This window comes from Tachyglossus aculeatus, chromosome X1 (genome assembly GCF_015852505.1).
Source record: "Tachyglossus aculeatus isolate mTacAcu1 chromosome X1, mTacAcu1.pri, whole genome shotgun sequence".
Taxonomy (NCBI): domain Eukaryota; kingdom Metazoa; phylum Chordata; class Mammalia; order Monotremata; family Tachyglossidae; genus Tachyglossus; species Tachyglossus aculeatus.
In genome coordinates this window covers 74,598,802-74,736,173 of record NC_052101.1, presented here as the reverse complement: position 1 = coordinate 74,736,173, position 137,372 = coordinate 74,598,802, and the positions used below count along the sequence as shown (strand labels likewise).

Sequence of the window (137,372 nt, the reverse complement as noted above, 5' to 3'; positions counted from 1 at the left end):
CTGAGCACTGGTAGATTTTTTTTTTTAAAAAAGCATTTTAAAATTCACCTCCTTTTGGACTTTTTTTGTTCCCTCCACCTCAACAACCTCCAATGGGTTACCAATTCAGCATCAAGATTTTAAAGTCTTAATTTCCCCTTCAGAATTATTGTTCTTCAGCATTGAATTAGACTTCTAGGAAGACTGCCAGAATCCTCATGCTAGGAGAGCAAAGGTATATTTGCTGTTTGTGAATCATATGCCTCAAAGCATCACCAAAACCATTTAGGAGCTGATGTTCCTAAGCAACTGCATCCTCTGAAATAAACTCCTGGAGTTGAGCCATGCTGAAAACGATGCCACTTTAATCAACTCTCCATCATCTAGGTTCTGTGCTTGCTTATTTTTCCAAGTACTAATTTCCATAAATAAGAGCCTAGATTTTAGGACTTCAGCCTTCCTGCTCACAATTGGAAATTTTTTTTTTCTAATGTGCAGATCTCATCTCAACAGTACCATTTTTCCCCTCCCTTAAACCTGTTGCAGGTCAGTGAGCCTCTCACCTGGCAGGATGGAAGTGTGGGTGAAGTTTTGCAACATCCCCGTACAGCTTTCACAAACATTGAATTTCTAAAAGAGTCAGGAAGTAGAAAACCGCATACAGAGAGAATAAGGTATTCCCGGGCCCTAGTCTCTCTCCCCTACTTTGCTGTTTGATATCAACTTTGAGGTTTTGGGAATTGTTGCATTTTAGAGAGACAAGAGTCACCTGCCTTGAATGTCATACTAGCCTTACTTCATTCATTCATTCAGTTGTATTTATTGAGCGCTTACTGTGTGCACAGCACTGTACTAAGCGCTTGGGAAGTACTTTAGTGGATTTCAACCTAGTCCCCTCATTGCACCTGAGTTTCCCAGGACTTTTGTGCAGTGAAATTAACCTCCTCTCCGGCTTCTTCGATCATGCAGTGGAACAGTCCAACAGGCCTGGATGGGTGCGGGGAGGTTGTCAATGTTGAAAAAGATGGAAAAAGGAGAGAGGGGAAAGGCAAAAGGAGGACAGAAAAGGCCCTGGTCGATCTCACGGCAAACCAACCTTGAATATATTGTTGCCTATGAGGACCTTACTGCTCAAGTTAAAATGAATTGCAAAAGTTTGTTAAATGAAAATAAGGTACAGGTGAGATTATTTGTTGTATGTAATTGTTCTAATTGTTTTTTTGTTTCAAAGGGAATTTAAATAAGCAAATTAGTTCACTTGATTATAAGTGAACTAAGTGCCAAAGGTCACACAGCAGACGGGATTAGAACCCATGACCTTCTGACTCCCAAGTCCATGCTCTATCCACTATGCCATGATATTCACCCCTTCCTCTGCCCCAAAACCCTTCTATGTACATATCCATAATTTATATTATTGTCTGGCTCCTCCTAGATTGTAAACTTGTTGTGGGCAGGGAATGTGCCCGTTAGATTGTTAGATTGTACTCTCCCAAGCGCTTAGTACAGTGCTCTACACACAGTAAGTGCTCAAAAAAAGCACTCAATGAGAAGCAGTGTGGCTTAGTAAAGAGAGCATGGGCCTGAGAGCCAGAAAGACCTGGGTTTTAATCCCAGCTCCGCCACTTGCCTGCTGTGTGACCTTGGGAAAGTCACAACTTCTCGGTGCCTCAGCTACCTCATCTGTAAAATGGGGATTAAGAACGTGAGCCCCATGTGAGACATGGACTGTGTCCAGCCTGATTACTTTGTATCTACCCCAGCACTTAGAACAGTGCCTGGCACATAGTAAGCGCTTAACGAATACCATTAAATAAGTACCATTGATTGATTGATTAAATTGAGTAAATACCACTGATTGGTTGATTGATTCCTCTCCATTCAATGGCCACCATCCCATACTTGGAACTCATCATATCCTAATTATATTATTGCATCAGCCTCCTCACTGGTCTCCCTGCCTCAAGTCTCTCCCATCCACACTTCACTCTCTGGCCCAAATCAGTTTTCTAAAATGTCATTCTGCATGCATAGCTACACTTAAACAAACTCTGCCAGTGGTTACCCATTGTTAGCCACGTCAATCTGAAACTCCTGTCAGCTTTAAAATACACATTCTTCTGTGTGTCCTTCGAGAGCCAGCATGGCTTGTGGAAAGAGCATGGGCTTGGGAGTTGGAGGTCTTGGGTTCTAATTCTGCTCTGCCACTTGTCAGCTGTGTGATTTGGGGCAAGTCACTTCACTTCTCTGGGCCCCAGTTACCTCATCTGTAAAATGGGGATTAAGACTGTAAGCCCCACGTGGGACAACTTAATTACCTTGTATCTACCCCAGCGCTTAGAACAGTGCTTCTAGACTGTGAGCTCACTGTTGGGTAGGGACTGTCTGTATATGTTGCCAACTTGTACTTCCCAAGCACTTAGTACAGTGCTCTGCACACAGTAAGCGCTCAATAAATACGATTGATTGATAGCAAGCACTTAACAAATACCATCGTTATTATTATTGCTATTGCTTTACCATTACATCCCAGCTTGCACTCTCCATTCCCCTCAGGCTCATCTTCTCCCTTTGCCTCATTCCCGACTGTCAATCAATGTCGTACTCACTGAGCGCTTACTGTGTGCAGAACATGCGACAGGCAGTAAGCGCTCAATAAGTTCGAGTGAACGAAGATGGAAACATGATTTTAATAGGGCTCTGATGGTGGGGAGAGTGCTTTTTTATGTGTCTGACACTGTTCTAATGGGTGGGATATGTGCAAATTAATTAAGCTGGCCACGGTCCCTGTCCTGCTCAAGGGGCACCCAGGCCTGGCGGTGCCTCCCCCGGCCTGTGGTAAGAAGAAGTGGTAGGGAAACGGCGTATCCTAAGTGGATAAAGCAAGTCACTTCACTCCTCTGTGCCTCTATTTCCTCAACTAAAAAATGGAGATTCAATATCTGTTCCCCCTCCCACTCAGACCGTGAACCCCAAGTCGGACAGGGACTGTGTCTGACCTGATTAACTTGTATCTACCGCAACGCTTAGAACAGCACTTGACACGCAGTAAGCGTAAAACAGATAGCATTAAATTTAATCGAATTAATTTAAAAAAATTTCTCAGACCCCTGACAGAATTCCAGAAAGGGTGGAGAGAAACCGCCTCTTCCGGCCCTCCCCCGACACTCCCTCCCTTTACTTCTCCGGGCTGCCTTGCTGAGCGGCCACACGAGTCGTAACGGCACTTTCGATACAGCGAAAGGGTGGCGTAGTCCCCGTGTGCACGGCTTGCTTGGGACGCTGTAGATTTCGTCCCGGCCGCGGAGGTGCGCGGAGGGAAGCGCCAGGGACACCGGGGCGCGAGCGGGTCCTGGCGGAGGCGAGGCCCGGAGGCGGAGTGGCGAATGTGCGGGAGGAGAGGCGGCGGGCGCGCAGTAGGGGTGCGCGCAGGAGGCGGGGGCGGCGCTCCGGCTCCGGCTGGGTGTCCGCGGGGACCAGGTTGATGTGGAGGCGGGCGGGCGCGCTGCGCGGGGCCTCGGGGCGGCGCGGGGCGGCGGCGGCGGCGGCGGCGGGGAAGGTCGCCGGGCGGCGGAGCGGGAGCCGGCGGAGCGAGGCGGCGATGGAGCGGGCCGTGGTGCGCTGCGTGCCGTCGGAGGCGAAGCTGAGCCTGTCGTTCTCGCTGGCGGACGGGCGGCAGAAGCAGATGCAGCGGAGCCAGAGCGAGCCGCTGGGCCGGGCGCTGGGCCGCATCGCCATCGACGCGCTCAAGGGCCACGCCAAGGCGGCGGCCGCCAAGAAGGGCAAGAAGCCGCGGCCCGACGGCGGCGGGGGCATCCTCGGCGCGGAGGAGGGGCCGGGCTCGGCGGCGGCGGCGGACGCGGCCTCGGCCGGGGGCCCGCTGGTGCGGCTCTACTACCGGGAGGAGGCGGTGGGCGACGACGTGCTGAACGCGGACGCCTGGCAGGACGGCGCGGTCCTGCAGATCGGCGACGTGAAGTACAAGGTGGAGCGCAACCCGCCCGCCTTCACCGACCTGCAGCTGCCGCGCTACCTGATGGCCGGCTTCCCCGTCTGCCCCAAGCTGGGGCTGGAGTTCGCCGAGCCCGCCGCCTCGCTGTTCCGCTGGTTCAAGGAGGCCGGGCCGGGGGCCGCGGGCGGGGGCGACGGCGGGAGCGGGGCCGCTAACGCCGCCTCCTCCACGGAGCCCTCCTCGTCCTCCTCCTCCTCGTCCTCTTCGACCTCCTCCTCCTCCTCCTCGTCGTCGTCGTCGTCGTCGTCGGCCGGCCCCGGCTGGGTGGAGGCCGGGGTGTCGGAGCTCGTGTACACCCCGTCCAACGCGGACGTGGGGCTGCGGCTGAAACTGCGCTGCACCCCGGGCAACGGGCAGCGCTTCGGGCCCAGCCGCGAGCTGGAGAGCCACAGCCCCGTGGAGGCCGGGCCCGGCACCTGCACCTTCGACCAGAGGCACCTGTACACCAAGAAGGTGGCCGGCGACGCCCTCATCCGCACCGTCTCCTACAACATCCTGGCCGACACCTACGCGCAAACCGAACTGTCCCGCACCGTCCTCTACCCGTACTGTGCCCCCTACGCGCTGGAGCTCGACTACCGCCAGAACCTCATCCAGAAGGAGCTCACCGGCTACAGCGCCGACCTCATCTGCCTGCAGGAGGTGGACCGGCCCGTCTTCTCCGACAGCCTGGTGCCCGCCCTGGAGGCCTTCGGCCTGGAGGGCCTCTTCAAGATCAAGGAGAAGCAGCACGAGGGCCTGGCCACCTTCTACCGCAAGGCCAAGTTCAGCCTCCTCGGCCGGCACGACATCGCCATCAACCAGGCCCTGCTGTCCGACCCTCTGCACAGGGACCTGCTGGAGAAGCTCTCCCCGTACCCGCTGGTGCGGGAAAAAGTGCTCCAGAGGTCCTCCGTCCTGCAGGTGAGGGTCGGTCCGCGCCACGGCCCCCGGGCCCCCCCCGCCCCCCTCTTCGCTCGGGTGACCCCTCCGTCTCGTCGTTCCGGACCGAGCGGTCGAGGTGGCGGACACCGGGTCGGGAGACAGGGCAGCTCCGCCGCTTGCCAGGGGCCTGGGGTGAGTTGCTTCACTACTCTGGGCCTCACCGTCTCTCCGCTTCTTTTGCAGGTCTCCATCTTGCAGTCGACCAAGGACTCTTCAAAAAAGATCTGCGTGGCCAACACCCACCTGTACTGGCACCCGAAAGGTAAAAAAAAAAAAAAAAAAAAAGAGCCCGCGTGTGCGTCCCCAGTTGCGCAAGTTGGATCGATTGTGGGTTGCTTACGGAAAGGAGCGGGGTCTCTCGAGACTTTTGTTTTGAACTGACTCGCGCTTTAATAAAGAAAAATCACCCCCCACCCCCCACCTGCCCTTCGAGGCTCGTGGTTTACAGGGGCTGGGGCCCTTGCCGAAAATACTCACCTGTCTGTGTCTTGTGTCCGTAGGCGGGAACATCCGTCTCATTCAGGTGGCCGTAGCCCTGTCTCACATCAAGTATGTGACGTGCGACCTGTACCCGGGCGTGCCCGTGGTATTCTGTGGGGATTTCAATAGTACTCCGTCGACGGGCACGTACAGTTTCGTCAACAGCGGCGGTATCGCGGAGGACCACGAAGACTGGGCTTCGAACGGCGAAGAGGAGCGGTGCAACATGGCCCTGACCCACCCCTTCAAACTGAAGAGCGCGTGCGGCGAGCCCGCCTACACCAATTACGTCGGCGGGTTTCACGGGTGCCTGGATTACGTCTTCATCGACTCGGATGCTTTAGAGGTCGAGCAGGTGATTCCCCTGCCGACCCACGAAGAGGTCACCACCCATCAGGCCTTGCCGAGTGTTTCGCATCCCTCTGACCACATAGCCTTGATATGTGATTTGAAGTGGAAGTAGACTCCGTTTTGTCCGGCGCCGGTTGGGAAGCTTGAAATGAGGGGGCCGCTTTTACCTTAGCGCAGCTGTAAAGTGAGTCTTGAGATTTATACTTCGGTGTAAACCTTGTGTGGAGGGGAACCGTACTGGATATGGTGGGGAGGGGATTGGGGCGGGTGGGGGGGGGTCACACCTTTAGCTGGTCTGTGATGTTTGAAGTATATCCAGCATTTCTAGGGGTTGTTCATAACGTTTGCATGGCATAGTTCCTCTTCTTTCTCCTCTTTTCTACCCTAAAAGGAGAACTGGTATCCATTTGGCTGGATTCTCACATACCTTTTTTGTGATTTTTTTTCCAGGGGTAACTCAGAGATGATTTTGTTTAAAAACTTCAGTGATTCTAATCTGATTTCTACAATGGTGGGTTTTTGTTTTTTTTTAACCAATCCATGTTCATGTAGTCGAGGTGGGGACGGGGACCCAACCCGACTCAAGTGAATCGAGTAAAAGCTAGGTTTTACCCAGGCTGCCTCTTTGAGCAGTTTTATAGACACTTTTTTTTGAGAGTTTCAGGAAAACACTAGGTGCGGGTATCATCTGCCACTCCCGCTGCTTTTCCCCTTTGAGTCTCCAGCTACGTTTTGCAGAGCTTTTCCTCGGTGACGGACAGTGAACGGACCGCTGGCCCCAGTGGTGTTTATTGAGGGCAAAGCTTTGGGTTCTGCCTGACAAGAGTGCACCGTTTCTAAGGAATCCCCCAAAACTAATACTGAAGTGTCTTATCAGTCGGCTCCCGGAGAAGTGGAATGGCAATTTTGAGTTAGTGTTTTATACGAGAAAAGATTTTGGGATGCATTTTATTCTGTGTTTTGCTAGCAGAAGGGATTGAAGGGGAGCGGGCTCTTCATCACAAAAGTTAGCATATAAAAATGGATGTTATAATTTTTCCTTGGTGGAGGGGAGAGTGTATCTAGAAATCACATTGTGAGGAAAAGTAGAGTGTTGGGATGCTTATTGAAACATTCAAAGAGAGGAAATACGAGGAGCCATGATGAGGGCAAATTGCCCAGAAATTGCTTTCAGTCTCTACTCTTCCGGTTAGCGAAAGGTACCTGGATCTTGAGCTTTGTCTCACTTTGGCAACCTTATTGCTCCCTGCCTTTGTTTTTACATTTATAGGTTGGTAGTTTTTCTTCCCCCAAAAGTCTAATGAACAATCCAAAGAGATAAATGTTCATTTACACACAGCATTGCAGGATTTCCATCCTTTGTCAGAAAGCCGTGGATGTTGTCTGCACAGAGTCAGTGTGGTTTTTGGGGAGAATTTTTTGGCTGCCCAACAAGTAAATTCATATACATACACATACATACATATACACGCCCATACACCTTTGAAAACTTTCCCTAAATCAGTACAGGGCAAGTTGAGTGCCAGTCTCCTAACTAAAGATAGTGGTGATTGAATAATAAACCCATACCCCTCTCCCAACCCCCTTCCATCCCCAACCACACCTTTCCTTAGCATTGTTGTGGTGAAGGAACAGGGAGGAGTGTGTTAAAGTTCAGTTTGTTTTTGTCATTCCAACCTGCTTCAATGGTGACCTCCACACAGAACTGTGCAGTTTGTTCCTACACACTCACCTGGTCACATTGCCTGGCTGAGAAACGTGAACAAACTACTGGAAGCTGGGTGGAGCCCACCGACTTTCCTTTCGCAGGTACGGGAATGGCCCGTGATACAACCATCCTGGGAGATACGACCGGTATTGTTTGATGCCCTAGACATGCCGGCCGAGTGCTACAGGTGAGTAAATTCTCCCCCCAGCCCTGACTTCCCCCTGGCCCCCTTCTCTGCTACCCCTAGTTTGTGTCATATATCAAGGCATTGATGAGGTCCCTGAGCAGATAAGCCAAAGGAATTGCTGAACTTTGGAAATGGACAGTGTGGATGTCAATGAGTTAACCACATCTCCCTCATGGGAGTCATGCAATGAGGATCTCATCAAACTTCAACAATCCTTTGCATCGTTGCAAGATGCCAAAAAAGAAGCAGCAGCTATGGTTTTTCCACTACTGGCTAAATAACTTCTTGGGGTTAGAAAGTTTTGCAATAGTTTTTGAGGGGGAGTGTGAATTTACACATTTGACTGAAACAACAGCTGTAGTGGAGGGGGCGGGGGAGTTACAAGATGCGCAGGTGTTCAGGAGTTTCCCCTGCTACAAGGTGCTTTACAAAGAGAAAAGGTGGCTGCTATTCAACCTAAGTTTGACAGAGTTTTCAGTAAAATTGAAAATCCCCTGCCCCAGTCAGCAGGACAAGCTTCTACTTCTTCAGCCTCCTACATAGTCATAATCATAATTCCACTCCTCATTTAGTATTGTGATGTTTGTTTTACTTGGAATTTAATAAAGATGAAACAGGAGTTTAGTGATTGATCATCTTTTTTTTTTTTAATGGTATTTGTTGCCTTGTGCCAGGTTGGACACAGTCCCTGTCCTCCGTGGGGCTCACAGTCATAATGTTTTGCAGTTTATAGCACCTCAAGGAATGTTGTGTTACTTTTCTAAGCCTCTGGAAAGGATGCTGATTCGTAGCATGTAAGTCTTCGGGAAAATATATCCCACAATACAACCACATTGTTGAGAAACATCTAGTCGTAGTGTGAGGAACGCCTGCAGTGTGTGTCAGGCTATGGTGTGGAACTTTTTTGTCTAGCCCAGAAGCAGTGTAGTCCAGTGGAGAGAACACGGGCCTGGGACTGAGGACCTACGTTCTAATTCCATCTCTCACCTTCTATGCGATCTTGAAATTCTCTGTGCCTCAGTTCCCCCTTATCTGCAAAATGAAGATTCAATACCTGTTCTTCCTCCTGTTTAGACTGAGCTGCATGTGGGACCTGATTATCTTGTAACTACCCCAGTGGTTGGCCCAAAGTAAGCCCTTAAATACCCCAATTATTAGTAATACCACTGTGAGCTGTCCCATTTTGGAGGCTTCTTTGGCTTATGGTATTTTTGTCTCAGAAAATAAAAGTAATTTCAAGAGAAAACCAAGGGAGAAGAGGCTCTTGGAAGTGTTTCCCAGAGTCCTTGCTGAGACCGCTGGAACTTCTAAATTGGTCCAGAGTTGGTGCACGTTCTTACAGTGTGTGGATCAAAGGACTGTCATAGCAGGGCACTTGGTCTATCTGCCACCATGTAAAAATGCCTACTGTATGTGCTTATTTGTAGAACCAGAGTGTCCATTTCTCCTCCCATGTATCTATCTTTAAGACCCCACGATGAAGGGAAGAGAAGCTTGTGCGGGAGTGGGAAGACTGCGGGAAAATCTGACGTAGAGATTATGCTTAGTTGTGCCCAATCCTTAAGTTTGTAGAGAGGGAAGGAAGCCTGACTTTTTCCAATGTGGGCCACGTTTTGTGCTAACAGAAATCATTGCTAAAAGTGACTGTGCAGTTTCTGAAAAATAGTTCTTAAGATTAAATAACTGAACATTGAGTTCAGTTATCATCAAATCCGTGTGTTACAGTGAAATCAGTTTCATTACAAAGGCAGCAGTAAAAGGAGCTCACGAACCCAATGATTTTCTCCCCCAGCTCCCAACTACATGAGAAAATTCAGTGATTTCAGCCTCATGTGTATAGTTACTGAGGAGTGACTTTTATAAGAAGTTTTTTGTTGCATCATAATGCCAAGGGAAGACAAGAGTTTTAGACCAAGTGGAGAGCCTATGTCCCTTCCTGATGGCTGGGAATCGGAAGCTGCTTTTCCCAGGTCTTCCAATAACTTGCTCTCTGGTGCTCTACTAAAGATAAAGACCTGAAAAAATGGATTTCCAGATCCAAAAGCAGGCACGGGTACAAGGTAGGATTCCTAAGTAACACGGGTCCCAGAGACCAGAATGGAACAACTGTTTGCTTGTGGCCAAGACATAATTGCTTCAAAAACCCTGCCTTCATTTCTTCATTTCTCAGGCCTCCTACAGTTTCTTGTTAACATCTGTTGGGCACCTTTCCATGCTTGTCTAACCTTGTTACCTTTTTGGGCAGAACAAGCCAAAGGAGCCATAAGGGCTCCTTTCAGTGTGTGGCTTGAGTCTCAACCACAGCACACCAAGAACAGCCCTGCTTGCTAGTGTGAAATCAAGAAAAAGATGGGTTCCCTAAGGTGCCTATCCCAATTCTTCTTATATTAACAGCTAGAAAGGGCTATCTTGAGAGGAGACCATACAGCTTGTCCTCTAGACTCTAAGCTTGTTATGGGCAGGGAACATGTCTACCACCTTGGTGATATTGTACCCTCCCAAGTGCTTAGTATGGTGCTCTGCACACAGTAGGGGCTCAATAAATATGATTGGTTGGTTCAGTTCCCATTAAAGCCAAATCTCTGGTCAGGAAGAAAGGTGGACTTGTGGCTGCCGACAGGGGCCTCTGTAATGCCAGCCTCCCTCCTCCGAGGAGGGTTGGGAGCTGGCTTGGCATCAGTCTCTGCCATCTTCCCACAAGTGCCAATCCTGGACTTTCAGCAATGGTAGTTCTCTCTCTTGATACTGATCTGCCTTTCTGTTGCCATCACCTGCCCTCTGGAGGGAATGGATAGCCATGCTGACCCGCTCTGAGGTCTAGTGCCATAGTAGTCATAGCCTTTGCCAGACTTCTGGCCCTTTCCAGCTAGTTTGGATTCTCTGAGGTAACCTTTACCAAGTCTTGGTCAACTCATCTTGTCGCTTAGACACACCCTAGAATTCCAGTCATAATTTATGTAGCATTCTGGGAAAACTCATATCCCAATGTTGATGGAAGATCTAAGGAAGAAATTCATCTGTGCTAACCACTACCATAATCTTAGCTATAGGGGCTTTAGTTTAATACACAGGGAGATTAAATGAGTAAAGACAGACCAGATCTAAATTTTTTAAATGGTATTAAGCACTTACTATGTGTTAAGAACTGTTCTGAGCACTGGAGTAGATACAAGTTTATCAAGTTGGACCCAATCCCTGTTCCACATAGGGCTCACAGTCTAAATTGGAGGGACGAGGATTTAATCCCCATTTTCCAGATGAGTTGACTGAGGCATAGAGAAGTGAAGTGACTTGACCATGGTCATACAAGCAAGCAATTGGCAGAACTGGATTAGAACCCAGGTCCTCTGACTCTCAGGCCCTTGCTCTTTCCACTAGGCCACGTTTCTTCCTGTTTACATTTCATTAATTAGGCTCCACTGAGCACACAAACATCTATTAAGCAAGCTGTCAAATACACAAAGGTCTATATACTTTCTTGGTTCTGAACAAACTACTCAAATCACCTTTTGCTCAGAAGGAACAATCTGAGAGGTCCCATCTCAGAGCCCAGCAAAATGGATCAGCAAAGTCAGGAAGAGAAAATGCTGCTGTGCTGAATACAAGAGGTCTGCCCAGCTTGCTGACTGGGTGGGTTTTGTCTTCCCCAAAGTTTCCAATTCCACACAGGCTTCTGGGAAACAGCCCATCTGGACCCTGGGAATTCATTCTATCGTATTTATTGAGCGCTTACTGTGTGCAGAGCACTGTACTAAGCGCTTGGGAAGTCCAAGTCGGCAACATATAGAGACAGTCCCTACCCAACAGTGGGCTCACAGTCTAGAAGGGGGAGACAGAGAACGAAACAAAACATATTCACAGAATAAAATAAATAGAATAAATAGAGTAATAAATACATACAAACATATATACAGGCGCTGTGGGGAAGGGAAGGAGGTAAGGCAGGGGGATGGACAGGGGGAGGAGGGGTGAGCCCACCTATCCCCCAGGAAGGTCAGACTGCTTGAATGGATTTCCTATTCCAGTAGGAGGGTTGAGCAGTTCCGCAGCCAGATTCTTCCAACACTTTACCATATGCCCTAGTAACGGGTATGCAGTATGCAAACCAGTCTTGTACCTCCCAGGTGCTAGCCAGTGTTCAGCTGAAAAACACACCTTGTCATCTGTTCCATCATTTCCTCTCCCTATTCCCCCATTTTCCTGTCTTCATTCCATCTCTTTCCTTATTTCCTTCCTTCAATTATTGCAGGTTTACTGTATGCAGAACACTGTATTAAGTGCTTTGGCAAAGGAACAATAAAATACACTCTTAGGGGCAGGATACTGATCGGCCTTCCGGGCACCTGAGACTGCTCACATCCCATCCACTTTCTCCGTACTCTCCCTTGGATAGACACAGACCCTTAAAAATTGCTAATGCCTGAATCACGCAGAGGAGATTAAACAATCTGTATTCTGGGTCATAGATGCACACGATATTACAAGCATGGCTCAAAGTGCTGGGGTAGGTACATGTTAGGTCGGACTAACAGTCCAAGTAGGGGCTCACAGTCCCAGTAGGAAGGGGAGATCAGGTGCTGAATTGCCAATTTACAGGTGAGGAAACTGGCACAAATGAAGTGATTTATAACTTGCCAGTTAATTCATTTCCCCCATCTATCACTGTATTTCATGGCTAAATTATATTCATATTTGTTTTTCACAACAGATTATATTCCGCAACAAACTACCCAAAACCCTTTCAAACTTCTTCGTGAGAAATTTCCATTTAACACTTACTTTTTAATAGAAGTGATCAAATGTTCAGGAATCTCAACATATAGGACTAAGCATTTCAGAAAATAGTCTGAACATAAATTTAAAAGAAAAAACAATTTTATAAAAGCCATAGATTGGTTTAAGATGTCACACAAACTTTGCAAGGATATTGGACTAGGCTAGCATGGTATATTAATGCTAATTAAGCGCTTCCTGTGTGCCAGGCACCGCACAACTTACCACAGGTTCTTTTATTTTCTCAAAAGCACCTTAATTCTGGATGAAAAGTGAAATCTAGTGTCAGTAGACATTGATGAAGAACTTTACAAGACTGAAGAAAAATAGTTTTTAACAAAAAGAGCTGGAGACCACCCAGCATCTCTGGAAATGAAGGCTATGTTTTCCCAACATTTGGGCTTTCTTAAAATGCAATGGTTCCATTCACATTTTTGTAAGTTGGATTAGATCAGTATTTCCCCATCCCCCATTTATTTTAATGTCTGTCTTCCCCTGTAGATTGTAAACTACTTGTGGACAAAGATTGTGTCTACTAACCGTCATAATATACTTTCCCCAAGCACATAGTACAGTGCTCTGTATTTAATAAGCACTCAATACCACTAATTTTATCAAGCATATTTATGTAAAATATTGAAAATGTAGGCTTTATTTTTTTTTAGAGACTGATTGCCTTTGTTCAGTTTTGATCATTGCCAAGAACACATACATCCTAAAAATTTGAAGACATTATTCTGGTATTTTAATACTAACACTGACAGTGGTTGCTAAGTGCTTACTATGAGCCAAATACCATACTAAGTGCTGGGGTAGATACAAGATAATCAGGCCATATAGTCTCTCTCTCTCTCACATGGAGGTCACAGATCTAAATGGGGAAAAATAGGTATTGAATTTTACAGACGCGCAAACTGAGCTTAACAGAAGAGACTTGCCCAAGGTCACACAGTAGGCAAGTGGCAGAGCAGGGATTAGAGCTCAGGTCCTCTGCCCGCTACCCCCCAAGCCTGTACTCTTTCTACTAGGACACAATGCTGATTAATAATTTTACAATTTCACCATTTGCTATCATCACTGCCAAATATGAAGTAAGCAACGTAATATAGATCTTAATCTCCCTAATAAATCAGTAAAAATTCCACCATAACCACTACCGCCAATAAATCCCTGCATCAGCCCCCAATTTTCCTACATCCATCTGAGCTTCTTAACTCTCCAATTCCCATCCCAGAAGTCAAAGATGTTTTAATGGAAAAGTTCTTGGATTACCTTTGGTCCCGAGTGTTCAACCAGCTCCCTCCAATTCCTTCAAAAAAATTTTTTAATGGCATTTAAGCACTTACCGTGTGCCAGGCATCATACTAAGCGCTATGGTACATACAAGCTAATCAGGTTGGACAGTCCCTGTCCCAAATAGGGCTCACAGTTTTAATCCCCATTTTCCAAATGAAGTAACTGCGGCACAAAGTGAAGCGACTTACCCAAAGTCACACAGCCACGTGGTGGAGCCAGAATTAGAAGCCAGGTCATCCGACTCCCAGGCCAGATTTGTAATGTGATTACACATCACATCCATTGATCAGATTAATCTCTAGGGTGGTCAGGGACTGTTGTCCAGCCCAATTTGTAGCTACCTCAGTACTTAGAACAGTGCTTGACACTTAGTAAGCACTTACCCAATACCATAGTCGTCATCCAAAGGGGCTTTGCTAAATAGTCATCACAGCAAAAGGCTCTGGATAATGGTAAGGAACAAGAAAGATGATAGACGGTAAGCTCATCTCTAGACGGTAAGTTCCTTGTGTGCAGGAAATGTGTCTACCAACTCTGTTGTACTCTTCCAAGTGCTTTAATATAGTGCTCTGCACACAGTAAATGCTCAATAAAGTGAAGCAGTGTGGCCTAGTGGAAAGAGCAAGGGTCTGGGAGTCAGAAGACCTGGGTTCTAATCCCAGCTCTGCCGACTGCTTGCTGTGTGACCTTGGACAAGTCACTTAACTCCTCTGTACCTCAGTTTCCTCAACTATAAAATGAGGATTAAATACTTGTTCTCCTTCCTACTTAGATTGTGAGCCCCATACGGGACAAGGACTGTGTCCAACCTAACTTGTATCTACCCCAGCATTTAGAACAATGTTTGACTACTTAATAGCTTTTCTCTGTTTATGATAACTATGAAACAGACACATGCATGCTTTTAAGGCAGTTTCTTTTAGCACAGCTTCTTTTTAACCTTAATGAATAACATTTAGTGTTTTTTCTGGACTTTATGGCTTCAAAATACATTTGATCCACAAAATTCTTCAAATTTTGATGTTCACAACTGTATTATAGTCACGGTAACTACTCTTGTTTGAAGAATGATTCTTAACCCACTAGGATTTGTGTTCATGTTCGCAGTACATAAAGATGTAAATGCAAAACCAGTGTTCTGCACACAGTAAGCGCTCAATAAATATGATCGAATGAATGAAAACCTGTGTCAAGTACTCATTAAAAAATTAAAGTTTTTCAAGATTGAACAAACGCACACAACTATACATTTTATCATTTTATTAGGAATAATTCCAAGTGGGTTATGAAGAAACTAATTATTGAGTTTGAAGAATTTTTCAGTCATTCTTCATGAAGATGTGTTCACCAATGAACAATAAAACATCAGCAGACCTATAATACACTGGGCAAAAACAATCAGGCTGATACCAAAAGCAACATGCAACATAAAAGAGATACAATGAAAAGGAAGACAACCTGCTGAATGTTAAAAAAAAATCTCAAAATGAACTTCCGCAACCAGCATAGAACTATTCTATCTGTCAAGTCCAACTCACACCAAGGTAAGCTGAGCTGATGGAAGCCAAGGGTTAATCAAAATGTTGCTCAGTGCAATAGATCTGAATAGTGTTTTAGAGCATTTTCTTGGCTGGCACAAGCAATATTAGTAAGTCTTTTTTGGCAAGGGAGAAAAATAAATACAAATGGAATGCTACATTTTTTAAAAATCAGCAGACTGCCCAAGGAATGACATAAGGTATCAGTAAACTAAAGTAGCAGGGGAAATTTTAAAAATATTATTCATTGGGGTTCAAAAAATTCAAAATATTTATGTAAGGATGTCAAAATTGCTATGTCTAGGCTTTTAGACTAGGGGAAGTAAAATCAGAAAAACCCCTTTTCTTAAAATTAAGGAGAATCTAATCCAAGCATAATGCTACAGTAGCAACATAAAACCTGGTAAACAATAAATGGCAACAAAATAAAGTTTTAAAACGCTGTAATTTTCTGCTCAACCAGTTCCAGGTACTGTTTAATAACCAAGATGCAAACTAATGTTGTAACAAGCCTAGACCAATTCTATCAAAGGTGTCGTCGGTTATCCAGTCTGATTTAACGTTTTGAGAGCTCATTTGACAGCCAATCAAGTCCCTCATATAGACCAGTTCCTTGTGTAGCACAGGTGGCTTGAACATACCACTAAAAAGGAGAAGAAAAATAAATTAACAGAAGACTACGTTCTTTAATTTCAACAAAACTTGAGATTCTGGCAACTAAAGGATTTTCCTAAATTAATGCACACTTCAGGAATACGGAACAAGTCAGTAAATTAAAAAGCAGAGACTACAGAGATTAATAAATGTGATGGGTTGGTATTTGTTTCAATATAGAAATCACACCCATTCTGCATTGCATAGTCTCAGATAGGAAAACATGTTTTAAAAATCCCATTCAACAGAAATGTCCTTGGGTTTGAGTGTTAGATTGGGCATCTAAAGTGCCTGTATTCAACATATATCCTTTCACCTTTCCTTACCCCCACTCCATTATCCTCTAAGGATTTTTCTTAGCTATTTAATCTACAAATTTGATGGATATACAATCCAAAACAAGTGCAGCTGAATTTGGGCACTTTGTTTTCCTCTGACAGCTCTGCATGAGTCACTTGGTTAAAATAGAAAGAACAATTAAGTTAACATCACAAACCAATTAATTCTACATATGCATTAACAAAACAGTTACATATGCTCCAATTTTTTTAAAATGGACTTTTAAAAAATTAATCCTAAAGTGGTTTTAGCTGGTTTAAAGATTATTTGAGTTTAGATAATCACCACAATCACAACACATATGACTGACAAGTGAAGAAACAGACCATTTACAAGTATTTGGGGGAAGAAAAACATTTGGAGAACAGAATAACTGAACAAATGGAGAACATACACTAAGTGCGAAGTGTGGCTGTTGGTAATGCTGTGACCCGAGATGGCAGAAATTAATTGAAAGAGGTATTTCAGGAGGCCTGTAGTTTGCCGGCTATGAAGGAGGGAGTTCCAAACAGGACGAATGGGGTAAGGTGATAGAGGCAGGAGAGACAAGACACAATGAGTAGATTAGCTTGAAAAGAATGAAGAGAACTGGAGTTCCAAGCAAGGGTAAGGGCCTAAGCAAAGGGTTGGAGATGGCATGAGGGCAAGATGGGGAGTAGCAAAGACAGCAGATATCAAGGAAAGAGGTGGTGATGGGTCTTGAAGCCCATGAACAGGAGCTTCTATTTGATATGGACAAAAATGGGTAGTCATTTGAGATTTTTTGAAGAGTGGAGAGAAGTGTGTTAGGTGGCACTGTGGAATTATGGTACAGATTGAAGAGGGGGAGGCTGGAGACAGGAAAAGCGGTGAGGAGGCTGAACCATTAATCTAGTCAGGAGATGAGCGTTTGAACCAGAGGTACTTGTACTTCCCAAGCGCTTAGTACAGTGCTCTGCATACAGTAAGCGCTCAATAAATATGATTGAATGAATGAATGAAAGTGGTGGTGGTTTGGGTTAAATCTCAGAAACAGTGTGGAAGAAAAACTAGACAATGTGAGAATTCAAAGACAAGAGTCTAAGATGACATCAGAGTGATAAGCTGCTGGAACAGGGAGGATTTTGGTATGGTATGGGAGAGTGTGATGGGCAAGTTAAGAGGAGTGGATTTAGGAGGGAAGCTGATTCAGTTTAAGCTACGATGACTAAGGTGCCAGCAATCAATCAGTGGTGTTTACTGGGTGCCGACTGTGTGCACAGGGCACTGTACTGAGTGCTTGGGAGAGTAAAATACAATAGAGCTAGTGCATATGATCGCTGTCCTCAAGGAGTTTAGAATCTAATGGGGGAGACAAACATTACAATAAATTACTGATGGGGAAGCAGCAGGGTAAAAGGTTATGTATCTGAGTTCTATGGGGCAAGTATCAAAGTGCTTCAGGGGTATAGACCCTAAGCGCATAGATGACACAGAGCAGAGGGCCAATACCGCAGGGAAACGAGGGGCTAGTCAGTGACGGCCTCTTGGAGGAGATATGATTTTAGTTGGCCTTTGAAACATGGGAGAGTGATGGTCTGTCAGATTTGAAGGGTGAGGGTGTTCCAGATCAGAGGAAGGATGGGTTGTAGTAGATTCATTCAATCATATTTACTGAGCGCTTACTGTGTGCAGAGCACTGTACTAAGCACTTGGGAAGTACAAGTCGGCAACATATACAGGCGGCCCCTACCCAACAACAGGCTCACAGTCTAGAAGATCAGCAAAGTCAGGTAGAAGGGGGAATGCTGACTGAGTGCAGGATATTCATGTGGAGCTGTTGAGGTGGCAAAGGGAAATGCAGGACTGTCATGCAGGTAAGAAGTTGGGCTAGTGAGGTAGATTTGTGAGACGGGTAGAACCTGAAGTCACACGAGCAGATGAGCTCCCTAAGAGAATGATTGTGGAGCATGAAAAGTAGGAGACTCCAAACAGAACATCACAGGCCCCCCACAGTTAAGGGGTGAAAGGTAGAGAAGAACCAGTGCGTGAGACTAATTAGGAGCAATCAGAGATAGGAGGATTACCCAGGTGAATACCATGTTGGTAAAAACCACAGTAAAGGAGTTGTTGACCGTGTCAAAAGCAGCCATATGGTCAAGATGCCCAAGGGTGGAGCAGAGCAGACTGCATTAGACTTGGATCAGAGGTCATTGGAGATCTTGGCAAGCCCGGTCTCAGTGGAGCAAAGGGGACAAAAACCAAACCGCAGAGATCAAGAAGAGAGTTGGGTGGAGAAGAAATGACGTGAATACAGTGGGTATATACAAACCATTCAGAGTTCAGGAAGGGGGCCGTGGGTCCAGAGTAGGCTTTTTGGTACAGGCAATCGGGAGAGGAGCCAGTGGAGAGTGAGAGGTAGAAGATAGCAGTAAGGGAGGAAAGGAATATGGGAGCAGGTGATTTTTAAAAGATGAGAGAGGATGAAGTCAGCAGTATAGAATGTAAACTTGTGACCAGTGGGAGACCTCCTCCTGAGAGCCTTTGGGAAGGAGAAGAATGAGGGTTAGGTGGGCAGGAGAGCACTGAGGAGGAAGCTTTTGTCTGATAGCTTCTACCTTATGAACAAAGCAGGTGGCATGGTCTTCAGGAGTTAGAGAGGGAGGGGCTGGGGGCACTGGGGATTTCAAGAGGGACTTGGACTTAGGGGTTTGGAATAGGCTGTGGGGGTCAGAGAGGGAGGGCACAGTACTGTTACCGAACAGAAGCTAGGAAAGAAGCAATAGGAGAGAGTGAATTTGAAGCAGCCAAAGCCTGCTTGGTTTCTGGAGTTCTGCTACCAATGTACTGATGATAATTCTCATTCGATTTAATAGAATGATTCATTAAATCTCAGTAACTGAAAACAGAAGCGCTGAGAAAAAAAAAACTGACCGGACAATATCAAGATGCTTTGCATTAGCCACTATTCTGAGTAAACCAATTATTGGCCAAGCATTATACTTTACATTATGCCACCGGCCAACCCTATCTCTTTGCAGACTAACGACACTCTTCCCTGACAACATACCATAATTATGTCCTAAATCTGAAGTTCAATCTCCAGAACCAACAAAAATACTTACAGTTCTGTTGCGAAGGGCCTGAAGACCTAATTTATCTGTCATTTCACTTATTGCCATAGCATTTGGCAAATCCTGCTTGTTAGCGAAAAGCAGGAGTACAGCATCACGCAACTCATCTTCTTGAAGCTGAAAATAAACCCCAATGATAATGCATTACTCCAACATAATTACAATGGAAGTCAAATTATTGTAAATATTCTTCTACCCATCTCCCGTTCATTATTATGAAAAGCAAATTAAAAACACCCAGTAGTCTGCGTTCTCTTCCAGAAAATGAAAAAGTCAGGTCTGCTTTTGTAAGTAGTTTCCCAGAACTCAATCACAAGTCCTTCAATTAGTAAAGTGAGTGCAAAACAACCATTATGCACTTATACTTGTAAAGCTGAACAATAGCAGCTACAGAGACCATTTGGCACCCTGTTACAACTCCTGGAAAGGTACTAGACAAAATGTTTAGTATCAGATACCAAGACCATCACAGTTTTTAAATGGCTACTGCACATTCTAAGAACTCTCCCTTCACCAGGCTGAATACACTGAACCCTTTCAGCCTGAAAAGCTAACTCCATTTTAAAGTTTAAATCGTCATTTTCAGTTTCAAAAGACTATTATTTACCATCTTCTGAAGCTCTTCTGCTCCTTCCTGAATTCTCTCGCGGTCATTGCTGTCTACAACAAAAATGAGACCCTGAAAAGAAAAAAGTTAAATGGATTTAGAAAACTGCAGGTTAAGTCAAGCCTAAAGAAATAATTCCATTGAATAATGACAAGTGTGAAATTATCTTTAGAGGGGGAGGGAGAGATGATCATTGAAGTTTACAATCAATCCAAAAATCTTAACCAGTACTTTCAACTTCTGTCCCAACCAAATCTCTTGGCAGACCTGTTCCCAAGAAGCTAAAAATTACTCACTTTGTGTTTCACATTATCATTCCCAATGGCTTACAGAAATAAGTCACAAAATAGCAAGGGGGTTGGAAAGAAAGATCTGGAGGAGAAGAAGAAATCAGGGTTCTGGGTCATCCACAAGCTTGGAATTCAGGCACTGCATAAACAATGTTTAACTGTACTTCATACAACATCCTTAAGAAACAATTGGAAACATTATGCAGCAGATTCCTGAAGGACAGAACTTGAAAAATTGCCTTATAAAGCACCCGTGTGGATAATGATAAGAATTAAATATCTGGGTCTTTGTACAGCACGATTGTCTTTTCATGTATCTAATAGGGTTTACCATTTATCCAAAATGGCAAAAAGGCTTGCAATTAATGTTGCTGTGAAGTACCACAAACTAATGTTAAGTCAGAAAACGTTAGTATTCTAAAATTGCAGAGTACTCAATGGGTATCTGCTGGTAACATCAGTAGGTACAAGTTAGGGAAAGGAGTAAAAATTAGTGACAACTGGAAAAACAAGTCTTTGCCTAGAGGGAAAAATAAAACCACTCATCCCCAATGGGCATGAGAAACAGAATGCAGTAATGTGAAAACAACATATCACAATGAGACAAGGAATTTTCTAACTCGATATAGTAAAAAAAAAACAAAAAACAACAAACCTGATGGGCTAGGCTAGCCCTAATCTGGAATGCTGCCTTCCAACCCTGTTAAATATATGTGCAAATTGGGGAATTCCAACAGATTCCCCAAAGTGGTTGAAAATTAGGCACTTGGGAAGAACAGTAATTTTTTCAGACTACATAGAAGCATTTAGTGTACTGTTGCCTTCTCTATGCACACACAGTAGCAATGCATTAAACAGTTCCCTTGTGGTCTGAAAGTTACTGATTCTCTCAATATTTAGGCAGTGGGTGAAATGGGCAATTAGTAAGAACTGTGAAGCCTGGGTGGGCTGAAGGAAACAAGGGTGAAGATGAAATATGAAAACCAAGCTGATAAAATTGTACTTATTTAGAAAAAGATCAGCTAAGACAAAAAATGAGGAAAAGTTGAGAATCATATTCTCAAAGGTTAGACTCTCATGGTATTATCAAACCAAAGCCACCTCCAGGTGACTCAGCTTCAGAATCCTATACTATTGGAGCAAAATAACTTTGAGGTGTTTCCCAGTTTATGATTTTTCTCTGCTAAGAAAGGAAGAATAGTAAAATATTAGACGGGGGAACAGAAGCTTAATTTCCCAGTGTATCAACTCCTACTATTACAGACTGCATACAGTTCTCCAGGGCACCAGTTTTCCCCACAACTCTAAAACAATTATTAATCAATCAATGGAATCCATTAAGCACTTACGGTGTGCAGAGCACTGTACTAAGCACTTAGGGGAGTACAATACAATAGTTGGCAGACTTGTTCCCTCCTCACAACGAGTTTACAGTTTAGAGGGGGAGACAGACATTCAAATAAATTAAGGATCTGTACATAAGTGCTGTGGGGCTGAGGGTGGGGTGAATATCAACTGCTTAAAAGGTACAGATCAAAGTGCATAAGTGGCATGGAAGGGAACAGGCATGGGGAAATGAGGGGTTAATCGAGTAAGGCCTCTTGGAGGAAATGTGACAGTAAGACTTTGAAGGTGAGGAGAGTCATAATCTGTTGTACATGAAGGGGGAGGGAGTTCCAGGCCAGAGGCAGGACGTGGGCAAGGAGTTGGCGGCGAGATAGATGAGATCAAGGTACAGTGAGAATACTGGTGTTGGAAGAGTGAAGTGTGTGGGCTGGGTTGTAGTAGGAGATTGGTGAGGTACAATAGGAAGGAGACAGCTTTTCATTCATTCAATTCATTCAATCGTACTTATTGAGTGCTTACTGGGTGCAGATCACTGTACTAAGCACTTGGAAAGTAGAATTCAGCAACAAATAGAGACACTCCCTGCCCAACAACGGGCTCACAGTCTAGAAGGGGGGAGACAGACATCAAAACAAGTCTGACTGAGTGGTTTCAAACCACTCCACTTGATATGGAGGTTGGAGACTTCTGAAGAGTGGGGAAACATGGATTGAACTTTTTTTTAGAAAAATGATTCAGGCAGCAGAGTGAAGTGTGGACTAGAATGGGGAGAGATAGGAGGTTGGGAGGTCAGCAGGGAGGCTGGTGCGGTAGTTAAGGTGGGATAAAAGTGGTTGAGCAGTTTAGATGGAAAGGAATGGATGGATTTTGGCAATGTCGTGGAGGTAGAATTGACAGGATTTGGTGACAGATTGACTACATAGGTTGAATGAGAGCGATGTTAAGGAAAATGCCATGGTTATGGGCTTGTGAGACAGGGAGACTATGGTATTGTCTACAGTAATGGAGAAGATGGGGGAAGACAGGGTTTGGATGGAAAGATGAGTTCTGTTTTGGACATGCTAAGTGTGAGGTATCAGTGGGACATCCTAGAAGGGAGGTCCGGAAGGCAGGACGAAATGCAAAATTGCAGAGAAGAAGAAAGGTAGATTTGGAAATCATCCGTATAGTTATTGATGTTTTTTAAGTTTTCCCTCCTAGAAATTATATCCTAAAATTTTTATTTTCCCTATTCTTTTTCTGGGACATTCTCACTGTGTCACTTCTAAAATGTCTCTGGTCCCTACCTTTCTTCTATGTCTGTTCTAGGACTACTACATTTTTTTCACATGTGTCCTCTCCTATTCCTAATTCACATCCACACTATATATGAAAAGGAAGAGCCAAGACACTACAAAGAAAACTGCCCATTTTCTGCTGAAGCTTTGGATATGGACAATCTTCTTTTGTAGCCATAGGGAAAGTTTTCAAATGGTTCCTTGCTCCAACACTACTAGGGTTTGTAAAAATACACAAATATTAGTAACCTACACATACCAGTTGTATAGGTTACTAAATAATTATGCTACAAGTACACAGAGCATTTTGCTAGTCTATTAAAAACCCTATACCTAAATAAAAGGCCAAGTTTGCCATCTTACAGAAAGATATGAGCATCAAATTCTAGTGGAAAAAATTCAGAGTAAAATTTCTCCAATTCAACCATGTCCAGTGTAGCTTAGACAGACGAGAGGAAGGACACTCCTAGGAGGGGTAAGAGTCCACCAGAGAACATGGAAGAAATGATAAGAGGAATGCCAACTCATGATCATTAGCTCAGTAAACACATTAATAGTGACTGTAAAGCAGGAAATCAATTAAAATGTGATTTGGGAACCTTACCTGTGTGTTTTGGAAGTAATGCCTCCAAAGAGGTCTAATTTTATCTTGACCACCAACATCCCATACTGTGAAACAAATGTTTTTGTATTCTACTGTTTCAACATTAAAACCTAAGATGAAAAAAGAAAAAGCAATCATGGCTGTGCAGTATTTTAAGTGTTAACTATTCTCTTCAGAGTTATTAAAGTCTGAAAAATTATATGTTTGAAACATATTTTCAAGCAAATTAATTTTAAAGCAATTCTTTATCAGCATGAGAATAATTAGAACCAACACTTAATTCTTACCAATAGTGGGAATGGTGGTGACTATCTCCCCTAATTTCAGTTTATACAAAATGGTTGTTTTTCCTGCAGCATCCAAGCCAACTAAAGGAAAGAAAAAAAAAATAAATTCTAATTTCAAAGCATAAATTGAAATGCATCATTTTGGGGGATTTTTCTGGCAGCCTAAGAATGGTGAAATAAAATTGCTAACTCAAATTCATCACAAAGTAAAATTAATAGGCTTCATGGACATCCACAACGTGTTAAACACTGCCCTTTCTCCGCACCCCTTTTTTCAGAATGGTGAGTTTCTGAGGCAAGGAAAATTAAATGAGAAACTTATTCCTTGGTGTACGAGATGAGCAGGCTCTACGGCAAATTACCCTAAATTTGGGGTACTGAACACTTACCCTGTAAAGTTAGGGAATGACAAAATGTGTTTTAGTAATTTCTGAGGCGGAAGGCAGCGACATACTTGTGTGCAAGGGATGCCGGCACATTCCACCCCCTCCAAATAAACTTGCCTAGATTAAAAAAAAATACCAGCTACAGAATTATTAGAAAGTCTAAGGCGATGAAGCTGAATGAAATGAGAAAGTAGGAAACTTTAACTGATGTCTTAGAATGAATCAGAATGGGACTGCACATGGACAGTCAACTGCTTAATAAAGTGGTGTCAAAAACATCCTGCACTGACCACTTTTCCTCCTGACCCTATTTCCTCCCCTCTCCCTCCTTGGTGCACACACAGACTACTACATTTACCATCAGGCAAGAAATATGCCTAACATTTTACTGAGTGAACAAAAGCTAAGAAAGAAATGCTTGGAAGTGGAAATCTCCGGGAAACTTCATCTGCAAATATTGATCTCTTGAGTGTTAGTTAACAGAAGTTCAATTGCCAGAAACCACTCTATAAACTTTTCTGTATAAGGATGGGTCACGTGGCATTCCCGTACCGGCAGAAGGGCCGCTTTCAAACTCATATGCTCGATTGGTGATGATTGATCTCTGCTAACTCAAGAGATCAACATTAAAGTGTTTCCCCAAGTACTACCTCCAGCACATACATAGGAGGCAAATGGTACGTGTTAAGTTTTCTGCACTTCCACTGGCCCTGAGTGATATTGTGTTTTGGTTCTAGGCCTCCCCTCCTCCCAGGAACGGCCCTAGGAATATGGGGAAGAAGAGATGGTGGTGGCATTGGGCTCAACCAAATGTCTCACCTGTATTCTGCCTTAAATTAATGCTAATTTCAAATGGCACAAAATACTTCAGCCATCTCTACTGTAATAGAACACTATTATAGCACTCTGTAAAATCTCAGAAAAAAATAACTGATTAGCCTGAAAAAGTGCTTTGAAGATATTTGATATTTAGAAAATATAGACTGTAGTTGGTTAGAGAACGTTGAGAGAGAAATGTGAAAACCACTTTTGCAAGGGAGTCAATTTTAGGATGAAAAATGATCAGTATTATCTGATAAATATTGTCAGCTGAGCATTGCCACAGGCAAATCATAATGCAAAAAAAGCTGTCGTTATTCACCAGTAATCATGAGGAATTTCTAAAAAGAGCCAGATGCTTTTTCAAAACAAAAGGGGAATTTCCTTGAGCATGCCTCTACAAGAGACACAAAACTTTACTAAAACCAAAAATGCCTAATTTAAGGATAACTTACCAAGTTACATTATTGTCACATGACACCATTTTTGATTGGTGTTGGAAATTGAGTCCATGTTGGAAATTGAGACTGTACCACATGTACTTGTATCTGAACATATATCCAGAGTTGCTTAAAGACAGTACTGAAGCAAGAGGTACAGTCTCTATTTCCAATATGGACTAAATCAGAAATTAGAGATGGGGACAGATCACCTTTGAATCTAGGGTCATTGTGTCATTTCTATGAGCAAATTATCTATTGTAAGACCTTTACTTTTGCTACTGCACAACTCATATAAACAATTCAACTGACTTTAAAACCCACCACCAGGACTTCAAACTTATGGGCAAGGGACTATAGTTCAAAAGTTTTCCTTCCAGTATCAATGAAAAAGTCCTTAAAATGCAAAGCCGATAATTCGGGAAAAAAATTCATTTTGCTTTGTAAAACAAGGTTACCTTTTAATTGGAAGATATAGTAACAACCAGTGGCTTGAGGTAAACGTTCATTCTATCAATCAGTGGCATTTATTGATCCCTTACCATGTGCAGAACACTGTTCTAAGCACTTCAAAAACTACAACAGAGTTGGTAGACACATTCCTTACCCTCAGGAAGTATACAGTCTACAGGGGGAAACAGGCATTAAAATAAGTAACAGTTCCAGGGGAAAAATTTACAGCAAGGCTTTACATTTATATCTGAGGAAAGAATTGACTCTTCCCAACTGAAAAGATAAAAAAAGGTTTTTGATTCATTCGGTTAAGAAAGCTGTTGTAAATCTCAACTGGCTTGTAAAAGTGTTTTTGTTTTACAGGCTTAAACTGAATTTTGAATTGCCTGAGTTAAGTGGAAGTGAAACGTTCCTCCACACCGCAACACCTGCCAGGGGACTGTCCTTCAGTAATACATGGGTAGAGGGCACAGTTCCTTCCAGCCCACTTTTGTCCTTTTCATAAAGTTATCGGCCACAAAGAACCTGAGAACCATCAATTTATTTTCTGCAGGTTGCCTCATAGAAACAACAGTACTGTTGCTTCAAGGGAAAAACCACAGGTTGGAAATTACAGTTCAAAGTGCTTCCACAACCTCTTTTTCAATGGTCACAGTTCATTTAATTGTGATGCTACGGGATACTACTTGCATTTTACAAAGACTTACTGCCTTCTTAAAAAGCACTTTCCAAAGGAGGCCTGGAACAACCAATATGAAAAATGGAGAAAAAATAGACTGTCATGGCATCCTAAGCCTCACATTCCAAAGAGTCTTCATTTCAGGAAGGTTGGGATGGAGGTCGGGATACGGGTAAGTGGGGGGAAAAAAGATTAGCTTCATAAATTGCTCCAATGTACATCTGTGTATCTCCTCTGTGCTTGAGAACTTTGAAAAAATTCTTCAAAACTACTGGGTATTACTAAGTTTCACTATTAGCCACATTCAAGGTCAATACAGGCCTGGGTGTGGTAACAAAGTAACTCACTATGCCACAGAGTTGCTTACATCACAGAATGGTGACCCCCACCCCCCACCCCACGCCCCCTTCGGTTGATTCAATCATTTTGGTAGGTCTTAAAAAGTGTTCTTTAAGAAAGTCTACGTTTTAGTTTTTACAAAGTTCCCGCATATGAAAGTCGCACGGTTTAATTTGGCTAGCGTTCGCTTACTGAAAGAGGCAGTGGAAACAATATTCACCAATTCCCCAGAAAGGCATCAATACCGTGGAAAGACAGGGCAATGCGACACTCGGTATGTCTACTTATTGCCTATCTACCCCAGCGCTTTGGACAGAGTGAGCACATAGTGACTGTGAGATTTAAGCGCTTCCTAAGCGTCAGACACAGTTCCTGCCCCACCCGGGGCTCACAATCTAAGCTGGAGGGAGATCCCATTTTACAGAGGCGAAAACGCTATAAAGACAAACAATAGCAGCACACACAACAATTCAGACGCTGGTCTCTCGGCTTCTAGGAACGGTGTTGTACTCGGGAGGCAAAGCAATTGGCCTGTAAGCGCCTTGTTATTATTATTATGGTATTTGTTGAGCACTATGTGCCAAACACTGTTCTGGCAGGGAACGCGTCTACCAACTCTGTTATACTGTACTCTGCCGAGCGCTCAGCAAATACGACGGCTCAACTGGAGGCGCGTTGAAAAATGGGGAGAGAAACGGGGGAAAAAACGATTTTTTCCTCTCCTACCTTTAAAGGGCTCCTTCCCCCAACACTCCCGTCCTTTGATGTCCTCGGGGCTACAGAAAAGACCCTTGACCTCCTGCTACCTGGCAGTCCCACGGAAGAGCCAGGGCGGTGGAGAGGGCCAAGGGCTGGGAGAGGGTCCTGTTCCCTTCCGGGTTCGCAGAGGCCTGGGCCTGGCAGCCGAACTCCCTGCCAAACCAGCACCGCGGGGCTTAACTGAGGGACGGGGATTCAAGGCCCATCTGGCTGGCAAACCAAAGTGCCTAGTTTCTCACGGATGGGAACTTCGGGCAGGACAGGGGCCTCGGCCTACCACCCCCGAGAAACTGCCCCCCCTCCCCATCTTAAGAAAGGGAAAATTCCACTCCCTGGGACACAAGCCTCTCGAGTCGTGGATCGGAGGGGGTTTTGAGGGAGTTGTCCGCCTCTCCCCCACCGCGGCTGCCTCGCTCCGAGCTAAGGAGAAAACGGGAGGCCCCCCCGCCCGGCGTTTCCACACGGAGCCCGCACTCACCCATCAGGATGCGCATCTGCTTCTTGCCGAAGAGGCGGGAGAACAGGGAGGAGATGGTGAGGCCCATCGCGGCGATCCCCCGGTTCCCTGGGGTGGGACCTCGAGAGGCTACCGGAGGGAAAAGAGAAGGGGGGATGGACGGGGCTGTGCAGGGGGGAAACGGGGTAGTGCCCGGAGGGGAGGGAGGGAAGAGGGGAGGGGAGCGGGCGCCGCGCTGGAGGAAACGGCTACGGCGCGCGGGCAAGCTGGACCTACTGCCGAGGCCGCCGCTGCCGCTGCCGCTGCCGCCGCCGCTCGCGCTGGAGCTCCGACTCTGCCACGTCACACGGCGGCGGCGACGGCCAGCGGCTTGGCCCCTCCAACGCGGACCGAAACGCGTCAGCACTTCCGCCTCCCTCCCGGCCAGCTCACTGCGCCTGCGCGCCGCTGGGCCACGTGGCCCGCTGCGGCAGAAGCCCGGCCAGCCCGGAATGGCAGCGGGGCTCTCTGGCAGGCTCCGTCGTCCGCTGTCAGTTGGCGTTTGCGTGGTCGGGACGGGTGCTCTTCCCTTTGCCCTCTGCTCCAGCGGAAAGAGCCCGGGCTTGGGAGTCAGAGGTCATGGGTTCTAATGCCGGCTCAATCAACCTGATTGATAATAATGGTGGTATTGAAGCGCTTACTATCAATCAATCAATCGTATTTCCTGAGCGCTTACTGTGTGCAGAGCACTGTACTAAGCGCTTGGGAAGTACAAGTTGGCAACATATAGGGACAGTCCCTACCCAACAGTGGGCTCACAGTCTAGAAGGGGGGAGACAGAGAACAAAACCAAACCTACTAACAAAATAAAATAAATAGAATAGATATGTACAAGTAAAATAAATAAATGAATAGAGTAATAAATATGTACAAACATATATACAGGTGCTGTGGGGAAGGGAAGGAGGTAATATGGGGGAAGGAGAGGGGGACGAGGGGGAGACGAAGGAAGGGGCTCAGCCTGGGAAGGTCTCCTATGTGCAAAGCCCTATTCTAAGCGCGGGGGTGGGTGTACAAGATGTTCAGGTTGTGTCACGTGGGGCTCACAGTTTTAATCCCCATCTTACAGATGAGGTAAATGAGGCACGGAGAAGTGAAGTGACTTGCCCAAAGTCACACAACTGACAAGTGGCGGAGTCGGGATTAGAAGCCATGACCTCTGACTCCCAAGCACGGGCTCTTCCCACTGAGCCACTTTGCTTCTACCCCAGTGCTTGGCACATAGTAAGCGCTTAACAAATACCATTATTATTATTATTATTTGGGAGGGAGTTGTTCCCGACTTCATCTTGCCCATCTTGCTCTGAGCTCAGAGGTGGTAATTCAGTTGTATTTATTGAGCGCTTACTGTGTGCAGAGCACTGTACTAAGCACTTAGCACTGTACTAAGCACTTAGTACAGGTAATAATGATAATGATGGCATTTGTTAAATGCTTACTGTGTGCCAGGCACCGTACTAGGCGCTGGAGTGGATACAAGCAAATCAGGCTGGACACATCCCAGTCCCCGTACCCGCATAGGACTCACAGTCTTATTCCCCATTTTACAGAGGAGGTAACAGAGAAGTAAAGCGACTTGCCTAAGGTTACACAGCAGACATGTGGCCGAGCCGGGATTAGAACCCATGACCTTCTGACTCCCAGGTCCGGACCATATTCACTACACCATGCGAGAGCAGCTGAGGAGGGCCCTGGCTGGTATAATACCGATGGTGTTTGTTAAGCGCCTGCTATGTGCCAAGCACTGTTCTAAGCACTGAAGTTTTGGTTTCTAGTTTGAGGCAGGGGGGCTCCTGATGGATCTTGGCTATACCAGGGATTATAATTGTGATATTTGTTAAACGCTTACTATGTGCCAGGCACCGTATGAAGCGCTGGGGTAGGTACAAGCAAATTGGGTTGGACACATTCCCCATCCCTTGAGGGGCTCCCAGTCTCAATCTCCATTTCACAGAGGAGGTAACCCAGGCTCAGAGAAGTGAAGTGATTTGCCCAAGGTCACACAGCAGACAAGTGGCAGAGCTGGGATTGCAACCCAGTTCCTTCTGACTCCCAGGCCCGTGCTCTGTCCGCTAGGCCATGCTGCTATGTCAGTCAACCAATGGTATTTACTAAGTGCTTACTGTGTGCAGAGCACTGTACTAAGCGCTTAGCACTGTACTAAGCACTTAGTACAGGTAATAATGATAATGATGGCATTTGTTAAGTGCTTACTGTGTGCCAGGCACCGTACTAGGCGCCGGACTGGATACAAGCTTATTGGGTTGGACACAGTCCCAGTCCCCGTACCCGCATAGGACTCACAGTCTTATTCCCCATTTTACAGATGAGGTAACAGAGAAGCAAAGCGACTTGCCTAAGGTTACACAGCAGACATGTGTCAGAGCTGGATTAGAACCCATGACCTTCTGACTCCTAGGTCTGGACCATATTCGCTACACAATGAGAGAGCAGCTGAGGAGGGCCCTGGCTGGTATAATACCGATGGTGTTTGTTAAGCGCCTACTATGTGCCAAGCACTGTTCTAAGCACTGAGGTTTTGGTTCTAGTTTGGGGCAGGGGGACTCCTGATGGATCTTGGCTATACCAGGTATTATAATTGTGATATTTGTTAAGCGCTTACTATGTGCCAGGCACCATATGAAGCGCTGGGGTAGGTACAAGCAAATTGGGTTGGACACATTCCCCGTCCCATGAGGGGCTCCCAGTCTCAATCTCCATTTTACAGAGGAGTTAACCCAGGCTCTGAGAAGTGAAGAGATTTGCCCAAGGTCACACAGCAGACAAGTGGCAGAGCTGGGATTGCAACCCAGTTCCTTCTGACTCCCAGGCCCGTGCTCTGTCTGCTAGTCCATGCTGCTATGTCAGTCAACCAATGGTATTTACTAAGTGCTCACTGTGTGCAGAGCACTGTACTAAGCACTTAGTACAGGTAATAATGATAATGATGGCATTTGTTAAGAGCTTACTGTGTGCCAGACACCGTACTAGGCGCTGGAGTGGATACAAGCAAATCGGGTGGGACACAGTCCCCGTCCCCGTACCCGCATAGGACTCACAGTCTTATTCCCCATTTTACAGATGAGGTAACAGAGAAGCAAAGCGACTTGCCTAAGGTTGCACAGCAGACATGTGGCAGAGCCGGAATTAGAACCCGTGACCTTCTGACTCCCAGGTCCGGACCATATTCACTACACCATGCGAGAGCAGCTGAAGAGGGCCCTGGCTGGTATAATACCAATGGTGTTTGTTAAGCGCCGACTATGTGCCAAGCACTGTTTTAAGCACTGAAGTTTTGGTTTTTAGTTTGAGGCAGGGGGGCTCCTGATGGATCTTGGCTATACCAGGTATTATAATTGTGATATTTGTTAAGCGCTTACTGTGTGCCAGGCACCGTATGAAGCGCTGGGGTAGGTACAAGCAAATTGGGTTGGACACATTCCCCGTCCCATGAGGGGCTCCCAGTCTCAATCTCCATTTTACAGAGGAGGTAACCCAGGCTCAGAGAAGTGAAGTGATTTGACCAACGTCACACAGCAGACAAGTGGCAGAGCTGGGATTGCAACCCAGTTCCTTCTGACTCCCAGGCCCGTGCTCTGTCCGCTAGGCCATGCTGCTATGTCAGTCAACCAATGGTATTTACTAAGTGCTTACTGTGTGCAGAGCACTGTACTAAGCACTCAGTACAGGTAATAATGATAATGATGGCATTTGTTAAGTGCTTACTGTGTTCCAGGCACCATACTAGCGCTGGAGTGGATACAAGCAAATCGGGTTGAACACAGTCCCAGTCCCCGTACCCACATAGGACTCACAGTCTTATTCCCCATTTTACAGGTGAGGTAACAGAGAAGCAAAGCGACTTGCTTAAGGTTACACAGCAGACATGTGTCAGATCCGGGATTAGAACCCATGACCTTCTGACTCCCAGGTCCGGACCATATTCGCTACACCGTCCGAGAGCAGCTGAGGAGGGCCCTGGCTGGTATAATACCGACGGTGTTTGTTAAGCGCCTACTATGTGCCAAGCACTTTTCTAAGCACTGAAGTTTTGGTTTCTAGTTTGGGGCAGGGGGGCTCCTGATGGATCTCGGCTATACCAGGTACTATAATTGTGATATTTGTTAAGCGCTTCCTATGTGCCTGGTACCGTATGAAGCGCTGGGGTAGGTACAAACAAATTGGGTTGGACACATTCCCCGTCCCATGAGGGGCTCCCAGTCTCAATCTCCATTTTACAGAGGAGGTAACCCAGGCTCAGAGAAGCGAAGTGATTTGCCCAAGGTCACATATCAGACAAGTGACAAAGCTGGGATTGCAACCCAGTTCCTTCTGACTCCCAGGCCCGTGATCTGTCAGCTAGTCCATGCTGCTATGTCAGTCAACCAATGGTATTTACTAAGTGCTTACTATGTGCAGAGCACTGTACTAAGCGCTTAGCACTGTATTAAGCACTTAGTACAGGTAATAGTGATAATGATGGCGTTTGTTAAGTGCTTACTGTGTGCCAGGCACCGTACGAGGCGCTGGAGTGGATACAAGGAAATCGGGTTGGACACAGTCCCAGTCCCCGTACCCGCATAGGACTCACAGTGTTATTCCCCATTTTACAGATGAGGTAACAGAGGAGCAAAGCGACTTGCCTAAGGTTACACAGCAGACATGTGGCAGAGCCGGAATTAGAACCCGTGACCTTCTGACTCCCAGGTCCGGACCATATTCGCTACACCATGCGAGAGCAGCTGAAGAGGGCCCTGGCTGGTATAATACCAATGGTGTTTGTTAAGCGGCTACTATGTGCCAAGCACTGTTCTAAGCACTGAAGTTTTGGTTTTTCGTTTGGGGCAGGGGGACTCCTGATGGATCTTGGCTATACCAGGTATTATAATTGTGATATTTGTTAGGCACTTTCTATGTGCCAGGCACCGTATGAAGTGCTGGGGTAGGTACAAGCAAATTGGGTTGGACACATTCCCCGTCCCATGAGGGGCTCCCAGTCTCAATCTCCATTTTACCGAGGATGTAACCCAGGCTCAGAGAAGTGAAGTGATTTTCCCAAGGTCACACAGCAGACCAGTGGCAGAGCTGGGATTGCAACCCAGTTCCTTCTGACTCCCAGGCCCATGCTCTGTCAGCTAGGCCATGCTGCTGTGTCAGTCAACCAATGGTATTTACTAAGTGCTTACTGTGTGCAGAGCACTGTACTAAGCACTTAGTACAGGTAATAATGATAATGTTGGCATTTGTTAAGTACTTACTGTATGTCAATCACCGTACTAGGCACTGGAGTGGATACAAGCAAATCGGGTTGGACACAGTCCCAGTCCCCGTACCCACATAGGACTCACAGTCTTATTCCCCATTTTACAGATGAGGTAACAGAGAAGCAAAGCGACTTGCCTAAATTTGCACAGCAGACATGTGGCAGAGTCGGTATTAGAACCCATGACCTTCTGACTCCCAGGTCCGGACCATATTTGCTACACCATGCAAGAGCAGCTGAGGAGGGCCCTGGCTGTTATAATACCATTGGTGTTTGTTAAGCGCCTGCTATGTGCTAAGCACTGTTCTAAGCACTGAAGTTTTGGTTTTTAGTTTGGGGCGGGGGACTCCTGATGGATCTTGGCTATACCAGGGATTATAATTGTGATATTTGTTAAGTGCTTACTATGTGCCAGGCACCGTACGAGGTGCTAGAGTGGATACAAACAAATGGGGTTGGATACAGTCCCAGTCCCCGTACCCGCATAGGACTCACAGTCTTATTCCCCATTTTACAGGTGAGGGAACAGAGAAGCAAAGCGACTTGCTTAAGGTTACACAGCAGACATGTGTCAGAATCGGATTCGAACCCATGACCTTCTGACTCCCAGGTCCGGACCATATTCGCTACACTGTCCGAGAGCAGCTGACGAGGGCCCTGGTTGGTCTAATACCAATGGTGTTTGTTAAGCGCCTACTGTGTGCCAAGCACTTTTCTAAGCACTGAAGTTTAGGTTTCTAGTTTGGGGCAGGGGGGCTCATGATGGATCTTGGCTATACCAGGTACTATAATTGTGATATTTGTTAAGCGCTTCCTATTTGCCTGGCACCGTATGAAGCGCTGGGGTAGGTACAAACAAATTGGGTTGGACACATTCCCCGTCCCATGAGGGGCTCCCAGTCTCAATCTCCATTTTACAGAGGAGGTAACCCAGGCTCAGAGAAGTGAAGTGATTTGCCCAAGGTCACATAACAGACAAGTGACAAAGCTGGGATTGCAACCCAGTTCCTTCTGACTCCCAGGCCCGTGATCTGTCAGCTAGTCCATGCTGCTATGTCAGTCAACCAATGGTATTTACTAAGTGCTTACTGTGTGTAGAGCACTGTACTAAGCACTCAGTACAGGTAATAGTGATAATGATGGCATTTGTTAAGTGCTTACTGTGTGCCAGGCACCGTACGAGGCGCTGGAGTGGACACAAGGAAATCGGGTTGTTCACAGTCCCAGTCCCCGTACCCGCATAGGACTCACAGTCTTATTCCCCATTTTACTGATGAGGTAACAGAGAAGCAAAGCGACTTGCCTAAGGTTGCACAGCAGACATGTGGCAGAGTCAGTATTAGAACCCATGACTTTCTGACTCCCAGGTCCGGACCATATTCGCTACAGCATGCGAGAGCAGCTGAGGAGGGCCCTGGCTGTTATAATACCGTTGGTGTTTGTTAAGCAACTGCTATGTGCCAAGCACTGTTCTAAGCACTGAAGTTATGGATTTTAGTTTGGGGCCGGGGGACTCCTGATGGATCTTGGCTATACCAGGTATTATAGTTGTGATATTTGTTAGGCGCTTTCTATGTGCCAGGCACCGTAGGAAGCGCTGGGGTAGGTACAAGCAAATTGGGTTGGACACATTCCCCGTCCCATGAGGGGCTCCCAGTCTCAATCTCCATTTTACCGAGGATGTAACCCAGGCTCAGAGGAGTGAAGTGATTTTCCCAAGGTCACACAGCAGACAAGTGGCCGAGCTGGGATTGCAACCCAGTTCCTTCTGACTCCCAGGCCCGTGCTCTGTCCGCTAGGCCATGCTGCTATGTCAGTCAACCAATGGTATTTACTAAGTGCTTACTGTGTGCAGAGCAGTGTACTAAGCACTCAGTACAGGTAGTAATGATAATGATGGCATTTGTTAAGTGCTTACTGTGTGCCAGACACGGTACTAGGCGCTGGAGTGGATACAAGCAAATCGGGTTGGACACAGTCCCAGTCCCCGTACCCGCATAGGACTCACAGTCTTATTCCCCATTTTACAGATGAGGTAACAGAGAAGCAAAGCGACTTGCCTAAGGTTACACAGCAGACATGTGGCAGAGCCGGGATTAGAACCCCTGACCTTCTGACTCCCAGGTCCGGACAATATTCGCTACACCATGCGAGAGCAGCTGAGGAGGGCCCTGGCTGTTATAATACTGTTGGTGTTTGTTAAGCGCCTACTATGTGCCAAGCACTGTTCTAAACACTGAAGTTTTGGTTTCTAGTTTGGGGCAGGGGGGCTCCTGATGGATCTTGGCTATACCAGGTATTATAATTGTGATATTTGTTAAGCGCTTACTATGTGCCAGGCACCGTATGAAGCGCTGGGGTAGGTACAAGCAAATTGGGTTGGACACATTCCCCGTCCCATGAGGGGCTCCCAGTCTCAATCTCCATTTTACAGAGGAGGTAACCCAGGCTCAGAGAATTGAAGTGATTTGCCCAAGGTCACACAGTAGACAAGTGGCAGAGCTGGGATTGCAACCCAGTTCCTTCTGACTCCCAGGCCCGTGCTCTGTCCGCTAGGCCATGCTGCTATGTCAGTCAACCAATGGTATTTACTAAGTGCTTACTGTGTGCAGAGCACTGTACTAAGCACTCAGTACAGGTAATAATGATAATGATGGCATTTGTTAAGTGCTTACTGTGTGCCAGGCACCATACTAGCGCTGGAGTGGATACAAGCAAATCGGGTTGGACACAGTCCCAGTCCCCGTACCCGCATAGGACTCACAGTCTTATTCCCCATTTTACAGGTGAGGTAACAGAGAAGCAAAGCGACTTGCCTAAGGTTACACAGCAGACATGTGGCAGAGCCGGGATTAGAACCCATGACCTTCTGACTCCCAGGTCCCGACCATATTCTCTACACCATGCGAGAGCAGCTGAGGAGGGCCCTGGCTGGTACAATACCGATGGTGTTTGTTAAGCGCCTACTATGTGGCAAGCACTGTTCTAAGCACTGAAGATTTGATTTCTAGTTTGGGGCAGGGGGGCTCCTGATGGATCTTGGCTATACCAGGTATTATAATTGTGATATTTGTTAAGCGCTTACTATGTGCCAGGCACCGTATGAAGCGCTGGGGTAGGTACAAGCAAATTGGGTTGCACACATTCCCTGTCCCATGAGGGGCTCCCAGTCTCAATCTCCATTTTACAGAGGAGGTAACCCAGGCTCAGAGAAGTGAAGTGATTTGCCCAAGGTCACACAGCAGACCAGTGGCAGAGCTGGGATTGCAACCCAGTTCCTTCTGACTCCCAGGCCCATGCTCTGTCAGCTAGGCCATGCTGCTATGTCAGTCAACCAATGGTATTTACTAAGTGCTTACTGTGTGCAGAGTACTGTACTAAGCACTTAGTACAGGTAATAATGATAATGATGGCATTCGTTAAGTGCTTACTGTTTGTCAGGCACCGTACTAGGCGCTGGAGTGGATACAAGCAAATCAGGTTGGACACAGTCCCAGTCCCCGTACCCACATAGGACTCACAGTCTTATTCCCCATTTTACAGATGAGGTAACAGAGAAGCAAAGCGACTTGCCTAAGGTTGCACAGCAGACATGTGTCAGAGTCGGTATTAGAACCCATGACCTTCTGACTCCCAGGTCCGGACCATATTTGCTACACCATGCGAGAGCAGCTGAGGAGGGCCCTGGCTGTTATAATACCATTGGTGTTTGTTAAGCGCCTGCTATGTGCCAAGCACTGTTCTAAGCACTGAAGTTTTGGTTTTTAGTTTGGGGCAGGGGACTCCTGATGGATCTTGGCTATACCAGGTATTATAATTGTGATATTCGTTAAACGCTTACTATGTGCCAGGCACCGTACGAGGTGCTGGACTAGATACAAACAAATGGGGTTGGATACAGTCCCAGTCCCCGTACCCGCATAGGACTCACAGTCTTATTCCCCATTTTACAGGTGAGGGAACAGAGAAGCAAAGCGACTTGCTTAAGGTTACACAGCAGACATGTGTCAGAACCGGATTCGAACCCATGACCTTCTGACTCCTAGGTCCGGACCATAGTCGCTACACTGTCCGAGAGCAGCTGACGAGGGCCCTAGCTGGTATAATACCGTTGGTGTTTGTTAAGCAACTGCTATGTGCCAAGCACTGTTCTAAGCACTGAAGTTTTGGTTTTTAGTTTGAGGCAGGGGGACTCCTGATGGATCTTGGCTATACCAGGTATTATAATTGTGATATTTGTTAAGCGCTTACTATGTGCCAGGCACCATATGAAGCGCTGGGGTAGGTACAAGCAAATTGGGTTGGACACATTCCCCGTCCCATGAGGGGCTCCCAGTCTCAATCTCCATTTTACAGAGGAGGTAACCCAGGCTCAGAGAAGTGAAGTGATTTTCCCAAGGTCACACAGCAGACAAGTGGCAGAGCTGGGATTGCAACCCAGTTCCTTCTGACTCCCAGGCCCGTGCTCTGTCTGCTAGACCATGCTGCTATGTCAGTCAACCAATGGTATTTACTAAGTGCTTACTGTGTGCAGAGCACTGTACTAAGCACTCAGTACAGGTAATAATGATAATGATGGCATTTGTTAAGTGCTTACTGTGTGCCAGGCACCATACTAGCGCTGGAGTGGATACAAGCAAATCGGGTTGGACACAGTCCCAGTCCCCGTACCCGCATAGGACTCACAGTTTTATTCCCCATTTTACAGATGAGGTAACAGAGAAGCAAAGCGACTTGCCTAAGGTTACACAGCAGACATGTGGCAGAGCCGGGATTAGAACCCATGACCTTCTGACTCCCAGGTCCCGACCATATTCTCTACACCATGCGAGAGCAGCTGAGGAGGGCCCTGGCTGGTATAATACCGATGGTGTTTGTTAAGCGCCTACTATGTGGCAAGCACTGTTCCAAGCACTGAAGTTTTGATTTCTAGTTTGGGGCAGGGGGGCTCCTGATGGATCTTGACTATACCAGGTATTATAATTGTGATATTTGTTAAGCGCTTACTATATGCCAGGCACCGTATGAAGCGCTGGGGTAGGTACATGCAAATTGGGTTGGACACATTCCCCGTCGCATGAGGGGCTCCCAGTCTCAATCTCCATTTTACAGAGGAGGTAACCCAGGCTCAGAGAAGTGAAGTGATTTGCCCAAGGTCACACAGCAGACAAGTGGCAGAGCTGGGATTGCAACCCAGTTCTTTCTGACTCCCAGGCCCGTGCTCTGTCCACTAGGCCATGCTGCTATGTCAGTCAACCAGTGGTATTTACTAAGTGCTTACTGTGTGCCGAACACTTTACTAACTGTTTGGTAGGGGACAGTATGAGAGAGTATGTATAGATGGATCCCTGCCCACAGGGAATTTACACGTGTTACAAATGGCACCTGGTGTAATCAATGTATGTACTGAGCACTTACTATGTGCAGAGCACTGTACTAAGTGCTTGGGATAGTGCAATACAACAAAATTAGCAGTAATGTCAAGCACCATTTTGTTAACGCATTCCCTTCCCAGAAAAGCGGTGTGGCCTAGTGGATGCAGCATGGGCCTGGGAGTCAGAAGGACCTGGGTCCTAATCCCAGTTATGCCACTGTGGCCTTGGGCAAGTCACTTAACTTCCCTGTGCCTCAGTTACCTCAACTGTAAAATTGGGATTAAGACTGTGAAACCCATGTGGGACAGGGACTGTGACCAACCTTGTGTCTACCCCAGCTCTTAGTACAGTGCCTGGCACATAGTAAGCTTTTAGCAATTACCACAATTAGTACTATTATCTACCCCAGCGCTTAGTACAGTGCCTGGCACGTAGTAAGCTTTTAGCAATTACCACAATTATTACTATTTTCTACCCCAGCACTTAGTACAGTGCCTGGCACATAGTGAGCGCGTAACAAATGCCATTAGAAAAACAAACAAAAAGTCCCTCTGAACATGTCCGTTCCTTCCAAGGCTGCAGAACTAGGCAGCACCAGTCACAACAGACAGAGGCTTGGCATGAAAAATGGTTTAAATGGATCTAAAAGCATCCAGGACTGACATGGTCCTGGACAGGCAGAGTGTCCAGTCATCTGGGTTTTTAGATTTCCGCTATCTGGTTTGATATGGTAGCAGATGCTTTTATGTAGCTTTTTTTCATTTTCCGCACCAAGCCTTCCCCTGTGGCTCCCGCCCTCAAGTCCCATGGTTCAGATACCATGCCAAGATGTCTAATGTGGGAGGGGAATACAAAAGCTCTGGAGCAAGTGGAAGGCTCAGGGATGTCCCCTGAGAAATGCTCTGGGATTGTGTGAAATCAGTAGTTCTGTAAAATGGCAGCTGTGACATCATCAAGATATGCTGTGTTCCTCTTGTCTCTTTGTCTGTTATTCAGGAGCACCATAAGCAGCCACCTTTGGACAGAGGATAGACCAGCTGAAAAGCAGCTGGCCACCCTGCCTGTAATGATAATAATACTAATTATTGTGGTATTTAAGTACTTACTGTGATACCAAGCACTGTGCGCAGGTAAGTGCAAGATAATCAGGTTGGGCTCAATCCCTGTTCCTCATCATTCATTCATTCAGTTATATTTTTTGAGCACTCACTTTCTGCAGAGCAGTGTACTAAGCACTTGGGAGAGTACAATATTAACAACAAACAGACACATTCCCTGCCTACAACAAGCTTAAAGTCTAGGCTCAGAGTCTAAGCAGGATGGAAAGCAGGTATTGAATCTCTATTTTACAGATGAGGAAACTGAAGCACAGAGACGTTAGTGAGTTGCTCAAGGTCACACAACAGGCAAGTGGCAGAGCCGAGATTAGAACCCAGGTCCTCTGACTTCCAGGCCCGAGCTATTTCCATTCAGCCACATCGATTCTCTAATGCCTAGTGAAACTGGGGGAAGAGACCTACCTGCCTTAGCTCCCATGTCAAATCCATGAGAGTCCTTCCCACCCAGACGACTTACTGAGAATTCCAGAAGTTGTTTAGTCCCTATCCCTACCTCTGTGCAGGAGTAGTTAAAGGCAACTGAGTCTATCCATGTGTCAAAGATCCCTAAACTGGTCTGGGACAGACTCAAAATGAGTGTTGTGACCCTTCTCTTAATCTCCTCAACCTCCCAATTCACAGGCCATGTTAAGGGGTGGGGACCACATTTTCTGAAGTACAAATTTGGTCAAGAAGTGGGGGCTTCTGATGTTGTTTACATGGTGAGAAACCAGTGGTCTGAGATTATGGAGAGAAAAGGGAGGGAAAGAAAGGCAGAAGTAGAGTGAAACAGAAATAGAGGATGAAAGGATTTGAGGATGAAGAGAAAAAAAATACCAGAAGCTGAGGCCAAGAGGTTGGAAGAGCTGTCATTAGGAGTCTGGGTGTGGGATGTGGAAAAGCAGGGAGATTCTTCAAAAAAGATTCTTGAGGCAATCCCTTAGAAATGACAGAAGAACCAGTTCAAAAGATCTGAAGAGAATTCTGACCCATCAGTGTGAAATCCAATCCACACCTCCAAAGCAAACCATTGATTAAAATGTGCTTCAGTGGAAACAGCACAGAAATGGAAGTCTGGTGATCCGGATTCTACCCCTAGCTTTGTCATGGCTAGCTGTGTGGCTTTGGGTAAATCAGTGTCTCTCTGCCCAAGTTTCTGTATAATGGGAATGAAATAGATTGTGAGCCCCTCGTGAGATAGGGACTGTGTCTGATCTGACAATCTTGCATTTACACCAGGTGTTTAGCACATAAGTGTGTAATAACTGCCAGAATTGAAGCCTTATCCAAAGCTTTTTTTTCCCGGCAAGTTTACTTTAATTTTCAGCCATACTCCAAATGCCAGTCCCTGACTGCAAACCTATGATGATGGTGGAGTCTCCCATCAGGAACAACAGAGGAGGCTCAGTGCTGAAACTTCAGGATCAACAGACTGCACAGAGGAATTGATTATGGTACTAGTGGCTTGCTCAGCATCACTCACTCATCTCTGCTGCTGACCAGCTGCGAAGTGCAGGTTTAGTCTTTGCTCATATTAGCCAGCTACAGGAAGAAACCATATTAGAACCCAGGTCTCCTGATTCCCAGAGTAGTGCTCTTTCCTCCGGACCAACAGCAGAGCTTGTTGCCCGTGAATAAGATACCTCAAGCACCAGCGAATATTTGGCAGTGAGCAGCATTTATTTTTATAATCAAGTCCTCTGGCTTAATTACTTCTTACAGGAAAACTTTTTAAAAATGCCCCAAGTAACAAGATTACTTTGATGTGGCAAAATTGACATATCATTAGCAAGTTTATACTAAAAACCTGGACTTGGAACAGGAATTTATGATGCTGTTAATAGGCATCCTCCAGGTTCCAAGCATTCCACAAATATGTAAAACCCAGAGATATGTGAAACACTTTGCTGATGTATCACAAGCTCTGTCAGCTCTGCTCCATGTTTCTGCTTTCATTACTGAAGATAAATCAGTTTGCTCCCTGCCCATTCCTTCCCTCGCCCCACCTTCCCTTCTTCTTGGAAGCTTTCAAGTTTCCCCCTCTCCCTATCCCCTCGCCAGACTTCCTAATGCTGAAGTGGGTTGTATGGTGTTTGAATTCTACTCTTATCATCTGATATAGCCACCACTACCTTGTTCCTTGCCCTGTTGGCTCACCCCACTTGGGGCTGGGGGGCGGGGGGTAGCGGGGGATAGAGGCAGCGGTGGATCAGGCCAGGATGAGGTGACAGTGGCTTGGGAAGAGAACTGTTCTAGACTATGAGCTCCCTGTGGGCAGGGAATGTATCTGTTTGTTGTTATATTGTACTCTCCCAAGCACTTTGTAGCAGTGCCTTGCACACAGTAAGTGCTCAATAACTACAATTGAATGAATGAACCGCTGCCATCCCCATCTCACCTCAATTTGACCTCAGTTTCTGTCTCCGCTGCAGCCAGGGCAGGACAAGCCGGCAAGTGGGAAGTTGGGGGTGGGTGGGTGCGGGTGTTTTGAGGGTGGGGGTGTTGGCAGTGATTGTAGTGCCTGCTAAGACTAGAATTAAAGGTACCATATAGCAGACCTCAGCACCTAGTGTAGCATGGGGGGATCTGAAAAGCAATGGGGAATAGAAGCAGCGTGGCTCAGTGGAAAGAGCCTGGGCTTGGGAGTCAGAGGTCATGGGTTCTAATGCCGACTCTGCCACGTGTCTGCTGTGTGACCTTGGGCAAGTCACTTCACTTCTCTGGGCCTCAGTTACCTCATCTGTAAAATGGGGATTAAGACTGTGAGCCCCACGTAGGACAACCTGATCATCTTGTATCCCCCCCCAGCACTTAGAACACTGCTTTGCACATAGTAAGCGCTTAACAAATGCCATCGTTATTATTATTATTATTAGAAGAGGTCAGGGATTGAGGGAGCAGGGAGCCACTGTACAGGGGCTTAGGAAGGTCTTGCTGAAGGGGTCAGGCCAAGGCTATGGGCCAGAGAGAAATGCAAGCAGTTGTGTCTCTTAGGGGAAGGTCTGAGAGCCTCTCTACTGACCAGAAGTCAGAGCTGGTGGTGAAAAATGGGAAAGAACCCAACCTTAGTCAGAAGAGGCACTTTGATCATTCAGTCGTATTTGAGTGCTTACTGTGTGCAGAACACTGTAGTAAGCGCTTGGGTGATCAGGGACCTGCTCTGAAGTGAGGGGCAGGGGAAGAGGAAGGCTGGGGGCGTGTATGTGGTCCTCCCAGAGAAACACTCTAAGTTCAGTGATTTGAATGGACTTCCATGTGACATTGTCACAGGAGAAGGGTTAATCAAACAACGGTATTTATTGAATGCTTACTGTGGGCAGAGCGCTGCACTAAGCGCTTGGGAGAGTACAACAGAACAGAGTTGGTAGACAAGTGCCCTGCCCACAACGAGCTTAAAGTCTAGAGGGACGAACTTACAGTCTAGAGGGAGGTTTGGAGGCTACAAACCTGTTCCTGCCTCAGGGTGGCCAAATGTCTGAAGCTGGTTGTGGGAAGAGTGCCCTATCTGTGAATTCACCCCCTCCCTCCACCCGAGCAACCCACAGCAAGGACACAGAACTGTTACACTACAAGGTTGTGGAATGGGAACTGTCCCAATCAGATAGACATCCTGGGAATATGGGGAGGGCTAACCGGTATGAGGGGGCTTTGTATATGAGAGGCATTGCTGCTATTTTTAGTTGGAGGCATTTGGATGTAGCCCTGCAGTGCCTGCCCTGCTGATTAGGATTCAGACCTCCCTTCTTTGCTCGCTTGCTGCACTACAGCTATGTGAGTATACCCAATAAAGAGGCAGAACTGATCATTCTGGCTCAAGTCTTTGGCTCGTCGTTGCCCAATCTAAAGAACCCGAAGCTGCCCTCGGGTTGGCGACCCCAGCTGACTTGGGAGGCATCTCCCCACATTGGTCCTGTCCAGAGTGTTATTAAACTGTTAGGTAATAGTGTCATTTTAGGATTGGAATTCAATCTCTCTTTATTTTGTTATAGGTATTAATACTTTTATGGGGATTTCATTTTAGAGTTTGTCATAAAAAATTTAATCTTAATGTTGGGATGTTATGCTTTGAATTACTTTAACAAATATAGCAGAAATCCCTATTTTGCCAGAGGTTCAGGAACAGATCCTCATTTATGACTTGTAAATCTATGGGAAAGTATACCTGATTATAGTCTTCAAAAATACCACCATTCATGATACAGCCGTATTTTCAAGTAGCATAATCCAGCTGTGTCATGGGGGTATGCCGGTTCATTGTCCATTCATCAGCAGGGGCAGCTAAAATACTTTCATAGTTGCCTATACACTCAGTTCTGAAGCCCATAACAGCCTCTTATGAATGTTGCAGAAATTTACACAAGCTATGGAGTTATATTTTTATAGGGTAAGCGCTGAGTAAAAACCATTGATGGAGTGATAGGGTAGAAAACTCGTTTCTTCAACTTCCTGGCAAGTTTTCTCTAAGGTCTGGAGACCATTGTACATAAGAACTTCAGCTGTTCCGCGAACAATGCGCATAATGTGGCCCGAATTACTGCAGTTTATGTTATACTCGAGTTGTTGATCTTTGGAATGGCAGTAAAAAGGGCTCTCGGCAATCAGCATAGGCACTTGGTTATAAAGCTAACCAAACTGAGACTGGAGCATTTGGCTCCCTGCCCACCCCGGCTGCGAATGCGTGTTTTGGCCTGAAAGCAGATTGTTCACCCCCTGACATTTTGTGGAACGGCTGCTTTGGGACCCAACTGTAGCTTTTCTGGAGTACCACATAGTACAAGGGCACCCCTGTTGTCTACCCAGGCTAGGGGAGAGCACAAGGACAAGTTGCATGATGATTTCTAGACTGTGAACCCACTGTTCGGTAGGGACCGTCTCTATATGTTGCCAACTTGTACTTCCCAAGGGCTTAGTACAGTGCTCTGCACGCAGTAAGCACTCAATAAATATGATTGAATGAATGAATTGGTCTTCTAGAATGTAAGTTTGTTGTGGGCAGGGAATGTGTCTGTTTATTGTTATATCGTACTCTCCCAAGTGCTTAGTAAAGTGGTCTGCCACAGTAAGTGCCCAATAAATATAATAATAACGATGATGGTATTTATTAACTGCTTATTATGTACCAAGCACTGTTCTAAGCACTGGGATAGCTTCAAGGTTATCAGGTTGTCCCGCTTGGGGCTCACAGTCTTGATCCCCATTTTCCAGATGAGGTAACAGGCACAGAGAAGTGACTTGCCCAAAGTCACACAGCTGACAAGTGGCAGAGTCGGGATTAGAACCCACGACCTCTGACTCCCAAGCCCATGCTCTTTCCCCTAAGCCATGCTGCCAATATGATTGACTGATTAGTTCCATGTGGAAAGCATGTATCCCAGCCCTCACACCACGATTGCTGTGGGAAGCTCTTGTGTGACTCCTTAACCTTGGACTTGGCCCACCTGCTTGTAACAGCCCTTAAAACACAGTACGAGACATTATTTCAAACCATAACACTTCATCTTGACAAAATGATTCATCTCAGCATTGTGGATGCATGTGTAGTAGAGCTGACCCACAGATGAAGCCCTCCATAGGTCCTTGGGCTAATCAATTTTTGCAGGGTACCAATGTGACGCATCACATCATCATGCGTATGACATCTTCGGAAGAGTCTCCCCCACTCGCCTCCACTCCGGGGTCATTCCCCTGGCCTGTGGGACAGGGTGAGCTTCCCGCTGAGACCGCAGGACTCCGACAACGTCCCTAGAGAGGAGCGGTCCCTTCCCTTTGCCCATCCCCACGTTGGCTCTTCCGTGCCACGCTCTGTATTGTGTTCTCCCAAGCACTTAGTACAGTGCTCTGCACACAGTAAGCGCTTCATACGATTGAATGAATGAATCTCTCTTCAGGACCCCAGGGCATGGGAGAAGTGGCAGCCAAGTGGAACAGGCAGATGTCCTCAAGCTCCCACGGACCCTCCTGATCCCGTCTCCTTGCCAAAGGCTCTGAAGCGGGGCTGGAAAGAAGCGGCTCTCCTCTTCCTCCCCACGGGCCCTTTGAAAAGCTCACTCTGAGCACTGCTCCATACCTGTGGTGTTTCCTGGAAGGGGTCCGAACGAGGGCCCCTGCCCCTTCCTCAGCAGCCTATTCTCCTCCCGTGAAAATAAGTGACTGCTGCACCGGCTCTCCACAGTCTCCACTCTGCTCTCAACCAGGCAGGAGAGAGCATGCACAAGAGAATGAGAGAAACAGAGTCATTCAATCTGAGACCCCCAAACACTGCAGTCTTCTAGGAACAATTCTCAGCTTCCTTTTCCCAATAAATTCCTGGGCTCTACAGCCATAAATGACTCTGCTGGATTACCAACAGAATTTGGAGCTGAAAGAACATCGACCATCAGGGGTGAGGGACAGAGGGAGAAGGAAAGGCACTGAACTTTGAATACGCTCCCTTTACTCTTCCACCCACACCAGCTGGAAACTGGCTTGAACTGTATCCCCCACGGATGAAAGTCATTAGCCAGGCCTGGCCCCAAGCTCCACTCAACCGAGAAAACCAAAACTTCTTGGGAATTTCCAGGATCTCCCACCTGCTAAGATTGCACCGGAACCTGGGGTGAGGAGACACAGCCCTAGCTGATCCCCAGCAGCTCCCAAGGACATCCAGGTTCTTCTTGTGGTATTCTCAACCCCCAGCAGCAGCACCCTCCTGCCCCAACTCGGCAGGCTGGTTGGCCACCAGTCCAATTCAGACCACAGCTGCCTGAGAAAAGCTGGAGTGCTGCTGCCTTGTCCCCAGGCTGGCTGAGCTCCAAGCGTGTGGCCCTCAAATGTCTCCCTCGGTCACTCTCCTGTCTGTTGGACCTGAGCCAATATTCCTCTCCATTCCCCTCTCCCCCCAAGCTCTTCTCTCTAGTCTTCTGAAACTCCACCTCTCCTTCAGACTGGAGAATGGCTGGAGTATGAAAGATGGCTGCTCAACATGCACAGCCTTAGAGGGAGCAATGGTGAGGAGGGAGAAAGACCGACGGGAGGTCACTGTATATGAGCCCTGGTGCCACCCCATTGTCTCTGATATCGTGCATGCATGGCAGTCATCTTAGATGTAGGAAGAGGTCCATCTGAGAATGTTTCAGGAGGGGGCCATCTTGGTAGGGTCAGGAGGTACAGGATTTCAATCTGTAAGGCCAGTGGCTTGGGTTATGTTGGTCTGGGCCATGGCTGTGCCCCCAACCCCCACCCACCCTGGTCCAGGGGGCTGCAGGCCTTAAAACCCCTGAGTTCACCCAGCCCTGATGGGCAGGCAAGGAAACTTAACCACTTTCCCACTTTAATCATTTTAAGACTCTGATTCAATTCAGAATGTGATGGACACTGATTTCACAGTACTACACTAAGCTCTTGCTTTTGTTTGGGAAGAAAGCTTTGAACTTCTTATTGTGACGATGGTGATCAACAACAGATGTTGAACACAAGAACCAAAGCATAATTGGTCCTGGGTGAGGGAGAGGCAGGGCTGCTAAATACTGACACCTCTCCTCCCCATCTTCATTGCTGAAATAAAGGTCTCTCGCCTGGAAAGTGGAGGCGAGAGCCGTGAATATTGAGAAATGGAATCTTCTCTACTTCCAGGTCTGCACACGGGTGCCTGCTTCATTGGCAAAAGCAAGCTTACACAACTAGCCAATCTGTTAATATGTCACAGAATCAAAAGAACATAAAAGGACATCTTGAGTTGCAGCATGGTCTAGTGGATAAAGATGGACCTGGGAGTCAGAAGGACCCGGGTTCTAATCCTGGCTCTGCCACTTGTCTGCTGCATAACCTTGGGCAAGTCACTGTGCCTCAGTTACCTCATCTGTAAAATGGGGATTGAGACCACAAGCCCCACATAGGACAGGGACCATGATGATGATGATGGCATTTATCAAGCGCTTACTATGTGCCAAGCACTGTTCTAAGCACTGGGGAGTTTACAAGGTGATCAGGTTGTCTCTCAGGGGGCTCACAGTCTTAATTTCCATTTTACAGATGAGGTAACAGGCACAGAGAAGTTAAGTGACTTGCCCAAAGTCACACAGCTGACAGTTGGCAGAGCCGGGATTTGAACCCATGACCTCTGACTCCAAAGCCTGTGCTCTTTCCACTGAGCCATGCTGCTTCTCAGTGAATAAAAGGAGCAAGTCAGGGTGACAGCAGAAGGGAGTGGAAGAAAAGGGAAAGAGGGCTTAGGGAGGGACGGCCTCTTGGAGGAGATTGCCTTCAATAGAGCTTTGAAATGGGGGAGAATAATTGTCTGTCAGGTATGAAGAGAAAGGGCATTCCAGGCCAGAGGCAGGATTTGGGTGAGAGGTCAGCGGGAAGGTACACAGGACTGTGCCAGGCACTGTATTAAGCACTGGAGTAGTGTCACCCATCTCCTGGGGATGGGTTCGTTTGGCAATCAGCCAGCCAGACAGACCATGTTCAACCCGATCTGCTTGTATCCACCCCAGTGCTTAGAACAGTGCATGGCACATAGTAAGTGCATAACAAATAGCATAACTATTATTATTACTTCACTTCTCTGCACCTCAGCTACCTCACCTGTAAAAGGGGGATTAAAACTGTGACCCCCCCCCTCCTCCCTGCCCCCATTTGGGACATGGACTGTGTCCAATCTGATTAGCCTGTATCTACCCCGGCACACAGTAAGCATACCATAAAAAAACTAGATAATACCCATGTTATCAAGTAAGTCTGTCCAGCTTTACCTATTGGAAAACATTTGGGGCACCTGGCTCCTACCCATGGAAAGATAATATCAATTTGTCTTTGTCACCAAATCTTTTTGGAAGCGAAGTGAGTTGGGAAGGAGCAAAGCTATGTTTAACCTAAGTATTTTCAAGTATTAGCCTGTCCTGAAATAAATACAAAACAAAAAAACAAATACCACACATTTTAGTATTTGAGACCTTTAATCATTTCATCAGGCAACTGCTGTGCCTTCTCTCCCCAAAGCCTCCTTCTTAGAAGTTAGTAAAAAGCCTTCCATAACAGACATAAAGCAATGATGCCTTCTGAGGCTAGTGACGGTAGACAGTATGTGGTAGGGTTTAGATTTTAAAGAAAAAAATCATTCCCAAATATATAATAATTGTTGAGAAAATAACATCAGTCTCAGATTTCCAATATGGTTTTGTACAGCTGTAGTCAACTGACAAGCAACCGCTGGGTGCCCAGTTTACAGGATTTTCAAGAGGTTATTCTTCAGTTAAATAAAATACAGAAATACAGACAAGATATGGCCACACCCACTTCACTATTCTTCAGGTGTGCAAGATAAATGGAAAATTAGCAAACATCATATAGTGGCATTCATTTCAAGATTCATTTTTGAATCAACACTATTACAGTTTCATTTCTGGTCACAAATTGCATATAAACAAAGAATACTAAAATATGTCTTCTTGTAAAAAAAATACAAAGGTGACTGTTTACATCTTAATAAGGCTTTCTAGAAAGATATGAAGCGTTTTAGTGTACAAATGTAATTCCTCTTGTCCCCCAAGGAGGACTGCAGATTCGTGAAAAACACATGATCTAATCCAAAGCAAACAATTCATTTCCAATGCATAGACAGGCGCTTGCTGCCTGGGGGCAATCATCCGCCCAGCTTTTTGAGCCAGACTTGCTTCTCCCAAGTCTCTGACAAGATCTGAGAATATCCAGTCAGTACCCCCAAACACCCAAAATTGGAGCTCTCTGGGCTATCACCCATTTGAAACCGTTGCCCTTCTGCTCCTCACCCTCCCTAAAATCCCTCCCTGCTTTTCGCCCCTATACTTAAAATGACAAGTTGGCACCTCTGTTCCAGTGAGGTATCCCTTACATAACTGTAAGGTATGATCCCGCAAGGTCTTATTCGTGAGTAAAAAGACTGTATATTTCTCTAAAACTGTAGCGGTTTTATACTTGGAAGTACGTCCTCCATTGATATAAATGGAAAGCAAATGAGACCTGGGCAACCTAAGAAGGAACACAATTAAATTTGTTTTCCGCCCTTGAAAATTTAATATCGGGCTATTTACACAAGTATTGTACAGTCTGTGCCTATTTTTAAGTGGCTTCTGCTGTACCTCTTTTTGAAGCCCAAACCGCACAATCATTATGACCGATCCACATTCTGGCTTCTATGCATCATGGAACTGACCAGTCCAAAAAATGAATTGAAACAGTGAAAGACAAAAAAGACTCAGTGTCAGTCAGAAGTGAAGAAACTGAAACAAGAAATATTACTGAATCAGTTTTTGTATATATATAAAACAAAGGAGCCACAAAACAAATAATGCCACTGAAGTCATCTCAGGTAATCACAGCGAAGACGATCATATTAAAGGCCTATGTACACTTTTTCTTGTCAGAAGATTTAAACATTATAAAACAAAACCCACTCTCTTTGTGAGATTGGTAACAATTCTGGCTTGGAGAGAAGCACCCATATTATTTGGCCTAAAAGGCCCAAGCATTAAAGGACAGGGGATAATAGTTTCTCCATTTCCAAATCATGATTACATGGCTTCTCTTCTTTAGTGAGATAATAATTAAACAAAAATACAGGGGGCCAAAAAGTTATGGAATAAAAAAAGTGTAGGATCGAAAAAGTCATCTCTACTAATTAACAGCCTTGGAGCCATAAAATACCTGTTATTCATTAGTAGTGATTAATCAATAAAATATCTGGTACATTACATAAATCTGAGTCAGCCCCAAGAACAACGGCTGGGGTTGTAATGTGAAAAATGTAGGCAGAAAGGAAGGCACTAATTAGATATCAACATGATAGGACATCTTGGGTTTCTTTTTGTCTTCCTCTTTTAACCTCTGTGAATGTTCCTTTCCCCTGAGAATTAACTTGACTGGGCACAGTAGCATTAGTTTAAAAATAAATCTGCAATGCCAGCATTGCAGCATGGGATTTTACATGCTTTTGCCCCTCACAGGTCTCTCATAAGAGCACTTTTAAACATAAGTAAAAAATATAGAAATATTTATCCATTAGTCTGTATTAAAGTGGAGCCACTGTAAATTTTGGTTTAAAAAATGAGCTAAAAATTTTCAACACATTAGAATGTCTTTTGGTAATATCTCTAACTGCTTTCCATTGTTCTGCCTCAATCGTCTTTGTGAGGGTCTCTGAAATGTTTCCTATGCTTCATTGTTGAAAAATCCTGTTGATCTGAAAAATCCAAGCAGACATCATGTTTTGCCAGTTTTGAGCAGAATATCCTGCAGGTCTTCTGGCAGCGCTAAAATAATTGCTTCGATATGCATCCGTAACTTTTCCACAGTGCCAGGTTTCACAGGCAGCTGTTCACGATCAACCTGTAACTATAGAGAGAACATATAATAGTTTTTCAAATTCTCTCACTTTTCAGGAATGTTTGACATTTCTAAAATGAAAAACTTCCCATTATCTACTGATCTCATGACTTTTAGAACTTACCTTTAATACACTATTCACAAAACCCATGAAATCAGAGAACTTTCCTGCAGTCATTTGAAGGAACCAAATCTAGGATTCATTTTTTTGCTCTAAATAAGAGTAACAAGATGTGAGTTTTAGCCTACAGGGTACTAATCTTGTAATGATATACGAACTATTATAGGAAGCAGCATGACCTAGTGGAAAGAACATGGGCCTGGGAGCCGGAGGCCCTGGGTTCTAATCCCAGCTTGCTCGTGTACTTGCTGTGTGCCCTTGGGCAACTCACATAGCTTCTCTTGTGTGTCAATTCTCTCATTTGCAAAATGGAGATTCAATACCTGTTCTCCCTCCTACTTAGACCGTAAGTCCCATGAGGGACATGATTACCTTGAATCTACACCAGCACTTAGAACACTGCCTGCTGTTTTGACCTTGGGTAACTTCTCTGTGCCTAAGGTGCATCCTCTGTAAAATGGGAATTCAATACCTGTCCCCGTTGCTGCCCCTTAGACTGTGGGTCCGACATGTTTCTGGCCTAATTACCTTGTATATATCCTAGTGCTTATACAGGGCCTGGCACACAGGAAGGAATGAATACCATAATAATAATAATAATCAATCAGTCATTTATTGAGTGCTTACTGTGTGCAGGGCACTGTACTGTTTGGGAGAGTACAAACAACAATATAACAGACCCATTCCCTGCCCACCACAAGGACACAGTCTAAAGTATTACAGTCTAAGGATTATTATTATGAATATTATGTGCAAGGGTCATATGTGTTCTGGCTGAACACTGTGGTGGTGCAGTGGACTGTCCAACCAAATTCCAGAAATTTTTTGGGAAAAAAAAGGGCTTCATTGGCCTAACTTTTGTTTACATACCAGTTTACTCTTCAACTTTAATACAAGGTCCACTGTTTCTACCTCAGTATGTTTCTGGGTCCAGAGAAGCAAATCCTATAAAAGCAAGCAAGTTTCACATGATGAAATCAATCTATCAATCAATGGTATTTATTGAGTGATTACTATGTACAGAGCACTGAACTAAGCGTTTGGCAGAACGCAACAGAATTAGGGACACATTCCCTGCCCATAACGAGCTTACAGTTTTAGAGGAAGAGACAGACAGTATAAATGATAAATTTCTAATATATAATTTAAAGACCTGTACATAAGTGCTGTGGGGTTGAGGTGGGGGGGGGGTATTTTCTACTATATAATGGAAGCACTTTCAATAAAGCTTTAATTGATCTATGTTGATTCAGCAGGAGAGGATACTGAGGGGCTGGTGTGGTTATTTGAGCACAAACTTGAAAGTGGGTTAACATGAGTTTGCATGCATGTGGGCATCGATCAATCTATCATATTTATTGAGTGCTTACTGTGTGCAGAGAACTGTACTAAGTACTTGGGAAAGTACAATACAACAGAGTTGGTAGACACACTCCCACAAGGAGTTGACAATCTAGAGGGGGAGACAGACATTAATATAGATAAATAAATTACAGATATGTACATAAGTGTTGTGGGGCTGAGGGCAGGGTGAATAAAGGGTACAAATCCAAGCGCAAGGGCAACATAGAAGGAAGAGAGAATAGGGGAAATGAGGGCTTAGTCAGGGAATGCCTCATGAAGGAGATGTGATTTAATAAGCCCTTGAAGGTGGGGAAAGTGATCTTCTGTTGGATATGAATTCAGGAGAGGGAGTTCCAGGCCAGAGGGAGAACACGGGCAAGGGGTCGGCAGCAAGGTAAACAAAAGCGAGATATAGTGGTGTTACAGGAGTAAAGTGAACATGCTGGAAATCAGTGAAGTAAGGTAGGTCAGTGAATGCTTTAAAGCCAATGGTAAGGAGTTTCTGTTTGATGTGGAGGTGGATGGGCCACCACTGGAAATTCTTCAGTGGGGAAATCTGGACTGAACTTTTTTTTTTTTTTTTTTTAAAAGATCCGGGCAGCTGAGGGAAGTATAGACTGGAGTGGGGAGAGACAGGAGGTAGGGTGGTCAGTAAGGAGGCTGATGCAGTGATCAAAGTGGGATAGGATAAGAGCTTGGACCAACATGGCAGCAGTTTGGACGGAGAGGAAAGGGCAGATTTCAGTGATGCTGTGAAGGTAGAACTTACAGGATTTGGTGACAGATTGAATTTGTAGGTTGAATAAGAGAGGTGAGTTGAGGATGATTCCCTAGTTACAGGCTTGTGAGATAGGGAGGATAGTGGTGTTGTCTACAATAATGGGAAAGTCGGGGGAGAACAGGGTTTGGGTGTGAAGATGAGTTCTGTTTTGGACCTCTTTTTTAAATGGTATTTGTTAAGCGCTTATTAAGTGCCAGGCACTGTACTAAGGGCTGGGTAAAATTCAAGCATTTTGGTGGGACATCCAAGTAAATATACACCTTAAAGGCAGGAGGAAATATGAGACTGCAGAAAGGGAGAGAGATCAGGACTGGAGGTGAAGATTTGGGAATCATCTGCATAGAGATGGTAGTTGAAGCCACGGGAACGAATGAATTCTCCAAGGGAATGGGTATAGAGAGAGAATAGAAGTGGACCCACAACTGAGCCTTGAGCGACTCCCACAGTTAGGGGTTGAGAGACAGAGGAGGGGCCTGGGAAAGATCCTTAGAATGTGTGATCAGAGAGATAAGAGGAGAATTAGGAGAGGACAATGTCAGTGAAGCCAAGACTGGATAATGTTTCCACTGTCAACTCATGGCAATACTGTATCAACTCTCTCAGCAAGTCCTTGCTTACTTTTACCATTATCCTATCTCCACTTTAAAATGTTCCAAATAACAACATTTATGGCAGTCTGCCTCAAGGTTGAAATCTATAAATAAATTTAACAAGAGAAGCAGTGTGGTCTGATGGAAAGAGCACAGGTCTGGGAGTCAGAGGACCTGGGTTCTACTCTCAGCTCTGCCACTTATCTGCTGTGTGGCCTTGGACAAGTCACTGAACTTCTCTGTGTCTCAGCTTTCTCATCTGTAAAACGGGGATCCTACTTAGATTGTGAGCCCCATGTGGGACAGGGACTGTGCTCAACCTTATTATCTTTTATCTTCCCCAGTGTTTAGTGCAGTGCCTGGCACAAATTAAGTGTTTAGCAAGTACCATAATTACTACTTATTCTTTATATTTCTGAAAATGGTTTTGAGTCAAAATGTAAAATTAAATTCTGTCTATGCTCTAAGAAAAATGGCTAAACAGGAACTTGATTCCTTTATCTCAAAACCTAGAACTTTCAGAATATGGGCTGTATTTTCTATTTTTATATTAGAGTGAATTCTCCTATGATGTGTGTTTTCACCATGTGTTTTGAACATTAGGGAACATTCTCCTGACATCACATGCCCATCTATATAGAACATGATGCGATGATAGACGAAAGGGTCGTGCATGTGCATGCGGAGCCGAGTCAAGGCCTACATACTGTAATAAGAGGTTCTGAAAGAATAATTTTACCCTTTGACATTTTTTATTTACCAAAGGTGTGGGGGACAAAAAAAAGATATGGTCTAACCTCATCACAAAGAGCTTCTAAGTGTAATGCTTCCAATTTCTGCGTCATTTCCTTCTGCCGTGTCCTGAACCAGCCATCGAAGTTTGGAGATTTTAGAAAATGCCTTGAAAAGAGAAAATTTTTCATTTTGCTATTCCTCTTCCTCCTTTTCATCCCTAAATGTGCCTCAGTAAATTATGCAAAGTCCAAAACTCAGAAGCAGTGTGAAAGAAATCTGGCATTGGAGAAAAACAAATCTACTATACCACACTCACCTGTAGAGTCCTATCCAATCTCCTTTTAATCTGGAGGTTAGCTGAGGTCCTGCTTTCTCAAGTGTTTTCATAAATTCTTCTTGAAGAAATGGTCTCAACTGAGGTGGACTCTAAAAAAATGAAAAAAAACAGGTTGTCACTGGGACTTTTCAGTGGTTAAATTATAACTGTCAGACTCATCAAGTAAAAAATGGAGAACATAGGTAAATTAATGAGATAATTTAGTCCCAAACCTTCACTTTAGTCTATTTGGAAAATTAAGGATAAAGTTTTTCTTAAAATTGATTTGTCTACATAATCATCACCATCTTCTAGACTGTGAGCCCACTCTTGTGTAAGGACCATCTCTATATGTTGCCAACTTGTACTTCCCAAGCGCTTAGTACAGTGCTCTGCACACAGTAAGCGCTCAATAAATACGATTGAATGAATGAATGAATCTTCCACTTCATTTTCCAGGGAAGACCCGACTCTTACTAAAAATTGATATGACAAAATTTATACCTTCCATGGAGAAATGCTCTTCTGCAAAGGCATCAAACTTGCCACATACCGTTCCTAAATCAAACCAAAGAAAAATGATATGCAAGTGACAGGTCTCACATATTTTATGTTCCAGATTTTAACTTGCACAATATATTAACACACTTTAAAATGACTGATGATGTTCCTGGTGGCTAATCACCCTAGGAAGAGATCTGGACTCTCGGAGTCAATCAATCAATGGTATTTATTGAGCACTTACTGCATGCTGAGCACTGGACTAAGTAGTTGGGAGAATACAACACAACATAATTGGTAGGCACGTTCCCTGCCCACAACAAGCTTATAGTCTAGAGAAGCAGCATGGCTTAGTGAATACAGCCCGGGCCCGGGAGTCAGAAGGTCATGGGTTCTAATCCCGGCTTAACCACTTGTCTGCTGTGTGACCTTAGGCAAGTCACTTCACACCTCTGGGCCTCAGTTCCCTCATCTGGAAAATAGGGATTGAGAATGTGAGCCCCACATGGGACAGGGACTGTGTCCAACCCAATTTGCTTGAATCCACCCTAGCGCTTAGTACAGTGCCTGTCACAGAGTAAGTGCTTAACAAGTACCATTATTATTATTAGAGACTATCAAGCTCCTCATCAGATTCGCCTAAATCAGAGGTTTTTCAATGAGGGAAAAAGGTGGTGAAGGGAGAGAAATATGGGTATGCCTAGAATACTACATGCAGTTCTGGCTGATGCATCTTGAGATGTGCATAAAACAGAAGCAGAGAAAGTAGAGAGCAGTCAGAAAGATGAAGTAGGTTCCCTATGAGGATAGACAAAAGATTAGGACTTAGAGTCTATTACAGTTTAGCTTTGCTTGAAGCTGCAAATTTAGTAGGGAATAATTAAGGCTCTTATTAAAACAGAAAGAGACGACAGGAAAGTTAATGTCTTAAAATAAATCTGTTTCAATCGACAAGATCCGTTTGAATCGACAAGACATTTTCAATGGAAAAAGTTTTAAGAACTCTTCTGATAGATTCGTCAGCTCAGTTGTTCGTTAGTATTCTATATTTGCTAACTTACTAATGGAATGATGAAGCTCTGTGTCAGTTCCAAGAAGTAACGCCGCAGAATTGCACTTTGGGCTTCAGAAGGACGCTTCTGCTGAACACCCTGGAAAATGATTTGGGTTAATAAGTGAGAACCTATTTTTATAAAACACAACTATTTAAAATAAGAAAAAAAAGTGTTGTTGGTTCTTTTTAATGGTTTTTCTGCTTGGGAAGGGCTGCCCTGTCCTCTCCGTCCAAACAGCTACAACCTTGAGACTCAGGTACTTATCATATCCCATTACAATAATGATGGTTTTTTCACAGCCTTCACACTAGTTTCCCCAATCTCCAGTCTTTCCCATCACTATATTGCTGCCTGGACCATTTTTCAAAGAGGCCACACTTCTCAGGTCTCTCCACTCCTCAAGAGCCTTGATTAGGTAACTCTTGTCATCAAGCAGGCACTCCTGACCATTGGCTTTAAAGCAATCAGCTCTCTCCTACTTATCCAGTTTTCCCAGTACATCCTAGTTTAAGCTCTTCCTCCCAAATTAACCTCAGTGGGCCTTGTTCTTGACTTTCCCACTTCCTCTCTGAAATTCCCTCCCTCTCACATCCACCAGACCACACACAGCTCTCCCCATTTTCAAAGCCTTCCTGAAATCCCATCTCATCCGGTAGGAAAAAATACGGGCCTAGGAGTCAGAGGACCTGGGTTCTAATCCCAGCCCTGACACTTGTCTGTGGTGTGACCTTAAGTAAGTCACTTTACTTCTCTGTACGTCAGTTCCCTCATCTGCAAAACAGGGATTCAATACCTAGTCTTCCTCCTATTTAGACTGTGAGCCCCATGGGGGACCTGATTATCTTGTATCTACCCTGGTGTTTAGTACAGTGCTTGACACACAGCACTTAATATCACAGTTATTATTAGTATTATTATTAGGCTTTCCCCAATTCATTTTTTTCTTCTTTCCAGGTCATATTCCCTAACTACCACCTCAGAACTTCCACACCAAAAATGCATTTATGCACTCACACCACCTGTAGCAATTAGTCACCTATATGACTATTTTTCCTTTCTATTCTATGTGTAAATTATTTTGTTCCTGTCTCTCCCACTAGACTAAAATCCTCTTCAAGGCAGGGATAGAGTCTCTAATTACTGAACTCCCAAGCTTAGTCCAGTGCTCTGCACATAGTAGGTGCTCAATGGCTCCTCAAATCTCAAGACACCAGCTAAAATTATTTCTGTGGGATCAATTATTTTCATTTCATACTGGAACATCTGGTTCTAAGATGCTTCCTTGGTTACAAGAAAGATTATGAGGGTATTAGTCATAAGGGAGGCATGGCAACGTGAAAAATGAGCCTGGTCAATCTTCGATTCGGATTATGTTTCTGTTGATGCCATCTGGCAATGTGGTTTGAACCTCTGCTACTGCTCAACAGCAAAGCCTTGAATATTTACTGGGCCTGGCCCAGGTTGTGTGGGCAGAATCCAGGACCCTGACATTCCCTGGAACTCTTCTGGACCTTATCTTTCCCCCCAACTCCTAGCCTTCCCAAAAACCTTCCCTCATCTTCTCTTCGACCCTACTGCAGCCTCCTTGGAAGTCTAATTCAAACATTAGGCTAACCTGAGAAGAGCTGAAGCACCACTTTTACTCTGGAAGGCTGTCCCTCGGTGATTTCTGAAAGCAAAATAGATATAGAATTCCTGCTGTATGTGCTCTTTGGTCAGCCAGAGGCTAAGAACGGACTCCTTGGAGAGCCCTAAGCAAGGCTCTTGGGAACATACATTAAAAGCCCCAGTCCGTGCTCTCTGAGAGTTTGTAGTTGGATAGAAACAAATGAAACTTTTTGGGTATACTTATGAAAGCTCTGGGTTATTTAATTGATCCTTTGGAGGAACTCCAGGAAGTTTCCTGGAGTCCTCCTTTGAAGGTCTAACCCTAACCAACAGGTTGCCCTATAAGCACATAGAGCAACAAAACTCCCTCCTACTTCCACTTTACCAACAGGAGGGGAGGGAGGCAGTTAACCTGCTTAATTTGTTAATGGGAAATCACCCCTGCAGGCTCCCTCAGTTCAGTCTGTTGCTTGAAATAGAATCCCAAGGAGGCTTCAGGGGAGTCCAGATGCAATAATAATAATAATTGTGGTATTTGTTAAGTGCTTACTATGTGCCAAGCACGGCACTCAGTACTGTGGCAGATACAAGATAATCAGGTCCCACAACGGACTCACAGTCTGCCTAGGATGGAGAATAGGTATTGAGTTCTATTATAGGCAGGGATTTTCTCTCTTTGTTGCTGAACTGCCCTTCCCAAGCACTTAGTACAGTGCTCTGCACACAGTAAGTGCTCAATAAACACAACTGCATGAATGAACAAATTCAGCTGTGGACTCAGTATATCCCCTGATGCATTCTTGGGAGACTACGTTAATTAATCCTTACTAACATTTGTTAAGTGCTGACAATATTCAAAATATAGTACCAAGCCCTGGGGGAAAATAATCAATAGACATTAATTCTGACAGAGTGTCTGGTCTACCGGGCACTCACAGTATAAGAGAAGGGAAGACAGGTACGCAGGGGGAAAAAAAGTAGCAGGCTAAATTCAACCTTTCAGAAACAATAACACTACAAAAGTCCTCACTTTTTGGGAATCTAATCACTTCGGTCTTGGCTGTAATTTTCAAACCGCCACATCCTTCCCAACATTTCAGATTTCTTCCATGTTGGCAGGTGGATGGCTAAGGAACTCAGGCTGTTGTTTACAATGGGCCTTGGAGCGCCAGTGGAGAGAATTCCAGTTCACATGTCACCTGACTTTGGCTCACTTGTCATATCCACTTCAATTTCCAGTTTGACAAGAAGGATGGTGCGGCAGAGTTTTTTTTTTAATGGTATTTGTTAAGCGCTTACTATATGTCAAACACCGTTCTAAGCGCTGGGGTATGTACAAATTGATCAGGTCGGACGCAGTCCCTGTCCCACATGGGGCTCACAGTATAAGAGGGAGAACATGTACCCCCATTTTACAGTTGAGGAAACTGAGGCACAGAGAAGTGACTTGTCCAAAGTCACAGAGCAAGCAATTGGCAGAGCTGGGATTAGAACCCAGGTCCTCTGACTCCTAGGCCTATGTCCTTTCCACCAGGCCATGCTGCTTCTCATGTAGCACTGTATGCTGTTTTAACTATTATTTGCAACAACAAGGTTCAAAAACTAACATGAATATTGGTTAAGTTTGCCATTCAGATAGAAGGTAATCAAACGTGAATTTTTCACTTTGGCTAATTTTAAGTTTATTTGGAGTCCTACTAAGGGAAAATCTAGATATCTCCAATGGAGAATCTGGATTTGCTCTAACAGAAAAGCAAACAAAAATTGAGTTTGAACCTTCATATTGGTTACCTGACTTTGATGGGGAGCACCCTACGAAGCCATGACTCACCATGGGACAAGTCGGGTTTCAAAGTAAATATATTTTAAAAAATTACCTTTTGTAGCTGTTTTATGACTTCTTCATCTCGATTCAAGAATGGTTTATAAGAAGAATAGACACCTAGAAAAATTAAACAAAGACAAGGAACATTTTTAGAAAAGCCCCCACAATTAGACCTCTACTGATACAAAAGCAAGATGGGCCTAGGTTCTGAGCCTTACTGTGGGCTTGGATGGTTCCCAGACAATACTCAGAAGCAGCATGGCCTAGTGGATGGAGCACGGGCCTGAGAGTCAGAAGGACCTGGGTTCTAATCCTGGCTCAGCCTGTGTCTGCTGTGGGACCTTGGGCAAGACACTTCACTTCTCTGGGCCTCAGTTAGCTCATCTGTAAAATGGGGATGAAGACTGTGAGCCCTGTGTGGGACAGGGACTGTGTCCAACTCCTTTTGCTTGTATCCACCCCAGTACTTAGGATGGTGCCAGGTACATTGTAAGTGCTTAACAAATACCAACATCATCAATACCCTTGTCTCATGCCACAATGTCATCCCCTCCCCTCCCTTCCACCCCCTTCCACCTCCTGCTGCAGTTCCACACTCTCATAGGAGCAGAACTGCACCCAAAACGGTCCTGTCAAGGAAAGAAGAGTAGTTCTAGCCTTGCCCTTCCTGCATGTCACCAACTACCCTTCAGTCCTGCATCCATTATTCTGCTGAGAAAGGGTCAGTTGGAGTCAAAGAGAGTGGCAAGGGACACTGAGAAAGGAAAATTCAAGATGAGGGACAGACACAGAAGGCAGTGATTGGAGAGCGGGTGGAAGGAAAGAGGGACAGAAAGGCTGCAAAGCAGTTAAAAACAAAAAGCAGAGTCAATGATAAAGGCTTACATCAGTAATGGGAAGGCAGCATGGCCTAGTGAAACAAATACAGGCTTCAAAGTCAGGAGACTCAGGTTCTAGTCCCAGCTCTGCTACTGGCCTACTCTGTGACCTTGGGTAAGTTACTTAATGTCTCTGGGCCCCGGTTTCCTCATTTGTTAAAAAAAAAAACCCAAACCTGTTTTCTCTCCCTTAGGCTGTGAGCCTCACATGGGTCAGGGACTGTAGCTGATCTGCTTGGTATAATAATAATAATAACAATAATAATGGCAATATGTGCCAAGCACTGTTCTACGCGCTGGGATCTAACTCAGCTTTGAGTGCTTGGCATACAGTGAACACTTAATAAATACCATCGTCTCTAGATGAAGGATACTGAGAGGCAGAGAAAAGGGTGAATGGAAAGGGGAAATTAGGAGAGGTAACAGGAGGTGACAAAAGCAACTGAGAATGCAGAAGGCCAGAGAGGAAGATCAAAAAGTACAGAGACATGTTAATGGAAGAAGCAGACATATAGATCAACGAGAATCCAGGGACATGGGTAAGAAGAGGGAAGAGGGAAAGGGGCAGAGGGAGTGGTAAAGAGAGGGAGGCTGGGAATTACAGGACAGGAAAAATGTTAAAAACGGAAGAAAAATACAATCACCACTTAACCCAGATGGAAAAAAAAAAATCAAAGGTACTACCTGGTTTGGAATCCAAGGTCTTTAGGTTCTTCAGCTTTTTCACTTTCATTTGTTTGGGAATTTCACCTACATAAAATATTACAGCTTTAATATTTTTTCATCCTAGTTTGGTTATTATCAATTTAACAATATTAGCGAAACATATTTAAACATGAAATTACGATTATGGGTAGGAAGGACTAAAGAAACAACCCCAAAGCCTTAAAGAGTTGTTTGAGTGACCATTAGGTGTAGAGCCCTACACATTGTAAGCACGCAAATGATTCTATCAATCCATCATATTTATTAAACACTTCTTGTGGGCAGGGCACTGTACTAAGTCCTTGGGAGACTACAACGTAAGAGTCGGTCGACTCGTTAATACCAGGAACCTGGTAATGTACAATAGAAGACACAGTCCCTGTTCTTGAGGAGGTTATAATTTAATTGGGGGAGGGGAGAGAATCGCAGATACACAGTATAAAGACAATGGGAAAAGAAGGGAAAATGTAAGGTGTAACTGGTAACTAAAGCAAGAAAAAATTAGTAACTAAATGAATAAGTGGAATAAAGGCATGAGTGTTAAGGATGGCTAATGGGATGACCTGATCAGAGCAGTGGGGATTTAGATCCTTCCTCTTACTTGGTATTTATAGGCTAAACCACTGCTTTCCCCATCTTCCTCCAACACTACAGCACTTATGTATACTTTTTAAAATTATATATTATAAATTATTTATTCATAGCAATGTCTGTCTCCAACTCTAGACTGCAAGCTTGTTATGGGCAGGGAATATGTCCGCTAATTCTATAGTACTGTACCCTCCCAAGCACTTAGTACAGGGCTCTGCACATAATATGCGCTCAATAAGTGCTCACATCTCCAGGAGGACTTCCCTGATTAATAATGTCCCTTCTCCCCTGGCTTCAACCCCCTATTACACCACAACTTTGTGCGAGCCACACACTTGTGCACTTGCAACCCACTTTGGTACACATCGTATACCTTAAGCACTCCCTCACCTAAATATCTACTTTCTCCCATGCTAGACTGTAAATTCCTCAAGGGCAAGGACCATGTCTACTAACTCTATTGCATGTACTCTCCCAAGCATTTAGTACAGTGCTCCGCACAAAATAGGCGCTCAGTAAATATCGCTGATTGGTAGGGAAAGAGGAGGAGGGATCTGGGGAGGTGGGTGATGCCTGAGGAGCCTGCCTGCTCAAGGGCCTAGGGTGGGGAAGGAGATGGGGAAAACTGTAAGTAGAATTAGGGGTATGAATGCTGGCAGCTGCTGGAGGAGGAGTAATGAAGACAGCAAGACCAGAAGCTAGGATAGGAGCAGGTGTTGAAAGAGTGGGTGCAGTGAGAAAAAAAAGGGGGGAACCACCAGCAAGAGGGGCAAGGACATAAGCAGAGGATAGTCCCTTCGGTGCAATTTAGGCTATCCTGATCCACGCCCCTGCCTCTGTCCTGACTTCTCCTACAGATGGATTTCTGCCCTACAGCACATATGAGAAGCAGCGTGGCTCAGTGGAAAGAGCACGGGCTTTGGAGTCAGAGGTCATGGGTTCAAATCCCGGCTCTGCCACTTGTCAGCTGTGTGACTTTGGGCAAGTCACTTCACTTCTCTGTGCCTCAGTTACCTCATCTGTAAAATGGGGATTAAGACTGTGAGCCCCACATGGGACAACCTGATCACCTTGTAACCTCCCCAGTGCTTAGAACAGTGCTTTGCACAGAGTAAGTGCTTAATACGATTGATGATGATGATGATAAATGCCATCATTATTATTATTATATCTCACTTCTACCTTGATTACTGCATCAGTCTCCTTGCTGACCTCCCAGCCTCCTGTCTCTCCCCGCTCCAGTCCACACTTGACTCTGCTGCCCGGATTGTCTTTCTACAAAAACGTTCAGGCTGTGTTTCCCCACTCCTCGAGAGAAACTCCTTATCAGTGGCTTTAGAGCACTCAATCACTTTGCCCCCTCCTACCTTACCTCGCTGCTTTCTACTACATCCCAGCCAGCACCCTTCACTCCTCTAATGCCAACCTATTCGCTGTACCTCAATCTCGTCTTTCTCGCCACTGACCTCTCACCCACGTCCTGCCTATCCTGATATGCCCTCCCCCTTCATATCTGACAATCACTCTCCCCACCTCCAAATCCTTATTAAAAGCACATCTCCTCCAAGAGGCCTTCCCTGACTTAAGCCCTCATTTCCTCTTCTTCCACTCCCTTCAGTGTCACCTTCGCACTTGGATTTGCACCCTTTATTCACCCCTCCCTCAGCCCCACAGCACTTATGTACATATCCGTAATTTATTTTTTCATAGTAATGTCTGTCTCCCCCTCTAGACTGTAAGGTGGGCCGGCTAAGACACAGGGAAGGGGATCGCTCATCCTGTAAAATACATAGCGATCAAGATCAGCCCCTGTACTGGGCACAGTGCACACTGATAGCAAGCACAAGTGGGCTAAACGTTGGGACAGGGGCAAGTTGTTTTTTTTTCCCTTAAGGGTATTTATTCAGTGCTTACTATGTGTCAGGCACTGAACTAAGTGCTGGGGTAGATACAAGCTAATCAGGTTGGACTCAGTCCATGACCCACATGGGGCTCACAGTCATAATCCCCATTTTACGGATGAAGCAACTGAGGCACAGAGAAGTTAAGTGACCTGCCTAAGGTTCAGCCACTGAACCAGGGGCTGCAAATACCTGGGCATACAGCAGTGGGGATGGAGGAATAGGAAAACAACTAGATGTAAGTTCAGTTCTCTTTCTCTCTCTCTACCTCTCTCCCATTCTCCAACAAGCACTGTTCTTACCAAATTCCCCAATCCCTGCCTCACCCAGCTTCTCCTGCTGGCACTAGTGCAGATGGAAGCCTTCCGCTCCTCCCTGTGGGCCAGGACACGGCCCTCCTTCTGCATCCTCCCTTCCCAGTCCTGAAGCTTTTTGGAGCTGGAAAATGAGGGAGAAGTCAGGGGAACAGGGGGCAAGGGACAGTGGAAAAGCTACTGAGTGCATGGGAGCATGCTTGGAGGGTGGGGATTCCACTACTTCCAGATGACGTGTAGGGTGGAAATGCCCTCTCTGGACAGATCGGAAGGATACTCAGTCAGAACAGCATGAATCTGGGCTTTGTTGTCCTCCTGGGGAGTCTTGAGGAAGGGAACTGGGCCCGTAGTCTTCTGGGGGTCAACCTCCCCCAACCCTATCACAAAACCCCAAGCGAGCTTCCTGTTGCTGATTCCTGCCTTTCCTTGCCTCTGCTTTGCTGTCCTTTCCCATCCCCACTTGCAGCACATCTTATTGCTCTGAAGCAGCCACATGGGGGCCATAAACTCCACGGCTCTTTGTTGACCAACTCCTCATCGGTTTCATTTTGTTTGATTCTTCTTAAAAATAAAAAAAAAGATTGCCAATGCCTGCATTAGGTAATATTTCAAGTCACTCACAATTTTCTTGTCACTTTGATGCACTTGGGAATTATTTCTTCACTGGGAATTTTCTACAGAAAAGTTTTAAACATTCGCACATGGCTCTGTTTCAGAGTCCAAACTCTAAATAAGTTACACAAAATAATCACCAAACTACACGCATATCAGAGAAGTGGTAAGGAATTCAGGAAGTAGGGGAAATGTTACACACATCATACCACACGTGGGATTTATAGGCACTATTTGGGAGCTTTGAAAAAACAACCTATTTACTATAATTTAAGACCTAATTTTATGATTACTTTCTCTAACAAAATTTATTTCATTTAAATACATCATTACCTCACCAATCAATTCATGTTAAGATCAATTCATGCTACAGGTCCCTTTACCTAAACTACAGAGATTCCTAGCAGGAACTTTTACTACTGAAAAAGAAAACCAAACAGTGAAAAGCCACATTATAATTGTTAGAGTTGCCTAGCCCAAGATCATTTAAGAGCAGAACTGCTGGAACTAAGTTTAAAGATAAAAACATTCTTCAACTACTCAGTCTTATTAACCTGGATGACTGGTGTTGAACATTGAACTGTCAGAGCTTAAACAAAGATGGACTTTGAATCAAACCAATCGTGACATCTCTTCTTGAGCCACTATTTTCTAGGATCACCTACAGCCCAGCAACCTGAGATGTAGGCAGGGAACATGTCTACCAAATCTACTGTAGTGTACTCTCCCAAATACTTAGTACAGTGCTCTGCACTGAGTAAGTGCTCAATTAATATGATGGCTCGACTGATCTGGTACAACCTTGGCAAGAGGCAACGCTTAACTTTCTTGAAAATTGTATAATGAAATTTTTAAAAAATCATTTTCAAAGCAAAGGAGATTCAGATATACCATTAAATGCATATAAGTTTTAAGAGTGGCTGCTGCTTTTGGACTACATTTGGAGAGTTCAGGACTTTTTTTGGTAAAGAAAAGGACATTTAAGAGATTTATGGGTTTAAGTGAAAGATATACTTTAAGATAGATGATCCAAAAGTGCTCTTCTCCTGCAATTTTATAATACCAATCCTTATTCTGCATTAAATGTGGAAATGTAACAAAAGTTTTTAAAATTATGAAAAGTTAAGTTCATGATTCCTGGCAAAATCAGATTCATATGAGTAATAAAGATCAAAAAAATGAATATCATAAGAACTGCTCTCCTATCCTTCAAATAGGAAATAATCCTTATGAGCCATTTCACCTGTTTCATTTTATCAGCATATAAATGAACAGATTAACATACATTTCCAGCACAGTCAGTAAATGACACCCAAACAATCTCAATTTAAGCAACAAAGATTATTCCAACCCACACCCTCACACTCAAGTGGTATAACCTAAAACACAGGTGGAATAAAAAAGTTATTTTCTATCCTTAAAAAGACACTGAATTTATACTGTACCTGCCAATTTAATGTCTCCTATTCGAATAATGTGTGGCCAGTGCTGAAGAGTTTTAGCAAAAAATGGGTTTGTGACTCCTAAAATGACAGAAGGCCTAAACAAAACAAAAATGAAACATAGAAAAAATAAGAATTGGTACCAAAAATAATTTTATGTATATTCATTTGAGTGGACAATATATAGATATTGTGGTGCTGCCATTTCTTCTTTCAAATAAAAGGCACGATACTGTCTAATATAATACTTAGACAGGAATACTACTCATTCAGGTAAAAGTAATGCAAAAACTCCCACCCAAAAAACATCTGAATTAATCTTTTACGCTTTGGGCCTCTATTTTCCCCAAATAGAAGTCCCATTAGCAGTATCCAGCTATATGAAGACAGACAAGAGCCCCTCTCTTAGAAGAACAGTTTCCAAACTAGATTTAGCCTCTTAAGAGTCGTACTGCACTAAAAATCCCAACTTCAGTGATAAAAATTGATCCATCTTTAACAGCACTTTATTTTACTTACGGGGCCTGTGTACGGGTAGTGTATTCTTTGAATTCACTGTCATGTATAGTGAAATACGGTCTGAAATCACTACAGTACTTCAGTGGAGAAATACAGCTGTGGCCAGAGAGAGAAAGAGAGAGAGAGAGGGAGAGAGAAATATTTTAAGTGCAAAGGAAATGATAGGCAATAAGCAAGCCATTACTTAATAAACATAGATATACTGAGGGCAAAATGGAGGCCCATGAATAATCTTTCCATTCCAATGAAGTGTAAATCCATTTCCGATTTAAGTGATTGGGCCAATGGAAAGAGACTAGTAAACATAAGGCATTTACCTAATGAGCGCCAAAACAGTTTCTGAAGACTCAGATGGAGATGGAGCCATCACAACAAGAGATTCTCCCAACAAAACCAGTTCCCAAAGCATCTGGCTGTGAAGGAACACTGGGCAGAAACACCTAAAAAGAAATGAAAAGATGGCAATTCATTTTATTTTTCATCATCACATTCACTTCCTAGCAGCAAGATTATGCAACTGAAAGTCATGAGACCTGGGTTCTTGTCCTAGCTCTTCCAACGGCCTACTGTGTGATCTGGGTTAAGTTGTTTAACCTCTCTGAGTCTCAGTTTGCTTATCTATAAATTGAGGATATGATACCTGTTCTCCAACATCTTAGACTGCAAGCCCTGGCTGGGACAGGGACTATGTCTGATCTATCTGTCTTCTATCTACCCTAGCATTTATCCTGGTATTTTGACTTGACTTATACTAAGTGCTTAATAAATATCAATTACGACAAAATGGAAGGAAAATCCAATTTTGCATGTAAATCAGGAATTTAAATAATGATTTAATTTAGTCCTCATTTCCCCTATCCCCTCTGCATCACCTACGCTTTTGGATTTGTACCTTTTGTCTTGTCTTAAGCTAATGAGTCATCTATGACCCATAATGACTCCATGGACATCTCTCTCCCAGAATGCCCGACCTCATTCATTCATTCAATCATATTTATTGAGCGCTTACTGTGTGCAGAGCACTGTACTAAGCTCTTGGAAAGTACAATTGAACTGGCAGTCTAGCCATAGAGTTTTCTTGGTAAAAAATACAGAAGTGGCTTTCCGTTGACTTCTTCTTTGCAGTAAACTTGAGTCTCTGCCCTTGGCTCTCTCCCATGCCGCTGTTGCCCAGCAAAGGGGAGTTTTGACTTGTAGCAGAGACTGTTAGAGTACTGGAAACTCTCCAAGTGCCATCCGGAGAGGGGGTTGTACCTATTCATTCCACCCTCAGTCCCACAGCACTAATGTACATATCTGTAATTTATTTTAACATCTGTCTCCCCCTCTAGACTTTATACTCCTTGTGGGCAGTGAACATGTTTACCAATTCTGTTGTAGTGAACTCGCACAAGCACTTGGTGCAGTGCTCTGCACACAGTAAGGACCCAATAAATATAATCAATTGGTAAACAGATATGTTGAACATTTGATAAATATTAAGAATATGAAGTTGAGGCTTAATTTACAGCATAGCATGGTGTCTTTCTTCTTGGAATAACATCACCATCATCTGACCAATTTTTAATGAACTCATTACCAATAAAACATACGTTTCCAGGAAAGGTTTTCTATGGATAAAATCATTTTGCTAGGTCAACTAATTCAGTTTTTAAGGAAGTAGGGCTGGATGTGACAGGCCTGTGCTGTGGTTACTTAGAAATGTAAAAAAACCCAAAACAAAACCATCAGAAGGGGGAGTACTAACTCTACACAACTAAATTCCTGAAAGGGCCAGGGTGGATCCAGATCATATTTTATCCTTCCAAAGGAAAAGCTGCACATTTTTCAGCAGGGTTGAATTACACAGAGGCCTGTCAGGGCACCGCTCTTATTGTACATTAATAAGTTCCAGTTGTGTGGCAGTTTCCTTGTGTTATGTATCCCTCCCTGATGATCTAATCTTTTAGGTTCACAGTCCTTTCTGGTAGACACTACAGAAAAAAATGGGAAAAACATTCCTCCTTTCCCCAAAGACAACGTACCTCCAGAGAGAGAAGAGAAAACTTTCAAACAATACTTAAGGGTGAAATAGAGCAGACTAAAAAGGGTGTGGGAGGAATGGAAACAGGGAGAGCTGCTCAATTATTCATCATGAGAAGGATTAAAAGCGACACAAGTAGGGTAGGCATTCTAGGGACAAGAGAACAGAAGACATGGGGAAGAGCTAGGAAAAAGGCTTTCAAGATACACTGATTAACAAGGAAATTCTCATCCATTTAATTTTATGAGGAACTTATACCAATTTATTTCCATGGGATAAAGCAAGATGCAAATGACTACAGGCAGCTTTTAAGACAGAAGTTGAAAGATAACTTTTTTATTGCTAACAATAATGATAATAAAAATAATAATAACGACATTTGTTAAGCACTTACTGTGTGCCAAGCATTGTTTTAAGTACTGGGGTGGATACAAGCAAATCGGGTTGGACAGAGTCTCTGTCCCACATGGAGCTCACAGTCTTAATCCCCATTTTACAGATGAGGTAACAGACACAGGGAAGTGAAGTGACTTGCCCAAGGTCACACAGCAGATAAGTGGCAGAGCCAAGATTAGAGCCCAGGTCCTTCTGACTCCTTTACCTGCTGAAGTAATGTTGGGTGGTTGAACACACATATACACACCCTATTAAGAGACTAAAAATTGAACTGTATTAATCAAGCGCTTACTGTATGCAAAGCACTGTACTAAAAGTGCTCTAAATAATCTGCCCAATGTTATATTTAACTGCATTACCTGGTAAAGATACAATGAGAAATGTCAAAGGAGTGAGGAGTGTGAAAAGGAGTTGGAAGCTCCCCATTCCCTCCTCTTCATCTGGGTTTTATGAATAACACAGGCACACATAAAAATGGTCCTGACTATAATATTCCCAATCTTCGATAAAAGTGTTTCAGGTAACCAAAAATGGGCTGTACTACCCAGCTTCACAAATTTCTTCAAGCTATAGACTCCCTACTTTAAAAAGGAAAGAAAGTTGTATTACCCATTCCAGCTGGTACTGAAAACTCAATGAGTAAAATGGTTCTCTGTGATCAAGACCGATGTTAAATTCCTCACAATAATTAACGGCTATTTTACAGTAGGGATTTACAGAGTTGGCATGAGCTTTGGAGAAAGAAATGAAATCTGGTCCCCTGCCTAATAACTAACTGAGCTACATTAGGCCTGCATAACTGGCAACCCCTCCCCTGAGTTCACTGCCCCCACATGCTCAAATCAGTTCAAAACTTTTAAATTCTTAACTAAACATGAAATTGAAGAGCTGTCGTCAACCAAATCAGTGGGCTTCAAGGCTGTTCACCAATTTACCTTACCTTACCTACCTGCTCTCTTGACCCACTACTCCTTAACTCCCTCTCTTGATCTCTCCCAACCTACCTAATAACACCTCGCTCTCGACTCTCCAGCCTCAGTCCCCTCACTCATGCTGTTTCCCCGGTTTGGAACTTCCCGTCAGCAAACCCGACAGCTCATTGCCCTCCCTATATTTAGAGTCTTCCCAAGAGCCCTCTTCCTCCAACATGCCTTCCCCAATTAACTCCCATCATTCCAAGTCATATAAACCCATCATCATGTATCCACTCACACCCGTCCTCGGCAGTTTATTCCACTGCACGTTCAATTACTTATGATGATCAGTTTAACTGTAAAGCCTTTTATGTATAACAATAGACACATTCCCCGCCCAAAATGAGTTTACGGCCTACAGGGGGAGACAGACATTTTATTATAAATATGAATAAATGACAGATATGTATGTAAGTACTGTGGGGCTGGGAGAGGGGATGAATAAAGGGAGCAAGTCAGGGTGACGCAGAAGGGAGTGGGAAAAGAAGAAACGAAGAGCCCCAATCTTGCCCATCCATAAAAGGGAAGAAGCGGAGGGCTTTATGACCTGTCTGATGTTAGCAAGAGTCGGGGCTCTCATAAGTAACACCAGGGCTGTTTTGGCCAGGATTTAGGGTTGAGAGTCCCCAGCGTGTCACAGTGTCACTGTGTTTGGTGTTTTCCTTGGTTTCTCTTCCATTACTTACTTCACAGAGATGGATGGGTCAAAGAGGTGAGATGATACACTAAGTTTTTGGAGGAGAAGGTGTACACACAGATTATCAAGTAACAATGACATATCAACCAGGGCACTAGGCACTGGGGAAAAATACAGTGAAAATTAGCAAGTGGCATGCCAGGCCATCCTGCTTGACATATCAACCTGAGACTGAGTGTCGGGCATGACATCCACCTGGCCATCTCGGGTTCCCACACTTCCAGGCTCCAAGTCATTCCCACCAATTGTGCCAACATCCCAGGGGTCAGCCTCTCTCTTTTTTGTGCATCAATACGTACAGCCAGAATATAGGGTAAACGCGAAAAGTAATGTGAGTCCTCTAGACTGTGAGCTCATTGTGGGCAAGGAATGTGTCTACCAACTTTGAGAATAATAATAATTGTGGTATTTGTTCAGGACTTACTATGTGCCAGGCACTATACTAAGCACTGGGGTAGATACAAGATAATCAGGTTGGACACAGTCCCTGTTCCACATAGGGCTCAGTCTTAATCCCCATTTTACAGATGAAGGAACTGAGGGCACAGGGAAGTGAAGGGAAGTGACTTGCCCAAGGTCACACAGCAGATTAGAATCCAGGTCCTTCTGCCCCCCAGGCTCATGCTCTATCCACTAGGCCCCGCAGTTTCCCTGCTGTAATGTCCTCTCCTAAGTCTTTAGTACAGTGCTCTGCACACATTAAGCCCTCAATAAATACCACTGATTGACTGAGGTTCAGAAGAGTGACCAGGAGGCTGTGGAAGCTATGAACAAAAATATGGCACATGGCCAATCTTCATCCTCTGAACCTTCCCTGGACTGAAACAACAATTTAAAAATTTTGATCATGCCCACTTTATAACTTACAAGTGAAGAACATGCAATGTGTTGGCACAAAATGCTAATGAAAGTAAAAGGATAGTGCATTTGGTACAATCCAAAATGCTGTTCTGTAAAATCTTCAAAGTGACAGGTTTATAAATAAGTAGGATTTAAGATTCAGAACAGAAACGTCAAATTTAAGTTTGCTGGTGGGTTAAATTACATTTTATGTGTTTATCTCAGAGAGTGAGTGGGGGTGGGGGTGAGATTCTCACCCACTCTGACCCACAGACACCCAGTGCTCCATAACCTACAAAAATGTGAGACACATCAGCATGAATTACCACAGAATAGGTATGGGCAATATATGATCCCAAATGCTGCCTTTCTAAACCTTCCAAGCGCCACATCTATAAATAACAAGTCGGCTTGGAGATTTGGAATAGAGGGTGACAAACACTCAAATTTGCTGGTGCGCCAAGTTTCATTTTTATGAAAAACTGGTGAGTTGGCTTGGGCTCCAAGTGGAAGGAGAAGGGAGATGTAACTATATATAATATAAATGTATATTAATGGTGTGACACAGATAAACATCATCATCATCATCAATCGTATTTATTGAGTGCTTACTATGTGCAGAGCACTGTACTAAGCGCTTGGGAAGTACAAATTGGCAACATATAGAGACAGTCCCTACCCAACAGTGGGCTCACAGTCTAAAAGGGGGAGACAGAGAACAAAACCAAACATACTAACAAAATAAAATAAATAGAATAGATATGTACAAATAAATAAATAAATAGAGTAATAAATATATACAAACATATATACATATATACAGGTGCTGTGGGGAAGGGAAGGAGGTAAGATGGGGGGGATGGAGAGGGAGACGAGGGGGAGAGGAAGGGGCTCAGTCTGGGAAGGCCTCCTGGAGGAGGTGAGCTCTCAGTAGGGCCTTGAAGGGAGGAAGAGAGCTAGCTTGGCGGATGGGCATAGGGAGGGCATTCCAGGCCCGGGGGATGACGTGGGCCGGGGGTCGATGACGGGACAGGCGAGAGCGAGGTACGGTGAGGAGATTAGCGGTGGAGGAGCGGAGGGTGCGGGCTGGGCTGTAGAAGGAGAGAAGGGAGGTGAGGTAGGAGGGGGCAAGGTGATGGACAGCCTTGAAGCCTAGGGTGAGGAGTTTCTGCCTGATGTGCAGATTGATTGGTAGCCACTGGAGATTTTTGAGGAGGGGAGTGATGTCAGGGGTAATCCTGATTGAGAGACAAACCCCAACAGTGCTCCTCCATCATCCCATCAGTCCCCTTAACTTTCTGCCCACATGGTCTGAATCAGCATCTTCTTCACAAGACCGTACTTCCCCCTTTACTCCATCTTCCCTAATCCCAAATTTTATATTCTTGGGAACCATACCCTTCTTTCTTTGTCCTCCACTTCATTCCCTGCTTCCTCCTCCTCTTCCTCCCCTCACCTGTGACTTCCTAAAAACTTTATTCTTGTCCACAGGTAAACCTTGTTCTTCTCCTAAGCCAAAGGCCATATGGGAATGTTCAACGGGTGTTCTTGGCTCACTGTCTTGTGAGTTTTGACACTCCAGATTTAAAGGCTCCTCTAATTATAAGACCAATTTCAATTTTCAAATAAGTTTCCTTAAAGTTTAAAAGAAAAGATACCCATTGCAATTCTCCTGTCCAAATTTCCTTAACCTCTCTGCAGCCTCTGGCACTGTGGACCACTTCCTCCTCCTTAAAAGCCTTTTGGGTCACAGTCTGGCTGACACAGTAACTAACCTCCTCCTCCTCCCTCTGATGGCTTCTCAGTTTTGTTCACTGGCTCTTTTTCTGCCTCTTGCCTTCTCACTGTAGGTGCCCCACATGGTCTCCTTCTCTTCTTGCTTTAAACTCATTTGCTTGGGAAACTCAGCATGTCTAGAACTGAACTACTCATTTTCCCCTAAAACCACTTCTTCTCAAACTTCCCCATCTCCGTTGAGAACACCGCCAATCCTCCCTCGTCCCACATGTCTACAACCTTGGCATAATCCTCAACTCCTCACTGCCTTTCAACTCTCACAGTCATTCTACTTCTATATCCGACAGACCACATTTTCCATAACCACCCATTCTTCTCCACCCAAACTGCTACTACCCTGGTAAGTGCTTGATCTCCATTTTTGCTTCCCTTTCCTGTGCCTCAGTTCCTTCATATGCAAAATGGGAATCAAGACAAGTGCTTGTTTTATGATGGCTAGATTATTCAAGCACTTAGTACAGTGCTTTGCACACAGTAAGCACTCAAAAAATACAATTGAATGAATGACAATGGCCTCCTCAGTGGTCTTCCTGCCTCCAGCCTCTCCCTATTCCAGATGCCAACTTTTCATTCCAAGTGCAGAGACAAGAAGAGGGCAGGGACTTTAGCGGGAATGAGGAGAGGGAAGGATTTGGCTTCAAAGGGCTACCAGGCCAGAAAGCCACTGTTTTGGGTCGTTTCAATCTTTTTTTAAAAAAATGGTATTTGTTAAGTGCTTACTACATGAAGGCACTCTACTAAGTGCAAGGGTAGATAAAAGCTACTCAAGTCAGACACAATCCATGTTCCACAGTCTTAATCCCCATTTTACAGGAGAGGTAACTAAGGCACAGAGAAGCTGAGTGACTTGCCCAAGGTCACACAGCAATTAAGTGGCAGAGTCAGGATTAGAACTCAGGTCCTTCCAAATCCCAGGTCCATGCTCTATCCACTAGGCCACGCTGCTTCTTGTGTAGATCTTTTCCTGTAGATTCTCACCCTGGAAAGCCAAAAAATCCTTATGAAACCTCACTGCCTAGATTCTTATACATAAACTTTTCAAACCTAAAAAAACTTTTGTCCAAGAAAATATTTTTGCTGCTCTTAGATACTGTTCAGAGTTGGCTGAGCCCACATGATTCCTGGTCTGTTTATGGGACTGTGTCAAAGCTCTGAACCAAGAAAAGAGAGAGAATGGACAGAAAGTAATGGAGGTGAAATATGTCAACATCTTAGCCCCTCTCCATCTGCCAGGCTGATGCAATCAATCAACATCATTTGAGTGCTTATCCTGTGCAGAGGATTGTACTAAGCACTTGGGAGATGACAACAGAACCCTCAAAGATTTATATGTATTTCATGTTAAGAAACACTTGCAATCCTGACTGGAAACTCTCAAGTCTTGTCAGAGGCATGGGATGACTAAGCCTGGGAGTCTAGCTCGAGAAACTACAGAGGCACTCATGCTACACAATGCTGCATGAATCATCTTCCTGAAGTATTGCTCAGCACGTATCTCTTCACTCCTCAAAAACCTGCAATTCCATCCATGTCAAGCTTGGCAAGATCAGCTTCAAGGTTTATATTAACTCGCCCCACCTTACATATCAATTCTCTCCAGCTCACATTCTTGACTCCTCCCTAACTCATCTTCTAACTGTACTTCTCTCAACTCAGAGAAGCGGCATGGCCTAGTAGACAGAGTACGAGCCTGGAAGTCGGAAGGACCTGGGCTCTAGTCCCAGATCTGCCATGCCTGCTGTGTGACCCTGGGCAAGTCGCTTCACTTCTCTGGGCCCCAGTCACCTCATCTATTAAATGGGGATTAAGACTGAGCCCCATGAGGGCCATGGACTGTGTTCAACCTTATTAGCTTGTATCTACCCCAGCACTTAGTTCAGTGCCTGGCACATAGTAAGCACTTAAATACCATAAAAACAAAATAAAAAAACCTCTCCCACTTCTGTCCCTTTCCACATGCTGTTTCCTGACTTGAGACTACCCTCACCCCACCCAAACCCGAAACTGAGAGATTCCTTCCCATGTTCAAGCCCTCCTAAAACCCCATCGCTTCTGACAGATATTCCTCAGTCAACTCCCAACTTCCCGAGTCATACCACTCAGACAGCCAATGCTAGCTCTGAAGTATTTATTTTTGCCTTTCCTCAGAATGTGTGTTTACAGGTGCAGTTAATTGTATGGTACTATTGGTAAATATTTTTATGCCTGTCTACCCAATTAGAGTGCAAGAGCATTGACGGTAGGGAAAGTGTTCTTGTACGCTTGTTGTGGGCAGGGAATGTGCCTACCGACTCTGTTGTACAGTACTCTGTTGTACATGTCCAAGACTGAACTCCTTGTCTTCCCTCCCAAACCCTGCCCTCTTCCTGACTTTCCCATCAGTGGTGACGGCACTACCATCCTTCCCGTCTCACAAGCCCACAACCTTGGTGTCATCCTCGACTCCGTTCTCTCATTCACCCCTCACATCCAAGCCATCACCAAAACCTGCTGGTCTCAGCTCTGCAACATTGCCAAGATCTGCCCTTTCCTCTCCATCCAAACCGTTACCCGGCTCGTTCAAGCTTTCATCCTATCCCATCTGGACTACTGTATCAGCCTCCTCTCTGATCTCCCATCCTCGTGTCTCTCCCCACTTCAATTCATACTTCACGCCGCTGCCCGGATTGTCTTTGTCCAGAAACGCTCTGGGCATGTTACTCCCCTCCTCAAATATTTCCAGTGGCTACCAATCAACCTGCGCATCAGGCAGAAACTCCTCACCCTTGGCTTCAAGGCTCTCCATCACCTCGCCCCCTCCTACCTCACCTCCCTTCTCTCTTTCTACAGCCCAGCCCGCACCCTCCGCTCCTCTGCCGCTAATCTCCTCACCATGCCTCGTTCTCACCTGTCCCGCTGTCGACCCCCGGCCCACGTGCTCCCCCTGGCCTGGAATGCCCTCCCTTTGCCCATCCGCCAAGCTAGCTCTCTTCCTCCCTTCAAGGACCTACTGAGAGCTCACCTCCTCCAGGAGGCCTTCCCAGACTGAGCCCCCTCCTTCCTCTCCCCCTCATCTCCCCTCCATCCCCCCGTCTTACCTCCTTCCCTTCCCCACAGCACCTGTATATATGTATATAGGTTTGTACATATTTATTACTCTATTTATTTATTTATTTTACTTGTACATATGTATTCCATTTATTTTATTTTGTTAATATGTTTGGTTTTGTTCTCTGTCTCCCCCTTCTAGACTGTGAGCCCACTGTTGGGTAGCGACTGTCTCTATATGTTGCCAACTTGTACTTCCCAAGCACTTAGTACAGTGCTCGGCACACAGTAAGCACTCAATACGATTGATTGACTGATTGATTGATTACTCTCCCAAGAGCTTAGTACAGTGTTCTGCACAGTCAGTCAGTCAATTGTATTTATTGAGCACTTACTGTGTGCAGAACACCATACTAAGTGCTTGGGAGAGTTCAATATAATAGCACAAAAGACACATTCCCTGCCCACTATGAGCTTACAGCCAAGAGGGGGAGACAGACATTAATATAAATAAAGTACAGACAATACATAAGTGTTGTGGGACTGGTGGAGGATGAATAAAGGAAGCAAGTTAGGGCAACACAGAAGGGAGTTGAAGAAAAGGAAAAAGAGGGCTTTGTCAGAGAAGGCCTCTTGGAGAAGATGTGCCTTCACTAAGACTTTGAAGGGGATCAGAGTAACTCTTTCGGATTTGAGGAGGAAGGGCATTCCAGGCCACAGGCAGGATGTGGGCGAGAGGTCAGCAGGGAGATAGACGAGATCGAGGTACAATAAATACCATTGATTGACTGCTTCTGTGGTACTTTCCTGAAGGCTTGGTACAGTGCACTGCACCCAGTTGGTGCTCAATAAATACCTTTACTATTACTTCTACTATTTACCAGCATCCAGGAAGGAAGGTTTACAAGAGAAAATAAATTGCTCTAACACACAGGAATTTTAAATTCTCACCTGAAAATATCCACCTCATGAATGGTAGGCAGAACAAGAGATATTTGCGTGTCCGTCTGAAAAAGACAGAAAATGACTAAACAAAAATATAATCATCAAGATATTAAACGATTTAGTAATATACCTCATCCCCCAGTCTGTTGAATCTCTGGACAGTTGCCTTATCATATGGAATCCACTCAAAACTCCCTTAGACATAGATGTTCATACCCAGAATTCTGTGATTTTACTATTTTGTCTGTTAACTGTAAACTGCAGGTGCTACATGCACACTCTAGGTCACATGCCCCCACATGCAGATAGTTCTAGCTTGTGCAAAGCACAAGAAGAATCAACTTTTGAATGGGGGATTTGATTTCTCCCATCTTTGTTCAATGAAAAAAAGCAACAAAAGTCAATGCACAGTGGAGAAGCAGAGACCAAAAGAGTAAACTAAATTCTACAAAATGAAAGATTCAGCTCTACCCATATACATATATGGCCCTGGGGAATAACAGAAAGACAGTAATATATGTTTAACTCCTTTGAATGGGCTTCTTAAAAGCACACAACCGTTGGCCTCTCTCCACAGAATGAAGGGAAGAGTCTTGTTCAGACTCATTTAAGAAAAGGGTCACGTTTCCAACTGGAGAGTATGTTATGATTTCCTTGGTATCTGCTTCAGGGCAATGTAAATAAAAAGGAAGAAACTTTGTGAACTTTATTATCTATTTAAGAGAAAACTGTTTAGCAGAACATTTTAGAAGTGCGTATGCCAGGGCCAACAACGAAATATGGCAAATAGTCATTTACACTGACAGGAACCTTAAATTTTAGAGTTAAGGTAAGAGGTAGAGCTCCAAATTTCAGGATGAGGGGATAGTTTCTTTTGAATACAGGTAGATTTTGGCCAATTCAACTTGGGCTTTGTTCACAATGTTCAGAATTGGTCACTTTCTGAATTTGAGCTCAATATATTTATTACAATGACCAGGATTCCCCACATACAGTGACTATTTAAAAAAAATTCAGATTCATTAGCAGATGGTCCCCTTATTTCCATGAGTAATTGGCAAACACAGCAGCAAGAGATACAGGTGAAAGAAGGCAACAAAACACAAGGATACACAGTGAGCATCTGACATGGGGCACTTTGTTTCAAGTAAGGCAACATTTGAAAAATCTATACTTCTGTTGGATTGAGCAACCGACTGCTTCAAAAGGACCCAGAGCGTTACCCTTATAATCTCTACCTGCTGAGTGAACTGTACTATCTGGGTTGTTCCAGGCTTGTCATGGCACATTGGAATCCGCACCTTTAAGAAGAAATGGGAGAGATTTGGGTTGTTTTTATTTTTTTTACAATGACATCTTCTAATTACTTCTATCAGAGTAAAGAGTACACAGCTACCCATTCCATGACTGTACATAGTCTAGAGAAAAATATATGAAGATGATCCATATTCTTCTACCAAGATGTCAAAAGAATATTGAATGCAAGACATGCATATTAAGTGGAGAAAAGTGGACGGGAAAATGCATTTTTTTATTGAAAATAAAAATGATCCCACAACGTTCTCTTTTCAACCACATCATGAATCCACCTGAAAAAAAAAGCAATTACTACATCGGAAGTATTTAAGCCCCTACTGTGGACAGAGAACTGTATTAATTACCAGATCAAGGACCTCCAATATCACATAAAAAAAATTAACGTTCAAACTCTCTTTATTAACTTGTCCACACCTAATCAACTAAGCAGTAGTATTTATTGCACATATACTATGCGCAAAGCACTGTACTAAGCACTGAGCACCTAACATGATCAGGTTGTATCTCTCCCAACTACCCACCTCAGCACCAATTATGCACATATGTGATAGCACTTTGGTATTTATTGATTTACATTCCCTATTACTCAAGCATTTACTAATCTCTATATCCATTTCTCCTTCTTCCTCCTATCTGTAAATGATTTAGTGCCTGTTTCCCCCACTAGACTGTAAACTCCTTAAGGCTACTTAATAGTCTACTAACGCCTGTAGTCTCCTAAGAGCTCATTACAGTGCTCTGCACTAAAAGCTCCTTACGGGCAGGGGACAGACATGACTACCAACTCTGTCATATTGCACTCTCCTAAGTGCTTAGTCCAGGGCTTTGCACCTAGTAAGTGCTCAATAAATGCTACTGATTGCACGCAATCAATAAATACTATCAACTGGCTGTCAATTCACTTCCCTGAAACTTCCCCAACTTTTAGGCAAATATTAGTAAAAATCATGAGACTCCAAAATGACTGAATCCACTCTGGACCCACAACCTGCAGGAACTAGTCCTTGCCTTGCTGTGTATGTCACATTGGAAAATGGGGCCGACTAAACATTGAAAGACCTATCAATTCAACATGGAGTTATTCATTTCCTAAAAATCTCTCAAAATTTCTAACTTATGACATCATATATCAGTATATATTAATGACATCCTTCTACATAGAAGCAGCGTGGCTCAGTGGAAAGAGCACGGGCTTTGGAGTCAGAGGTCATGGGTTCAAATCCCAGCTCCGCCAATTGTCAGTTGTGTGACTTTGGGCAGTCACTTCTCTGTGCCTCAGTTCCCTCATCTGTAAAATGGGGATTAAGACTGTGAGCCCCCCGTGGGACAACCTGATCACCTTGTATCCTCCCCAGCACTTAGAACAGTGCTTTGCACATAGCAAGCACTGAATAAATACCATCATTATTATTATTATTGCACATGTTTCTCTCCAGGAAATAAATGCCACAAAACTTGTGGATATTCAATATGCATTTTGTATGAATCCATTTAAGAATTCATTCAATCTGAAATCTTCTACAGTGCTTAAGTCCAGAAAATGGATTAAAAGACAATGCCACCTACGATCGACATATTCACCTAAAACTGTTACACTCTGAAGACTATCCGGTATAGTCCTTTGGGACCGACAGCATTTTTAACCCTATTTTTCAGATTCATTCTGAAATCCACGCGGTGCCTCCCGAAGTAACTTGGCCCTTCCTTCGTTCTGATCAGGTCCCTACATGTTGCGGTGAAAACATCACCCGATGAAGCGGGCTGTACCCTGTCTTGTGGGAGATGGCTGTTTAACTCTTTCAATCCTCTGGCAAGCACAGGGGATGAGAGAACAGATGTGAGACTGGATTTGGGGAGGAAGATTGAAAATGAAACCCAGAGTTAGCTTTTCCTCAGCGCACATCCCAAGGAGAAATAGTCAACCGAAGTAAACGGGGAGCGATGATTACCTTCAGAACCACTCCCATAATTGGCAAGTGTAATGTCTTCCCGGGTATAGGGGCAGGCCAATGGTCAACATCGTTACAAGCTGAAAAATACAATGAAATACTTCCTCTGTAGCCACTTCGGGCCCTTGACAAAATGAAAGAGGAGGAACGACAGGGTTAATCAAATAAGCATTCAATCCCGGCTTCCATCAAACTAGAGTACTGCGTGAGCCTCACCCGTGTGCCTCGGGCCCAGCTTGGCCCTGGTGCGGGCTGGGCCAGACCACGGCACGTGGGGGGTCAGGCTTGGGCGGGCCATATACGCCCCTGTTTCGGGCCTCTTGTGGGCCAGGGTGGAGAGCAGTGGCTCCCAGCAAGCGTGGAAGCTTCATTCCACAGCACGAGAATCAGGTGTGCGCAGCATCCCCCATCTGCTCGCTGGACTCACAACGTCCAGTAGCCCAGAGGGACAGCTGCGATGTGCACCGCACTACACATGTGCGGCCCCAGAAACATCCAGGAGTGAGGCAGGACTGAAATTCTAGAGCCTAGCCTGACCTGAGTCATTGGAATGTGGACTCACATCTGGCCCAAAGCCCCAGCCAGGCCTAGAGAGGCTCAGCCCAAAGCATGTTGCCACCTGGCCGGGAATAGGAGGGATGGCCATTTGCCAAGCTAGGGGCTGCGTGCAAGATGGGGAGGTGAATGCTAGTAGAGGCTAGTCATACGCTCGTCACCACAATGTGTGGGCGGTGGAGGTAATGACCCTTTGCCCCCAGGAAATCAGCATTTATGTGTGTGTGGTACCCATGTGTGTACACACACACACAATTTTCCAACTCACCTGCTTCCAAATAAGGTTCACTCTTTTCAAAATACTCTGGTGCTATCTGTTTTAGCACCGTGTGAAAAAAATGGATATAAGGTAGTTTGCTGATCAAAACCAAAGACTGGAAAAAAGAAACATAGATTAAATTACCATAGCTTAATTAAGGCTATCGATTCATTTTTCTGCATTAGCAGTTCCTGGCAAACTATATTCAGGAACGGGTGGATTGAGCAAACTACTAAATGGTAATTAAATGGAATGTAGTTTGGGACTGCCCAAAATGACCCTGTGACTAAATTTCGGTGTGATGAGGTTGGCATTTGATTCTTCTCTGTCTTTATGTCATGAAGTTAATTTTGAGAGGAAATACTGACTTCTGCAGCCTAAAGAGCCTCTTCGTCTCTTTAGAATAACACTTTCGATTTAACCTTAAATACGGACAGAGATAGCTCACGGGCCACGACCAGACTGGCATCTTCTTCTGCAAAACTCACTTCAGGGTCCAGAACAACCTCCTTGCAGGCAGGAGGAAGACTGCCTCATTCTACTGTGTTTTCCCAAGAGCTCAGCACAGTGCTCTGCACACAGTAGGCATTCTGCAGATGCAACCAATTGATGGGTTGATCTGACCCACGACAGAGGAGCAGAATGGGCCAACAGTGGGATTGATAACACAGTGCCGGTGCTTTGTTATTGACCTGGTGCTGACTTACTCCATTTTTCCCGTGGATGAAATAGCAACCTTGGTGTAAGTTCTAAAGCTTGCATAATTCTCCCTTACTGAGGCACCAGAACAGACCTATGTAAAACAGGAATCATACACTAAATACACCAAAAGCTACCTTTTCTTGAGCACTCCTAGTATCTTAAAGCACCACACCCGACTCTACGACACAAGGACAGTTCATTATTCCACTACTTCCTTTTTTTGTGAAATACTGTATTACTCCAAAACCAAGACAAGAGGTGCCCTTTTTTTTGTTTATACACCTTAACATAATGGGTTTGTCTTTCAGTCACGATGGGTGGGACCGCACACCATGTTCTCCAGGAACTGCGAGCTGGAAACTGAAGTATCCATCCTTTCTCCTGCGGGCTGGGAGTTGAAGTGCTTCGCTTTCGTTCCCTTCTTCTTTCCCTGACCTATGGCAGAGTGGGCCCGACCCAGTGGGAACGGCTCTTGAGTGCAGGAGAAAAAGCAAGCCACAGGTTTGAATCTGCTTTCCCTCCGTCTTCTGGGTTCCTCCACCTCAAAAACACCTTCCTGATGCCTCCTCAGGCTGAAACTCCAGTCATCACCTATCCTGACAACTGCAGCAAGCAAGTTTTTAAAAGGGGGAGAAGACGGGCTGAAACGTAGAGAGGAATACCAAAGAAGTGATCTACAGAAGCAGGGAGCAAATGACAGACACTCAGAAATGATGGCAAAGGGTGAATGGAGAGATCGATTACTTTTCTGCTCGGAAGCAAAAGATTTTAGAAGGCTGCCTTGTCAATTTTGGACTGTCTTGGTTTTGGAGCAATAAGGTAGTCCTGAGTAAAAATGTATCAACTGTTCACTAGGATCAAACTTGGAAGAAAGATGAAAATTTAAAGTTATCATCCACCTGCAACCTGACACTACATCAAAACAGTTATTAATTTTTCCCTCCCAAAGCACATAATATTATATGCATGTAGTCCTGTGGGGATTAAAATCAGGAGTTGGTTTCTTTGTAGTATTTGGTCCACTGCTAGAAAATTAATGACTGCACAGTAAGCATTAGGTGATGAGGTGGAGGGGTGCAATCACCTAGGCTGGCTCTGCTTTTTCCCTTAAAGATCTTCTTTAAGTCTCTTCAGCCTGACTTTAAAAAAGGAGAATGAGGTTCTACCGAAATGTTTCCTTGAAAGAGTATAACTGAGTGGAGCCAAATACATTTTAAATCCATACTTTCACAAATAGCTAAACTTCTCATAATTGCTGTCTTAGACAATGCTGTGTTTTATGAAATCCTTTTTTTCTGAGTCAATTGGGGAGCAGGTTCTAAATTCTTGATTTTTCATAGGTACTATGTAAATAAACTTTGACAACTATTTAAGTAATTCTACTTAAAATGAAGGTGGGGGAAGAGAACTTGGGAGCATCCCACTGTGTATTTTTCCTGCCAGGCTCAGACTCCTGTTCCTAACCCTCTTCTTTTTTTTAATGGTATTTGTTAAGCTGTGTGTGCTAGGCACTGTACTAAGTGCTGGGAAGATACAAGCTGATCAGGTTGGACACAGTCCATGACCCACATGGGGCTCAGTCTTCATCCCCATTTTACAGTCCCTCTAGACTGTAAGCTCGTTATGGACAGGGAACGTGTCTTAATTCTATTGTACTGTACTCTCCCAAGCACTTAGTACAGTGCTCTGCACACAGTAAGCACTCAATAAATACCACTGATTGATTGATGAGGTAACAGGCACAGAGAAGTTAAGTGACTTGCCCAAGGTCACACAACAGACACGTGGTTGAGCCAGGTTTGGAACCCAGGTCCTTCCAACTCCCAGGCTCGTGCTCTACCCACTAGGCCACGCTGCTTCAGTTACCTCCCCCCGGAGATGCTGCTGCTGGGATTGTCTGATACTGAACTGCTTGAAAAATTCACAAGCTCCTCTTGAGCCTCCAACCAGAGTGGCTCAGGGACTCTTCATAACTCCTCAGCTTCCTGGAGGCAGAAGAACTGGTTTAAGGGTAGAAGTCTGTGGAAATTCTTGGGGGTCTACCTCAGCCAGGCAGGGAGCACGGCAGAACACTGGCCAATCGGCATTCACGTTTACCTTCAGAGAAGCAGCTGGCCTAGTGGATAGAAGCACGGGCCTGGAAGTCAGGAGGACCTGGGTTCTAATCCCACCTCCACCACTGGTCTGCTGTGTGACCTTGGGCAAGTCACTTCACTTCTCTGGGCTTCAGTTCCCTCAGCTGCAAAATGGGGATTAAGACCGTGAGCCCTATGTAGGACAAGGACTATGTCCAACCTATCTTGTATCTACTCCAGGGCTTAGAACAGTGCCTGGCACATAGTAAGCACTTAACAAATACCATTATTTATTTTATTTAGTATTTCTCTTAAATTTTAAATCATTTTCCTCCACCTACTCCCTCCCTCCCCACATTTCAGTGGCGGTGCTTTGTTGGGTTTTTTTTTTTTTTTGTGGTCAGACTCGGTTCACCTATTACTGCATTAGCAGTCTAATGTTAGACTTTTAGGCTGCACACTGAAAAATGGCCAGCACTTTGTTTTCCTCTTCTGTGTCTCTTCACTACATTAACCTCCCACTGGGTTTAGTTTACATTTGGCAGAAACAACTTGGTAGAAATATATAAACTGTATTTTGGTGGTGTGTCAAGTTTTTACTGTAATTTAAATAAAACTGAACAAGTTAATTATGTCACCTTTAAAAACAGTCATCATGGGAAAATGGCCCTATTTTAGGCAACCCGCAGAGCACGTTTCTTAAATTTTCCACAAGTTATTAAAAAGTGCAAGACAAATTTAAATAGACATGTTGGCTCATTTTTAAATAATATTTTGACACTTTTAAACCAAATTATTTTCGAGCCTCCCCCACCCCCATAAAAATTTGAAGACTAGAAAAATTCAAGTTCCAGTTGTAAAAACAAAAGTGGACTACTACAACAGCCGTGGAATTCTGAGACAAAGGATGCTGTTGATATAACAGATTGTCAAACTCCTACTCCTCTAATGGAGCATCCTCCATGAGAGGGCACCATCACAACGCTTCATAAGAAACAAAAAAGGTTATGGACCGTGATTGTAATGGAATCAAGGGAGGAAGTGGAGAAAAACTGGCCCACCAAGATTCTCTGGAGACTTTTTTGTTTGTTTAACTAAAAACAATAAAAAGCAATGCAACTGCACTTTTCCGGCTAATGGGATTTAAATTAGCATCTCCTTCTCCCTCAATATTACTTAGGGCGACAATTAAGACAGGTATTAACGTCATGAAGCAATCAATGTACAGCTACCTAAAGCCACTTCATGGAAAAGGATGATAAAGGAGAAATCTATAAGTCTCAAAAGAAAATGCTGAAAGAGAAACAAACAATCACATTGAACCTGGACTGATTGGCCTATCTGGCTTCATTGGTTTTACTCTCATAACACTGTGCCACTCTTCTGCCTTAAAAACGACTATGCTTAAAAAATATATTATTATAAAATAAAAAGATGTCCAAATCAACTTGGTAAGAATTCAAAAGAAAGATTTGTTTAAAAATAGACAACACACTGTGGGCACCTGAAAAATATATATCAAACTTGTGTGGAAACAACACATAATGCACAACAAAATGACTTTTCTAACCGGCATCCAAGTTGCAAATTACCTTCTGGAAGTAGCCTCTTTTTAATGTTTTATCTCGAACTTGTCGGAAATAAACATAACCATAGAAATATGCAGGATCTTTCTGCCAAAGAATAACAAACCTTCAGTCAACAAACATCTCCAGTTTCTGAATACTTAAGGTTCTTCACATATGCCAATTCGAGTATGTGGTACCTTAAAACTAAAATACAACATTGAACTCTACACTAAAACAGCTAAGAATTGTGTCATATGAACACTGCCCCCACCCCAAAATGAAATAATCATACTGTTCAAATATGAAAGTGAAATTCCCTTTGGCCACGCAATAGCTTCCTGATTGTTTTTCTCACTTCTATTCTGCAAAATGGATAAATAAGCTAAAAATGTTCTAATATAATTAGTTTAAAAAATCATTTACTCATGCTTGGGGAAAACTGAAGGTGCCATTTACATTTCTACACCAGTCTTTTTCGAATAAAATGAGGTACTATGAGGTACTAATTTAGTAGTAAAGGAGGTACTAATGCTAATTTTTAAATACATAATAGGATAGGATTAGCTGTCTCTCAAAAGGGAAATTTCCCCTTTCAAGTTAACTACATAACTACTTCGACAATTTATGAAGCCCCTTGCTATTTAAGTTATTTGAAAGTACTTATTAAACCCTATATAAGAAATGAAGCTTTGACATTCTTGTGAGATAAATTTTGTCCCAGTCCTTCATGTTTTGATTTGTTAAGGTTTTAAGAGAAAACCAGATGTCATTTTATAACGTTAAGCCAGAGAAATATGTATAAGGCTTGTTAAAGAGCCTAAGTAAGACATACACTAGTGCCAGGGGTATTGGTAAATAGACCACAGAAAATCATTTCTGGAGCTGACTGACAAGCACGGTCATCAACTGGTTCACTCAGCCCAGGCCCTACACATTGGATAAGGGTTTGAAAAACAATTCCTGGAAGAGGTGAAATATTCCAATATATTCCACAAGCTATATTTAATGAAGTTCAAGAACAGTTATCTTGCAAAGATAATAACTCAAATGACTATGAATTGGATTCATTTAGGAAATGTAGCTTTGACATCAGAAAACAAAATCAGATGTCCAGAAGATAGATACACAGTCATGCACATTGCGATGTTCTTATTCTGCTACCTTTCTAACCATCATCACATCTCTAACCTTTAAGCAAACAGGTGAATCTCTGTCAAATTGGTCCAGAAGACAATGCAATGACACCTTCCTGCCAGAAGACTGTCGGAATCGAAAACAAAACTGGGTGTCTCCAAGACAACCTAATAAAAAAAAAAAAGAAGGAATTAAGGACAGATTGAGTTAGTCTTTTACTGAGCTAAGAGATGATAATTTCCTTTAGACTGTTTATACACAGAATGCCTAGAAGTAGGCAAAGTGTTCCTGTCTCCAGTACACGATGAATAGGTCAATTGAATTTCTTCACTTTAATGGATCTATTTCCCATTAATTTGGACTTAAAACCTTTATTCATTTAATACTATTATTTTACTAGGCCAAAAAAAAAGTCCTCTTCTTCCCTAATGCACCACACACTGTTTCGGCACTTCCTAAATCTAGATCTAGCCAGTGCTATGTTGGTATTTTAGGAAACAAACCTACCAGATTCACATACAGCCACGGGATCCCAACTCAAACACGTCGGCTGAAATGCCTCTTCTCAGTTTCTCTCCTAGATGAGCGGACGCCCCTTTTTCAGTAGGACGGCCACTACACTTGGTATCCTACCCCGCTACACAATAACCTCCAGCAGCACATTACAGTCCTGCTTTTGGCCAGGGAGGCAGAAGGCAATGTGACTGCCATGGCAGCACTGCACATAATGGAGGAGAGGCTGGCCAGCTTCCTCCTCCTCCTCCTCAGCTGCTGCCAAACTGCCCATTTCCTAAAGGTTTGCAGTACTGTCACTCTCACTCACAGAGTTCTAGTTATTCTGTGGAGTGAGGAGAGAAAATGGTGACTGCTGTAGCCCAAGCAGCAGTGGCTGAATGAGTGCTCTATGTGAAAGCATCTGTCTTCCCACTATCCTCTTTCTGTCCCCTCTACGTCTTCCTTTCCTGCATCTCGGACTTCAATCCCCTTGGCACCCCCGTCCCACTTTGAGCTTTCAAATATATGGTTGTCTTATCCTATTCCTAGGTCCACTGGGAAAAGATTCCCAACCGTAAAATAAAGGATTAGAGTGTTCTATATCTTCACTGATGGTCAAATCAGTCATTGATTGTTTAATGAAGTAATAAGTTATTTATTTACAGGATTAAACTATGTAAAGGTGACTCTAGCATGCTCCTCTACTGCTCCCTCCTGCTGACTCTGCAAAAGCTTCCTGTCTTTCTTAAAGGAATACAATCCTAAAATATCTATATTTTGTATTCCTAAACCCCTGCAAGCTTTAAAGCAATTCTTGCTCCTCACCTGTACCCAAGTTATCTTGGGTGACAAGGGGGCAGTGAGAATTGATCTCTGTTGCAATGAGGAAGCACCAATGACTCCCAGAAGCAGTGAGCCTTCCTTGCCACTACAAACTCTGCATACTACATGGAGTTCAATGGGGACTGACACCTCGGGGCCAAGAAACAGGGTGTCACTGCAGGTTACCAGTGAGGATTTGAGCAGATCTCAGCAGATCAGAGAGGGGAAGCCCAAGTTCCCCCTCAAAACACCCCTAGCATTCCCCTGAACAGTAACAACACCCTTCCACTACTAAACCAATATCGATAGAAATGGATTCAATGGGCAATCTCAAATACCTTTAAAAATACAACTTCAAACAAGAAATTCAAACATTTAACTGCATGTTTCCACTTGAAGCAACGTTTTTGTTAGGCAGCCCTACAGTAGACTCTTACAGATGAAGTAATCGGCACTTTCCAGGATTACGTTAACAACATCTTCAGCTGGCCCCCAAAATCCAGAGATAAACTTTTGTCAAAATCCAACAGGAAACAGGGGAGTTAAAAATAAAAGTTACTCAAAGAAGTAAAACAAAGTAGACTATAATTACAAGAATAAACCTTAAATGCCCCAGGTAAAAACAGCTTAATCTGTGTCCAAAGAGATTGATCGATCTCTTTTACTGAGCACTTACTGCATGCAGAGCACTGGCCTAAGAGATGCATGTTCTTAGCCTTGAGACACATGACTCACTGCTATGCTTGTAAAACTGGCAGACAACAAGGACAAAGTCATTTAGCTGTGGTCTTATCTTGCTCTTCTGGAAGCAACCCCTGCCTAAGCAAAGCAGTATGGGGAAGTGAACAACTCATTATCCTTCATTCCTTCATACAGGACTGTAACGCTTCACCATCCTATTGCAGTTGTCTGGTCATTTTAAGCATAAGGAAGAGGGTGGCGTGGGGAGGGAAAGGGCAAGGGCACAGGGAAAAGAAAATAATGGGCCAAAGGGGCAAGACTTCAAGTGCTTAGTACAGTGCTTTGCAAGCAGTAAGCACTTAGTAAGTATGACTGAATGAAGACTTACATGCCTTCACTGCCACAGTCCTCACTCCAGCCTGGTGGCCCCAGCAGACACACTGGTCAGAGGAGGGGCCAAGTTAGGGTCATTACTTTCACTCGGCTCATGGAATCAGTGATCCCAGGTGAACTGACTTTCTGAGCTGTCTCTGCACTGGAAGCGAAGCAATGAACGGGACAACGATAAGGCCCAAGTCAAACCACGTGGCCTGGGATGACGTCTCAGTGGCAGTCCCAGCGGCCTGTATTGGCCCTCGATGGTGGCGTGGATATTAGGAGTTTCCAACACAGTCAGAAACGCAGACTGTCACTTAGACCCTGAAACTCTCTCTCATGCACAGCCCCTTTGAAATCACTACAGCTCTGGAAGTGATGGCAGTTGAAGCAGTAGTAGCTGCTGCCACTGAAAAGGAGCCTTCTCCTCTTCCTCCTCCTGCTTTCTAAGGCAGTAAATGCTGCCACCACTACTGCCATGGCTGAAGGATCCTGTCCTGCTATAAACCAAAAACAGGGTTTTACATGGATCAGACCTTTGAAAATCCAGATGGTGGGACAGACCCTAAAATAAATCAAGATGTTTCCACCTAAGGCAGGACTTTTGGTCACTGAAATTGTAACCAACCAAATTTTAATATCCACAAACCCCAAGGCTCTGAGGACTAATTGGATTCTAATAATTATGCTGCATTTTTTTCCTGTTATTTTTTTGAACAGGGCATTCACTTCTTAAACAGTGATGGCTACAGAATTGCCTCGATGGAACTGGGCTGATTATTCTTTTAAAATTGAACAACTTGTTTCAGAAAATACTTCAGGCTATTATGTATGTTATTTGAACTGATCCATCTCTGTTTTGAAGGGTTCAGTGTTTCTCAGATACAGCGTCTTGAATTCTTAAATGAATGTTATTCAGAAAACTACAAGACCTCCCATTTGGGGATTACTACTACAAATAATAATATTAGTAATTATAACTGGTATTTGTTAAGTGCTTACTTTTTGCCAAGCCCCGGGGTATATACAAGATAATCAGATAATCATGGGGCTCAGAGTTTAAATAGGAGGGAGAATAGGTTTGAAACTCCAATTTGCAGATGAGGGAACTAAGGCACAGAGAAGTTAAGTGACTTGCCCAAAGTCACAAAGCAGGTAAGTGGTGGAGTCTGAAATCTTCCCTTGGAAATTCAGAAAAAGGAAATTTTAATGTCTTATTTGGACAGAAGAAATTTGTGGAACAGGATTCTAAGTCAAGCAGCAACAAAGAATCTCTTCATTCCTCCCTTCCAATTATTTAGTTTCTTATTCTTATCCATGTCTTTATTTAACTGTCCTTACTTTAGTTTCCTATCCATACTTAGTATTTACAAACACTGATTGTGGGAGAAAAATGGTTTGAAAAATGTACAATACTCCCTCTGGGCATCCTCTATAGGTCACATACGAGGAATCATCAGCCCTGGAGATTTTCCTGGGAATGAAAATTCTCTTGGAAGAAGAAAAGAAATGAATGAGAACCTTAAGTTACAGGAAAGACTAGCATTGATTTTAGGGAAAGAAGAGAGGGAAATTTAAAAAAAATGTGGAAGAAGGTCTGTTAAAAGGTCCTATGGCAAAAAGGGTCCTTGGCAGAAAAGCATTGAGAACCACTGCTTTAGTGAAATTATGAAGACTTTAATCGATCAATAATATTTACTGTAGGCAGAACACTATACTAGGAGCTTGTACCAACAAAATTAGTAGACATGACCCCTTCCTTCAAGAAGCTTACCGTCTAGAGGGGAAGAGAGACCCTAAAGTAATTTACAGAAAGGAGGAAGTAATAAACTATACAGATAAGTACATAAATGCTATGGGGGTTGTGTGTACTGGGTGGTACAGAAAGGTTGAAATGGCAGTTGGGGGAGGGTGGGTATAAGGTGGGGAGAGATTAGAAATAATTGGGGAAGACCTCCTGGAGGAGATGCGATTTCAGAAGGTCTATAATGATGGGGAGAGCTGTGGTATGTCAAATTTGAAGGGGGCGGGGGAGAATTCCTGGCAGTGGGGAGTGTGTGAGAAAGATGTTGGTGGCAGGAGATGAGAATAAGGAACAGTAAGCAGGTTAGCTTAAGGGCAATGAAGAGTACAAGCTGAGGTGTAGTGGGAAAAGAGAGAGAGAGAGAGAGAGAGAGAGAGAGAGAGAGAGAGAGAGAGAGAGAGAGAGAGAGAGAGAGAGAGAGAGAGAGCACGAACACACACTGGGTAAAACCGATTGTCAGAAATTTCTGCTTGAAAGAAATGAGTAACCTCTGTAGGTTTTTAAGAGGTGGGAGACATGTGCCGAATGTTGTTTTAGAAAAATGACCTGGGAAACTGAGTGAATTATACACTGGAACAGGGGGAGGCCAGAGGAAGAGAGACCTTTGAGGAGGCTGATTCTGTAATCAATCTAGAATATGACATGTGCCTGGACCACTGGGGTGGCCATTTGGTTAGAGAAGAAGTGGTGGATCCTGGAAGTGTTGTGGAGGAAGACTCAATGGAATTTGGAGACAGACTGAATATGAGAGTTGAAAGAGAGGGAGGAGTCAGAGAAAATGCCACAGTTGTGAGCTCAAGAGACTAGGAGGGTGATGTCAGTGAGATGAGAAAATCAAGTGGAGGAGAGGTTATGGGAGGGAACATGTACAATTCTATATTGGACGTGTTAAGCTTGAGGTGCCAGCAGTACATCCATATGAGAGACGTCTTGGAGGCAGGAGAAAATGTGAGATTACAGAGAAGGAGAGATGTCATGGCTAGCGAGATAGAGTTGGAAATCATCCACAAAGAAGTGGTAGTTGAAACCACGGGAGAGGGTGAGCTCTCCAAGGGAGTGAGTATAAACTGAGAAGACAAAGTCTAAGGGACACCCACAGTTAAAGGGGATGGGAGGCAGAGGAGAGGAGGGTGGGAGGCAGGCTAAGGAAACTGAGGAGGATCAGCCAGAAAGGTAAGAGAAAAACCAAGAGAGAACTATGTCAGAAAAAAACCCCGGTTAGATAGTTTTCCCAGGAGAAGGGAGTGGTCCACAGTTTTAAAGGCATCTGAAAGATCTAGGAGAATTTGGATAGAGTCCATTAGACTTGGCAAGGAGGTAAATCAGCTCTTTCTCCCTCTTGCCTATCTTCAGTCCTCTTCCACTATCCCCTGTTCTCCCCCTTAGACTGAGTCCCATTTGGGACAACGACTGTGTCTGATTTGATTACCTTGTATCTGTTCCTCACCGCTAATCTCATCACTGTACCTCGTTCTCTTCTGTCCCTCCATCGACCCCCGGCCCACGTCATCCCCCGGGCCTGGAATGCCCTCCCTCTGCCCATCCGCCAAGCTAGCTCTCTTCCTCCCTTCAAGGCCCTACTGAGAGCTCACCTCCTCCAGGAGGCCTTCCCAGGCTGAGCCCCTTCCTTCCTCTCCCCCTCGTCCCCCTCTCCATCCCCATCTTACCTCCTTCCCTTCCCCACAGTACCTGTATATATGTTTGTACATATTTATTACTCTATTTATTTATTTATTTTACTTGTACATATCTATTCTATTTATTTTATTTTGTTAGTATGTTTGGTTTTGTTCTCTGTCTCCCCCTTTTAGACTGTGAGCCCACTGTTGGGTAGGGACTGTCTCTATATGTTGCCAACTTGTACTTCCCAAGCACTTAGTACAGTGCTCTGCACACAGTAAGTACTCAATAAATACGAATGATTGATTGATTGTTCCAGTGCTTAATATAATGCTATAGTAAGGACTTAACAAATATTATTTAAAAAATCCCAGTCTGCACCCTTCACTCCTCTAACAACTACTTACTGTGCCTCTATCTCCTCTCTCTTGCCTCTGACCTCTTGTTAATGTCCTCCTTCTTGCCTGAAACTCCCTCCCCCTTCACACACAACAGGCCACCTCCATCCCCAAAGCCCTACAAAATCATATCTACTTCAGGAAGTCTTCCCTAACTTATCTCCACACTCCATTATCCCTTCTTTCTGTATCGCTCACTTAAGTGTGTGTCCCCTAGGCAAACAGGTACATCTATTTATATGCTATTGTTTCCCCCTTACCCATTATTTATTTTGATGACTGCCTGCCACGCTAGATTGTAAGCTCCTTGAGGACAGGGATTGTGTCGACCGACTCTACTGTACTCTCCCAAATGCTTAGTATTCATTCATTCATTCAATCGTATTTATTGAGAGCTTACTGTGTGCAGAGCACTGCACTAAGCGCTTGGGAGAGTACAGTACAATAATAAACAGACACATTCCCCGCCCACAACAAGCTTACAGTTAGGGGGTCAGGGGAGACAGACATCAATACAAATAAATTACAGCTATGTACATAAGTTCTGTGGGGCTGGGAGAGGGGGAAGGGCAAAGGGAGCCAGTCAGGGTTATAAAGAAAGGCACTGGGAGAAGAAGAAAGAGGGGCTTAGTCTGGAAAGGTCTCTTGGAGGAGATGTGCCTTCAATAAGGCTTTGAAGGGGGGGGGAGAGTAATTGTCTGTAGGATTTGAGGAGGGAGGGTGTTCCCGGCCAGAGGCAGGACGTGGGCCAGGGGTCGGCGGTGAGATAGGTGAGATCGAGGCACAGTGAGAAGGTTAGCATTAGTGGAGCAAAGTGGGCGGGCTGCAAACAGTAAGCATTCTATAAATACAATTTACTGATTGGTGTCCTTGGGGAGGGAGCAAGAGAGAGGTCTCAGTGGAATGAAAGGGGCAGAAACTGGATTGTAGGGGATTGGATCAAGAAGGAAGTTGGAGGAGTGGAAGTGGAGGTAGCAGGTGTTTATAATCCACTAGAGCAGTTTGGACATAAATGTGTGGAGGGAAAGTCAGCATTAGCTGAAGGGTGCAGTGGGGTCCAGAGAAGGGAAGGTTTTTTTTTTTGATTGTTTTTTTTTTTTTTTAGGATACAGGGTATCCTGTTTTAGGATACAGGGTATCCTCTGCAAGTTTGAATGCAGAGGGGAAAGAGCCTTCAGAGAGCAGGATAATAATAATAATAGTAATAATGATGATGGTATTTTTTAAGCGCTTACTGTGTGCAAAGCACTGTTCTATGCGCGGGGGGATACAATATAATCAGGTTGTCCCACGTGGGGCTCACAGTCTTAATCCCCATTTTACAGATGAGGTCACTGAGGCCCAGAGAAGTGAAGTGACCTGCCCAAAGTCCCACAGCTGACAAGTGGCAGAGCCAGGATTAGAACCCATGACCTCTGACTCCGAAGCCCGGGCTCTTTCCACTGAGCCACGCTGCTTCTCCGGAGATATTGGAGATGGCAGTCAGAGGAAAGAAAGATGGCCCCAAGTGTTTTTAGACGGTGTGAAGGGAGGGGGTTAAACACGCAGGCAGAGAGGGTAGATTTTGAAAGCAGGCAGGCAATCTCCCCATGAGGGATGGCTGAAAAGGATGAGAAAGTGGATGTTGCAGCAGTGAGGGGAGACTGGGGAGGTGAGGAAGAGATCTGGGGGAGCTCAGGCCTGCCTGATGGTTTGACCTTTTCTAACTTACATGTAGAACAAAAAGAGGCCAGAATGTTCAATTGTTTAAAGTTAGTTCTACAGAATGCAAGATTTCATTCTGACTCTTTCCTGAATGCTGGTCCAAAGGTACTGCATTTCCTTACATAGAAATAGAAGCTACTTCAGAGTTTACTTTAATATTAACAACCTCTTCTTAATGTCTACAGATGAACAGGCTTTTCAGGTAGTCTCAACTGGGAATAATCATCTAAAACACATACAAAATGTATCATACCTTTGCAGTCAATTCATCTGTAAGGATGGCAAAATGCCTACTTTCAAGATAAACCAATTTTATTTGGCAGAATTAACACAACTTCAGGTAAGATATTCTAGACTTTGACATGCATCTGGAATCCTCCTGCAAAAAAGGCTCAGCAATGGTACATACAGATCTAAGATATTTCTTTATAACTAGCTGGCAAAATCTAGTCATTCTGATTTACAACTGTATTAATTTGCTTTTTCCTAATGGTGGTTTTTTTTTTGTTTTGTTTTGGTAAAAATCCATGTTCCTTATCTTACATTTTCCTACAGTGGACAAAGTTAAAATTAACTGAGACATTAAAACGGGGTAAATATAAAAGCCAGTGTTAAGAAATGCTATTCAAATAATTCATTGGTAACTGGTGGAAATCACTATTACATTAAAAGGCATCAATGAATTAATATTTGGCAGCAGGATTAATCTCAAACAATTGTTTCTGTAACCCTTTAAGGAAGTCATAAAAATAAACAGTCGCCCACCCACCCTAGATGCCCATCTGGGCTTATTTGGGCAAGTTATGTGTATGCAGTAGTTATGGCAGGAATGGGAAAAAAAGAGAGTGTTGGGGTTCAGGAGCAGAGACCATGGAGAAAGGGGAGTGACAGGTTTATGAGAACAGCTTTGGCAAAAATAAATATGGAAACTAGGCTAGGAAGAGAAGCTACAAATATGTTGGGGGTGGGGTAAGGGTTATGATTAAGTAGAAACACAGAATAAGCACAACCATACGAGGGGATGGATATGCAAGACAGAGCAAATTCAGTAGAGCAATTAGGACAAAAGTCACCCCTAGCTCCACCTGCAAGATGTGACCTTGACTGGACACACAAAACATGGCCCAAAAAACGAACCATAAAAAGGATGTCCGGAGGAGGGACGGAGAGGAGGGGCCGGGATGACAGACAAAGAGCTTCCAGCAGACAAAGAGGAGCAAACTTCGGTTTGCAGGCCTGTAATATGTACCCCTTAGGACAGCTGCTTGAGGATACACCTTGGATGTTGAATTGCCTTGTGCGGGGCTGGGGGACCATCAGCGAAGTTAACTCGGGAGGCAAGAGAGGCCTTCGCCTAGGGTGATTCAGTGAAGCTTGTGGTGGCTAGCGCCGGGTACAAATTCCCCCTGCCTTCAACCTTGGGTGGTCCACAGGCAAGTTGATCACAGAGCATTTTCAGGCCAATGGGGTGTAAGTTTCTGCGGGTAGGGACCGTATGTTCAATTCTGTTGTAATCTCCCAAGCACTTAATAGTCATCAAGAAACTGCCATACTTCCTTGTATGGCAAGTGGATGTCTTAGTTCAGTGCTCTACACACAGTAAGTGCTCAGGAAATACAGTTGATTGACCGAGGTCTTTGGAACACTTGATTTTGGTGACCCTGGGGCCAACCGTGCACTGTGTACTTATGACTTGTATCTACCTAGCGTTTAGTACAGTGCCTGTACACTCTCCTCCTCCCCATCCCCCCACCCTACCTCCTTCTCCTCCCCACAGCACCTGTATATATGTTTGTACAGATTTATTACTCTATTTTACTTGTACATATTTACTATTCTATTTATTGTGTTAATGATGTGTATCTAGCTTTATTTTTATTTATTCTGGTGACTTGACACCTGTCCACATGTTTTGTTTTGTTGTCTGTCTCCCCCTTCTAGACTGTAAGCCCGCTGTTGGGTAGGGACCGTCTCTATATGTTGCCGACTTGTACTTCCCAAGCGCTTAGTACAGTGCTCTGCACACAGTAAGCGCTCAATAAATATGATTGAATGAATGAATGAATATTTGAAATGTGGATTACAAGTCCCAGCAGTTCATGTCAGATCAAAGTCTTATTCTCCTCCCACCACTACTCTCGTATGGCCCAACTATGTTCCATAACATCCTTCTAACCAGAAAATAAGAACTCCATTTAATATTTAAAGTATATGAAAAGAATTACCTGAATTGGAATCTGGAAAAGACAAGTAGCAAATATTGGTTTTCTGAAAGAGAGAACAAAAGCCGTAATTCTTGAAATAATGACCAAAATAAAAATGTGCAATGCACATATAGAGTGGTATATCTCCTCACCTCTTTATCTGTAAGTTTGGAGTGCTGAGGATATATTACCTGCAAGAGAAAAGTTACACTTCATTAGAAGAGAGTGATACAAAATAGGTACTTAATATTCTTTTCATGACCGAAGAAATGATTTGAAGATGCCGGTCACATGCTTGAAAAACTGGGAAAACTTCATCATTCCTGGGTTTCTACAAGTGGAAGGTGACTGAAGTATAGAAGCACAGGCCCCAGTCTTCCATCACCAGGGTCAGGAGACGGTTGGGGAGTTTTAGCCATTCTATCCCCACCCCCCACACCGCCCCAACTCTCCATCGAACTCTCGTCGTGGGACCCAACCCTACCCCGACAGGAATGGAAGGAGGGCAAAACAAGACTTTGAGAAAAGTGAGAATATTGGACTTTTTTCTGTTAACCAGCCTGGGGGTGGAGGTAGAGAAAACAGGAGGGAGAAAGGGAGTCGTGCTAACACTGATGTTTGTTTGCGGTGTCTATATTTGTCTGCCAGCCCCCACACTGTCTTCAGTTTACATGTGCTGTGTATACTCCCAAGTATATAAAATGGCATTACATATGTTACAGACAGTCAATAAGTGCTTAGTGAAATTGATATTTCTTAAAGTCACAATTTGGTCTATCCCAATCAAATAAAATGAAGATTTCTACTTCAGGCAGAACCTCCTTCCAGGTGGAGAACAAGAAACAGTTTCCAGCATCCTATCTCCTTTCAGATGATCTTAAATACCAGATCCAGTGAGAAGTAGAGACTGAAGAGGTAGTGCTTGGGGGCAGGCAAAAATAGCTTTGAAATAGTTAATGTTAACTTTCGGATTAATAGTCCAACAACAAATGTATAAGATATCCTCTTCAAACGCAGAGCTCAGAACAACTTGAAAAACATATTTCGTCAAGTACAGGTATATTCTAAATTACAAAGAGATATGTTCCTGAAAAGAAGGCTGTAAGTAAAACTACATATACAAGGTATGTCATCTAAAATAAGAAATGCAGTGAACTGATCAATCATATTTCTTGAGTGCTTACTTTGTGCAGAGCACTGTATTAAGTGCTTGGGATTAGTGTAATTAGAGAATCAAAAAATCCATACATGTGAGAGAGGCGTGATATTAAATTCATTCATGTAGGTATAGAATAAATTGAATATCTCTCTCTAGAAATTTGAATTAGGATGGCCACATCAGCATGGGTGTTCATGACATGCCTCAGGCCAGGAGCTGGCAACCTTTTTGCCCCAAGGGGTCCCACAAACCAGGTCTCCGAGTAGCTGGTGTGCCGGATCAGCCACACAATTTCAATGGCTTGCTTTACTGTGAACATGATGATTTTAAAAACCTTGTCCCCCCACCCCACCACTGCACTAATGTCCGCTTGGTGGCAGCTGAGCTGAATTAACCCCACCCCCAGGCAGCCCAAGGTAACTCAATTCCATGGGGCCCCCAAGTGACATGATTCCACTAGGAGAGTTCACAGCCACAGCTGTTGCTGGCAGCAGGGAAGTGGGGGAAAGAAAAGGGGGGGGGGAGTGAAGGAAAGAAAAGAGGAACAAATGGGAGGGGAAGAAAGAGAATGGACAGAAGAGGATGAGAAGGGAGGAGAAGGAAGGGGTAGCAAGGGCAGGGGTTAGTCTTTTCCCCCTCCCATCACCCCAGGGATGGGAGAGGGCAGTGCCAACATGATCATGCACATGGGCAGCAGTGAGGTTGCCCCTTCCTCACCACCTGAGCCCAACAATAGGGGTTGGGAGCCCCTCACATTCTCCCACTAAGGATGCAGTGAGATTTCCAGGGGCAGAGGGATCCTGCTCTCCCCAGCTGGGCCCTAGAATTTCCCAAGGCCTTCCACTGTAGAGGACAGGGTCCGTGACCTTCTAGGACTCAATGCCCCGGCCCCGAAGGAGGGTCCCTGTTGCTGACTTGCCCCTCCCTCCCCTGCCCTCGATGGGCCAAATGGAGTCCAGCAGCCCCACACCATCTGCTGCAGTAGGGCAGGGGTGAGAGAGGGCAAGAGCAGGATTATCAAATGGCAAGCAAAAAGGAGTTTGACATGGGGAAATTACGCGGGACATGAAACGGGCACAAGAGGGGCAAATAAATACAGAGATACATAAGAAAGAGACAGACCAACACAAGAGTCGAGAGCCTTAAAAGGAAGAGAGGAGAAACAGGAAAAGATGTAAAAAAAATCTGATGGAGATAATTACAGAAAGAGAGGAAAGGGACAAAGATAAATAGGAAAACTCTGTGTCTACTCTGTGTGAAGCATGGATATTTCTACTAATAATTGATACATCCTGTTGCAATGAAATTCCAAATATTGACTTGTCACATAAGGAGAGATGTCTAAATGGTAGTCAACAGGAAAAATTAAAGGGACAGGTTCCAATCGTATTTATCAGCTTTTTTCATGAAGCAATTTGAATATTACTCATTGACTCCATCATATTTATTGAGTGCTTACTGTGTGCAGAGTACTGTACTAAGCGCTTGGGAGAGCACAACAATAAACAGGCACATTCCCTGTCCACAATGAGCTTATTGTGTGTTTGAAAAGGTAGAGTAAATTTCTGGAAATCTAGTCTGGAGGCTTCTCACACACAACAAAAAGGACTGGTTATTAAAATCTGTGTATGATTTGCCAAAGTAAAAAGTATGTCCTACCATTCTCTCAAAGACACACACCCCTACTAAGCACTGATAAGCAAGGTAGCCTAGTGGATAGAGAACGGGCCTGGAGTCAGAAGGGACAGAGTGGAAGAGGACAGAAGTGGGTTGGGAAAGGAGGCAGTATTAGAAAGAAGAGAAGCAGTTTGGCCTGGTGGAAAGAGCATGGGCCTGGGAGTTGGAAGGATCGGGGTTCTAATCCCGGCTCCGCCACTTGTCTGCTGTGTGAGCTTGGGCAAGTCACAGCTTCTCTGTACCTCAGTTACCTCCTCTGTAAAATGAGGATTAAGATTGTGAGCCCCAAGTGGGGCATGGACTTTGTCCAACCTGATTAACTTGTATCTAGCCCAGCGCTTAGTACAGTGCCTGGCACGTAGTAAGAGCTTAACAAATGCCATTCAAAAATCATTAGTATTATTGTATTTGTTTAGCACTTACTCTATGCCAAACACTGAGCGAAGCACTGGGGTAGATACAATACAATCATATCAGACACAGTCTCTGTTCCACACAAGGATCCCTAAGGGGAACAGAGAGCAAGTATTTAATCATCATTTTACAGGTTGAGGAAACTAGTAAGCCATTTAATTTCTCCCTGCCTTAAAGTCACACATCAGGCAAGTGGTGGAGCCAAAATCAGAACCCAGATCTCCTGACTCCCAGTCCAGGGATGCCTACTGTTGGCAGTGTCATCATCAAACAGAAGATGCAAAGCAGCAAGACCAAGTGGACAAAGCATGGGCCTGGAACCCAGAGAACCTAGTCTCTAATCCCGGCTCTGCCACTTGCCTGCTGTGTGACCTTGGGAAGTCACTTAACTTCTCTTTGCCTCAGTTTCCTCGGCTGCAAAATGGGGATTCAATACCTGTTCTCCCTCCTCCCATAGTCCCGTGTGGGCCAGGGACTGGACCTGGCCTAACTTGTATCTGCCCCAGTGCTTAAAACGGTGCTTGACACATAGTAAGCGCTTAACAAATACCATTTTAAAAAAAGACATAAGAAAACAGAAGGGCAGCTCTATTACTACTGCTAATCTGCTAAGGAATCTTTCAAGTAGAGCACTGTAATCTCCATTTTAAAAGGCTGCCTGAAGGAATTTCAAATTACCTGGATTTTGGAGGACCAATATTCTGCTGAGCAATGACAAGGGATGATACCTGTGTCACCCGGTTTGAAGTTTTCCAATTACAGTAGTCTTGGAAATGAGATCATGAAGGTAAGTCGGGACTGGAGCTGCTTTGTGTCCTGTTTCCGTATGCACTAACTTGGTTCAGAAGGCAGCTGCAGTGAGGGGGTGGAAGGAACAGGAAGTCGAAAACAGTTCCCTCAATAGTAAAATGAAGATTAAGACTGCAAGCCCCATGTGAGACAAGGGCCGTGTTCAACTTGATTAACTTGTATCTACCCCTGCCCTTAGCACAGTGCCTGGCATACAGTAAGCACTTTAATAATAATACAAAAAAAATATTTTTGTTGGGCTGGAGCACCACTCCTACAGGAAATATTCCAGATGATGCATTAAAGATGAAGGGTACAGAAGTTTCATAATCCAACCCTTTGTCTTCCTATAGGACTTCAAGGTTATTTACCCTAGTCTTAAGGATCTCCAAGGAAGGTAGATTTCATAATTTCTCATGGCAACCTATTTCAATTCACAATTCAAGACATTTACCCTTATGCCTACTAAATCTCTCCTGTTTCAGTTTAAAGCCACTCTTCTTGTTCTGTCCTTGATGGTGATTGAGAACTGAGAATTTGCTATTATAAACTGTAAATCAAATAAAATGGCTAAATTTAAAAAGTTGATGACATTTCACTCTATATCTATGGCTTCTCACAACATTAAGAGTTTCAAATCTCACTCCTCTCAACCTACTGCTGGTGACTGAGGAAAAAGTCGTTCAGGCCTATACTTGAGTGAAATGTCTCAGGCAGAAACAATAACCTGGAACACAAAGGACACTTATTATAAAGCTTTTTTATTTGTCCAATAGACTGGACCCCTCCCCACCCCCACAACACTCATGCACATCTGTACTTTAATGCCGGTCTCCCCCTCTAATCTGTAAAAGCTTTGCGGGCAGGGATGGTCGATACCTAATCTTTGGTACAGTCCTCTCCCAATCGCTTAGTACAGTGATGTGCACACAGTAAGTGCTCAGTAAATACCACTGGTGGATTGATCAGTAGAGGGGGAGATGAGACATTAAAATAACCTGCCGAGGGGGTAAAAACAGGAGAGTACAAGGATACGTACAGAAGAGCTGTGGGGCTGAAGGGAGGGTGACGTCCAAATGCTAAAGTGGTACTGCCGCAGTTACACAGGTGCCGCAGAGGGGAGGGTGAACAGGGGAGGGGAGGTTTTAGTCAGGGAGGCCTCTCAGAGGAGTTATGATTTTTGGAGGGCTTTGTCCTAAGGCCTAGAGAGGCAGGCTGGAGCAGTTTACAGGGCTGGTGCAGGGTCTCCCCCGGAACAAAGCAACACTACTTTCCAGCAGAAATCCTCTTGTAGGCTGGAGTGGGTTTGTGAGTGAGGCAGCAGTAGAGGAACTGTGCCAACGCCCTGGTAGTCCTGCCGTCGCCTCCCCCCGAGACCTCGCTAACTTGTATCAGGATTTCTGCTGGAAGCAGCTCTTCCCTGAGGCTGGGTAAGGGCTGCTGTGATCTCACCCTAGGCCCCAGGACTGCTACCTGTAGGACAAGCATCGCTCGGATCTTCTTCAAAACCTAATCCAAATCAGGAACCATGGCTTCATTAAGACTAAAAGTTTATAACACATTCTAAATAAGACCTATTCCAAATCAGAGGTAAGCCATCTCCAGCCCTCATGCCAGAAGGTTGCCACACGCTGTCACCAATGCTTCCCAGGCCTAAACCACCATGCCTTTGGTGCTCCACGATCTTGCCTCCATGAGCTCCTATTGGTCACTCTACCTCCGCTTTGGTGGCTGGGGACTGGCAAAGGGCGGAAGAAGAGCACTTGAATGCCACAGCTATCATAGCAAAACTAGTATCTGCCCCACTCACTTCCTCAGCACTATCCTTGGATTGTCATTATAAAAGCACTGTCAGTGCCAGGTCCTAAGAGAACATTTTAGGCCAACCAATACAAAGCACACTTTTCAAGATTCCAATTCTAATTTGAAGAAACCTATCAGATTGTTCAAAATCCAGGGTGCCTACCTCCCCAGCTGATTCTTTTTAGACAAAATAAACTCATTTCCCCAAATACTTGGAAGTAGAATAAGCCAATTCTGTTGTATTGTACTCTTCCAAGTGCTGGGTACAGTGCTCTGCACTTAGAAAGTGCTCAATAAATCCCACCGATCAGCTGAAAGGACTTACGATAATAACCTTTTAGCCTTTTTCAAATGTTTTCAGCCTGGAACCTCCTACAAGCTACAGCCCCTCAAAGGCTGACAATCTGGACCTCCGAGATCTGATCTTACCTAGCCCAACTTAAATGCCAGAAGCGATAGCTCATAGCCATCCCAAACTCACAGCTATGGTCAGCTCAGGTAAGCTCACTGTGGGCAGCGAATGTGTCTGTTTATTGTTATATTGTACTCTCCCAAGTGCTCCCAAGGACAGTGCTCTGCAAACAATAAGCGCTCAATAAATACAATTGAATGAATGGGTTGTTCCCACAGATCGCTGGAACCAGCTTCCAGCTGGAGCTCTGCTCCTTCTGCATCTGAGCCGCCAGGACTTGATCAGATTCATTCATTCAATTGTATTTGAGCGCTTACTGTGTGGAGAGCACTGTAATAAGTGCTTGCAAAGTACAATTTGGCAACATATACAGTCGCTACCCAACAACGGGCTCACAGTCTAGAAGGGGGAGGCAGACAGCAAAACAAGTAGACAGGTGTCAATACCATCAAAATAAATAGAATTATAGATGTATACACATCATCAATAAAATAGAGTAATAAATATGTACAAATATACACAAGTGCTGTGGGGAGGGGAAGGGGGTAGGGCAGAGGGAGGGAGTGGGGACAGTGGGGAGTGGAAGAGGATCAGAGGATAAGGGGGGAATCAGTCTGGGAAGGCCTCCTGGAGGAGGTGAGCTCTCAGTAGGGCTCTGAAGGGAGGAAGAGAGCTAGTTTGGCAGATGTGTGGAGGGAGGGCATTCCAGGCCAGAGAGGTAGGACGAGGACCAGAGGTCGACGGCGGGACAGGTGAGAACGAGGCCCAGTGAGGAGGTTAGCGGCAGCAGAGGAGTGGAGTGTGCGGGCTGGGCTGGAGCAGGAGAGAAGTGAGGTGAGGTAGGAGGGGGCAAGGTGATGGAGAGCTTTGAAGCCAATGAGCACAAGACAATCTGGCTTGAATCAGATTGTGAGTAAGAACGCTGCTCAGCACCTCATTTCATTCAGAGGACTGCAGTGCCACTCATTTCCAGGAGGCACAAGAGGTTGTCCCATTCCAGTAGCCCACAGGGCAGCCTCACACAAACCACAGCCTTCCCCTGAAATGAATATCCAGCCACTTCTGGTTAGCTGCTGAGTACTTCAGGTTCAGCAGCATTGCAGCTGGCACCAGGCTGGGCCACCCGGGGAAGGGCTGGTAACAGGCCAGGCTGGGCACAGGCAGGAAATGGGCCAGGACAGATGGGATCCTGGATTTCCAGCTTGTGCAAGGCATAACTTTAACTTATAGCCCTGGGGAGAAATCAGATTTCCATTAATGTACAAGGGGCCGGGGCAGAGGAGGGAAGAAGGTAGCCACCTTGGGCACTGGATGATTCCCCGAAGCAACAGTGTCCTGGAGACTCTGGAACGCTTGACTCAGCCTCTCTCTGTTCCTCTCTCCCCCACCCCACAGGGCACCTTGTGAGTTCCTTTATTCTCCAGGAGCTTGATATTTAGCCTTTTTGACGGTTTGGATGCCACTTTTCAAGGCCCTAGTTGAAGTGACAGCTCGAGTTCAGTCTCTACGGGAGTATGGCACTCGATTCGAACTCAGGAGGCCACACTGATTCCACATCTTTCAAGCCCTGCTGATGGATGATGATATAATCTAGGGAGGGGTCAGCGACCTTTCTGTGCAAAAGAGCTTAATGATCTGCCTTGCTCCATCTCAGCAGGAGGGACAGAAGCAGCAGCCACATGTGCTTTTGCCTCTCTAAACAATGGCTTGTCGAGCCACACAGCTGGTAACCTATCCCCCCAAATCATTCCTGGGCCTCCTTCCCCATCTGCCTTGCTCCATCTCCAAGGGAAAAGCAAGCACACCCCCACCTGCGTCACCCCAACACACTATGCCATCCGCAGGTCTCCTTTCTGACCAGCCTTACCCCATCTCCTCCACCAAAGGGACAGACGCAGGGGCAGCGGCAGCAGCAGCAGCAGCATCCCACCTCCACAAAACGTAGAATGTTGGGCAGGCCGCAGCTGTGGCGCTTACTGGGACTCAGACTGTTGGACTCTGAGGCTCCAGAACCCTGAAACTCTGCTCCTGAAGCCACAGCACCTTACAGTTTTTAACTTTATTTTGGAATCTCCCCCTCCTCATCTTTTAGGTTGATTTTGTGTTTTCATTGTTTTACTCTCTCCTTACCGTTGCCTGCCTCCCTCCCCACTTACTCTTAGATTGTCAGTCCCTTGAGGGCCAGGGACCCTGTCTAATTCTCACCATGTGTATTTTCCCAGCACTTAGTACAATGCTTTGCACACAATAAGTGCTTAACACTATTACTACTACAACAACCAAAAAGACCTGGGTTCTAATCCGGACTCCTCCACTTGTCCTCTGTGTGACCTTAAGCAAGTCACTTCACTTCTCCCCCGGGGGAAACTTATCAAGAGCCCAGGACTCTGCATCACCAAAAAGAGGAATTTCCTTTCAAGAGGGTTCCTAAATACAGCATTAAAAGAAAAGACGAACTTCCTCATCATGCAGGTTTCTCTGATGAACTGGGCATTAAGGGACACTTTTGGGAGGATTGAAAAGGGGTTACTTAGGCATGAACTTTCTCTGCCGCGGTAGGTGTCTAGGCTGGGATGGGGCACCAGGACATTGTGGGGGGGAGGGGGCGGGGAGAGGATACTTTAATAAAAGAAGAGCTGTTGTGGATTTCGATGCTGGTGTGTCATCCCTTCAATCACTGCTACCAAATGAGACAGTGGTAACAGTGGCAACAGTGGGCCATGCATGACAGCACCACCATGCTTTGTAGAGTATTTGCTCGATTTGCTTGTATCCACCCCAGTGCTCAGTACAGTGCCAGGCACATAGCAAGCACTTAAATACCATAATTATTATTATTATTGAGTAGTGTCACTGCGAAGAAAGGAGCTTGTCCATAAAGTGAATCCAGCCCCCATATCTGTGAGCTGTCCTTCATCAGATAGCCTAGTTACAGTTCATGCCACAGTGTGGGCAGTTAATGGGCAAGGGTGCTATCCTTCTTTGGAGATAATTTTCTGTCCAGTAGTGTCCTGATGTTCCATGATGGAATAGCTATTTCTTTTCTAGTCAGTTTTCTATCTGTTATCGTACCATGAGATTAAAGTTCACCAGGCAGAGTGTTCTGGTGAGACAATTTGGAGTTTGGGCAGGCAGGCAATTTTGTTTCTATTTCATCTGGAACTGGGGAGTAGCCACAAATGATTTTGAGCCCCATTCAAATTAATGAAGTCCTATAAAATAGCTTCTTTATTGTGGTTTGCTCTCCCACCACCCCCTCTCTCCAGCTCATCCTCTTCATCTCTCCCAAGAGAGCCTGTCCCAGTCTTTGAACTCTGTAGGCTCTGACTCACTGATCATGCCTTTCTTTCTCCCAGCCATATATAAACCGCTCTCCTCTGATATCCAAAACCATGTTTCTTCCCCTCCTATCCCTTCCTTCAAAGCACTCCCCCCAAAATCACTCCTTCCAGAAGGCATTTTCTAATTAATCCACCTCTCCCCTAACCCCATAACTAGATCCCATCAGTCCCAAGGATGTTCAAGTACTTTGCTGTTCATTTACCTGTGTCTGTATATATTCCCTCTTCCTTAACTCTGGTATACTACAGCTACACTTTCTCTCTTCCTCTTTAGCTCTTCAGCTTCTCAAGAGCAGGGATCTCACCTTTTATTTCTTTTGTGCATTCACCAAGAACCTAGTAATTAATTAATTAATGATGGTATTTGTTAAGTGGTTACTATGTGCAGAGCACTTGGTCTGCCCACCCAATCAGAGCACAACAAATACCACTGATACTGAACAACTCAACAAAGCTCCTCCCTCCAAATACGGTGCGCCCATATATGGCATAATGTTCAAGTCTAGAGCCAAAAGCCAACGTGAGGACCTCACCGCTTTCCTAAACTTGAACTTTGATATGTGTAAAGAGCTTTATGCTGCTGCTGCAAGGCCTACTTTAAACATGCCTCTCGAACTCGTGCTAAAAAAAACTTCAAGGCTTTGGAACTGGGCCAGGCCAAACGGGCAGGTGGCAAAACATTCCCAATGGGTGAGTTTCAGCAGAGATGTGCTAACCATCAGGCTTTCCTCCCTCCCCCCCCACACCCTCACCCATCATTGGTTTTAAGAGTTGAAAATAGGCATAGGGACCGAGGAGCGCTTAGCCTAGGCCTGAAACCGGCAGGGCAACAAAACCTAATATTTTCTATAGTGGAGTTTCTATTCCAAATGTCAAAACGGGAATAGGTACTGCCTTCAAAAAGAGAAGTTATTCATTTGTGAGATTAGCAGAATATTTGTTGCAAAGCAATTCAAACTATTCCCAAGTACTACAAATCATTACCTACAAAATCTAAATTTTGCACCTGCCAGACTGTTGGTGTCATTTCAACACAAATGGGGAGTGCAATAATGATTTGTGGGGAGGTTGCGCCGCAGTTCTTGGTTCAATTACCATTCAGGCATTTCTAATTCTACTCACAGTATACCTTTGATTTCAGGAAATGAGATCAAAAGGCTATCTTAGTACTCATGAATTTTTCCATCCAAGATTAGAGAAGACTCTGCTTAGCAATCCAGGTAAAATCATGGAATCTGCCAAGAACCTACTATGGGTTGGGCACTGTACACCCTACTGTACACCGCACTTTCGGATGTAATTTCTAGATGTATCCACGATACTCAAGGCCTATATTTTAAAGGCTCTTCACACATTTTAGTCATTTTCTTGTTCCAAAATTATTAACTCTGGTTTTTTTTGGCGGGGGTGGGGGGGCTGGGGGGAGAGAACCACATTCCAGGAACCAGGCAATGGAGTAGAAAAGCAAAACCAGGAAATCTTTAGTCACACATAATATATTTACCAGTCAACTACTCTCATTGATTTTCCACATATCCTAGAATGCAGCCTTGCTGATTATTAAAACAATCACAGACGACATCACAATTTATAGTACTATTATGGGATATAGTTTGAGAGGGTTTTGTTTAAGCTACAGTTTTCCACAGATACACAACAGTCATTTCTGCTATAATTATTATTATTATTATTGAAAAATCTTGTGCAATGGGAAAATCGAGTTAAATAGCAATTAGGTTTATCAGAATTAGTGAGCCTTGGGAAAGATAATTCAAAAATACCACCATGCCTGACCTTTCTGGATAAAAATTTCTTATATTATTTCTGTCACTAGCAGAATCAATCAATCGTATTTACTGAGTGCTTACTGTGTGCATAGCACTGTACTAAGCAGTGGGAAGTACAAGTTGGCAACATATAGAGACGGTCCCTACCCAACAGTGGGCTCACAGTCTAGAAGGGGGAGACAGACAGCAAAACAAAACATATTAACAAAATAAAATAAAATAGTAAATATGTGCAAGTAAAATAAATAGAGTAATACATACGTACAAACATATATACATATACACAGGTGCTGTGGGGAAGGGAAGGAGGTAAGGCAGTGGGGATGGAGAGGAGGGGGAGGGGGAGAGGAAGGAGGGGGCTCAGTCTGGAAAGGGCTCCTGGAGGAGGTGAGCCCTCAGTAGGGCCTTGAAGGGAGGAAGAGAGCTAGCTTGGCGGATGGGCAGAGGGAGGGCATTCCAGGACAGGGGGATGACGTGGGCTGGAGGTCGACAGTGGGACAGGCGAGAACGAGGCACGGTGAGGAGATTAGCAGCAGAGGAGCGGAGGGTGCGGACTGGGCTGTAGAAGGAGAGAAGGGAGGTGAGGTAGGAGGGGGCGAAGTGATGGAGAGCCTTGAAGCCGAGGGTGAGGAGTTTCTGCCTGATGCGTAGGTTGATTGGTAGCCACTGGAGATTTTTGAGGAGGGGAGTAACATGCCCAGAGCATTTCTGGACAAAGACAATCTGGGCAGCGGCATGAAGTATGGATTGAAGTGGGGAGAGACAAGAGGATGGGAGGTCGGAGAGGAGGCTGATACAGTAGTCCAGATGGGATAGGATGAGAGCTTGAACGAGCAGGGTAGCAGTTTGGATGGAGAGGAAAGGGCGGATCTTGGCAATGTTGCGGAGCTGAGATCGGCAGGTTTTGGTGACGGCCTGGATGTGAGGGATGAACGAGACAGCAGAGTCAAGGATGACACCAAGGTTGCGGGCTTGTGAGACGGGAAGGATGGTAGTACCGTCAACAGTGATGGGAAAGTCAGGGAGAGGGCAGGGTTTGGGAGGGAAGACAAGGAGTTCAGTCTTGGACATGTTGAGTTTTAGGTGGCGAGCAGACATCCAGATGGAGATGTCCTGAAGGCAGGAGGAGATGTGAGCCTGGAGGGAGGGGGAGAGAGCAGGGGCAGAGATGTAGATTTGGGTGTCATCAGCGTAGAGATGATAGTTGAAGCTGTGGGAACGAATGAGGTCACCAAGGGACTGAGTGTAGATCGAGAACAGAAGGGGACCAAGAACTGAACCTTGAGGAACCCTCACAGTAAGGGGATGGGAGGGGGAGGAGGAGCCTGCAAAAGAGACTGAGAATGAATGACCGGAGAGATAAGAGGAGAACCAGGAGAGGACGGAGTCTGTGAAGCCAAGGTTGGATAGCATGTTGAGGAGAAAGGAGTAGTCCACAGTGTCAAAGGCAGCTGCAAGGTGGAGGATTAGGATAGAGTATGAGCCGTTGGATTTGGCAAGCAGGAGGTCATTGGTGACCTTTGAGAAGGCAGTTTCCGTGGAATGTAGGGGACGGAAGCCAGACTGGAGGGGGTCGAGGAGAGACTTGGTGTTGAGGAATTCAAGGCAGCGCATCTAGACGACTCGTTCAAGGAGTTTGGAAAGGAATGGTAGGAGGGAGATGGGGCGATAACTAGAAGGTGAGGTGGGGTCAAGAGAAGGTTTGTTTAGGATGGGAGAGACATGGGCATGTTTGAAGGCAGAGGGGAAGGAACCAGTGGAGAGTGAGTGGTTGAAGATGGAAGTTAAAGAGGGGAGAAGGGACGGAGCGAGAGATTTCATGAGATGAGAGGGAATGGGGTCAGAAGCACAGGTGGCCGGAGTAGCACTTGAGAGGAGGAAGGAGAGCTCCTCTGAGGATACTGCTGGGAAGGATGGGAGAGTAGCAGAGAGTGTTGAGAGCCGGGGGGTTAGAGAAGGGGGGGGAGTGACTTTGGGGAGGTCAGACCTGATGGATTTCATTTTATTAATGAAGTAAGAGGCCAGATCATTGGGGGTGAGGGAAGGAGGAGGGGGAGGAACCGGGGGCCTGAGGAGGGAGTTGAATGTACGGAAGAGCTGACGGAGATGATGGGCATGGGTGTCAATAAGGGAGGAGAAATAGTTTTGTCTGGCAGAGGAGAGGGCTGAGTTAAGGCAGGAAAGGATAAACTTGAAGTGAACGAGGTTGGCATGGTGTTTAGACTTTCACCAGCAGCGTTCGGCAGCTAGAGCATAAGAGCGAAGGAGGCGGACAGTGGCAGTGATCCAGGGCTGTGGGTTAGTGGTACGAGAGCGGCGAAGGAAAAGGGGAGCGAGTGAGTCTGAGTAGAAAGGGTAGAGTTGAGAGCAGTAATCTGCTCTATTCCCTTGTCACTCGTGTAATAAATACTGTGAAAGTTCATTCATTCATTCATTCATTCAATCGTATTTATTGAGCGCTCTACTGTGTGCAGAGCACTGTACTAAGCACTTGGGAAGTACAAGTCGGCAACATACAGAGACGGTCCCTACCCAACAACGGGCTCACAGTCTAGAAAGGGAAGACAGGGGAAAAAAACAAAAAAACTCACAAAACCTAAAATACTCTACAGTTTCAAACAGTATAAAATTAGGTATAGGATGGGAAGTGTAGCAGCAATACTTCTTGACCTACAGCACATATATGCAGCATCATTTCCTCTTACATTAAATCTACCTGCACCAGTGTGAGGATTGTGTTACACCTAGAACAGACTTGTGTTGGGAGAAGAACGTTCTCTGATTCTTCCATCATGTTATATCTGTATCATGTAATGAAAACACATGCTATAGCATAGAGAGCAGTGTGGCCTCATGGAAAGAGCACAGAACTGGGAGTCGGAAGACCTGGATTCAATGAATCAGTGGTATTTATTGGGCTCTTACTGCATGGAGAGTATGGTACTAAGAGCTTGGAAGAATACGAAACAATAGAGTTTGGTAGACTGTGAGCCCGTTGTTGGGTAGAGATTGTCTCTGTTGCTGAATTGTACTTTCCAAGCGCTCAGTACTGTGCTTGGCATGCAGTAAGCACTCAATAAATATGATTGAATGAATGAATGAATGGTAGACACATTCCCTGCCCTCGAGGAACTTTATTCAGCTCCGCTGCTTGCCCAGTGGATGATCTTGGGCAAGTCACAACTTGCCTGTACCTCCGTTTCCTCATCTGAAAAATGGGATTCAATACCTAGTCTCCTTCCCCCCTTAGACTGTGAGCACTGTGTGGAACAGGGACTGTTTCCGATCTATTTACACTGTATTCACCCCAGTACTTGGTATGGTGCTTGGCACTTGGCAAGCACTTAACAAATATCACTATTTTTATTATTTTAGTACAACTGACTGCATTAAGATAAAATTCAAGGGCAATGGGAAAATGATCTACCAAATGGATATGAGAACAATTCTTTTCCCTAGGGATTTTTTTTAGAAAAAGCGATGCCCATTTGTCCAGAGCACTTTAGGTGAAGCTTGCCCTGTGCTCCCTTTGAGGTCAATATTTACATCAGTCTAACATTTTTGCGAACCACTGAAACACCTTGAAAATTGGAAGCAGTGTTGTCTGACATTAACAGCTTTTTTAATAGCTTTGTAAAAAGTTTTTAAGAACATCGCTTGTTCATTCTAACCCAAGTCAAAAAGAAAACAACTCCAATGTGAGAAGCGAGGCCCAAGTGATAAAGTTACCAACAATTTATATTTAAAATAAGTTAAAACAGCTATAATGAGCTTATTAAAATGATCAAACCTAGATACACACTAACCCAAAAGAGTAGGGCTGGCTTCAAACAGTAAGTAGGCTAAGCCATCTCCTCTCTTCTGGAAGCCGCATGGCTCCTTCCAACAGAGATGGTTGACTCTTCCAATCCTCCCACAGACAACCATTGCTTCTGGGCTGAAGCGATAATAGGGGATACGTCAGGGTTTTGGAGCCAAGCTACCTGGGGAACTCAATTGAGGGGCAGCTGCCAAAGAGGCGGAATTCCTATTTAATGCCCTTTTTCATTTTTCTTTTCCAAGTGCCTCCAAACCTTCTCATGCTCTGCAAGTCAATCGATGGTATTTATTGAGCGCTTACTCTGGGCAGTGCACTGTATTGGGAAAGTGCAATGTGACAGTGTTGGCAGATGTGATTTCTGGCCCACAAGGAATTTACAGTCTTCAGGGAGACACAGACAGTAAAATAAGTTACAGGTAGGGGAAATAGTAGAGAATAAGTCTGTCTCCCCATCTAGTGTGTACGCTCCTTGTGGGCTGGGAACACATCTACCAAATCTGTTATACTGTACTCTCCAAAGTGCTTAGTACAGTGAGAACACAGTAAGCACTCCAAAAATACGACTGACTGATACAAAGGACCTGGGCTCTAATCCTAGTTCTGCCGCGTCTATGCTGTTTGGCCTTCTCTGTGCCTCAGTTCTATCATCTGTAAAATGGGGATTAAGACCGTTAGCCATGTAGGACAAGGGCTGGGTCCAACCTGATCACTCTGTACCCCAGTACTTAGTACAGTACCTGGCACACAGTAAGTGCTTAGCAAATAGCATTGCTAAGTGGTGCCCCACCTTTTTAAGATTAAGCTAATAATGATAAATGATTTTTGGGTGGAAAGTAGCTAGACAAATAATAACTATAAAACATGTAACCATTAGCATTCAAAATTTCACCCTGGATTTGCCTTTTATTGGCAGTCATGCCAAAATGTTTGACAGTTGCCTCCTTAACAGACTAAATACATTTGTTCAGTTAATAACATATTCCGGAAGGCTTTCTTTTAATGCAGTTAGATACTTTATTTTACAACCTGCTTTCAGAAATAATTCTAATCACAAATGGGAATACATTACTCAAAAATAAATCATCGATGCTTTTCAATCGGGTGTGGTGAGATAGGGAGTTAGGAGGCAGTACATCCCTGAGGAATTATGAGAGGGCTGGGGGAGTAGAGACCCAGAGCATAAACTGGAATATGGAAAAATGTGGCCTGTATGAATTGGGGCAGAGGCCTTGTCTTTTAATTCTCGGATACTCTCCCAAGGGCTTAGTACAGTGATCTGCACACAGTAGGTGCACAATAAGTGCAGCTGCTGCTAATGATAATGAATGGGCTGGCTGATCTTCTCCTAGTCACCCTCTACCACCCTGCCTTTAAAAAATGCTCTTGTGATGCCAAGAGGGAGAAAGTATAATTAATTTATTTATTTGTATTGATGTCTGTCTTCCCCCTCTAGACTCTAAGCTCATTGTGGGCAGGGAATGTGTGTCTGCTTATTGTTGTATTGTACTTTCCCAAGCACTTAGTACAGTGTAAGCGCTCAATAAATGATTGAATGAATGAATGAAGCAGAGGGGAGGGAGGGACACAGTGATGGATCCCCAGAGTTGAAAAAGATTTAGGGAGGAAGAGAGAAGAGTCTCAAACTAAGTTTGAGAACTGTTGCTCCAGTGGAATACAGTCAGAAACTAGTAGAGTTTTCTTTTGCTCAATAAACACAGTCTGGATGAATACACTAGAAAATACCAGTCATGTGACTGTTACAAACACTCCCTCTCTGCAAGAAAATATGACACAGACCATGCCATATACAGAATTTCAGGTTACCAGATATCTATATCAACAGGGAAAGATGACCTCTAAATTTTTCCTAAATTTGCAGAAGCTGTAATTCTCCCACTCCCCCTTCATTTTCTCCTTTACCTACAAAACTGTAACTGGAGGTAAAAGAGGAATAGGAACAAAATCCAATAGAAGCTAGCCAAAATTAGAAAAATAGGCAGATCAGCAATGCAAACCCAAACCAAACCCAGCCATCTCTCAGAGTTAAAACTCAACAGTGAAGAAAAGGGATATGCGGTCAAAACAAAATGTACTTGGCCTAATCATTAACAGAGGTCACGGTCTGATCAAATGCAAGCCTGCCTGGGTATTATTCTTATTCTTATTAAGGGGTGTTATTCTTATTAAGCCTTGCTTAAGGGCATCCAGTTTGCAAAGCGACGCACTAAATGGTGAGGTTATTAGCCCACCGCAAAAGACTCACGGCCTAAGGGAGGGATGGGGATAAAAGTGGACAGGCATACACCACTAAAAATAGAACGCAATCAAAAATACGGTCAGCAACAGTGCACTAGAGAAGCAGCGTGGCTTAGTGGAAAGAGCATGGGCTTGGGAGTCAGAGGTCGTGGGTTCTAATCCCGGCCCGGTCACTTCTCTATTTATTTATTTATTTTACTTGTACATATCTATTCTATTTATTTTATTTTGTTAATATGTTTGGTTTTGTTCTCTGTCTCCCCCTTTTACTCTGTGAGCCCACTGTTGGGTAGGGACTGTCTCTATATGTTGCCAATTTGTACTTCCCAAGCGCTTAGTACAGTGTTCTGCACACGGTAAGCGCTCAATAAATACGATTGATTGATTGATTCTCAGCTGTGCTTTGGGCAAGTCACTTAACTTCTCTGTGCCTCAGGCACCACATCTTTATAAATGGAGACTAAGACTGTGAGACCCACGTGGGACAACCTGATTACCTTATATCTACCCCAGCGCTTAGAACAGTGCTTGGCACATAGCACTTAAATACCAAAAAAAAAAAAAAACCAAACTAGGCAAGTTCGATATCGTACGGTTTCCAGGTCGATCGGAGGAGCTAGTTGATCAGTAATCGGGGGCTAAACGTCCTAAGGTTTCCCCCCCCCCCCCCGGTCAATGCATTCAATCGATGAGTGATAGGTATTGAGTGCTTTCTGTGTGCAGACCACTGTACTAAGCGCTTGGGAGAGGACACTACAACAGAATTGGTAGACACGTTCCCTGCCCCTAATGAGCTTAGAGTTCGTGTCCACTTGGTGCCAATGGGTGCACTTTTTTTTTTTTATTTTGTCCTCGTTTTTTTTCCCCAGAGGGAGGAGAGCATAGCCGGGTCCCCACCCCCTCCAGCAGGGAAACTAAACAACCACAACATTTCAGCCGGCGGGTGACAGGATGCACTCGTCACCTCCCCCCCCACCATATTAAGGGGCAAGCACCGAGAGCCCGGATTGCTCCTCCTTTTGCACTTTCATACATATCCCGCGCTGTCTTAATTTCTGTTCATGTCTGTCCCCCGCCTCTAAACTGGAAGCTCGACAGGGAAGGCGTCTGCCAACTGGGCCCAGCGCTCTGCACACAGTTAAGCGCCCAGTAAATCCCCGTGACCGATCGATCGCCGGCCCCGAGGCGGCGGGAATCCCGAACTCCGATGCGGGGCGAGGAACTGTTCGGGCTCCATCGGGAAACGAAAATCAACTCCGCTGGGGGAAACGCGGTCTTTGTTCCGTCGCGGGCTCCGACCCCGAACGGGGGAGCCCCGCGTGTAGGCAGATCGCCCGGGCAACCGGAGGGGGCGGGGGGGGCTCTCTCACCTCCACAGCCTGGCCCAGCTCCAGATCGAAGCCCACCACGCACACACAGTGCAGCCAGGCCGAGAAGCGGTCCCAACGCAACAGAGCCTGCCCCTGGCCGCCGTCGGCCGCCTCCGCTTCTTCCTCGATTGGCTCCTCGGCCCCGGCCGCCGCTTCGGCCAACGGCCCGGGGGAAGCGGGCTCCGCAATCTCCGGCCCCCGCAGAGCCATTGAGCTGCCACTCCTCGGCGGCGGCGACGACACCAAGCTCCCGCTAGCAACCGCGCAGCCGCAGTAGCGACAGGGCCCCGCTTCGGTCGGGGGGGGGGGGAGCCAAGGGGACCACGTGATCCAAGCTTCGCTTTGGCCACCCCCTTCGCTCTCTCTACGGGGACTCCTCCGTCGAGCCGCGGGCTGCATCATCATCATCAATCGTATTTATTGAGCGCTTACTGTGTGCAGAGCACTGTACTAAGCGCTTGGGAAGTACAAGTTGGCAACATATAGAGACGGTCCCTCATTTTTCATGGTATGTGCCAACCTCTTACTCTCTACTAAGCGCTGGGGGTCCCTACAACCTAATCGGGTTAGAAACTCGTTCCACGTGGGCTCCAATCAATCAATCATATTTATTGAGCGCTTCCTGTGTGCAGAGCACTGTACTAAGCGCTTGGGAAGTACAAGTTGGCAACATATAGAGACGGTCCCTACCCAACAGTGGGCTCACAGTCTAAAAGGGGGAGACAGAGAACAAAACCACACATACTAACAAAATAAAATAAATAGAATAGATATGTACAATTAAAATAAATAAATAATAAATAGAGTAATAAATATGTACAAACATATATACATATATACAGGTGCTGTGGGGAAGGGAAGGAGGTAAGGCAGTGGGGTTGGAGAGGAGGGGGAGGGGGAGAGGAAGGAAGGGGCTCAGTCTGGGAAGGCCTCCTGGAGGAGGTGAGCTCTCAGTAGGGCCTTGAAGGGAGGAAGAGAGCTAGCTTGGCGGATGGGCAGAGGGAGGGCATTCCAGGCCCGGGGGATGACGTGGGCCGGGGGTCGATGGCGGGACAGGCGAGAGCGAGGTACGGTGAGGAGATGAGCGGCAGAGGAGCGGAGGGTGCGGGCTGGGCTGTAGAAGCAGAGAAGGGAGGTGAGGTAGGAGGGGGCGAGGTGCTGGAGAGCCTTGAAGCCCAGGGTGAGGAGTTTCTGCCTGATGCGCAGATTGATTGGTAGCCACTGGAGATTTTTGAGGAGGGGAGTAACATGCCCAGAGCGTTTCTGGACAAAGACAATCCGGGCAGCAGCATGAAGTACGGATTGAAGTGGGGAGAGACACGAGGATGGGAGATCAGAGAGAAGGCTGATGCAGTAGTCCAGACGGGATAGGATGAGAGCTTGAACGAGCAGGGTAGCGGTATGGATGGAGAGGAAAGGGCGGATCTTGGCAATGTTGTGGAGCTGAGACCGGCAGGTTTTGGTGACGGCTTGGATGTGAGGGGTGAATGAGAGAGCGGAGTCGAGGATGACACCAAGGTTGTGGGCTTGTGAGACGGGAAGGATGGTAGTGCCATCAACAGAGATGGGAAAGTCAGGGAGAGGGCAGGGTTTGGGAGGGAAGACAAGGAGTTCAGTCTTGGACATGTTGAGTTTTAGGTGGCGCATTTTTCATGGTATGTGCCAACCTCTTACTCTCTACTAAACGCTGGGGGTCCCTACAACCTAATCGGGTTAGAAACCCGTTCCACGTGGGCTCCAAGATCTTCCCCGTTTTGCAGATGAGGGAAGCGGGGCCCTGAGAAGTGAAATGACTTGCTCATAGTCGCCCGGCAGACGTGGCAGAATGCGGGGTGGAACCCAGATCCTTCTGACTCCCAGGCCCGCGTTCCAGCCGTTGGGGCAGGCTGCTGGAGCGCTTACCGTGTGCAGAGGCCTGGCCCTAAGGGCTTGGGAAGGTCTACTACAGGTTCCCATCCCTGCCCGCAAGGAGTTTACAATCTACTGTCACTCTCCCGCCCCCAACAGTCCTCTAGACTTAATAATAATAATAATAATGATGGCATTTATTAAGCGTTTACTATGAGCAAAGCACTGTTCTAAGCGCTGGGGAGGTTACAAGGTGATCAGGTTGTCCCACGGGGGTGCTCACAGTCTTATTCCCCATTTTACAGATGAGGGAACTGAGGAACAGAGAAGTGAAGTGACTTGCCCAAAGTCACACAGCTGACAATTGGCAGAGCCAGGATTTGAACCCCTGACCTCTGACTCCAAAGCCCGGGCTCTTTCCACTGAGCCACGCTGCCTCTCTAGACTTGTCGGTAGGGACCAGGTCTACCACCTCTGTTATACTGCACTCCTCCAGGCTCTTAGTACAGTGCTCTGAATGCAGTAAGCATTCAATAAATGCCATTGATTGATCGATTGATTCTTCCTTCCTTGAATTCTAAACCCTGGGGTCTTTCAGGTTTGTGTTGCTAGGTGAGCCTAAATAATAATAATTATAATTGTAGGCATTTGTTAAGTGCTTACTATGTGCCAGGTACCATAGTAAGCACTGGAGTGGATACAAGCAAATAGAGGTGGACATAAGCCCTGACCTACGTGGGGCTCATGGTCTTAATTCCCACTTTACAGATGAGGGAGCTAAGGCACAGAAAAGTGAAGCGACTTGCCCAAGGTCACACAGCAGACAAGTGGCAGAACTGGGATTAGAATCCAGGTCCTTTTGACACCCAGGCCCACTAGGCCACGCTGATTCTCTAGGGTCATGCTGATATGATACTATGTTACCATACTATGGTAGAACAACAGTCTATGATTTGATTTTTTACTACCAGGGATGAAAGTTACAAATTAATTAACTGGACTGTTGAGTACATGTTTGCAGGGGCTGAGGCGGTTCCATGGCAGGCTGGCACATTTTTCTCTATGGCACGTTATTCAGGTGAAATCCTTCAAGATGATATATCAAACAGGCATTTTGTTTGTTTGTTTCATAGTTTTTATTAGGTCACCTGTTCTGGCGAGCAGGGGATGGAGCTGGGGAAGAGGGAAGCAGCATGGCTGGCCTAGTGGAAAGAACACAGCCCTTGGAGCCAGAGGACCTGGGTTCTAGTCCCCCCTCTGCCATTTGTCTGCTGTATGACCTTGGGCAAGTCACTTCATTTCTCTGGGCCTCAGTTACCTCTTCTGTACAATGGGGATTAAGACTGTGAGCCCCACCTGGGCGAGGGACTGTGTCCACCCCATTTGCTTGTATCCACCCCAGCACTTAGTACAGTGCCTGGCACATAGTAAGCACTTAACAAATACCATTTTTAAAAAAAGGGAGGCAGTACTTTCCTCCAGAGCTGACCATGGCAGAGATTGGGGGTGGGTGGGTAGGGGGGCAGAATATATCTGGGAATGGAGATGGATTGCAGGGGCAGGAAGCAGTCCAAGGAGCATGTGCCCTGCTATGAGACCCCTTCCCCAGAGCTAACCCCTGCAAGCTGCAGAGGTCCGCTCCCCGTGAGTAAGGACAGCCACTTTGGACTTGCATGGCAACTGTCCACGCTCCATGACCCGGGACTGCCCAGGCCGGCGTCAGATTGCATCAAGCGGCACCATGTTGGACCATTGTTCAACCCCTTCATTTCGTGGCTCAGTAGAAAGAGCCTGGGCTTGGGAGTCAGAGGTCATGGGTTCTAATTCCGGCTCCGCCACTTGTCAGCTGTGTGACTTTGGGCAAGTCACTTCACTTCTCTGGGCCTCAGTAACTTCATCTGTAAAATGGGGATTAAGACTGAGCCCCACGTGGGACAAATGAGCTGTATGGGCTCATCAACCAGCCCAGTGAGGACAATGGGAATCCCACTGGAGAAGAGATGTGGCTGGGTGTCAATTCCTGCCGGCCAAAAGAACTGGAGCAATGGGAGCACGGGCTGGACTCTCACCTCGTTTCTACCCTGGAGTGTCCTCTGTACCTCACCCAGACACCACACCCACAGACATGCAAATCTCCAGGTTTGCCAACTTCTTTGAGAGTAGAGTTTATTGGAGGTGGGGGGGTCTGTGGCACCCAAGTGGGAAGTAGCTCACTGTGGTATTTATTAAGCCCTTGATATTTGCCAAGCAGTTTGCTAAGCACTGAGGTGAAACCCAGATAAAGGGTTCAGACACAAGATCTGTCCCATATGAGGTTCACAATCTAGGTGAGGGAGGATAACCTCCTCGACCCCTCAACCACCCATTTCTCCTGGAAACATTATCCATCCTCGACTTCACTGACACTGTCCTCTCCTGGTTCTCCTCCTATCTCTCTGGCTGCTTCTTCTCGGTCTTCTTCATGGGCTCCTCCTCTGCCTCCCACGCCCTAACTGTGGGAGTCCCAGAGCTCCGTGCAGGACAGGGACTGTGTCCAACTTGCTTAAACTTGTACCTGCCCCAGTGCTTAGAACAGCGTCTAATGCATAATGAGTGCTTAACAAATAGCATTTAAAAAACGGCTCAGTTCTTGTTCCCTGGCTAGTCTCCACATACACTCACCTGCCTTGGAGAATTCATTTGGTCCCATGGGTTCAACTAGCATCTCTCTAAGCAGGTGATTCCCAAAGCTACACCTCCAGCCCTGATCTCTCTCCTCCTCTGCAGTTTCATATTTCCTCCTGCCTTCAGGACACCTCTACTTGGATATCTGACCGACATCTCCAACTTAACATATCCAAAACAGAACTCCTCATTTTCCCACCCAAACCCTATCCTCCCCACAACTTGCCCATCACTGTAGACAGCACCATCATCCCCCCTTTCACACAAGCCCATAACCTTGGCATCGTCCTCGACTTGTCTCTCTCACTGCATCCACATATTCATTGTTATCAAATCCTGTCAGTTCTACCTTCACAACGTCGCTAATATCCCCACTTTCCTCTCCATCCAAACTGCTACCATGCTGATCTGTGCATCGGGTCTTGGTTCCTGGAATTTGTTTTAGTGTCTGTCACCCCAGCTAGACTTTAAGCTCCTTCAGGGCAGGGATCATGTTTACTAACTCTATTGTACTCTCCCAAGCGGTTAATACAGTACTCTCTGCAGTGTAAGTGCTCAGTAAATACTATTGATCGATTGATTGCCTTGGTCCTAAAGGGAGGAAAAGGGGGAGGGAATGGAAGAGGGAAGAAGAGGAGGGAAGGAGAGAGAAATGGGGGAAGGAAGATAATATTTTGGGATTTGTAGTAAGGTCATCTCAGAATGCTAGGGGATTTTAATCCCACAATTCCTTCTTCCCTCCACTCTCATGATCACCAGGAGGGGGAAAAGGAAGGTGCACAAGCCAGGGTTGGTATTCTGGTGTTTCAAATGTCAACAAAAATTTGCCTATTCTGTTTGTCACCAAATACTGTCAGTTCTGTCTTCACAGCATCTCTAGAAGCTGCCCCTTCCTCTCCACCCAAAATGCTATCAAGCTTATCCAGACACTTATATCATGATGATTCAAGCACTTGTCATCTGTTCTGAACTTCTATATCCACCTCCTCACTGACCTCCCTGTCCCCACCCTCTCCCCACTCCATCCATATTTCACTCTGCTGCACAGATGATTTTTCTAAAAAGTCATTCTGCACATCTCCCCATTCCTCAAAAAACCCCAGTGGTTGCCCATCCATTTCCACAGCAAAGAAAAACTCCTCGCCATCAGCTTTAAGGCACTCAGTCGGCTCTCCCCAACATACCTCAACCTCATCGTTCTCCCACTACAACCCAGCCAGCACATTTCATTCTGTTACCATCAACCCTCTTACTGTACCTCAACCTCGTTTCTCTTGCAGTCAATCCTTTGCTCACGTCCTCTCTCCTACCTGGAAATTCCTCCTCATTCATATCTGACATACCACCACTCTCCTCATCTTCAATGCCTTATGAAAATTATCTCTTCCAAGAAGCCTTCCCTGACTAACCTCTCATCTCCCCACCCTATTCTCCTTCCCTTCTTCTTCATTGTCAATGCACTTAGCTCTGTACCCCCTAAGCCCTTACCAATCATTCAATCAATCAGTGGTATTTATTGAGCGCTTACTGTGTGCATTGCACTGTACTAAGCACTTAGGAGAGTGCAATATTACAGAGTTGGTAGACGTATTACTGGCCCACAATAAGTTGACAGTCTAGAAGGGGAGAGAGACATTAATATAAATAAATAAATATGTACATAAGTGATATGGGGCTGAGGAAGGGGTGAAAAAAATGTGTGCTACATCCAAGTGCATGGGGATGCAGAAAGAACTGAGAGAAGGGGAAATGGGGGCTAGGTCAGAGAAGGCCTCTTGGAGGAGATGTGCTTTTAATATGACTTCAAAGGTGGGGAGAGTGACTGTCTGCCAGATAGGGAGAGGGAGGGGATTCCAGGCTAGAAGCAGAATGTGGGTGAGGGGTCAGCAGCGAAATGGGTGAGATTGAGGTACAGTGAGTAGGTTGACATTAGAGGAGTGAAGTGTGCGGGCTGGTTTGCATTAGGAAATTAGCGAGGTAAGGCAGGAGGGAGCAAGGTGATTGAGTGCTTTAAAGCCGATGGTAGAAACTCCTCACCCTCGGCTTCAAGGCTCTCCATCACCTCGCCCCCTCCTACCTCACCTCCCTTCTCTCCTTCTACAGCCCAGCCCGCACCCTCTGCTCCTCTGCCGCTAATCTCCTCACCATGCCTCGTTCTCGCCTGTCCCGCCGTCGACCCCCGGCCCACGTCATCCCCCTGGCCTGGAATGCCCTCCCTCCGCACATCCGCCAAGCTAGCTCTCTTCCTCCCTTCAAGGCCCTACTGAGAGCTCACCTCCTCCAGGAGGCCTTCCCAGACTGAGCTCCCTCCCTCCTCTCCCCCCTCGTCCCCCTCTCCATCCCCCCGTCTTACCTCCTTCCCTTCCCCACAGCACCTGTATATATGTATATATGTTTGTACATATTTATTACTCTATTTATTTATTTTACTTGTACATATCTATTCTATTTATTTTATTTTGTTAATGTGTTTTGTTTTGTTCTTTGTCTCCCCCTTCTAGACTGTGAGCCCACTGTTGGGTAGGGTCTGTCTCTATATGTTGCCAACTTGTACTTCCCAAGCGCTTAGTACAGTGCTATGCACACAGTAAGCGCTCAATAAATATGATTGATTGATTGATTGATTGATTGAAGTAGGGACTAGAGTGGGGTGAGACAGGAGGTAGGGAGGTCAGCAAGGAGGCTGATACAGAAATCAAGGCAGGATAGGATAAGTGCTTGAATTAATGTGGTAGCAATCTGGATGGAGAGGAAAGGAGGACTTTAGTGATGTTACGAAGGTTGAATCAACAGGATTTGGTGACAGATTGAATATGTGGGTTGAATGAGAGATATAAATCGAGGATAATGCCAAGGTTATGGGCTCCTTCTCCTTATCTTCTCCTTGTGCTTATTCTCTGCTGCTTCCCCTATCTGTAATCCATTTTAATGTCTGTCTCGCCCACCAGATTGTAAGCTCCTCTGAGGGCAGGGAACATGTCTACTAACTCTGTAGTGTTAGTACAAGCACTTAGTACATAATAAGCGCTCAAAAAATAAGTACCATTGATCCACTGAACTAAACCAACCTCCAAAGCTTGGGGCCAGGTTCATGTAATTTGAAGCTAGAAGGTTGTGTCCCAAAGAATACTCTGTTAACTGGAGCAAACGTTTCTTCTACCTGGAACAAAATAAGACAGTTTTCCTGTAGAAGAACCCTGGAGAATGAGCAGTGTTACTCATAAATGGGAAAATATTTGTGAAGGTCAGCAACATCTGAACTGAGGCTCATAAAAGGGAAAATATGAAGGTCAGCAACATCTGAACTGAGGCTGAATTCCAATCTCCAAGTATTTCAGTATTTTTGGGAAAGTACTATTCCATTCTATAAGACTTTTGGTTACAAAATCCCCAAAGAGCATGAAGAAGAGAAAGGTCCTGTAGTTCTTCTACTTTGTTAGTTCATTGCTCTATCTTATTGTCATTTTAACATACTTTCTGTGATTAATATTCATCACCATCATCATCATATGTAAACTGAGAAGGTGAGTGCTAAGGTTTGCTCCTCAGGGATCTGTCTTTAGCCAAGAGCATAACTGGGTGTGTGCATTCATGACTCTAATACGCTTCTAAAATTACTGAAGAGAACTGAGCAAAGGATTAAAAACATTCCCAACTCATTTGGTCAGTCTGTACCACTCTAAATCCTGTAGTTCTTCAGCATTACTCATGGAAAGGCTATGGATTTTCAGGGTTTGTAAAAATGTAATTTTGGGGTGAATATTGTGTTTTATTCTTTAAAAAATCTAGAAATAGATTTCAAAAATTTCAAAAAAATTAGAATTCATTTTAGCTTATTTATGATTAGCATTCAACAGCCAAATGGAAAGTGTTTCTTTGGTAATTAGGGCATTTGTAAATGGCACAAATAGTTAAACAAATACTTGACATCCCAGCTAACTGTAAGAATAGCTTCTATCATTAAGACAAACCTGTTTAATTTAGGGTAGCAGACTCCAGTATCTATCTAAAACTTAACAATATCCAAAGCTTATTTTTGACTTTTGACTTTCCCAGACTGAGCCCCTCTTTTCCTCTGCTCCTCCTCCCCTCCCCATTGCCCCTACTCCCTCACTCTGCTCTACCCCCTTCCCTGGCCCACAGCACTCGTGTATATTTGTACATATTTATTATTCTATTTTATTAATGATGTGTATGTATCTATAATTCTATTTATCTATTTTGATGCAATTGATACCTGTCTACTTGTTTTGTTTTGTTGTCTGTCTCCCTCTTCTAGACAGTGAGCCCGTTGTTGGGTAGGGATTGTTTCTATCTGTTGCCAAATTGTACTTTCCTAGCGCTCAGTACAGTGCTCTGCACACAGTAAGCGCTCGATAAATGCGATTGAATGAATGAATGACTTAAAGCAAGAAAAATGATGATATGTACGCAAGAACTGTTATGTTCAGGAGCCCCAGATTCCATTTAAAAATAAGACCATGAAAAAAAAAAAAACAATATTCAGTCAGGCCAAAGGACTAGCCCAGTGTTTTGTGTTCACTAGACTGTAAGCTCCTCCTGTAAACTGAAAGCTCTTTTTGGGCAGAGGTTATGTCTTCCAACTCTATTGTATTTTCCCATGCTACAAATACAGTGCTCTGCACACAGTAAACATTCAATAAATACCAATGATTGACTGATTGATGGTTGGCTGCTGTTCGTTCTCCAGTGGCTTCTTTCGAACATGTCCATGTTTCCCATATCCTAAAAAAAACCCCTCCCTTGATCCCACAGCTCCCTCCAGTTATCGCCCCATTTCCCCTCTAACTCCAAACTCCTTGAGTGAGTTGTGTGGCTTAGTGGAAAGAACCCAGGCTTGGAACTTGTACTTCCCAAGTGCTTAGTACAGTGCTCTGCACACAGTAAGCACTCAATAAATACGATTGAATGAATGAATGAATGAGAACGTGGGTTCCAATCCCGACTCCACCACTTGTCTGCTCTGTGACCTTGGGCAAGTCACTTAACTTCTCTGTGCCTCAGTTACCTCACCTGTAAAATGGGGATTAGAAGTGTGAGCCCCACGTGAGACAACCTGATTATCCTGTATCTACCCCAGTGCTTAGAACAGTGCTTGGCACATAGTAAGTGCTTAACATATACCATAATTATTTTCTCTCGGTGACCCCATCCAAACTGGCTTCCGTCCCCTTCACTACACAGAAACCACCCTCTCAACGGTCACCAATGATCTCTTTCTTGCCAAATCCAATGGCCTCTACTCCATCTTAATTCTCCTCGACCGCTCAGCTGCCTTCGACACTGTGGACCACCCCCTTCTCCTGGAAATGTTATCCTACCTTGTCTTCACTGCCTCAGTTCTCTCCTGGTTCTCCTCTTATCTCTCTGGCCATTCATTCTCAGTCTCCTTTGCAGGCTCCTCCTCAGCCTCCCACTCCCTAACTGTGGGGGTTGCTCAAGGTTCAGTTCTGGGTCCCCTTCTATTCTCCATCTACACCCACTCCCTTGGAGGACTCATTTGTTCCCATGGCTTCAACTACCACCACTTTGTGGACAATACCCAAATCTACATGTCCAGCCCTGATCTCTCTCCCCCTCTGCAGTCATTCATTCATTCATTCAATAGTATTTATTGAGCACTTACTGTGTGCAGAGCACTGTACTAAGTGCTTGGGAAGTACAAGTTGGCAACATATAGAGACGGTCTGTACCCAACAGTGGGCTCACAGTCTAGAAGGGGGAGACAGACAGCAAAACAAAACATATTAACAAAATAAAATAAATAGAATAGTAAATATGTGCAAGTAAAATAGAGTAATAAATATGTACAAACATATATACAGGTGCTGTGGGGAGGGGGAGGAGATAATGTGGGGGGGATGGGGGGGAGGAAGGGGTGAGGAAGGAGGGGGCTCAGTCTTGGAAGGCTTCCAGGAGGAGGTGAGCTCTCAGTAGGGCCTTGAAGGGAGGAAGAGAGCTAGCTTGGCGGATGTGCGGAGGGAGGGTATTCCAGGCCAGGGGAAGGACGTGGGCTGGGGTCGACAGTGGGACAGGCGAGAATGAGGGACAGTGAGGAGGTTAGCGGCAGAGGAGCGGAGGGTGCGGGCTGGGCTGTAGAAGGAGAGAAGGGAGGTGAGGTAGGAGGGGGCGAGGTGATGGAGAGCCTTGAAGCTGAGGGTGAGGTTTTTTCTGCCTGATGCGCAGATTGGTAGCCACTGGAGATTTTTGAGGAGGGGAGTAACATACCCAGAGCGTTTCTGCACAAAGATGATCCAGGCAGCAGCGTGAAGTATAGATTGAAGTGGGGAGAGACAGGAGGATGGGAGATCAGAGAGGAGGCTGATGCAATAATCCAGTTAGGATAGGATGAGAGATTGAACTGGCAGGGTAGCGGTTTGGATGGATAGGAAAGGGCGGATCTTGGCGATGTTGCGGAGGTGAGACCGGCAGGTTTTGGTGACGGATTGGATGTGAGGGGTGAACGAGAGAGCAGAGTCGAGGATGACACCAAGGTTGCGGGCTTGTGAGACGGGAAGGATGGTAGTGCCATCAACAGTGATGGGAAAGTCAGGGAGAGGGCAGTGTTTGAGAGGGAAGATAAGGAGTTCAGTCTTGGACATGTTGAGTTTTAGGTGGCGGGCAGACATCCAGATGGAGATGTCCTGGAGGCAGGAGGAGATGCGAACCTGGAGGGAGGGAGAGAGAGCAGAGACAGAGATGTAGATTTGGGTGTCATCAGCGTAGAGATGATAGTTGAAGCCATGGGAGCGAATGAGTTCACCAAGGGCGTGAGTGTAGATCGAGAACAGAAGGGGACCAAGAACTGACCCTTGAGGAACCCCTACAGTAAGGGGATGGGAGGGGGAGGAGGAGCCCACAAAAGAGATTGAGAATGAATGGCCGGAGAGATAAGAGGAGAACCAGGAGAGGACAGAGTCTGTGAAGCCAAGGTTGGATAGCGTGTTGAGGAGAGGTGGGTGGTCCACAGTGTCGAAGGCAGCTGAGAGGTCGGGTCGAGGAGGATTAGGATAGAGTAGGAGCCGTTGAATTTGGCAAGCAGGAGGTCATTGGTGACCTTCGAGAGGGCAGTTTCCGTGGAATGTAGGGGACGGAAGCCAGATTGGAGGGGGTCGAGGAGAGAGTTGGCGTTGAGGAATTCGAGGCAGCACATGTAGATGACTCGTTCAAGGAGTTTGGAAAGGAATGGTAGGAGGGAGATAGGGCGATAACTAGAAGGTGAGGTGGGGTCAAGAGAGGGTTTTTTTTAGGATGGGGGAGATGTGGGCATGTTTGAAGGCAGAGGGGAAGGAACCAGTGGAGAGTAAGTAGTTGAAGATGGAAGTTAAGGAGGGGAGGAGGGACGGAGCGAGAGATTTCTCAGTCTCGCATTTCCTCTGGCCTTCAAGACATCTCTGCTTGGATGTCCTCCTGTCACCTCAAGCTTAACATGTCCAAAACTGAACTCCTTATCTTCCCACCCAAACCCTGTCCTCCCCCTGACTTTCCCATCACTGTAGATGGCATCACCATCCTTCCTGTCTCACAAGCCCATATTCTTGGCATTATCCTTGACTCCTCTCACTCATTCAACCCACATATTCAACCCATCACTAAATTCTGTTGGTCCCACCTTCACAACGTCGCTAAAATCCTCCCTTTCCTCTCCACCCAAACTGCTACCACATTAATATAATCACTTATCCTATCCTTTTTGGATTACTGCATCAACCTTCCAGCCTCCTGTCTCTTCCCCACCAGTCCATACTTCACTCTGCTTCCCGGATCATTTTTCTGCAAAAACATTCAGGACATGTCATCCTGCTCCTAAAAAACTCCAGGGGTTGCCCATCCAACTTCACAACAAACAAAAACTCCTCACCACTGGCTTTAAAGCACTCCACCACCTTGCCCCCTCCTACCTCACTTAGCTACTCTCCTACTATAACCCAGCCTTCACACTTCGATCTTTTATTGCTAACCTTCTCACTGTGCCTCGGTCTCTCCTGTCTCGCAGCCGACCCCTGGCCCATGTCCTGTTGCTGGCCTGGAATGCCCTCCCTCCTCGGATCTGACAGACAATTACTCTCCCCCCCTTCAAAGCCTTATTAAAGGCACATCTCCTCCAAGAGGCCTTCCCAGACTAAGCCCCACTTTTCCTCATCTCCCACTCCCTTCTGCATCGTCCTGACTTGCTCCCTTTGTTCTCCCTCCCTCCCCCAGCCTCACAGCACTTATGGACATATCTGTAATTTATTTATTTGTATTGATGTCTGCCCCCACCCCCCACCCCAGACTGTAAGCTCATTGTCAGCAGGTCTGTTTATTGTTGTATTTACTTTTCCAAGCACTCTGCACACAGAACACGCTCAGTAAATACGATTGAATGAATGAATGAATCCTTCCTAATGTTTAGGAATGAACCATTTAAGTTCCCTAACTTTCCCCCTACACCCTAATTTTTTCTCTAATAATAACCTTTATGAATTGTTCCAGATAATAATAATAATTGTGGTACTTGTTAAGTGCTTACTCTGTGCCAGAGTACAAAGTGCTGGGTAGGTACAAGGTAATTGGGTTGGACACAGTCCCTATCCCACATAGGATTTGCACTTTTATTCCCCATATTACAGATGAGGTAACTGAAGTACAGAGAAGTTAAGTGACTTGCCCCAAGTCACCCAGCAGACTAGTGGCAGAGCCAGGGTTAGAAATACGTGGAACCCTTCTTGGACCTGACTGTACAACTTCCTGCAACAAATTCGATATGCTTATATCACTCACAGTGTGAAGAAGCAGTTCCTTTTGTTTGTTTAAAAACCACCACTTTCAAACTTCAATAAGTGTTCCTTTATTCTGGTGTTGTGAAGGCTCTGGTGAGCAATCATTCTACATTTGCTCCGTTCATTCCCTTTATGATTTTGAAGGCTTCAATCAAGCCTCTTCTTAATCTTTCCAGACTGAAAGGCCTTAGTAGTCGTAGAGAAGCAGCGTGGCTCAGTGGAAAGAGCACGGGCTTTGGAGTCAGAGGTCTTGGGTTCAAATCCCGGCTCCTCCAATTGTCAGCTGTGTGACTTTGGGCAAGTCACTTCACTTCTCTGTGCCTCAGTTACCTCATCTGTAAAATGGGGATTAAGACTGTGAGCCCCACGTGGGACAACCTGATCACCTTGTAACCTCCTCAGCGCTTAGAACAGTGGTTTGCACATAGTAAGTGCTTAATAAATGCCATCTTTATTATTAGTAGTAGTAATCTCCATCTCAGGGTTGCACCTGGTGAGTTTCCAGTACTCTACCAGTCTCGGCTATGGGAGGGGGAGTCAAGCAGAGGCATACCCATTACATCACCTTGTATCCCCCCCAGCGCTTAGAACAGTGCTTCGTACATAGTAAGCACCTAACAAATGCCGTCATTATTATTATTCCTAGCTTGGCCAGTGGCTAGCGAGTGGAAGGCAATGTGGTACAAGGCAAACCTCACCCATGCTGGGCAGCAGTGGCATGGGAGAGAGTCGAGGGCGGAGACTGGAGTTTACTGCGCGGGAGGCGGCAATGGTAAACCATTTCTATATTTTTACCAAGAACACTCTATGGATACACTACCAGAACAATTGCAGATGGAGAGCAGGGCGTTCTGGGAGAGATTTGTCCGTGGTGTCGCCATGGGTCGGAAACGACTCGACAGCATAAGACAAGTAGTAGTAGTATTACCAATACTACTACTATTAAAAATAATAATAATTGTTGTTGCTAGTATGTATTGCCTTTGTGAAGCACTGTACTAAATGCTGGGGAAAGGTCCAAGAATACTGAATCAGACATGGTTCTTGAACTACAAAGGGCTCACAGTTAAAGAGTGGGGAAGAGGGCAGAACAGTGGGACAGAAGTAACTGGAAAAATTCAATAAAAACCAACACTAAGAACTAAAAATCCAACAGAACATTGGATGTAGTCTCCTGTTACAAATGAGTGATGGGCCTTGGCTCAGTCGTGAAGATTTTGGAATTGAGAACTGTACAGAGGAAGTGATTAGAGAACTAGTGGTTTGTGTCACACTACCCGCACTCCCTCAACCCTGCGAGCTGAGTTCCCACCAGGGCAGTGGGTACAAGAAAGTTGTACGAAACCCATTTTCAGCCAAGGTCACTACAGTGTAGTACCAGTGTTGTTCCACAGCACTGAATACCAGCAGGAGGCTGCTAGGGTAATAATAATGATAATACTGATGGTATTAAGCGCTTACTCTGTGCCAAGCACTGTTCTAAGCACTGAGGTAGATACAGGGTAATCAGGTTGTCCCATGTGGGGCTCACAGTCTTCATCCCCATTTTCCAGATTAGGTAACTGAGGCACAGAGAATGTAAGTGACTTGCCCAAAGTCACACAGCTGACAAGTGGCGGAGCTGGGATTAGAACCCACGACCTCTGACTTCCAAGCCCATGCTCTTTCCACTGAGCCACGCTGCTTCTAAGGGTAGCCTCCTCACTAATAAAAATAATAAGAATTGTGAGATTTCTTAAGCATTTGCTAGGTGACAGGCACTGCACTAAGCACTGGGGTAGAGAGGTACAAGATAACCAGGTCAGACACAGCCCCCGTCCCATGTGGGGCTCCTGATCTATTAATGAGTCAGTGATTCTCTAGACTGTAAGCTCGTTATGGGCATGGAACGATCCACTAATTCTGTTGCATTGTACTCTCCCAAGCACTTAGTACAGTGCTCTGCACACAGCACTCAATAAATACGACTGAATGAATGAATGAATGAATCTTTCCAAGACGATGGCTGCCTGGCTCTCCTTAAAGCTGGCCACATTGTGACTTCTCTCAAAGGTGGCCACACCACTGCTGTCCTCAAAAATGAAGAGGGGATGATAATGATCTGTGAGTAGGGCTAAAGTTAAGAGTATCAGAGCCAGGCTGCCCAAGACATTCGGTCAAGGCACGGTGCCAACAGCTGCGAAGAAACACTCTCCCATAAAACGTTGCATATGCTGCTGCAATATGTATGATGTCACCATATTGCCCTGTACTCTTAGTGTAATGTGATGGTGTCATAAAGAATTGGAGTGTTGCTCATTTTTGGCCCTGTCAGGGAGGCCAAATGTCTGAAGCTGGCCCTGTTGCCAATCTTTATTCAGTTGTACTTTGGACTGTTACCCCTCAGTTGCTTTACTTTACACTTGCTCTCACTGAAGCTCACCTGTCATGTTTCAGGTCATATAGGTCATGAACCCTTAAAAATTTGTGCCCTTCTTGTGGTTGATGCAATATTTTTTTTCTTTGAAAGCCTTCAGGAATGCACAGAGTAGTAGCCCATTCATTTTAAACAGAGAGCTGGAATATCCTGCCACAGATCTCTACAGGACAATAGGAATTGAATTACTGACCACAAGTGGATAACCCATCCAATAGAAATTACAAAACAACATGACCTTTTGAGCTTCCTTGATGATGTTTATAGAAACAGCAAAGCCCAATAGAAAAAGAAAAAGGAGTTCCGGTCCATGTGAGTTTCTCAAGCATTGTAGTTCCACTCCCCCTCACCCCCACCCCCGTAGATTTCTGGATAATTCTTTAAAACGTCAATAAGTTAAATCAGGGTGATACAAACTATTTGAGCACATAGTTGTCAGCTTTTAATTTTGAGCAAATGGAATGAACAGAGTAGTTAGGAGGAGGAAGTGCTGGTGAAAGATTTAATATTACATCTCTTCATTTCACCCTTTCAACATTGTTTGTAGCACTTGTAATTTCCTCTTTTAATCTTCGTTTTCCTCTTTTATTCCATTTCTTTGTTTTTTTTCCAGGGCCAGATTCAGACATCTTGTGCCTCGAGGCACCGAAAAATTGGCCAGCTTCCCCCCTCCCACGTGGTTTGATGTGACATGATGATATCCTAAGGAGTATCTTGTGGAAGAGAGTTTCTCCACAGCTGCATCACCGCCTCCCCAGTGGCCACTCCTCAAACTGAGCACCGTGGGCAGATCAGCTTTGAGACCTCAACTTGGGGCCTGCTATGGCCTCAGTACCAAAGCAGTGGCCATCTTTGAGAAGGAAGTGGTGCCAGCATCTTTGAGGGGAGTAGCACAGTGCTGGTGAGAGATTGCTCTGCCAGCCTCCTTACTGGGGTGCTGTGCTCTGCCTGTGCCCTTAACAATCATCATCATCATCAATCGTATTTATTGAGCGCTTACTATGTGCAGAGCACTGTACTAAGCGCTTGGGAAGTACAAATTGGCAACATATAGAGACAGTCCCTACCCAACAGTGGGCTCACAGTCTAAAAGGGGGAGACAGAGAACAAAACCAAACATACTAACAAAATAAAATAAATAGAATAGATATGTACAAGTAAAATAAATAAATAAATAGAGTAATAAATATGTACAAACATATATACATATATACAGGTGCTGTGGGGAAGGGAAGGAGGTAAGATGTGGGGGATGGAGGGGGGATGAGGGGGAGAGGAGGACGAGGGTTGACAAAGAAAAACAATGTCCACTGTCCCTTGAGGGTTGAGAGCTTTAGTCTCCACTTCCATAGGACGGCAGGCTCCCTCGAAGAGGAAGCTGACTCTGAGACCTTTCTAGGGAAACAGGTAGGATTGTAGTAGTTCTAGTAATACTAATATTTATTAAGTGCTTATGGTATGCAGAGCACTGTACAAAGCAGTGGGAATGAATGCAGAGGTGGGATTTAGACATAGTCCATATCTCTCGGTCATCCCACGCATTCTCTGCCTCATCACCAGAATTGCGGCCTCCCACACACACAGCGGGAAGCCAGCCAATCACAGTTGGCTGGCCTACAATTTTTTATAAACGTTTTCAGACCATTAAAGCGAACATGGCAATCAGTATAGGGTTCACATGCCTGGGACTGGACCGTATAAATCATTCGTATTTACTGAGCACTTACCATGTGCAGAGCACTGTACTAAGCCCTTGGGAGAGTGCAATATAATAGAATTGGTAGACACATTCCCTGCCCATAAAGAGTTTACAGCCTAGAGGTAAATATGGAGGTAAATCGGAGTGGATGTCAGGATACGCAAGTTCTAATCGAAGCCTGCTATGTGACCCCTGACAAGTGACTTAAGTGCTGTTTGCTTCAATGTCTTCATCACTAAAATGGGGATGATGCCTGTCCTCTCTGCTTCTTGAATTGTGAACCCCAGTGTGAGAGACAGATGATGATGATGGTATTTGTTAAGCGCTTACTATGTGCCAAGCACTGTTCTAAGCACTGGGACAACATTTGATGAGATTATCCTCTATCAAACCTAACACTTCATCCAGGGATGGCACAGAGTGAGTGCTTAATAAGTATCCTAATTTTTATTAGAAATTTTACCCTATTTAGGAACTAAGCTGTCAAGTTTCTAGAATCAAAAAAACCAAAACATTATTTCTTATTTCAGTTAATGCAAAAATCTCTGCATATCCCTGACTCTATTACAAATGGCCCAAACCAATAGAGCTTTTACATAAGATCTGTTTTTAACCAGATATTTGCAATGGTTGACCAGATAAACTGTGCAAGCCCTCTTACCGGAAGTGCCTAGGGGATAGGACTGGGTTACACCATCTAAATCTGTGCCAAACTCATTTTGGCTTTATGTATTCATTGATGAGTGAAAAGAGACCCATTCTATAAATGAATCCTCTAAATGACTTTGTCTTTCTTACATGATCTATGCTTCCTTTCTTTTTTTCTTCTCTTCCTGTATTTCTTGCGGTGTTATTTCCCTCCACCCCTTAGCTTTCTTCCTCTCTGCTTTTCAGTTCATTTCAGACTTCGAGTGTTTGCTTTTTTTCCCCATTTTATTTCATTTCTCAATTCTCTCGGCAGACTGAACTTCGACTGCACTAAGTGATTGGGAGAGTACAATAGAACTAGCCACTGTGATCGCTGCCTAAAATAAATTACAGCTAGAATGAGGTAAGAATATAAAGATATGTGTCTAAGTGTCGGGGCACTTGTGGGTACTGAAATAGCAGTTGGGGATATAAAGTGGGGAGATTTTAAATCAATCAGGGAAGGACTCCTGAAGGAGATGTGATTTCAGTAAGGCTTTTGGGGAGAGTGATGGTTGGTTCGATATTAAGGGGAAGGAGTTGCAGGCGGGAGAGAAGCCATCTGAATCTGGTGGTGGAAAAGATAATAATAATAGTAGTACTCGTTATTTGCCAAGCACTGTTGAGCACTAGGGAAGATAAAAGCTAATCAGGCTGGACACAGTCCCTGTCCCAGATGGGGCTGCCAGTCTAAGTAGAAGGGAGTAGGATTTAATCCCCATTTTACAGATGAAGAAACTGAGGCACAGAGAATTGAAACGACCTACCCAAGGTCACCCAGCAGAAACGTGGCAGAGCCAGGATTAGAAACCAAGCCCTCTGATTCCCAGGCCCGTGCTCTTTCTACTAGGCTATACTGCTTCAAGGGCCAGTGAAGCTTTTCTCTAGCTCCACGTTTAAAACTCTCTTCTGGCTTTCTGCTGACTAGATTATAGCTACTGTGGTACCTTTCTCTTATTCACACCAATATTTCTAGGCATAGGTTTTTCCTTGGCATTTAAATTGTACTTTGTCTTGGGATTGTTTTTGGAGTAGGACAGAGAAGTCTTATAAGATGTGTTTTTGGTGTTCTAAAATATGATTAGGAGTTTGGGGGACTGAAATTGAGTTTGGCCACTGGCATCCGTTGAAAGCAGAGAATGTGGTCTCACGACTTAGCACTGAAAAAAGAGTTCAATTCTCAGCTTCACCACTAGCCCACTGAGTGACCTCGGAAAAGCCAATTCCACTCTTTGTATCTCAGTTACTCCATCTGTGCAGCGACCAATAGACTCTATCCTCGGTATTGGCCACAGAAGAGTATAATGAGGATTATCGGTTAGGGAGCGGATGCAGAATACTTTCAGTTCCTTGCAGAACGATATCGTCTAACTGTCTTACTGTTCCATGTAGCTGAGTTTTTGCCAAAGCCGTGCCGTCACCGGCTACTGAACGGACAACTCAGTTACGTAACTTTAGCAATGAATTGATGCTCAGTTAAATAAAGCTCCTACTGGACCGCGAGCATTGGCCCGTAATAGTTCACCATGGAACAAGGCTGTGCTGCATAATAAAAATAATTATGGTATTTGTCAAGCACTTACTATGTGCCAGGCACTGTACTAAGCGCTGGGGTGGATATGAGCAAATAAGGTTGGACACAGTCCCAGTCTCGCATGGGACTCACATTCTTAATCCCCATTTTACAGATGAAGCAACTGAGGCCCAGACAAGTGAAGTGACTTGCCTAAGGCCACACAGCAGACAAGTGGCGGAGCAGGAATTAGAAACCATTATAATAATAATGATGGCATTTATTAAGCGCTTACTATGTGCCAAGCACTATTCTAAGCGTTGGGGAGGTTACAAGGTGATCAAGTTGTCCCACTGGGGGCTCACAGTCTTCATCCCCATTTTCCAGATGAGGGAACTGAGGCCCAGAGAAGCGAAGTGACTTGCCCAAAGTCACCCAGCTGACCATTGGCGGAGCTGGGATTCGAACCCATGACCTCTGACTCCAAAGCCCGAGCTCTTTCCACTGAGCCACGCTGACCTTCTGATTACCAGGCCCGTGCCCTGTCCACTATGCCATGCTGCTTCCCATGCTGACTGAATGAAGCACCATGAGTAGGTTAGCCTGAGAGGAACGAAGAGTTCAAAGTGGGGTGTAATGGGAGAAGAGAGTGGATAAGTAGGAGGGAGAGAGCTGATTAAGTGCTTTAAGGGCAGTGGTCAGGAGTTCCTGTTTGATGCGAATAGTTTATTTTCAAATGTCTTTTGGTTCACTCTTTCTTTTGCTTTTCCCCTCTTTTTAATCTCTTTTCCTTTGTGTAACCCTTGAGTCATCACCTTCTTTAACAGGAAGAGCTAGTCTACTAGTCTACTGGAGGGCAGTCGCCTTAGCTAGAGTGGTAGTAATAGTATTTATTAAGTGTGCAGAGCACTGTACTGAGCACTGGGAAATATATCAATCAATCAATCAATCGTATTTATTGAGCGCTTACTGTGTGCAGAGCACTGTACTAAGCGCTTGGGAAGTACAAGTATACAGAGGTAGGAATTAGACACGGTCCCTGGCCCTCAAGGAGCTTGTGATCTAAGAATTCATTCATTTCATTCAATCGTATTTATTGAGCGCTTACTGTGTGCAGAGCACTGTACTAAGCACTTGGGAAGTACAAGTTAGCAACATATGGAGACGGTCCCTACCCAACAATGGGCTCACAGTCTAGAAGGGGGAGACAGACAACAAAACAAAACATGTGGACATGTGTCAAGTCATCAGAACAAATAGAAGTAAAGCTAGATGCACATCATTAACAAAATAAATAGAATAGTAAATATGTACAGGTAAAATAAATAGAGTAATAAAACTGTACAAACATATATACAGGTGCTGTGGGGAGGGGAAGGAGGTAGGGCTGGGGGCAAGGGGAGGGGGAGAGGAAGGATGGGGCTCAGTCTGGGAAGGCCTCCTGGAGGAGGTGAGCTCTCAGTAGGGCTTTGAAGGGAGGAAGAGAGCTAGTTTGGTGGATGTGCAGAGGGAGGGCATTCCAGGACAGGGGGAGGACCTGGGCT

General features: G+C 45.0%; 3 protein-coding genes across 4 annotated transcripts; 1 reads left to right on the top strand and 2 right to left on the bottom strand.

Annotated features, from left to right (window-relative positions):
* Positions 1–3,559: 3,559 nt before the first annotated feature.
* Positions 3,560–8,264, top strand: PDE12 (phosphodiesterase 12). 2 transcript variants are annotated; one of them, XR_005457357.1, is made up of 4 exons: positions 3,560–4,894; positions 5,099–5,177; positions 5,416–5,930; positions 7,556–8,264. XR_005457357.1 is itself a non-coding variant. In XM_038772934.1 (3 exons), exons 1-3 carry the CDS (start codon positions 3,581–3,583, stop codon positions 5,856–5,858), a joined length of 1,836 nt encoding a protein of 611 aa, XP_038628862.1. In that variant the 5' UTR covers positions 3,560–3,580; the 3' UTR covers positions 5,859–5,982. The 2 variants fall into 2 exon arrangements, 1 of the variants encoding a protein (XP_038628862.1); XM_038772934.1 differs by lacking the exon at positions 7,556–8,264 and having other exon boundaries at positions 5,416–5,982.
* A 6,689-nt stretch (positions 8,265–14,953) lies between these two features.
* On the bottom strand, positions 14,954–28,379 carry ARF4 (ADP ribosylation factor 4). The gene is made up of 6 exons (XM_038772499.1): positions 28,099–28,379; positions 23,746–23,826; positions 23,459–23,568; positions 19,941–20,012; positions 19,325–19,450; positions 14,954–15,891 (listed from the first exon to the last, which is right to left on the bottom strand). The coding sequence occupies exons 1-6, from the start codon at positions 28,163–28,165 to the stop codon at positions 15,805–15,807; spliced, it is 543 nt and encodes a 180-aa protein (XP_038628427.1). The 5' UTR covers positions 28,166–28,379; the 3' UTR covers positions 14,954–15,804.
* A 20,389-nt stretch (positions 28,380–48,768) lies between these two features.
* DENND6A (DENN domain containing 6A) lies at positions 48,769–116,435 on the bottom strand. Its single transcript, XM_038772545.1, has 20 exons — positions 116,219–116,435; positions 97,543–97,581; positions 97,412–97,454; positions 87,342–87,454; positions 86,178–86,258; positions 81,818–81,923; positions 80,995–81,074; positions 78,967–79,029; positions 77,735–77,790; positions 67,347–67,469; positions 67,030–67,125; positions 66,514–66,608; positions 61,630–61,695; positions 60,120–60,184; positions 56,641–56,730; positions 55,583–55,636; positions 55,079–55,188; positions 54,825–54,927; positions 52,183–52,257; positions 48,769–51,200 (listed from the first exon to the last, which is right to left on the bottom strand). Exons 1-20 carry the CDS (start codon positions 116,426–116,428, stop codon positions 51,069–51,071), a joined length of 1,800 nt encoding a protein of 599 aa, XP_038628473.1. The 5' UTR covers positions 116,429–116,435; the 3' UTR covers positions 48,769–51,068.
* Between the last annotated feature and the right edge of the window lie 20,937 nt (positions 116,436–137,372).

What these genes read in the sequence shown, in the direction of transcription:
- ARF4 (XM_038772499.1), bottom strand. Translation starts at nt 28,165, where the DNA reads ATGGGCCTCACCATCTCCTCCCTGTTCTCCCGCCTCTTCGGCAAGAAG. An exon ending in ATTACTTCCAAAACACACAG is followed by an intron (nt 20,013 to 23,458) that starts GTAAGGTTCCCA and finishes TTTTCTTTTCAG; the next exon opens with GGTCTCATTTTTGTTGTAGA. An exon ending in CAGAAGAGCTTCAGAAGATG is followed by an intron (nt 19,451 to 19,940) that starts GTAAATAATAGT and finishes GTTTATTTTCAG; the next exon opens with CTTCAAGAAGATGAGTTGCG.
- DENND6A (XM_038772545.1), bottom strand. Translation starts at nt 116,428, where the DNA reads ATGGCTCTGCGGGGGCCGGAGATTGCGGAGCCCGCTTCCCCCGGGCCG. An exon ending in AGCTGGGCCAGGCTGTGGAG is followed by an intron (nt 97,582 to 116,218) that starts GTGAGAGAGCCC and finishes TTTCTCTTGCAG; the next exon opens with GTAATATATCCTCAGCACTC. An exon ending in AGAGCTTCATCATTCCATTA is followed by an intron (nt 55,637 to 56,640) that starts GTAAGTTAGCAA and finishes GGTTTGATTTAG; the next exon opens with GAACGGTATGTGGCAAGTTT.
- PDE12 (XM_038772934.1), top strand. Translation starts at nt 3,581, where the DNA reads ATGGAGCGGGCCGTGGTGCGCTGCGTGCCGTCGGAGGCGAAGCTGAGC. An exon ending in AGAGGTCCTCCGTCCTGCAG is followed by an intron (nt 4,895 to 5,098) that starts GTGAGGGTCGGT and finishes CTTCTTTTGCAG; the next exon opens with GTCTCCATCTTGCAGTCGAC. An exon ending in CCTGTACTGGCACCCGAAAG is followed by an intron (nt 5,178 to 5,415) that starts GTAAAAAAAAAA and finishes TTGTGTCCGTAG; the next exon opens with GCGGGAACATCCGTCTCATT.